Here is a 115,628-nt window from a genome sequence, read left to right as displayed (position 1 = left end):
GTAAATTTGCACTATTGTATACAAAGGCAAAAAAAAGTCTCACTTATTCTGTTCAGGCAGTAGAAAACTCTTAAGGCTACTGGATTATCCGAAAGTTTCCATATTTTTTCAAATGTACAGACAGTGAACTGAAATGGCTTAGTTTGCAATAAACAACTTTGCTTACGTACCCCTGCCATTATCCCATAAGATAAATCTAATTTTGACTCACACAAAAATATACAGCTGGTAATTAAATACACTTATTAAAAATAAAAGGTTGTAATCGAACATTTTACAGTGAAAGGATGAAGGATTAATGATAAATGTTGCTTGTGCATCAGCAATGAAAGCAAAGTTGTTTAATATCTGGGCAGCCGTTTTTGTTTTCGTTTAATTTGCTCCTATTAAGAGACAGGTGGGTTAAGATTTCTCTGAAAAGTATACAAGTGATATTTATTGTATATAAATCCATGGAATGTTAGAAGCCCTCTCCAACACCAATGTCAGATGAAGGTGTACTTTCTCATGTAAATGCAGCATTTCAATTCTGGTGAGTACAGTTTGTAAAAGCAACTGACAGAATAGCTTAAAGAAAAACTCATAGCAAGAAATATTTTAACCAAAAGATCAATGCTGGGGGGAGCTTCAGCGCCACATCATATGAACTACCGTTGAATATTATCTATGCTCCGAAATTAGTGATCTAATATATTTTGGAAACAAACAATTTGGTGCTGGCTGAACTTTGTCACACAAATATTGCAAAAATATTAAACATGTAGACAGAACTCATACTGAAAATGCATGCTTGAATTAATGCTTTTAAAAAAGGACAAAGCAAGCACATTAAAATTTTGCCACTGACTGATCTTGTAACACTGAACTGCAGTTTTAACATCCTGATCCTAAACACATTATATGATACTACATCACTTTCTGTGAGACTCATAACCCAATCCTATGCACATTAACTCTGAAGTAAGACCAAAGCGGATTCTGCATGGGCCAAACACAGTGGTGTAAAATGGTTTAAAACGGTGTAAAAGGGTTTACACCATTTTCACACCGTTGTTTTGGCCCATGCAGAATCCGCCCAACTGAATTCATGAGACTTTCTTCTAGGTGAGTGTACAGCCGTACATTCATGCAGTGTGATTAAGAATAGGGTGCATCTTAACATGACAAAAAAGAAGGTGCCTCTAACTGAACATGGGATTCACAATAGATATTAAAGATGCAGTGGAGAAATTCCTTGAAAATGTTTAATCTTTGGGTAGCAAGTCTCTTCAATATTTGATCATCTTTTCCAAAAATTAATAGTATATGAATATATAATTGTAGATCTTTCTTTTAAAAAAGGAAACTTGAAGGGCTTGGCTATTCTTTTTATCTTCTGTTTATCTGGATAAAATTTAGAAAGTGTATTAAATGAATTTGACAAAAATATTTTTAAGCGTAGCAGCATAAAAATTCATTATTTGGCACAGCACACAATCGTATTAAAAATTAAGGCCCACAATATTGGGAGAAGTTTAATCAGTACCATTTTGGAAAGGTCGATGCCGCTTTAGTAGTTAGGTTATCAGGACTACATAATTGAATAGAGTACCTGCTTATCTTTAGCCTGAACCTTTCACGAATTATCTATAGATGTACACTGCTGTTAGAATTAATAAACTATACAAATATTGCACCTATGACACTGCCAGAATATGCACTGGAGTAGTTTAACAAACTATAAACTTCTGCTTTAAAATACTTTCCTAATGAATTATCCGGTCAGCTAAGTAAGAAAAAACTATTTTATCTTAAGACAGCATGAGTGATACTGAGATTTAAGAATTTCAGTTGAACTGTAAAAAGTGAGACCTGTTACACACTTTAATACATTGTACCTTTCAACCAGAAAGTTGTCCTATTCAATGTAAAATGAAGGCATGGGGCAATGGTTCTATTTCTGTGCCACCACTAGTCTTAACTATGTACCAACAATAATTCATTGCAACAGCAATATCCACTATCACTGTGGGATTCCAACACTTGTGAAAGCACTGGACTGCTACAGTCAGCTGTGTTCCTTGCCGACTTCAGCTGAAACGCCTTTGTCAGACCGTCTTTTCTTCTCTGTTTAAGGTATGCTACAGTTGCTAAAAGGGCTTCTGTTTTTCTTGGTTCGTTGTTTGTTAGGCCTAAGGCTGATGACGTCACCACCATTAAGCATGCTAGAATTCTGGCCAGAGTGACTTCCGCCTGCTGTGTTGAAAACGCCTAAATTAAAAGCAACAAACACAAAAGAATTACATTCAAGCTTATATCTACGATCTCTGAAATACAGCACTGGATCCAAACAGTTTTTTCACTAGATCTCACTCAATGGCCCTCTGATACTACCATTCCCAACCCACATGAATTTCACACACACATATATTCCATGATTCTATACAGTGTTTTGAAGCTATCAAAGATAATTCATCCTTTTTTTACCAGCTGCAAAGCTAACTGGATCTAACCTACAGCTCAAAAGCTTATATAATTTAAAGCTTTGTCAAGTTGCTTGTAGTTGATTATTAGCATCCTTGAGTATTTGGAAATGTGGCTGATGCTTTTTAACGGCAACAAAACTTAGGGTAAAGCCTTTGTCGATACTATTTTTCAAAGCTTTGCTGAACTTTCTGTTCATGTAATGGCCATCACTGGTAGCTGTGGAGAACCACAGACATATCTAAAGACAATAACAAAGTAAAACCTTTTTATTAGTATCGAAGTTGCTAAAGTTTATTTTCAGTATAGAGCCTAAACTAAGGTAAGTGAGCATTTGCACTCATTCACATTTGTGATTTGCCTGTGAAACACAACCAACCGAGCAAAATTTTGACATTATGTTGGGAACTGTGTGTCGTCTCTGCTCTTTGCATAACTTCAATTTGTAGAATCTTAAGAGGACCAGTACACAAGCCCTAACTAATATTATCATCAGGCTCATAAGGATTAATTCTACAAAGTGATAGCACATTGTAACCTGTAGTGATTTGTCAAGTTAGCATATTTATCAGCAGACAGTACTATCTGGCTATAATATTGTATACGCACCGATTTTGTTACTACTCGTATGTACTACTTCAGGATTTTCAGCTGTTTGTTGTTTGAGTCTTTGAAGATACTTCTCAGCCAAATACCTGAAAACTGAAATATATAAAACAGTTTCTTTAAAAAAAACTCAACACACTAATTGTGGCAAGCAGCAGAAATGTTCCCCAACAATACAGGAGCCAATGATAGTGGTACCCTGAACCAGTAAGTCAGAGCTGTGTACTAGAAAAGCATTACAATTTGACAGGAGGAGTGATGGCTCTGTGGGCCATTATGTTAGTTTGCCTAGTGTGGCCTTTTAATCCAATAAAATACGCCAAAAGTGAAAAACCAAAAAGGCTTTATTTTTTCTAGAAAGATAAAAGAAAATAGGCACAGAGGGTCTCATGTTCCATACTCTGTGGCAAGATTCAAACAGTTACATAAGTTCAAATAGCATTACCTCAAAGGGGCAGCTGCCATCACCTATCCATTCACATTCAACTATTCTTTCATGTGACCTTCCTGTTTTCTCCCCAAATCATGTGACTCTCCTGTTCTCTCCAGGTCTGCACTGGAGATAATGTATTCCTCTCTCTCATTTCATGTGCACTTAAATTAGCAGGGTGAGTCTTACCATGCTAACGAGACCATTTACCGGGAGCTCTGGCTTTTGGCAACTGACCCTCAAGTTTACAGAAACTAGCACACATTCTTATTTTAGGAATTTGCAGACAGAAAGGCAGCTTGTTTTATCAGTTAATGTTTACCATTCTACAGCCTCCTGAAGTCCAAGCAAGAGTTCATGGATATTTCAGACATGTACATAAAACTGAACAGGGGGGAATTCTATAATTGTTTCTCTTTTGAATATCTCTGAACTAAGATGTTGAGTGAGTTATATTTTGTGGGTTGACAGTGAAGTTGGAAGCTATGAAAGAAAAGAGTTAGTTTAACAAGAATATGAATAAAAGATCAGTGAAGGTAACAGATCTTTGATTAAGTTCCCTGGGTTTGATTAAGTGCCTGGGTTACTGATTGTAAAAACATGTCACAGCAAGCAAGCAGGGTTTGTTGAGTCTAGTGTATTAGCAGCAGAGGGTTATAAAAATGGGTGTGAGGGTTTTTCACTGGGCACGTACTGTTTAAATCCTAACATTCCACAACTTATGGTTAATTGCCTCTATTTACTCCAGTTGCGTATTTTGCTGTCTAAACGTCAATCATGCTCATTATGGCCCATCATGCTTGCCTTGTCTTCCCCATGTCCATCTGTGGCTACTTGCCATCTGGCTACATGCAAGGAAGTGCTCCCCTTCTTGCCCCAATTGAAGCTGCCATGTTTGTCATAATCTTTTTCCAGGTTGTCTCTAGTTGCCATGTTGATTGACAGCTTTTCCTTTAAATTTTATTTTTTCCCCAGTGTTTCAGCATTCCATTGCAGCAACAATTAAATGCTGGTGTTCATTTTTTTTAATTCCCTGGAAGTGATTGCAGAGGAGTGGGTGGGGCTGCTCATTGCTCCTCCATGGGCGGGGAAGGCAGGAAAATGTGAAGCAAGCCAGATGGACACTGGGACTGTTTTGTTATTCCTGCACAGGCTGGGAAAACATCATGCTTTGCCTGCTCTTTGAAGATGCGAGGCGTCTAAAATCTGCTGTCTGGTGAGTTCAGCAGTGGGAAAAACGGGTCTGTAAGGCTGTTTCCGCACGCGCATTAAATGGCGGCCTGGAGACGGTAAAAACGCCATCTCCAGGCCGCCATTCGCACGGGGGGCGCAGCTGCAACGCAGCCGCGCCGCCCTCGCGCTGCCCGCCCAGCCTGAAGCCGGCGTTTCCCCAGAGCGCTTCCCAGCGCTCTTTTTGAACGCCGCGGAAGCCGCTGTCGGTTTAACGGCAACAGCTTCACGGGCGACTTTCCACCCGCACTTGTTTCACCTTGAAATTCCGGTTTTCCGGCGTACGCCGAGGCCTGGGGACACACCCCCTGCCCTGCGCCGTTGGAGCAGGCGCGCAGGGCCAGGGGGGCGTCTCCCCAGGCCTCGGCAACGTGCCGGAGGCCTGGGGACATGCCGGGTCGGCCGGGCGCCAGCGCTCCGTGGTGCCGGCTGCCCGGCTGTTCCCAGGACCATCCATGCGGACGGTCCCAGCGTCGTCGGGTCGGCGTCGGAAACGGCCTAAGTGGCGGAGAGGCTGGCCCAAAGGGAATGTATCCTGATTGTGGAGCAGACCTGTAGTCCCTAATAGGCCTTTTAAACACTAATTTTCAATACAAAGTATTAGGTATTAGTACTATTTCAAGTTTAATTTTTTTACTAATCCCACTGCTTTAATTTTCCGTTCCATAATCTATTAGTAACAGTAAGAAAAACTCTCAGAGACTCTTTCCAAAGTAATCACTTGCAGGGCTGAATTAATACTGCTTAGCACACATCAAATATTATTGTCAATGTATGATTGTTCAACAGCCAACAGTTCAACAGCCATGTTCAATGTATGATTGTTCAACAGTTCCACAAAGTAAAGTAACTGAGTACAATATATCCACAGCTGTTTTTGGTTTCTGCCATCTCGATAACAATTGTGCACAAAAACTGTTGATGGCATGTAATTGCAAGAAGATAAATCCAAGGTTCCATAGATGGAGCTTTGTTACAAAATCATTGTCAGCAATATTAGCTAAGTGATGCCTGCCACCAGATTTAGATTGTTCATGTAATCCTATGCTCTAGAATCCAATCTGTTAGAGGTTATTTTACTGGGGCCTCCTTCTCGTGAGATAACCAGGTATCCATTCAGTACCATCTCATACTGTGGGTGGGGATTTGTGTGACAATGTTTCTCCTCCATTTTAAACATTTTCTGCAAACAGAGAACCTGGATCGCAGGCCAAAGACTAGGCTGTAACTATGACAGATAATTCGCAATCTGAGGTTAGAATACCACATCAAGATAGTATCAGCACATAATCACTACCTCTTACCTTCTGTTACATTTAAATCCTCCTTTACAGACGTTCGGTAGAATCTTAATTTTAGCTTTTTTGCCAATGCCTCAGCTTCTTCACTGTTCAGAAGGGGAGAAAAAAAATCAGTATTTTTTTCAGTGCAGTGAACAGAATGCCTTTAGACTGAGTTTGTCTAACCACTTTCAGAATGAATTAAAGAAGCGCAGTGGAGCAATTGCGCTTTGGACAGTAAAACCACTATATGGCGTAATGTTGTTAGAGTTTCAGCCAGGACAAGCACAATCCCGGCTCTCATGAAAGATCAGCAGGTAGGGATGCCAGCCTCTAGGTGGGGCCTGGGGATCACAGCTTATCTCCAGACTACAGTGATCATTCCCCAGGAGACAATTGTTGCTTTGGATGGTGGACTATTTGGAATTGTACCCCACTGAGATTCCTGTCCTCCCCAAACTCCAAGCCCACATCTCCAGAAGCTTTTCAACCTGGAGCTAGCAAGCCTACCGCCATCACCCATCCCCTACTGGTGGCCAGGGGGAACCTGGCAACCTTATCAGAAGGTGATCTTGGGTCACTCAATCTCAGCCTAATCTAATTTGCAGGGTTTCTGTTGTGAGAATAAAATGGAGGAAGGGAAAACAAGGTTGTAAGCTGCTTAGACACTCTGATGGACAGGTTAAGTTCCACCTCTCCTTAGCAGCAGCTGACATAACGTTTGAGAGAGAGATTACTGGAAAGCAGTAGTTGACAATGAAGGGAGTTGAAGACAACGGAGAGTTCAGTGTATATCTGGATGAATGAAGATGCGGTACAGAGCTGGGACACCCAGATGTGATGCTGGGTGCTGTGTTAGCCCCATCAGTGCAACGGGTATGTGCCAGAGACATGCCCAGGGGTCAAGCCAACATTAGTCAGCTTCCACCCCAGGCTTGCAGCCAGTTACGCCACGGTCTAGGACTTGGACCTGCACCACTCTTTTGGATGGCCTAAGTTCATTAAGCCATTTTTTGGCAGCAGGGTTTTTTTTAGAGGAGGGGAGATTTGCTTCTCCACACTGCTGGAAAGCCCTCTGGAGGTGGCAGGGCAGTATGGCAGCAGTGCTGTCCTTGGCCAGCCAGAGCTGTGGACTGGGACGGTCAGAACATTTTCCTGGCAGTAAACCCCATAGAGAAGACCTGAGCTGGATTTTGAGTAAACCTGCTTTGTGGTTGCTCTCTTAAATGCTTAGAAAAGTAGTTACGTAGAATATGCTGACAAATCTTACTTCTTTATGCAAGAATCATCCAGGAGATCAATCTTGTTCTGAACAAGAACTGTAGGTAACTCTCCAACTTCAGATACTACTTTCTCCTTCCAGTTAGGGATTGCCTCAAAAGAGTCTCTATCAACGGTGGAAAATACAAGCACGCAAGCCTGGGCTCCTAATAAAATTAAACACAATATCAATCAGTTTTGTTTATTAATTTACAGTCAGCGGCCAACACAATCATTTTCATCTTATCAAGGTAGTATATAGGATATATAAAATACAAAATATATATTCCAAATTTCCTCATACGAATAAACATTAAACTAATATTTAAACTTAAAAAGCCAGAAATTCTAACGAAAATAGTGAAAATCTAAATTTGCTTTCTAATCTTACAAATCTGAGCACAAAATCTCACAACCGGACACATATTTGATGGCACATATTTGTCCCTTCCAGACAAAAAACATTTCAAGTCTGGTCTTATTTGACCAGCAAGGAAACTTTACCAATAATGGACTAAGTGAATCTTATAAAAAACACAATTCAAAAACATATGCTCCGCTGATTCAATTTCGCCTAGTGGGCCAGTGCAAAGCTTCTGTTCATAAGAAATTTCCCTTCCAGTACAGCAGAGGGCAATGTATTACTTCTTACAAGGATAAAAGCCCCTCCAGTGTTATTGCAATTTAAGAAATACAGATAAGCCGCCAAAACAGCAATATACTTGGCATCATCAGGAACAATATAACCAGATGTATTCAATATATACTGTTGTCATTCATTATCTATTATTCTTTATCTAATAACTGATTTAGCTCTTTCAATCCCTACATCTAATAGGGCTTATGGAGAGAGGCCTCTTTTCTGAAGGGACTTCAGAACAGTCTTTTGCTAACCTGATTGAAAATGAGCTTGCAATATTAATAGAAAAAGCCCTTGAAGGTTTAGCCTACCTGAAAGCAACTTTACAATTGACAAAATACATAATCTGGCCTCTATCCTTATCACAACAGTCTCCAATATGACCCAGAAGTTGGATACACAATTTGGTACTTGTAGCAAAGCTCTGAGGAATTTGGCTTGAACTCTCTCAAGTGGAAAACAGCAGGAGGAAAGATGTCCCAACAATTTGGCCTTAAACAATCTAAGGGAAGCAGGGATATAATGGCCCACTTATAATCTACCAAATTTCAAAATCCCATTTGCGATCTTCTTCCCAAAATCAGCAAATGAGGAGGGATGCACAATAATAACAGCTAACAAAAAAGATTAACTACATCAGGGGTCCCCAATCTTTTTAAGCCTGTGGGCACTATGGAAACTTTTAACAGCAATCTTATGAAAACGTATCTGAGAAAGTCACATGGAATTTTGTGGATATGCCCAAGAAAGTCTTACCACCTCCAGTTTTCAAGGTACTCCTTCTGGTAGCTACTGATACACCTGGGAGTTTTTGCAAACTGGAGGAATCAAATCGTTTCTCCCCAGAAATTCACTTTGCATGTGCTATCTCCAAATATTATCTCTCTCTTGTTCAGGATATAACTGGCCCAGTCTTTTGGTAAAATCATGTCAAGTTCTCATATTTAGGGGTAGGATGGCTCAAATGACATTTTATTACATTATTATGCCAGAGCTGCACTGCTGCAATGTGAAACCATAACAACAGCCATTTGGGGAAGGTCAAGATGCAAGTTTTGGTTGCTTCTGGTTCTACTGCGCTAACTCTTAATCTAGTCCCTCCCTGACCTCATTGATATGCCAGCAGAAATACTCTTTTTGCCTCTGTTTCAAGGGAATGAGGTTTCAAATCCTAAACTCTATTCCTGTGACGAAACAGAATAGAGTGTTAAGGTACATGGCACTGCAAGAGCAACATTCTTCCTTTGTACATACACTTCTAAATTAGGATGTGTCCTGATAATCATACTCATATCATATAAATGTGTACAACACAGACTATAAAAATAGTTCCAAAAAGCACCAAAACACCACCACTAATAGTACAGCTACCATTTCTACTTGCTGCAGAGCTCACTGTTTACTTTTTCTATGCAATCTCCCCTGCCACATAAAATCCACCAACTGGAAGACTGTTTCAATCACCCATAAATTAACGCCTTAAGGGCTGCAGAGCCAAAAGGGGTCTTAACTGTTGGAACCAATGCTTAATTTGTTTATACAGAGAACCATGTAATGAACCCCTTATCAAAAGTGAAGCAGAACAATAAATGTCACTGATGGTTATTTTAAGAGCTGGCTGCTCACGACATTCTATCCAGCTTCCATCGCAAACAGTGAAAGAAAGGTAAGTTTACACTGGTAAGCATTATCCCTGAGTTCTGTGGAGCTGTTCCTGTACTGTGAGCAATAAGAAACCTTGCATAGTTAATGTAACTCAATAACCTATATCTAGGTAATGGGGTTGTAAGAAATACCTGCAAAGTCACATGTGCGAGAGAGATGCCAATCTATTAATTCTCATATAGCCAGGAATATCAGAGGGATGCTACACAATATAGCTTCACAATTATCCTTACAGACTTTGAAATATCTCTCAAATGCTTAGGTGAAAACAGAACTGAAAAGAGTAAAGTAAGTTTTTAAGTATGTGCACAGTGAAAAACCCTCTCACCCATTGAAAAACTGCAAGGTTAAGTCACAGATTTGAACATTCATGTGTCTACAGGTTACGTTTCCCATTGTTTAGTAATTCTCCATGCTCCTTAAACATAGCAGGAGAAACCAGACTGGGCTATTACAAACTGTACAACTCCCCCCACCCTTCCCCATGAAGGTCACTAACTGACATTAATTTCCATTGAAGTTGTACATTCTGCTCTGGAAGACAGACCAATGGTCAGGGTTTCAGCATGATGTTTTTGAATACACTGCCATTCATGTGTGTGCTGCACAGTGTGCATACTCTGGTAGTGAGGCACTTTTACTACCTCTTTTGAGCTAAGGATTTTTAGAATCCATATAGCAAAAGGAGGAAGAAGGAGGGATAATAGCCTCACAACATAATAGCCTCACAGAGCCCTTCGGGGACGGGGCGGGATAGAAATTTAAAGTATAAATAAATAAATAAATAAACATAAACCTTTCTAAAACTTCTAGAAAATCCTGAAATACCCAATCAGGTATCTTTGCATCCTCAAAGAAGCTGATTCTCAATCAGTAGCTCTGTAACAGGACACCAGAAAGAAGAAATGTATGCTGGAGGAGACCACACCAAAACTGAAGGAGATTCAAGTAATTTAAAACAATAATATATATTTATATTGGATCCTTTAGGGTGAGAGCCAAGGGTCCCTTCCCTCTCCCTCTTTTTGACTTCCCCCTCAGCTGTGAGGCAAGAACCTGGCATATAAATATGTGTGTGTGTGTGTGTGCACGTGCGTGCACTTGCACATGTGCATTACTGTGTGCATGTGCAGAACACCAAAATACATGTCATATAGAGAATATAGCACTTGCAATTTACAACCGCAATTAGATCGGCTATGCTACCAAAGAGATTAAATGGCAGCACTGCATATTCATGATATAGTTTCTGACACTGAACTTCTCCAAGTAACAAATCTAATGCACATGTTTAACAAGATACAGAAATTATAGCCCTCAATAGAGCCATGAACATATTTTTAGAGATATCTTCCACATATAGGTAGACCTAGGAATTGCATTTTTGGGCAAACCATAACTGCACACAAAATCCCAGATAATTTTGTTTTGGTAAAAATCTGAGAATGGCTAGCTTATGGCATTTAATTGTAGCTCCAAAAACTACTTGTAATTTTGATGCTATAGTATCCCAAAGCATCTTTAAAGCAATTTTTAAAATGGATATTTTAAAATATTTATCTCAACTGTATAGAAAAAGTACTGCACAACTTTCAAGGTCTTTTAACTATCAGAATAAAAACAGCTTGCAGAAATATTTCTCTAACACTGATGAAATCAAATCAAGATTTAATATATATCATGTTCCCCAACTTTTTTGAGCCTGCAAGTGTATTTGGAATTGTTGTCACAAAATGGCTGCCGCAGAAGGCAGAGCCAGCCCCAAAATGGCTGCTGCAGCATAACTTTTAACATAGTGCAGATCCGTGTGGTATGGTGGCAGCTGCTGCCAAAGCAGCAATTTAAAAAATTCTGCACAGCCAATCAGAAACTGGCCCATTTTTATTTCCTATAAACACTTGGCAGGTGCCAGAAAAGGTGTTACAGACACCACTCTGGCAGACTCTGATATATACTTTATTACCAACACAGCACCCTATCAGTAACTTTATTAGAGCCTATAAGTAACAGCTATATGTATGCCAATAATGATGCTTACCTCTGTAATAAGCTTTGGTAATTGCATCAAATTCTTCTTGACCTGCTGTGTCCCATAGCATTAATCGTACATCTTCATCATGGACTCTAAAATCAACACAACAAAGTATATCAACAACCTGAAACAGTTATATGATCGTGAGACATTATTGAAAAAAATAGTTTTGCTTGGCTCTTGTTGCAATGTTCATATCTACCACAGAACATACTTTATCATCACACGAAACATTTCCTACCTTTTCCTATCCTTTTTCATCTTGATACTTTGGCAAAACAGTTGTCTCACTGACAGTTATATTTACAAACTGTAAGAATTACTTTCACGCATTATCCAACTTGGTAAATTGGGCAGTCATGTGAAAAGACTACATAATACAGTTAGCACGTACATGCCTCACTTTTAGATCAATGAAGAACACTGTCACAGCCCTTTTCCCTGGAAGAACATTAATCCAGCACTTACAAAAGCTTTAAGCAAAACAGAAACAAGACATTTTGCTCCTGTGAAATACATACTGAATTTGTCTTTCCAGGAAATCAACTCCAATAGTTTTCTTGTAATCTTTTGTAAAAATCCCTTTGCAATATCTCTGGATCATACTGGACTTCCCGACAGCCCCATTTCCTACCACCACCACTTTGATGGCCACTTCAATATCTTCTTCTAACATTTTGATCAGTGACAAAAGGATGAATTACTTCACAGTCTTATTGCAGATCTTCAAGACTGGTGCCTAAAAGACAGAGCAAAATTAAACAATGAGCTTGTAATCAAGGAAACGGACAAGAAAATTTGATTTCAATTTCTAATTTTGCCACAAACTTCCCACATGACATCTGAGACTTCACACCAACTTAATGTATTTTTGTATATTCATTCCAGTCTTAAGATTCTTAAACTGAACACAAAAGGACCCGGTATTGGTTCTACATTATCTGATGTACATTTTCAAACATAAGGTCTCCAAATCAGCTTAGAAATCTATAACATGATATTGACATCTCCTCCATTCATTTCAATATCTAAACTACCATTGATGGATAAAAAAGACACTTTCCATGGCAGATTCCGCATGGGCCAAAAACAGCGGTGTGAAACCGGTGTGAAAATGGCTTTAAATGGTGTAAAAGGGTTTACATCATTTTCACACCGTTTTCACACCGCTGTTTTTGGCCCATGCAGAATCTGCCTATGATATTATGCATGCTTCAGGCCCTTTCTCCTAGGAACAGAAATCTTGTGGTATCATGGGAATCAAGCAGAAAGAAGACATGCACTACTATAACTCTCATGTAATCCCACAATATTTTATAGATTTTTAGTATTCCCCCTGGATAGAAAGGACCTAAAGCAGCTTGCAATACGGTTACTGTGCCAAAACAAGTATGAAAAATTCAGCTGCATATAAAGATATCTTGAATAATGCTTAACATTCAACAGTATAGTGAGAATAGATGGTTCAAAAGCTGATACTAAAAATCATTAGGGTGTCCTTTTATTTGTTTTGTGACATCTACATAAGCTGAACAGAATCCCATCAGAATTTAAACAGTTATGAGCACAGGCAGAACAAATTGGGGGTGGTCACAAAAAATCCCAACAGCATAGTATCATTTAGCTTCAGGGCTAGATAAGCAGCTTCTTGCTCCATCTTGGAAATTGTGCCACAATGCCCTGACTGCAGCTATGAACCTTCTGTGAAGAAGCAGTGTCCCCTCTTGTTCCCTATGCTGCGGTATGGGAACGAATCTGGATCAGAGAAATAACTACTTTATGGCATGCTTTCTCCTTCCTAGTTTTACTCTTCGCCCATTACAAGGTACTCTCACCTTTTAAAAGCTCTGCTCTTAAAGAAGGGCATACAGAAAAAGATGTTAGTATGGTCAGTTGAGGTGCAGCGGTTGACAAAATTGTATGCTTCCGCATTAGAATATAGTCCTGAACGAATATGAGAATTATCATTCATATCTACATGCTGCCTTTGTCAAAACCATTATTTTGTGCATCTTTTCAAGGCTTTACGGAGTCCCAATTTGGATTCAAGCTATTAACCACTCCTTGAATTCTCTTCAATCTAAATTTTTTCACAAGATAACTGGACTCCCAAATTGTGTGCCCTATGTAGCCCTTTGTCTGGAGTTAGGTCAAAACTCCTTGGAATCAGCCACTTGGCTGAGGACTTTTAGATTCTGGCTGCGAATTCATTTTCTCTCGGACTGTAATTCCCTGGTCCACCGTCTGCTCTCTGACACCCATTCCAACCCCTGGTTTTCCATAATTGAAGAAAAAATTGCCTCTATCGGACTGTCAGTGGATTCACTTTGCCCTTTGTCCTATTCAGAAGCTTATAGGAAATTAAAAGGTCAACTATTGGATAGAGAGTTCTCTACCCTAATCACCGCAGCCAAGAAAACGTGCTCCCTCCTGTATTTTTCTCTCCCATTTGAACAGGGCCACTTGGCACACTACCTGTATTGCTTAATAAACCCTGTTCAAAGGATAGCCATAATGCTCGCCAGGTTTAATGTTATGCCTTCTGCCTTGTTACATGGCAGATTTAATAAGCAAGAAAAGGCTAAAAGATTGTGCCCATGTAACGATGGCTCAGTTGAATCTCTGGCCCACCAATTACTTCACTGTCTCAGATTCAAGGAAATCAGATCCAAGTATGTGAATCTCACTCCTTTACATTTACCCGATCTCCCCGATTTATTTAGATTACACTACTTGTTGGACAACCCTGATCCTTCTCTATGTAAGATAGTGGCAGACTTTCTCCTGGAAATTACTAAATGCCAGTAGATTTCCTTCGTCCCAACATGTATATCCTGTATTGTATATGCTTTTTAATCTGTTTTTATTATTGTTGTACTGCTGTCTATGCCAATAAAGGCTTGCTTCTGCTTCTGCATCTTTTCAAGACAGAGTATAAGAAATGACTCCCTCACATCCTCATTTGTCTCCTTGTGTGTGTGAGAGAGTGTGTGAGTGTGAGAAATGTCATCAAGTTGCACATGACTTATGGTGACCCTATAGGTTTTTCAAGGCAAGAGACAAGCCAAAGTGGTTTACCATTGCCTTCTTCTGCACAGCAACTCTGGTATTCCTTGGTGGTCTCCCATTCAAGTACTAATCAGAACTAACCCTATTTAGCTTCTGAGATCTAACGAAACTAGGCTAGCTGGGCTTTTTCAGCTTCAAAGTCATCCCAACCTTCAGGAGTTTATACATCCTGGTTTGGGATGGGAGGGAGAAAAAAAAGAATCTTGAATACCTACATTAGGGCACTTCCATAATGACATACACCACCTTTGTGTACTGGGTTTAATCTACTAAATGCCACCATATAGGATTTATAGAGCGTAACTGGAATATTCAAAGTACCAGACATACATAAGTTCAACAAGGTAGGTCTGTCAAAGCTGTCTTGATCCCCAAAAATGCTTTGGGGTGAAGATCAAGATCAAAATGCACAGAACTGGGAAGTGAATCCTTATTGCTAGCAAACCCTCAGCTGAGAGACCAAGGGACCAAGTCTCCAGCCTTACCGGGTGTTAATCAAGATTAGCTCTGCAAGACAGGACACTTGCAAGTTACATTACTTTGGTAGTTATAGCCAAAATAAGGCAAGGTAGAGGGTTTCAACTAAAGCCTCCAAATCCAAATAACATGACAACAGTATAATTAAAAAGTGCTATTAGAAGAAATGTGCAATAGTATACAAATACAGAAACAGTGAAAACAAGGAAGAAAACTTTAAAACTAAATAGCGAACTTAAAATACTTATTCAGGCTTTAGTCCTCTGACTCAGATGTTACCTGGCCAGATTTGATACAAAGTCCACATAGAACTTCAAGGTCCAGAATCCCAGAAGCAGATGTTTGGTCCACACAAGACCCAACCAACAGTCAAAAGTATGGGTAGAAGTGCCAAGCTAGAAACAATTGTCTTGTTTTATGCCAGACTGCTCACAGCTGGCCTGAGCATGTTTGGCCAATCAGGTGTGTTGCTAAGACATATGACCATGTATCTCTGCAGATAATACATATTCACAGTTGAACAATCAAGCAACTTTCCCATGCCCAGGGTTTCTTGTGCTAATGAGATAAAATGGAAGTAAAAAACTCCCTGTTGATCTCTGGCCTCACAATTCCCGGGCCCATTATCTAAATTGCACCTCTGTCTGATGCCATCTCATCCCTTATCTGTCCTTGGAAACTGCAAATCATGTAATATTAACTTCATAGAGAGGTGCCTTCAGTAGATTAATTAAGCCCAAAAACCTGAACCAAACTTTGAAAGGCCAAGAAGTGGCAAGGCTAGCTTCTTGACAAAGCCAACAGGATTATGTCCATATTGTTGATGCAAAAGGCTGCAAGAACAAAACGTGATGAAGGCTAAACTCATAGCTGAAGTTATATATGAACAGGTTGCTTCCTGCCACTCAGGATACATTAGTAGCACTTACTCTTAGCTGTTCCAGTACATCAACTCCTGAATCAAGATTATTATCTCTATTTATGGTTTAAAAGTGGGAGCTGCAGAACACATAACCAGTGCGTGTTAACATTTTTAAATGTAACGTTGCCTCAAGAAATAGATAAACAAATTAAAAGCCCAATATCAAGGAAATAAATTTATATATCATGATGCAAACATTAGAGACACACATGTAATTAATGAGCTGATAAACTTTACTGAAAGACACTGAAATGAAAAGATAACCAATATCCAATTTCTACAGTCTTGATGAAACTGAAAGCCTGTGCAATCCTAAAATCAGAGTTATACTCAGCTATATCCATTGAAGTCAATGATCTTAGAAGGGTGCAGTTTGGTTTAGAACTGCACTATACATTTCCAGCTCAACCTGGTCTAATGTTGTTAGGATACTGCCTTATCTCTATAGAGCAGAAGAGTGAGTTTTGGCTTGCCCCCATTTAATTGCCATTCCCAAAAGCCACAGGTCACAATGCATGTTCTGGAGATCCTCAATCCATCAACAAAAACCCACCTGAACCCCTAAAGCTCCTGGGAAAGTTAGGGTCCATTACACAAATTTCTAGAATGTTTACAGCTCAGTGCTCAGAACAAGATGCATTAAGAAGGCCCAACCAGCACTCAAATTCTGATATTAATAGTTAGAAAACAATAATTAGTGGTTACACTTTTGAAACAAGAGCTTAAAAAAGGCCATTGGCAGCAAAAGATTTCTTTTCTAACTTGTATCACCACATTTGCATGATTTCTTTGTACCTGAACCACACAAAATATTCACTAGCAGAATTATTTGAAAACAGGAGGATCTGAAAGTCAGGCTTAAAAACTGTGGCCATCTACTGTTTGCAATTTAAAATCTCTGCAGTAACACAATAGTTTATGGTCACATATTACCTCATTCCAGCAATTAGCATGCAATTCCCCTTGGTGTCATTTTTCCAGCCACACGCGGATTCGACAAGAGCCCTTTTCCAAAGATACACCCAGATGTCCACGCAGCTCCTCTACTCTCTCAGAGGATTTAACCTCATTCCATTCAGTACATTCTGTTGACTCTCTTTCTTCCACACCCTGCTCTGTCTTTCCAATATCAATTTAACCCCATAAACCCATACTCTCACTCATCCCACCACAAGAAATCAGTTCATCTCCTTCCTATGATACATATTCTAGCTGCCTTGGAAAACCAGCTCCTGTGCAAGCCACTACTGGTGGATCCAGGGTAGTGGTCCTTAGGGTTAAACATATTCAAGCTCTTCTGGTGAATAAAAACCATTAAAGTCACAAAAATTGATGGCAAAACTACATGTTATATAGTCCCACTGAGGAGACCAACAAAATGGGCAGACCACACAAGCTCTTAACACGCCCATTCACCTTTGTATTCAGTCTTGCTGTGTTAATAGGAATGTATAAGGCTAACATGGTGATATTCTGTGCAAGATGCAGGGCAGGCATAGTAAATTATGCTACTGATCGCAGCCATTGCACAGAGAAGCTATCCTGCAGACATACATTTACTTTCTTGCCTCAGGGAACTTTCCCTCATTAGGATTTTGCCAGTGTTTGCATGGATGAGCCAGCTGCTAAGAGTGGCTAAACCAGACTGTAATAGATAATAACCATGGGTGAGCAGTCTAATTCAGAATGCTTGCTGAACCCCTGCACTTGTTAGTAACACTTCCTGGATACTTTTCCCACAGTGTTATTCACCTACTACGTTTGCTTTATTAACAAACGCTGCTATGTTACCATATACAAATACAACAAGTGAACAGTTAGAATCAGACACCATTTTGCATCTACCAATCTATTCTCACATTACTCCTGTGAACTTGCAGTTAGCTAATCAGATACACACCACACACCACCTTCCAGGTAAGCATCCTTCCAGGCCATACGTACACACAGGGGAAGAAGTTGAGCACAAATTCTTCACCAACAGTTGTTAAGAGCAGGTGGCCTCTAATCTGGAGAACTGATTTTGATTCCCCACTCCTCCACATGGGTGACCTTGGCCCAGTCACAGTGCTCTCAGAACTCTTTCAGCCTCACCTATCTTACAGGTTATCTGTGCTGGGGAGAGGAAGGAAATGTGTTTGTAAGCCACTCTGAGACTCCTACGGTTGAGAAAAGCGGGGTTTAAATCCAAAATCTTCTGAAGGGCTTCCTCAGCCATAGAACATACCTTCGGTTTTTCTTGCCAAGTTTATCAGAGATTCCTAAAATCTGTATTGTGGGGCAAAGTTGAAAATTGACTTGAGGACTCTGCCATGAGAATTATGAAAACAATATGCTCCTGAGCATGCACAAACTGCTTTCTCCAACCACCAGTGATTAACCAACAATGTCTGCGACTGAGAAAAGTAACCCTCAACAGGTCTCCTCCGAATGCTGCTGAGTGGGGCTCCCGATCTTAGGACTACAGAGCAAGTCAGCCCTTCCAGGCCTTAGCCAGCCATTTCTTCAGCAAGTTGAGTTCTGCCCTTGTTACAAATTCAGCTTGGCAAAGGCTGAAGGGAAAACCCCAGGGTGTGTTGGGAGGAGAAGGGCAAAGGAAACAGAGAGCAACATTTTTGCATTTCTCAGCCACAGTCCGTGGCTTCTCCTCTCCCCAACGCAGGCGAGACCACCAAGCAAACCCCCCTTCCCCTCCAGTCGCGCCCGTTCGTCTGCACAGGCCCCAGTCTCCACACCCCGCCAGCAGCCCCTCCCAACAGCAACACAAGCGGCGCCTCGCAATTGTAACCCGGCTCCCAGCCTCGCGACCGAGCGGGGGGCGCACTAACCGGCAGCGTCCCTGACCGGGCGCGCGCGAAAGAGAGGCTCGGGAGAGTCGCCTGCACGGGGGAACCGCAGCCAGGAGAAACGGAGCCGGCCCAACCCGGACGCACATCCCGGCTCGCTCCCCCCTTAACTGTGGTCCATGCACTCCCCCGGAAACACCGTCAGGGCCGCGGCGGGACCCGCTTGGCAACGCAGCCTCCGCCGGCTCGTCTCCGCTCCGCCTCAGACGAGAGAAGGCAAGGCTGGCTTACCGCTACCTCCGGCACCCCCGCCCTGCTCCGCCTGCTGCGCTCCCTCTGCAGGAGCGGGAACAGCCTCGCTTGTCGGGGTGGGAGTCTGGAACAGGCGGAGGGAAAATTGCAGCCAGGCGGCACGGAGAAGCGCAGCAGGCGATGAGCCACGCTTGGAGCGAGGAGTCGCAAAGCCCGGCGTGGTCCTCGTGCCGCTGAAATGCTTCTCCATCCCAGGCGTAAAGGCGGAGAGCGCCGAGGAGGTTGCCAGTACTGGTCCGAGGCGCGCTTATTTAGAAGTGGTTGACCGTAGGATGGCTGAAAAGGGCTATTTCTTTCTTCCTGCCGCCGACAAAGAACACTGATATCGCCCTCTTTCAACAAACAAAAGCATCAAAAGTGGACTCCAGCGTGATACTGCTGGGATTTATTAAGAGGGTTCATAACCTCAAGCCCACTCCCAACTAAACAGGGACTGGGATTTTTATCTCACTATAGATAACCCTGTTTTCTAGTGCCACTGTCTTTTGAGGTGACAAAGGTGGCAACCCAAGAAAGGCCCTTCTTTGTTGCAGTGCTAAAACTTGGGAACTCTTTTCCTAATGATATTCATTTGTCTCGCTCAATGGTTGTTTTCCATCAGGGGTGAAACCGTGGTTTGCATAGTTCTGCCACTGTTACTGCCTTTCCTTTCTGATTTAGATTCTATGTGTTTATATCAGATTATTTTATATATACTTGAAATTCTGTTTTAGAGTTTTAAAGTTGGGTCCCAGTTTGGCAGCATAGAAATTTTTACATGGACTGGCCTACAAAACCTATGAATTTCTACTTAATACAGGTGTTAGCTAGTTTAGCATATTTTTCTTTATTCAATCTTCATTTTTCCCAGCTGCATTTTGCCCTGTATCCCTTGCATTTATATACTTACATTTATTTGAATTGATCATTGCCTCTCGCTGAGACTAAAGGAGGGCCTGCATACTTGAGGGACTGCGTCTCCCCATATTGCCCCACTAGGACCCTCCGCTCCTCGGAGGAGTACCTGGCCCAAAACACATCCGGCAGGCCTCCACTAGGGCCAGGGCCTTTACGGTCCTGGCCTCCCTCTGGTGGAACAGGCTTCCTAGAGAGACCAGGGCCCTGTGGGACTTATCAAGTTTCCGCAGGGCCTGCAAAACAGGCCTGTTCTGCCAGGCATTTGGCAAGCCGGGCTGAGTGTGGTTCCAGCCTCCAGTGGGCCCGGGGAGGGAAGGGAGGGTTTTTACCGCCATATCGAAAGTTATATTGTATTGGTTTCAAACACTACTATTTATAATATATTGTGTTGTGCGCCACCCTGAGCCTTTTGGGGGAGGGCAGCAAATAAATCTAAAGTATAAATAAATCAAACTGAGGCTACAAATATTCACTCAGTAAATATTCACTTTGATACTTTCTGACAGCTTCTCTCTCTCATAGTTCTCTCAGACTCTGTATTTTTTCTAACAGTTTATTGAGGCTTTGACTTTCTCTGTATACATTCTGACTTTCTGAATAACTATCTCACAGAGCTTTGACACTTTACAACTTCTCACACAGAAACCCTAATACACTCACTATCATTTGCTTTACTCATTTGGTCTTTTCACTCAAAAGCCCTAACACAAGCTGCTGTGCTCACACAGAGCTTTAACTTTCTTTGACTAGAGTTTTGACACTCCCAGTCCCTTCACTCTGAAATCCTGTCACCTTCTCCTCCTCCTTGATAATTATCATTTGGATCACATTCTTGATTGGGTCATGCTGGTCAGGGGGTCAGTGATCCAGTTTTTAATAAAGTTAGCCTGTAACCATCTGGCACAATTTGTCCCATGCATCACCCAGTAATATAATCAGAACCAGCAATGGACTAGGGGTCCATCCTCTACCTTCTGCCTTGTTAGTTATGCTGATTTGAACATGTTGTAACCTTCATGCCTTCATGTTTGTTAAGAGAATATCAGAGACAGATGTGTTATTTTATTGCACCTGTTTGTGCTTTGTCTTATGCTTAAGCTTGAACCTCATATTTATTTTTTTCAATAAAGCCTGCTGCTTTTATTGGTTTGTTATGCTATGTGTGTAAAAGTCAAAACCCTTTATCAGTCAAACTATTAGGAGATTTTATTCCAAAGTCCCAGGTTTGGGGACAGGGGAATCAAAGCATCCTTGCTAATATGTGGTAGATTAGAATACCTGTCTTTGATGTTTATCAGGTTTATCAGGTTTTATGATGTTTATCAGCTAGACCTCTCTCTGCCCAAGTGAGGCAGACAAGAAACAGTATTTTTCTATAGGAGCACTGTGCCTTTGGAGTATTTTCCCTTTAATGTTCACCTGTCAGCTGTCTTACTGAACATCAGGAGGCCAGGGCAAAAAAAGACAACTTTTTACCAAGGCTTGACCTGAGGGATTCCATATTTTAAGCTGGTTGTTATAGTCTGCTTGTAACCCATTTTATGAATACATTTGAAGTGGCTGAATGTTGTTTTTTCAGTTTTTTTGTGTTTTGTTTTCACTTTGTGAGCTGCCTTGAGCAGGTCTCTAGAGAGGCACCATATAAATGTTGTAATGGTAATCACTAGGTGATGAGTTGTCAAGGCTGTTCTATACATGACATACCAGAGCAGGGGAAGGAAATAACAGTAATCTTCACAAAGGAGGGTAAGCATCTGTGAGCAGTTTGTGGACATTGGGTATAAAGGCTTCTTACATTTCTATGATTCACTGTGTAAGGGTGCTGCCTGGTAACCTTGTGTGGCAGGATCCAAACCCAGCTGACACAAAAGGAAAGAAAAAAGCTTTTTATGCAGAATTCAGGACTCTTGTAAAAAAACTTTCATATGAGATAGGAATGTATTGTCAAGGCTTTCATGAGTTGGGATTCAACTGCCGGTATTGTCTCCGTGTGGAGTTTTCTCCAAGGCTGTGTGGTTGTGGTCTGGTGGGATCTTATTTCCTTGATCAGAAAGTGCGTTTGCATCTGTGGGAGTTGGCTCAGGTAGATTACAGAGGGAAGTCTGTTTACAGTGTGTAAGGACACACAGTGTGTAACAGACTTCCCTCTGTGATACACCTCTGAAGATGCCAGCCACAGATGCAGGCGAAACATTAGGAACCAGACCACGGCCACACAGCCCGGAAAACCCACCACAACCAGTATATAGATACATTTCAAAAATTAAACAATTAGAAATGAATGCCGCTCTCCACTAATAGTTTCTAGGAGCTGAGTTTTCCTGAATTCCATAGGATTAACTTTCTAAAAAGCATGATTAAGACTGCAGCCTTAAAGTCAACTAAAAAAGGAGTCCAGCATCCTAGTTATTTTCCCGTTTTCAGTGGGTCTTACTTCTGAGAGGACAATAAATTAATTGGAGATAAATTTTAAAAGTAGCAGAGGATCTATGTATTGTGGAACAAGTACCACCCATACCAAGAGTCCTGAGCCTTTTTGAGTCTATGGGTGCCTTTGGAATTCTGACACAGGCTGATGAGCACAGCCACAAAATGACTGCTGCAGGAGACCAAGCCAGACAAGATGATTCAGGCAGCATAACTTCAGTCTCACAGTGAAGATCTTTGTGCTGTGGTGGCAACTGCTGCCAAAGCAACATTTTTAGAATCCTTGCTGGGCAAAGGTGTTCCTGCCCCATCCCGTTTCTGAAAACACTTAATGGGTACCAAAAATGGTGTTGGCAGGCACCACGTTTGGGACTCTTGACTTGTGCTCTTCTTAACAGCCCTGTCTTAGGTAGAGTTTTGCATATATAGGATTGTACAGATACAATCACATTTGCCTCCTGAGCAAAGGTTCAAACTATACTAAACGGGATTTATTCAGAATAAAAGATAAAATATTTACTGCCCTGTTTGTATGTACAAAACAGTGAGCAGTAGCTCCAGGGTGACAATCTATGTTAGTGGTTTCAGCTACACACGCCCATTCTTTTTTGTCGACTTATCTCTGAAGCTGTCTCAGAATTTAGGCATTTCGGGATTCATCTACAACTCCCACTGCTAAATTCAGGCAGTTACATCAGGATCAGAGTTTCCTATTAAAGTAATTGTTAGTGTTTGGTTGCCATGGTAAAGAAAGGAAAATCTGAAAATATAAATTGTGTAATACCACAGAAATGTCTGAAGCTTGGTAAAACAGTTTTGGGAACATAACTTGTGTCTTGAAGGAATATTGATAAGCAAGATCTGATGACTTGAAGCATAACATTTCAGATGTGCAGCCCAATCTGTCCCATTCATTTTTCTAGAATGGGTTATAGAAGGACTATATGTAAGCCAAAGAAGTATCTCTTTATATTGTGTTTGTCTTCCATCACAAATGCATGGAGAGATTTGTGAGGAGAAGCACTAGACAGAAGGAGGGTTCTTAGTCCTCACCCTGTTCTTCCCTTCAGCCCTTCCCCCTCCAGTCCCCACCCCTCTTTTTTCTCAGCAGGCTCTTGAAATCAAATCATCTGGGAAGAAAAGGGGCAGGAAGAGGAATTGTGGAACTAGGGAATGATTATGAATCCTAGTCGTCAATTCTCCTTTCAAGAGATCCCTTCTGTCACATTAACCCCAAAAGGTAAGGGTGGGCTTTGGAAACAAAGATTTGCAAAAGCCATGTGGAATTTCACCTTTCTGAGTAAACTAGAAAGCGTTTTTCCATTTCTGCACTCCATAGATCTGGGTGGTCTGAGACTGTACTGCAAATCAGGAAAGATCTTGTCAAAGAACACAATCCAACTGGTTCTGACTGATGTTGTGCAATTGCTTCAAGAATGCTTCGCCTATGCTTCATGTTTTGTGCTGCCCTTGACAACAAGAATGGGTGTGGGGGGCACAGATATACACATAATAATTTTTGTTAACAAGGAGGGACTAGCTCGAGGTCCCCAGCCCTTTTCAGCCTGTGAATACAATTGGAATTCTGACAGAGGGTGATGGGTGCAACCACAAAATGGCTTCCACATAGAACTGCCAGCCTCCAGATGGTATATCCACCACATTAGAAGAAAAGGGGTGGGGTGGGTTATGCAACCTGCATCGGCTTCTTTTCCTTGGCTCTCTTCTTTTAGCTCTTTAAAATGAATCCTTCTTTCATGAGACCAGACATTTTCAGCAGGCACTATTTCTTTTAACAATGACATTAGGAGGTGGTGAAGGGCTGGTCAGAGCTAATTGCTTATGTGGTGTGTACAATTGCCATTGAACAGGGTGAGCCCTAATATGGCACTAAATTAAGGTTGTCAGCTCCAGTTTGGGAAATTCCTAGAGATCTACAGGGTAGACCCTTGGGAAGGGAGAATTTGGGGAAGGATGAGAGTCCACGCACAGGATGCCTTAGAGCCCATCCTCCAAGACAGCCATTTTCTCCAGGTAAAATGATCTCTGTTGACTATGTCTAACCCCTATGTTAAGAATAGGATGACCCAGAAAGGACTGGAGACTAAAAGAAGCAGAAGGCTGCAGAAAGTTGAAGGAAGCAAGACTACTGGGCTGGGACCTTGGTAAATTATTATAAGCTGTTAACACCTTGTTTAAGGTAACTGCAATGTTGTTGGGAACTATTAGGAAGGGTGATGTTTATTTTTGCTATATTGTAAATGTTAGATTTTATTGTTTCAGGGTTTTTTGTGTATAATTGGTGAGAGTTCTTTTGGGGATCTTCATAATCTCAAATCCAGTACACCAAGCATCTGGACGGAGTCTTCATGAGCCACCCACTAGCAGGAAGAAATGGACCTGGCATTATTGGACTGTAATTAGAGGGGTGTGAAATGAAACTTAAACTAGCCCGCTGGAATCTTCAATCATCTTCAAGTGTGTGGGTTGTTCTGACCTTTGCTGGGCTTCTATGCTGCCTGGCCTCCTCAGTGACCTCTCGGGACCGGTGATCACCCCATGTCTGCCTAACCCAACGCCTCTCATGCGCTCTGCAGAGGCCAATCTGCCAGGTGGTCCTCGGCTCCCTCTATGGATGCGCTGGCTCTCCACGTGCCAGGGGCTCAGGGGTCTTTTACGCTGCTGGCCCTCCGCCTGGTGGAATCTCCCTTCCTCCAGCTGTCCGGCTCCCATGCGGGACCTGGTGAGTTCCGCTATGAGGGCCTGTAAGCAAGACCGTGGTTGTCTCCACCGGGCCTTTGGAGTGTCCAGCTGCTAATATGGTGCCCCCCCTCACTGCCTCTGTGCCTGGGTGAGCTACATCAGGGGTCCCTCATGAGAGGAGCCCCTCATATGGGGAGCTCCCTGACTGGCCCCTTCAGGGAGGGAGGTTTTTAAATTCGGGGCCAGACTCCTCTATTTCCATTTCTCTATTATGTATTATGGTTACCAGCTTTCGTTTTATGAGTTTTAAGCTATTTTCATGGGATGGAGCCTTAAGTGTATTTATATTTGTATGATTGCTCCTGTTGTTCACCGCCCGGAGCCCCCCGGGGATCGGGCGGTATATAAATTGAAAAAATGAATAAATAAATAAAATAAATAAACAGGACCTTGAATTGTTATGTTAAATGTTAATACTTGATGAATGTTATATGTTAAGGAAAAGTAAACAATTTTGTTTAAAATTTAGTTGTTGCAAAACTCCTTCCAAGTTCTGCCCCACTGAACCCACAAGCTGAGGTTACATGTGCATCAGCTGTGGTTCCAGGAGAACTGCAGTCCCTACATGGAGATTCACAAACATACATTAAACGTAGTAAAATAAAACTAAAATCACTCTTTTGTCATCATCAAGAACTACTCCAGTTAAAAACAAACACTCTGCTTCTATTCATTTGGTCATCAAAAATCCATTTTACATTCTTTTTGTACACTGTGTATATGTAATCACTGTTACATTTTAAAATAGCATTTATTTTACTAATTTTATTGAAATGGGAGGATTATTAGTGTTAACTTGGCTAAGCACAAAAGCTTTCAACAGTAACTATTAACATTAATGAGCACTAGAGTGTGATTCCATGGTCTGAGTCATTCCCATTACTGAATATTATTGATGGGAAAGGAATCCCACAGTGAACAGGGCTTCCTTAAATTTTTACAGGCAATAATTCTGCATCTCCAGGATAATTATTTCTATTGCTGAGAGAGAGATTTTTCCTGAGCTCTCCAAAGACAATACTCTGAAGATATGTTATTATGTGTCAGTTCCTAAAATATAATTTCAAAGAATTGAGTAGAACTGTTACCTGCAAGTTGCCAGATCTTCAAGGGAGAAGAAGAAGCAACTGCACCATTCCAGGGATCTATGATCACTGAGAGAAGGGAAGGGTAGGCAGTAAGGGGACAGAGGCACTGTTACTTTAAGATATATTAAAGAGGATTTAAACACAGATGTATATTTTTAAAAAACCAACAGCCACCCATGATTTAAGAACAGATGTATGTTACAACAGATGGCATTCTGTATTAAATATTACATTAAGAACATACCCTAAATTTATAAAGCAAGACATCCACGCATGGCAATCTGTCATGAGTCTTCTAATTCCCAGTCATTCACAAAAGAATATTATTTCTGGTTTGCTGCATCTCTTCCCTGCAATCTTCTCCTGTAATTTGAAAGGTGTTATAGGCCTCTTGTTGGCATGTATTTGTGCATCAGGAGCAGCACCATAAGCTTGTCCCCTTCCTCTTCCCCTTTTCCTCTCAAGTAGATTCAATTATCCATTTCCTGGTTGTAGCACATAGCTCTCTTTTCTTCCACTTAGAACTTGCAACAACCAAATAAAGAAGGTTAGGCAAAGAGAGTGTTAGGTCTCGCAACCTTAAGCCAACAAATGGACTCTGAAGTATTGATCAGTAGGTGTAACGTTTATTGAAAAGGCATCGAAGCACCATACTTGGCAAAGCCAGTTCTGATGAAGCTAGCATTCACAGTCCCCTTTACATTCCTTCCTGTCATCAAAGTCTCCTCTCTCGGCCTTCTTCCCAAGAGGTTGTGAAAAACAGTCTTTGGAGCTGAGGTGTTCCAAGGTCGGCAGCAGATAGTAAGAGAAAGCCACCTGACTTCCTGCTCCATGAGATAACGGATGTAATACAATTCCCTTGGGACAGAGGTACCAGGGGAAGCCTAGTTGTTGACAAAGCGTGTGAAGCCATAAATCAAGGAATGATCAAGGAAAGAATGCACAGATTGGCAGCGGATACATATAGCAGGCTGGTTGCATATAACTTTCTAGCAGCATTAATTTATTTTAAACAGTTACATTTACTTGGGAATGTATCTCAATCAACATCCCCCTGACAGAGAGCTGTAATTGGCCAAAGGTCAATCAGGGAGTTTTGTGGTTGCAGGGATTTGAACTGGGATCTTCTGAGTCTAAGGCGGATTCTGCAAAAACAGCGGTGTGAAAACAGTGTAAAATGGTTTCAAACAGTGTAATAGGGTTTACACCATTTTCACACCGCTGTTTTTGGCTTATGTGGAATCAGCCTAATTTTGGCACTCTGACCACTATACTACACTGTCTTCTTTGGGTTTTAATACTTCACAAAGTGTAGTTTCAAATCAGGGCTGAGAGGCAAGGTTTTTGTTCAGATAAATGGTTCACCTCAAGGCCAAGAGGGTCTTTTTTTAAAGGACTTCCTAACTCTCCATATATTTGAAAGGCTCACTGAAACAAGTTGCTATTTGTTGCCACCTCATCTTCCCTTACAACATTTCCCTGCTCTCAATATTTGGTTATCAGAATCACAAAATATAACCATGGTTCATCATGAGTAGGCTAAATCCAAGGAACAGTGAGGCAGTAATGTAGAAAAATTGGTTTATTTATGAGACATCAAAAACCATATGGAAGTGATATAGAAAACAAAACACTAAAGGGGCCAGAAGAAAGGACATTTTGATAACTTATGAAGATATTTATTTATTCAGAAGTTTCTATTCCGCCTGTCCACCCAAATAGGCTCCCTATCTTAAAGACTAATTATGGAATAAACTTTGGGACGCCAAACTCTATTTCAGCCAGTGTGTGCACTGTTATCTCCAGCTGCGAATTTTTGGGTAGTTTTTATTTTCCCATCAAATTTCTCTCTCCCCATAAGTCGCAACTGAGTTATGGGGTTTTCCAAGGAAGAGACATTCAGTTGCAGAACAGCTGGAAAAAAGAGAGAATCTCGTCACTTTCATCTCATTCTCCCATCCCTTTTTAACACTATCTTCGTCTCTTCCTCTTTGCCTCTACTCCCTTTCGTCCCTTCTGTCCACAGAGGCATTCAGAGGCTCAAAGCGGGGCGTTCCCTTGGCAACCCTAGAAGCCGGCAGCGGAAGTCGGGAGGAAGCCATCGCGGAGAGTCAAAACAAGGTTCTAAAAGGGGCAAGGCCGGAAATGACGACAAAACCCGGAGGGAGGAGCAGCGCGCGCTGCTTTTCCGCGCGAAATTGCGGATGGAAGTGTAAGAGGTAGTACAAAAAGCTGGACTTCTCAGGTAGGAGTGTTCTTTGCACCCTTGGAAGAGGGGTTCTTTTAATCAGGAAAGGGGTGGCAACTCTTCGGTAGTTTGACTTGAGCTGGCCATACAGCAAGAGGGAGAAGCATCCTCAGGGAAAAGAGTAGACCATACCAGTTACGTTTAACATAAGGGGTGGATTTTTATCTGCTCTATTGATGTTTATAAAAACCTTGCAAGTAGTAACGCAACGCAGGTTTGGCCCCGAGGATTTCATTTTCCTGTTGCCCAGTGTTTTTATTAAATATTTAAGGATGCATTGAAAAAATGTGATAACACGGTTAGCTACCTTGTTCTAGTCCTGGTTACACATTACTATGAATGCGTATACATTCTGCTTCCGTATGCATGCGTTGTATTTATGTTCTTTATAATCCATCTTTCTCACTTGGACTCAAGGTGGATTGCATAGAGAGGGTCAACACAGTCAACAAGGTGGGACGTTAGGTAAATAATGCAGTAGGAATCCTACTGTAGGATTAAGATTCTGGGATCAATAAGGAATCTAAAAATAGATCTGAAGCAAAATCTGAATGTCAACATGACATGTTAAATATTGCAAAATTATATAGTACAAACCTATTGACAGCAATCTGCGTAGTAGTATAGACTACAGGCTTTAATAGTTTATCAAAGTAATTTTGTGAATCTTTTTGTACAGTGCATCCCTATTGCCTGTGCAGAAAAGCTCTTTTGCAGAAAGTCTGGAGAGTGGGAGCCTTCCTTTTTTATTTTTCCATATATAAAATGATGAAGACGAAGAGTTTGGATTTATATCCTCCTTTCTCTCCTGTAAGAGACTCAAAGGGGCTTACAATCTCCTTTCCCTTAGTGTTTCTTACTGTCCAAGGAATGTGTGTGAGCATGTCTTCCTGCCCTAAGGTTGAGTATGGTTGTGGTGGGATCTTTCAAACTGTGTGGCCATGATCTGGTAGATCTTGTTCCTAACATTTCGCCTGCATCTGTGGCTGGCATCTTCAGAGGTGTATCACAGAGAGAAGTCTGTTACACACTGTGTCTAATGAGAAGGGAATGTTTAGTGAGGTATATATTGACCATGTCCCAGGGTGGGGAACCAATCAGTAAGTGTTTGGGTGGAACTTGCTATGCAAAGGTGTGGTTGAGTACATTGTATTGCGGGTGGGGTTATCAGTCCATTTACATTAGTAGTCACATTTGCATTCCCTGCAACAGAGTCTCTTCTTTCTTGTTGAAGTTGAAATTTCTTGTTGAAGTTGAAGGAGGAAATTCACAAACACTAAGACAGTGGTTCTCAACCTGGGAGTCACGACCCCTTTGCGGGTCGAACAACCCTATCACAGGGGTCGCCTAAGACTCTCTGCATCAGTGTTCTCCATCTGTAAAATGGATAAATGTTAGGGTTGGGGGTCACCACAACATGAGTAACTGTATTAAAGGGTTGCGGCATTAGGAATGTTGAGAACCACTGCACTAAGACAACTTCAACAAGAAAAAAGAGACTCTGGAGGTTTTTCTTTGTGGTCTGTTACAGAATATGTGGGTTCTGCGCAATACTTCTGCCTTCAGCAGATGTAAAAAAAGAGAGGCTCAGCAGTATGTTGTGAAAAGAACTAATGAATTGGAGCAAAATTGATGATTTTATAGTAGCAAGGCAGGACGATTTTTGGCCCAAGCTTGACAGCAGTATGCTGATAACATTTTGTGTGCAGTGGGCTGGGAGTAGTTGCGAAACAAGGAATGGCTTCATACAATGTTTTACTTGGATATGTGTTTGTAGTGTAACATTGAAACCTAATGTCTGTGTAAATATTTAAACCTTATTGAAACCTAAAATCTGTATAAAATTATTAGAAAATCCCTGCACTTAGAAAGAGGCATGCATTTTGTTTTGCATATACCATTGGATTTTAATGCAGAATAACTATTACTTCAGCTACGTGTTAATCCTGTATTGTGACCCTTTAATTTATTTCTTTTAGGCTTACTTGGAAAAACGGAAGCCACGGGAAGACAGACAGGCAATGGTCAAGGCTGGCAGGTGATAGGACAGGAGATCATATCCTCTGCCCTACTTCTGGCAACCTCCGACTGAAAATATCTCTCTAGTGGAATTTGAAAATTTTGCTGTTGATAGACTTAAATGTGAGTAACATAGTAAAGTGGAAATGAATTCTACTTTGTGCTCTGACACTGAATATTCTGTCCTATATTTTGGGGCAACCCTGTTTTATAAAGTAAATAGATATATTGACTCCAATTTTTCCATAAAAGTATTACTAAAACATCAGTCTTCTATTTAATTTCCATCTATTCAGCATAATTTCATTTATGAGTTTGGAAATCCACTGACACATTCCAATACTGATTCTGACTTGTGTTTGTTGCTTTGCAGTGCTTAAATTAGTTGAAAATCTGGGCGTGAGTTATGTGAAAAATTCTTCTGAGTATGTGCAAAAACTGGAAACAGAACTTCGAAGACTTAAATTTCCGTACAAAGTAAGTACAACTGAAAAATGTTAACCCTCTGAATACAGAGTTTGTCTTTCATGTGTAGCTGAAAATACTAATTGGGTGAAAATGGTGTTCTGCTGAAGTGTGTGAAACAGAATTTTGCAAATAGAAGGCTGATTGTTTTGAGGATGAATAGCCCCTCCCCACAATGCTGTGAAATTTAGGGTTGGTTGTAGATCAAGAAATGGATGCTTGTTGAAAGCTTTTGTATGCCTCTCAAGCACAAGGGCCTTTGATAATGGTTTTAGTGCTGTGGCAGGGTGACTATCAAATCTCCTGTGGCTCCCTCCCCTTTTTCCTCCCATTATTGGTACATCAGTAAATTTGTGTATTTTTGTAATTAGGCATTGGTTGAAGATGATTATGATGCAAGAAGAAAAGATCACATTTCTCATTTCATACTGCGTCTTGCCTACTGCCAATCGTAAGTATCCTTCTGGCTTACACTATACATTCATAAACAAATACGGCCACTAATGTTTCATATTTATGTTAATTTATATATTTGGAACATTTAGGGATGACATTCGGAAGCCTTTTAAGGCAGACATGTATGATAGCAATTCTAGAGTGACAGGTTCAGTGGTTAACTTCAGACATCCTGTTAAACCATGGTTAAGGAACCTTGAATTGTAACAAGCCATAGTTATCATAGTCATCATCATTATCATTCACCTTTTATTGGCATAAGTAAGAAAATATAAATACAGGAGTTAAAAGAAATAAGATAAATTAAGATGAAAAGTGTTCAGACATTGTAATTAGTTAAAAGGTAGTTGGGTAGAGTCGAATCTGCTAAGCCAGCACCAGAAATTTTGCTATGTCCAAAGATCTCTGTGGGCACCGGTCACAGAGCAAGTGGAAAGTCTTAACCTTATCCGATGATAAGATGCAGTTCTCAATGTGGAGATCAATATACTGTCTTCTCGAGCCGGTAGCAGAGCAGATCATTAAAGTTTGTAACAGGACTCCAGATGTTCAGGAACTACAATTCCCATCAGCCCCTACCAGCATGGCCAATTGGCCATGCTGACAGAGGCTGATGGGAATTGTAGTTCCTGAACATCTGGAGAGCCGCAGGTTCCCTACCCCTGGTCTAAAAGGATGTGTTCAACTGTTTCAGTGGTCTTCCATGGGCAGGGGCATGTTCTTTTATGATAGGGGGTAGTTATCATAGTCATTATCTTCATAACTCAACAGTTTCTGGACGAAGAGTTGGCTTTATGAACCAGAAGCTGAAAAACAGCTCTAAATCATGGCTTTGCCCTTTGGGCATTAGGAAGGTCAGATCACAGTTTGGATTCTAAACTCTTTTTTGAGTTGGGTGGGAAAGAAGCATGCAGGTGCTTTAAATAATAAATCACTCCTGCATTAAGATGCACACAGACCTGTTAGGAAAGCTGGCCTTCCTGTAAACCACCAGAGTGCCTTTTAAAAAAGAAATAGTTCTGACATCTGTGTTTTCTGAAGTTGTAATATTTTAATTGATACTAGCTGCACTATCATTGGGGATTTATTCCCAGGATCTGTGCAAATGTAGATTTTTTATTTTTTAAATAAATGTCCTGCTGTCTGCTTGAGGCAGTTTTCAAGTTGGAGACAATGTCAAGAATAATTCTTGAGCTAATATGCGTGGCCCTGTTAAATAAAATTAGAACCTCTATTTAGTGGTTCAATAGTGCCACCAAGAGGCAAAAGCTTGCATTGTCAGCTTTCATTATTACAAAAGCTTTTGATTCAGAATTATTTTCACTGCAACATCACTGTGAGAAGACTGTCTCTTTTTCCAAGTATGAGTGATAAAGCTGTTACCTCATATTTGCTGTATGTGTATATGCTTACCTTAAAAGCTGCAATTCTATTTGTGTTATATAATACTTGCACAATTAAGGAAAATATCACAGGCCTTCTTTAAAAGAATTTTCTTCTTTTGATGAGTAGACTTGGTGAACTCTGTGGGTTGGACCCTAAGCAACCCTAAGCCAATTGAGTTAATGGAAGGTGTGTTAGAATTAGATCTAAAACATAATGTAGGAGTAAACTATCAGGTGCTTAAATATGAAAAACTGGCATTAATGGTATGCATCTGTGCAGAAGAAATTACAAAAACTGTACTTCCAGTGAATATCATCTGCTGATCTTTGCATTGACCCATGAGTGTCACAACATTTAATCTATCGTGAATTCAGTACCAGGTGTACTGAACTAAGGGAGACAGAAAAGCAGTCTCCATTTTGATAGAGAAGCTTGACTCAGTAGTCACATTTCTCCTCTGAACTTTTGTGCTTGTGGAATTCTTGCTAAGCTCTTCCCAGTTCGGTGAATTATATGGGTCTTTGGCTCCTTTATTTTATTTTATTTTATTTATTTATTTATTTATTTATTTATTTATTTATTTATTTATTTATTTATTTATTTATTGATTGATTGATTGTTGCATTTTTATACCGCCCTCCCCCGGCCTATAAATTGCTTGTTTGCTGCTTCAAGGCTTTTCAGGGTGCTCAGTTTTTGTTTTGACAAGTCTTAAATAGAATTTGTTAGGCCTGGGGTCAGGGATTCCAGTGCCCACCAGTACTTTCTCTGGAGCCCACTGAGCTTGTTAATGGCTGCCTATATTTCAGTGGACGGGTTTTCCATGGATACAGTGGCTGCCACAGGAAGATCAGGAAGACTCATAAGCATCCAGATTTGTGATTCCGGACCCCTTTCAGGGCTACTTTCTTTTTATTCTCCCATATCTCTGCACCAACCCAGTCTTCCCTTTGTTTCTTTTTATTCCCTTCTGCAATTCTTTTGCAAAGCGAGGAAGGCAGAATTGTGCTTGGCTATATGTTTTAATTCAGCTTCTGGAGCGACTCTCACCATTCCCCTTCAAAATTCCCAGGGTGATTGCAGGTTCAAAAATATTGGGGGCCCAGCCTTAAATAATCTTAGAAGCTGTGGGAATCATTAATGGTGGAGTGGAGGAGATTCCTTTTGTTCAACCACGTGAAGCATTAGAGAGGCAAATGCCTTGAGAAAGGAATGCTGAAAATAAATTGTTTTAAAGCAGCAACAAATAGTGTAACAAGCATTGTTCCAAAAAGACAAACAGGACAGCAGGCTATTAATTTACATTTAGTCTTTCAAGGGAATGATATCTGGATAACTATACTGTACATAAGATCCAGAGGACTCATTCCATGTACAGAAGACTCCTTTGTGAAGCGAATCGTGCCTGCTGGATCCAACCTCATGCATTTTAAATCACAATTGCTGAGTTAAATGTATTTCAGTATGTATTAAATGTTCTGCTCTAGGGAGGATCTCAGAAGGTGGTTTATCCAACAAGAAATGGACCTCTTCCGCTACAGATTCCATCAATTAAGTGACCAGTTGGTTGAAAACTTCCTTGAATATGTTAATTTGGCATATAATATAGTAAGTATCTTGCTTCTCAATGATTTCATGCAATATCTTTTAAAAGTAGGTCCTTTGATGAAAATATATGGCAACATGGAAATTCTCAGGATGAGGCTGATGGTTGAGTGAAGTTTGCAAGTCTGCTCTCCCCCAGTAACAAAATCTCTGTTTCCTAATAGGTAGTTAAGCTACAGTACATGTGACTACAGATCCTTTTGGAGCAGCAGTGGCATAGTAGTTAAGAGCAGGTGTACTCTAATCTGGAGGAACCGGGTTTGATGCCGTGCTCTGCCACCTGAGCTGTGGAGGCTTATCTGGGGAATTCAGATTAGCCTGTACACTCCAGCTGGGTGACCTTGGGCTAGTCACAGCTCTTCGGAGCTCTTTCAGCCCCACTCACCTCACAGGGTGTTTGTTGTGAGGGGGGAAGGGAAAGGAATTTGTAAGCCCCCTTGAGTCTCCTATAGGAGAGGAAGGGGGGGTATAAATCCAACTCTTCTTCTAGCAGTACAGTTTGATGGATCTCAAACTGGCTGTCCTTGGTACCAAAAAACAGCCCCAAATGCAGCTAAACCACATAGAGACAATGAAGTATAGTAATATCAGAAAATGAGTTCAAACATGTGAACAAATCAAGCACATGGCTTGGTTTTCCCAAGGAGTGTTCTTTTTGTAAGCATTTTAGCTTTATGCTATCTTGAGCAGGTCTCTGGAGTGATGGAATATAAATTTTCTAAATAAGTATAATCTGTGGAGACCTGCATGCCAGATTGAGCAAGGCAGGTGGAGCATTTCTTCTTTAAAGCAAGTTATAGTTTGTTATATAGGGAGTGGTGTCCCCCAAGGATCCGTATTGGGACCAGTGCTCTTTAACTTATTCATGAATGACCTGGAAGTAGGGTGGGTAGTGTGGTGGCCAAGTTTGCAGATGATACCAAATTATGTAGGGTGGTGAGAACCACAAAGGATTGCGAAGAGCTCCAAGCGGACCTTGATAAATTAGGTGAGTGGGCTCAGAAATGGCAAATGCAGTTCAATGTAGCAAAATGTAAAGTGATGCACATAGGGGCAAAAAATCCAAACTTCACATACACGCTACAGGGGTCAGGGCTATCAGTCACAGACCAGGAAAGGGATTTGGGTATCTTAGTTGATAGTTCCATGGGAATGTCAACTCAATGCATGGCAGCTGTGAAAAAGGCAAACTCTATGCTGGGGATAATTAGGAAAGGAGTTGATAATAAAACTGCAAGGATTGTCATGCCCTTATATAAAGCAGTGGTGCGACCCCACCTGGAGTACTGTGTTCAGTTCTGGTCGCCACATCTCAAAAAGGATATCGAAGAGATAGAAAAAGTGCAGAGAAGGGCAACGAGGATGATTGAAGGATTGGAGCACCTTCCTGGAGAGGCTGCAGCATTTGGGACTCTTTAGTTTGGAGAGGAGACGTCTGAGGGGGGATATGATTGAAGTCTATAAAATTATGCATGGGGTAGAAAATGTTGACAGAGAGAAATTTTTCTCTCTTTCTCACAATACTAGAACCAGGGGGCATTCATTGAAAATGCTGAGGGGAAGAATTAGGACTAATAAAAGGAAACACTTCTTCATGCAACGTGTGATTGGTGTTTGGAATATGCTGCCACAGGAGGTGGTGATGGCCACTAACCTGGATAGCTTTAAAAAGGGCTTGGACAGATTTATGGAGGAGAAGTCAATCTATGGCTACCAATCTTGATCCTCCTTGATCTCAGATTGCAAATGCCTTAGCAGACCAGGTGCTCAGGAGGAGCAGCCGCAGAAGGCCATTGCTTTCACATCCTGCCTGTGAGCTCCCAAAGGCACCTGGTGAGCCATTGCGAGTAGCAGAATGCTGGACTAGATGGACTCTGGTCTGATCCAGCAGGCTAGTTCTTATGTTCTTATGTTCTTATATGTTATATCTAAGGTTGTACCTTGGTGTAGATTATACAGTAGACACTAACAATCCTTTGACTTTGTTGAAGATTCATGATTGGTTAGATATCTTAGCTCACATGTAAATATATTTGCTGAATATATTTGATGAAACTTCAGCATTAAAATTAATAGCTTCTGATGGATACTGTCACTCACAGTCCTCTTGGCTTTACTAGTTTTCCACACTGATGGTCAACTTACTCTTAGAGAAGTAATTAGACATTTCTAGTGGTAGTTAAGATACATTGAAGCGTATCCCAAAATTACCAATATGTATTAGGATGAATTAAAAACCTTTGTTTACGATAGTGAAGATTTTTGGTGTGACTTGCTGCTGAATGGTATTATTTGGTTCTGTATCTGTTTCCTTGATTCATTATAAACAGCTTCTGCTTACATCTGCTCCAACTATCTGCTTACATTTAGCTTCACATACAAAAATTGATCTACTTGTTTTCTTTAGTTTGTACACTGGATGTGGTTGAGACTAAAGCTTGCTTAAGGTTTTGCCCAGTTTCTTATTTTAAAACATGTATTAGAAGTATAGAGAATATTTATGCTGGCCATTTTGTCAATGGGATACAGAACAACAGTGAGAATTGGTCCTGATAGCCCTCATGAGCTGCTGTAAGAAGTTCGACCAATTTCTCTGCTTTTGTGACAGTTCTGAAAGAAGAAATATATGAACAGGCTGGGTTAAAATGAAGTTTGAAGGTCATTGTGGCTGACAAAGTTGTTTAGTATGGTACGAGTGAATGGCAAAGGTTAACAAGATTTGTACGAAGCCTTCTCTTCAGTTACACTATTGTTTCCTAAGAAAAAGGTCAAAACTCCAATAGCGGACAACCTGATAAACAATCTGTGAGAAGCTACAGTTCGAAGCCTTTAACAAAGGCATAATACAATTTCTATCATCCCAAGGGAATAGAAAAAAAGCACCGCAGCTTTTCCTTTAGAAATTCACTATCTCTTTATATGGAACTGGGAGACTCATCTTAGCCATAACACATAAACTAGAGCAGCAGTGGCGTAGTGGTTAAGAGCAGGTGCACTCTAATCTGGAGAAATGGGTTTGATTCCTTGCTCTGTCACTTGAGCTGTGGAAACTTATCTGGGGAACAAGATTACCCTGGGCACTCCAACACATGCCAGCTGGGTGACCTTGGGTGAGTCGCAGCTCTTTGGAGCTCTCTCAGCCCCACCCACCTCACAGGATGTTGCGGGGGGGGGGGGGAGGGAGAGGAGATTTCAAGCCCCTTTGAGTTTCCTTACAGGAGAGAAGGGGGGTATAAATCCAAACTCTTCTTCTTCTGGGGTGTTGTGTGGTTTCCGGGCTGTACGGCTGTGTTCTAGTAGCATTTTCTGCTGACGTTTCGCCTGCATCTGTGGCTGGCATCTTCAAATGATACAGCCTGGCCATACAGCCCAGAAACCACACAACACCACAGTGATTCTGGCTGTGAAAGCCTTCAACAATACATTGAACATCTTCTAAAGTATGTTCTTGTTGATATAGAGCTTTTTTAAAAAAAACTTGCTATGATGTATCTCTTAATGTGCAGGTTTGCCACCTTCCTCTACTATTAATTTATTAATCATCCTGTTTCCAAATTTCAAATAAGAAAAACAGGACAAGGGAGCTGGCTGTTTTGTTTAGATTTGAAGTTTATAAAGTCCTGATGGTTACATTTTGTTAGTAGTTGTCACAAATCAGGCTTTAGTACCAAAGTTGTTTATAGAATTTTTTATTGGATGCTTGGGACAAATTCTGCTTCCTTTTATTTCTATCCAGGCTCATTACACGATCAAATATTTAAAATGTTCTATGTTTAAAAAAAATTAAAAAATCCACATGCAGAGTTAGTTACAAGTGCAGCTATTGCTCAGGAATCACGAAGGGAAATAATTCATCAGCATTATGATGATCAGTTTATGATGATGTCCCATCAAAGAGCCAGTGTATACTCAGAGGGTCAATTTTATATTCTTTTAGGATTGAAGCTCTTCAGTCCTAGCAGAGGTAAGAATTGTTTCCAATTTTAGTGTCTCAGATTCAGACTGTGAAGGAAATGTAGTTATTTTAGTGACAAACCTTTCTGAGCATAACAGATTTTGAATTTCCAGTATAAACTGTTGTGCCCAGGTTCTTGCTATTTTTATCAACGAAGTATTAAACAGGTGTTTTTTTAAAATGAAGAAGCAGTTCTTCATTTTTAAGGAAGCTTTCATGAGCTATGAGATACACACACTACCAGCCTTTCACCAAGTACAAATACCAGTCCAGTTAAGATAGTGTTTACCCGAAATGGTGGGAGTCTGTCCCTTTTAGAGTGGGGTAATTAGCAAAAGCAGACCTTTAGCTTAACAAGTTGTCAAGCAAGCTCAGAATCTTGGTTGCCAACTTTTCAGAGAGTTGCATAAGGAAGAAATTCACAGAAGAGCAAATAAAGTTTTAACAATTTTATTAAAAGAAAATAATAACCATACAGGCACACAATAATCAAAACAAGGCAGATATGAGCAAGCGCAAGACCAGATGAGATTTTCTGTCCTTGGGGGTACACTAGCCAATGCAGAGAATGGCTCCCCATCTTGGCACCGGACTACTAGGTTTCCCAAGGGTTGGCAGGAAGGGTAGAACTGAAAAACAGGGCTCCCCCATCCACCATGGGTTGATCTGATGAGAATGGAATCCTGGTTACATTATTATGGACAATAACCTTGGTTGTTTTGGGTACGGCTCAAAAGTTAGGACTAAGAATACCCTGGCTAAAACTGTGCTCCGTTTCCTAAACCTGCTGAAAACCTTTTGTCCTCTGAAAGAGATGTTCTCTCACAGGAAAAAAATAGATTCCAGGCAATTAAAAAATATTGGAATACAGTAGTGAAAAAGTGACTGGCATGGTTAGTTATGGCACACAAGTATATGTTACTTGAGAAACAGCTTCCAATAATATAGCAACATTACATTGATTCTACTTTGTTCCACTAAATAATGCAGTCTATTAATAGGTCTTGGTTCTCAGGTAGACATTCAGATTTTGACTCACACACATCCAAGTCTCTGCTGGGACTTCTATTCTTTAGGAATTCTCAAATATTATTGTAAATGGTTCTGAGATTATTTCTGCCAGTTCTTTTAATACCCCATGATGTAGTTCATCGTGTCCTGAGATCTGAATTCATTTAAAGTAGCCAGGTATTCCTGTACTACCTCTTCATTTATTCTGTGCTGAATTTCCCCTATTGTATCCATCTAAATTTCTCAGAGTTGTCTTTGAAGTTCCTCACTATCTATCCAATGCCTTGCTCAGGTTAGAAGCAGGACTGGTCCTGCTAGAAGTGCATGCATGGCTTCAAGCCATATATTTTTGGCACAAGCTAAAACTTTCCCTCTCTGGCTTAACTCCATTAATCTTTGTAGATAGTTTCCATTCAAGATAGTTGAGAATAACAGAAGGAAAATTGCTGCATCTTGGCATGTCCAGCATAGCTCTATGGCATTTTGGGCATCAATGGACCAGAGTACTGATTAAAGATTATGAGACGTTTCCCTCCAAACTGACAGAGAAGGAACCACTCCACTCTAGCAGTGGGGAACAGAAATAAAAATCTTGCTCCACCAAGTTATTTGTATACTCTAGTGTAGAATATCCTAAACATCACAGATCATGTACTTTAGCTCAGTTCAATGCCTTTCATATGCTTTATTGGAAGGAAGATATGCCAGCATTCTTTATGACCTTTGCCACTGACTGTAAGGCTAAACACATTCAAACAAAGTCGACTTTATAAAAAAGGAACAAACTTTATTGAACTGTGTCGCCCTAGCTACAGGGTGCTGGAACTGAGGGTTCTTGCCCTCAGTTCCAAAATATATCAGGTGTGCCGGTGGGCGGTCCTTAGAAGCGGTGGGAACCAGGGGATTAGGAGAAATGAAACTTAGAAATGAAACTTAGTCCTGACACTGGCCATGCCAGTTGGAAATGATAGAAACCATTGAATGTGTGCTATTATATTGGAGTTTCAATGAAGAAATTTAATCTTGGTACATCTCTGCACTTTTATCTGAATACCCAGGCAGAACAATCACTTTTATATCACCTTGCCGATAGCGCCAATGAAACTATCTTTAAGGAAGCAAGATTCTGTGCTGCGGCATGCACAATAAGGCAGAAACATGTGATTCAGTTTTAATAACTCAGTATTTTATTTTGGACTTTAAACATTGTATATTACCCATATTGAATATTGTTTAATACGACCATTGTAGACTATGTATCATTACTGCGTTTGTTCTACGATGTTGGATCATCATAAAGATTGCTAGCCAGTACCTTAAATTGAGCCTGGTAACTGATGGGCAGCCAGTGGAGTGACAGCAGAATGGGAGTAACATGCGCGGTCCATCTAGCTACCGATAATAGCTGAGGTGCGGCATTCTGTACTAACTGGAGATTCCAAATAGATTTTGAGAGAGACCCACGTATAATAAATTTTAGCAGTCTATTCTCGATGTCACCATGGCATGGATCCAGGTGGTCAGGTTAACTGTATCAAGGCAAGGCTAAGTTGGAAGAGTGCCTTTTTTGCAATTGCATAACTTGCTTCTTCAGCAATAATGTTGGGTTGAGTATAATCCTGAGGCTCTTAACGGAGTCGGCAAGGCTTAGATGGACCCTGAGTCGGTAAGGCTCAGTTCAATCCAGTGCACAGCTCTTGATGTCTGCTTCTGCCTCCCAGCATCTCAAAAAAATTGTATGGTCAACTGGGTCAAAGGCAGCAGATAAATCCAGTAGGGGCAACAAGGAGTCCCAACCTTTGCCTGCATTTAGATGTGGGTCATCAACTAAAGCCAACAGAGCCATAGGTTAGTCAGAAACCAGATTGAAAAGAACCTAGGACAGATGTTATCCAAGTCTGTCTTCTCATTTGTGACTTAGAAGTTTTCTATGAGAACAAGATTGTGATATTCCCAAAGTTGGTAATGCATCTGTTTTGCAAACCCATATCTCTTTTGTGAAAAGATTTTCTAATCTATTTTTGTATGAGAGTTCTGCCTTTCTTATCCACAGCTCAGTTTTGTGAAGTTTGTTTCAAGAACTCCATGTTTGTGTGTTGGTTTTCACAAGTTTGTAAAAACAAAGTAATAAATGTGATAGAAGAATAACTAGTTATCACTTCCATAAACATAATGAAAAGCAATTTGAGAGAGGATACTACAAAGCTAATGAATGGATTTAATTTGTTAATTGTCTCAGTTTCATTAGAGCCAGATGTTGATTATTAACGGAAAACTTAATGAACACTTCCAGGATAGTTTTACTATTTACAATAAACTCATCAAAACTGAATCAAGATTGTAATGCAGCTTGTATGGCCAAGGTTCAAGGACTTGATTTTTTTTTATGAAATAATACTCATGATTCAGAACAGTTTGTAGGAGTGTCTAAAAGTGCTGAGAAGACTCCAGTGCAAGGGGCTCTGTTCATGTATTTTTGCCCTATATGGGTGGTTGTTGTTTTCATATTAATAATTCTAAAAGGGAAAGGGCACCTTTGGAATTCTGGCATGGGGTGATGGGCACAACTGTAAAATGGCTGCAGTAGGCAGCAACTCTTGTTAACAGGATACCCTTTAAAATAAACATATTGCTTAAAAATATTTTCTTGCATATAGATGACTCACCTTCAGTCACATAGTAAAGATCTTTGTGCTGTGGTGGCAGCTATTGCCAAAGCAATTTTAAAAATTGCATGGTTAGTCAAAGCACCAGTGGCCAATCAAAAACTCTGCTGGACAGAAACCTCACCTGGCCCTGCCCACTTTCTAGGCAGGCTCTAGGAAAGTTTTTGGCAGATGCCATGGCATCCATAGGTACCACATTGAGGACTCCAGTATAATCTTTTTGACCGTTTGAAGATGAATGTGATGATGTCTACAGCATTCTTGTGGTATCGTTCAGCCTCAACAGTACTTACAGTGTCAGTCTTAGCCAACGGATGTAAGGGGTCCTGCACTTGGGATAGCCCAACTGCCCATGGGCCCACCCCTGATGGTGGAGGAAAAAGAACAATAGATTTCTGCTGCTATGTCCATCTGTCCCATTAGGGGCTCAGGTAGCTGGCTTTTGGTGGCAGTGGTGGCTTCCACCCACATTGGGCAAAGTGAGGGCAACCCCATGCTTGGCATCAAAATGGGGGCTGATAATGTGGGGACATGGCTCCATTCTGGGTTTTTTTGCCCAGGGTTGTCACTGAAATAAGTCCTGAATATCTTTCTATTGAATTTTCTGATTCGCATGCAGGCTTTGTTCATTCATATACCCAAAGCAAAGTACATGTCTTATTCTTTTGCTCTGGTGAAGTTCTTGGCCTACATGTTAAATAACTAATAATTTGATTGAATACATAATAATAACTGAATTAATAATAATAATAATGTGAAAAGTCACTCCATTCTGCTGTATTTTGTGGAGCAAAGCTCACGTTATTATGTCGTTACTGTAAAAAGCCTTCCCAGCCTAGTTCTTGTATCCATTGATTGGAGGCAGAATGCTAATCAGTCTGTTTGTACTTAATTCAATGTCAGTGGATTTACTTCATGTATGTGTGCCAATTTTGTGAAGCTCTATAATTTCTAGTCTAAAGTGGATCTACTGGATGCCTACAAATCAAACTACTATAAAACAGAAAATGGTGCTAAAATAATGTTCTTGAAAGCATATTTTTTTTAAACTGGAAGAGCTGCTATTATTAGGGAGTTGTAACAATTAAATAACTATGATTTGAACAGCTGGATTACATGAAAGTGATTTGTTTCTTTTTCATAGTTCACTAGGAAATGAATGTGGGAAATGTACAGGGAATGTGGAGAAGACTGATCTCTTTGTCATTATACATAAAAATGTCCATTCCTGTACCAAACACTGCTCCTTATATCTATACATGAACAGTTGTCATAATTCAATCTTAATAGTCTTTTGACAGCTCATTCTGAAGGCTTGAGAAAAAAGGTGTAAAAAATAAACTCTGAAGCGCAAAGTTGCTATATTTTCTCAGTTCAGCTCTGTCACGCCGAAGCTGCTTACACTATGCATGCTGCTCTTTTAAAGCGTTAATTAAAGTAGTGGGGAAGGTGGTAGGTTCATCTTCTTGAGTACCCAAGTATCTGTGATCAGTGGGTCAGTGAAAAGAAAGCATCACTTCTAATGGACATGTCTACTTTCATTTGTGCCTAACTTATTTTATTTCCATGTAATCTTATTTTGGTAGCATGACTGTCTTCTGTCAAAGTTTGTCTTGCTTATTTTCATAGAGTCACCTTAAACACAGAAAACATTGCCATTGATGCAAAAATACAACTACTTTTATTTCAGATCGATGCAACTGAAAGGACCACTATTAAGGACCAGTTACTAAATTCAACACCTGGCTTCAATATTACTAAAGTAGAAAACATGGTATTCTATAAGGTGAGCAAGCAGGTAAATGTACCCTGTAGTATAAACAGACAATGTTTCTCAGATTTCTTCCTGGGAGAGTAAGTGCTGCTGTTTCATATTGTAATTTCTTTTAGATGGAGCACTTGCATGGGTTTTTTTTTTTAGGGAAACAATTATTGGTGGATTCCACACAGCAAATGTATAATGGGTTGCAGTTGTTATAAAGGAAACTGTTTTCCTTTTTTCCGTTCACATGCCATGCAGGCAGCGATTGGAGCCCATGGAAACAATCCCGGTTGCTTTGTACAAAAATATTTTGTAGCATGTGAATATGTTTCCCCACAAAAGTATCTGTTTCAGTCATTCTTGAGGTTTGGACAACTCTTGGGAACAATATAATTGTTTGCCATGGAATGGGGTGCAGCCAGAAGTGGAAACTGGCAGAAATCGTACCCTCTATTTGTGCAAGTTTTTCTACAACTTGTGCAAGGAGCAGTGAGTGTAATTTCTCAATCTAATGCAACTCTTCCCCCATATCCTTATATGTTTCCAAGGTTGCACCAACCTTCAGAAATGGTGTTTGGAGGTCAAACTCTGGAAGATTACAACAGGAAGAGAGGACTTCAACAATTGATTCTGCCAGCTTGCTCTGTCAACGATTCCATGGAATCTGACCCATTTTATTTATACGAGAATCCACCAATTGAAATGTTACCAAAAGCATTCTGGCAGTTTGAATAATTGTTTGGATTAATTAAAAATATATGGAAATTTAATGTTAATTTTCTTAAGTAAAAAACTGGTTCCTCCAGTTCTCCTCAGGCCTCCTAAAATGATTTTAATGCGTTTCATTGGTTTACTTGACTTGTATTTACTTGGTTACAGTATAATTTATCATTCTGGTTCGGCCTTTATAATTCAGATTTGCTTCTTTTTTCAAATTCAGGTTCCTTTTTGTGATGCTTTGGATTTAGTTCGAATAAGAAGAGTTTACTTCCATGGAGGCTATGCTTATGTACCTCACCAAGATATTGTTACCATTGTCCTGAACAATTACAGAATGAACCTGTCTAAGGCTCTGGCAGTAAGTCTCTCCTCCCTCCGTTCTAATTTATGATATGCTTTTATGGTCTTTTATTTTCAGTTTTATAAATGGTAACCCTTCATCCACCAAGCAAAAACTAATCTGAGTTCTGGTATAGGTTCATAGGTTACAGCAGCTGAGAAGTATTTCAGTTACAACAGAAACTTGAAACCTCAATAAACACTACTGAGCCTAGCTTTATACTGCAAGAGGTATCACTCGTATTTTGCAGCTCTCTGTTAACAGTAATACAGTTATAATTCACATCTACTATTTCCTTCCTTTATTATAGTCAACTTTATCCTAGTGAACTTTGTAGGAAGATTAGGATGTGACATATAGAAATATTAATGGTGAGTTTAAAAGTTGTCCTGTTAATGATGCTGTTACTTCTTATCTCACAGTGGAGAATTAAAAAAACCCCAGACTCTAGCTTAGTGTACAGATAACAAAAGGTAGGGGTGATTGTACCTTCATAGTCCTTGGGAAGAACATGGGAAAAGCAGGAACCCATTCATTTCTTGTTGAATAGCTGGTCAGCTCCTGCCTGTTTATTTCTGTGTAAACATAAGGACTTGGGGCTTGTGTGTGGAAAATGCTCAGAATGGCAGTTGGTGGCCCACGTCTGTTCCTTGCTCTGCAGTGGTTAGGATGGGTCTTGTGATGATTGCTAGTATTATGTATTATATACTTAAATGTTTATACATTGTGCATGATTTTCTTGTTTCCCAGAGCAACTCTTTATTCAAAACATTCATTTGCTAGCCCAAATGCATTAAATTATCTGAATTTTTCTAGTGTCTTGTCTCCTCTTGCATTAGAGTAATCATGAATTATTTTCACTCCACTAAATTTTGTATCAATGGATGGGCCAGGCAAAGGCTCCTACTGCTGTCTACTTCATTCAGGAACGGGGCAAAGCCAAGCTTTATGCGCAAATTCTCAGATGGTTGCCTGGTACAGAAGGAGTAGGAGTCCCAGATTTTCAACTCTGCTACGCAGTGTTCTGCCTTACAAACATATTATTATTATTATTATTATTATTATTATTATTATTATTATTATTATTATTATTATTATTATTAATATTAATATTAATATTAATATTAATATTAATATTAATATTAATATTAATATTAATATTAATATTAATATTAATATTAATATTTAGTCTTGATAGACCGCCCAACCCCCAAAGGGCTCTGGGAGGTGTACAATGAAACATAAAACAGAAATAATACAAATATCATAAATACAGTATACCAATAAAACATTAAAATGCATTTTAGCAGTGAATTCATATAAAACTACAGATACAGGCACAGATGGCGCCCAAACCAAAGGCCAGGAGGGCCAGCATTGCCCAAAGATAGATGGAGTCAGCAATCAGGCAATGCCGGAGATGGCAAAACTGTTGTGGAGGCTTCAGAGGCGGGCAGGCAGTCTGCGGCTGGCATCCCCAAAGGACAGGTGGAATAACTTGATCTTACAGGCCCTGCGGAACTCACTAAGGTCCCACAGGGCCTGGACAGCAGATGGTAGAGCATTCCACCAGGACGGGGCCAGGGCTGTAAAGGCCCTGGCCTGGGTAGAGGCCAGCTACATACTTTATGTAGTTAAGAAAACTCAAAGAAGTTATGTGTGAATATAGAAAAAGCATATGTGATTTAGTATAACTGAGAAGTAGTTTTGATACAAAATAATCACCATCCTAATGGAAATGTTAAATAACCCCTTTTGAACTTCAGCATCCAAATATAGAAAGCTAGCTTCTTGTGTTTCCACAGGTCAAATTTTTTGAGACAAAATGCTTTCTCTATCCCCAGCCTTCTGGAGCTAAGCGATCTTGTCCAATTTGGGAGAGACAATCTGAAGGGATTATGTTTCTAAGGATTTTATTGTGAAGACAGATTATACCACTAAAAGCCTTAAGTCAAATATGGTTTCAGTATTGCCAGATACAACACTTTATTACTATTCTGGAGATTTAAGAAACAAGTTACTGCAGAGGTAATGCAATTTCAGAAAATTAGTAGTGGATCACCCTTTGCACTTCAATAGACATAATTTCTGTTCTATATGAATTCTGACTTCATAATCTTGGAACACTGATCCTATGTATATAATTGGGAAAAAGGTTTTTACTTGGCTTTTGTTCGGACCAATTTGCCTTTCACTTCTACCATTAGTTTAAGAGAGTTTTTTCACCTGATGGAATTTAACTCTTGATAGACTGTGGCACATCTGTAAGTAATACTCAGCTGAATGTTTTAGGAAATGTGGAAGGATGGATACTGTTGTTCAAGTATCAAGATCAGAGTCTTGGAATTTAATTGAATACTGTGTTCAAAAGATTATAGGTTATTCCATTCACTTTTGAGCCAGAACAATATTGTTGGCATTTTAGATGATAAGCCAGTACCTCCGATTAGAAGATATAACTTTATTAATTGCAGCAAAATCATTAATTACTCAAAGTAGCAGGAAAACTTTTCCCCTGACATCTCAGCTTTGTATAATTTTTTAAAAATCGTAATATACAAAATATCTCTGTTGAAGGGAATGTAAAAAAACTTTTTCCAGGTTCTCCCTTTTCTATTGTACATTGAAGCTAGTAACTGGGAATATTTACTACCTTTTGTGTCCAGTTTATTGAAAAAAATATATAACATTGTATTTTCGAAGGCTTTCACAACTGGATTCATCTGGTTGTGGTGGGTTTTCCGGGCTGTGCGGCTGTGGTCTGGTGGATCTTGTTCCTAACGTTTCGCCTGCATCTGTGGCTGGCATCTTCAGAGGTGTATCACAGAGGGAAGTCTGTTACACACTACGTCCACAGAGAAGGGAATGTTTGGGGTATATATTGTCCATGTCCCAAGGTGGGGAACCAATCAGTAAGTGTTTGGGTAGAACTTGTTATGCAAAGATGTGGTTGATAGTATTGTATTGCTGGTGGGGCTTATCAGTCCAGTGTGTGATTCCACCCAAACACAGGATTTGCATTCACCAATACTGCTGCTGCTGCAGGGCATGAAAAGGTGAATCACACACTGGACTGATAAGCCCCACCCGCAATACAATACTATCAACCACATCTTTTCATAACAAGTTATTTTTCTGTAAATAATGTTGAACAATTGGTTCCTCGTTTATTTTTCTGTCTGATATTTGAAGAGTGCTCCAAAATTCTTTGTTTAACAGGTCCAAGTGTGCAACCTACATAAAGAGCTGGACAGGTACAATAAATCAGATAGACACACTCCTTGGTGTTACAATTAGTGAAGTGATTGAAAGTATATCTAAACTTAATAAATGGGTGAATAAACTCTTTGGCAGGAATAGCTAAATCACATGCCCTGCATTTGCCACATATGAAATGACCTCTTACTGCAGGAGCCTGTCTCTCAAGGGGTTCAATGTCGGTTCTAACCAAAATTTGCTTTAGATTTTTGGTTCTCCTAAAACCAACCCTAGGAGGTAAGCCACATCCTGGGAGAGATTTGATAATATGCCAGTGTTGGTTAATAATCCCACGGACAGCCTGAGAGCTTGGTGTATAAGAGCATAAACTAGTCTCTTTTCTCTCGGGGGAGAGGTTTTTCTTGTAAAAATTCCTGTCTGGAAATAGAATTTACTTTTTGTAGGGCAGATTCTAATATATAATTTGGAAAGCCTCTACCTCTAAAATCTTGTAGAAGTCTCTCAGCCTCCTTTCTAAAATCAGTCTCTTGTGAAGAGTTCCTTTTTAAGCGAACTAGCTGGCTATAGGGTAGGCTGTTTTTTAAGGACTTGGGGTGCTAGGGTCTGAAGTGTAAACTTGAAGACTTATCTGGGTTTATGGAAAGGTTTGAAAGCCAATTTGCCTTTTGTTATGAAATAAATTTCAGTGTCCAAAAAAGGAATATGGGTAGAATGGAACATGTAAGTGAATTGAGTGGAAGGATGGCTCTTATTGAGCCAATCAATTAACTCTGGGAGTATTGAAGCTTCAGACAAAATGAGTAAGACATCATCTATATAGCGGCGATATAGCAAAAAATATGGCAAAAAATTATTTTGTGAAGGATTATAAATAATGGTTTTTTCCAATTTACCCATAAACAAATTGGCAATTGATGGGGCAATGCCACATCCCATAGCCACACCTTTAATTTGCATGTAATAAATCTGCTGGAATGTAAAGTATGCCTTTCCAAGAATGATGTCAGTAAGTGCCATCAAAAAATCAGTGGATGGAATCAAATCCGACCTGGCTTCAAACACTTCTAATGTTACCTCCCTTTCTTCATCATGGGAAATATTAGTGTATAGGGAAGTGACATCCAACGTAACCAAGCGTGCAGGAAAAATGGTACCTTCCAATTTCATGATGAGGTCTTTGGTATCCTTAACATAAGAAGGTGATTTTTAAACTGTATCTTGTAAGAAAGAATCTATATAAGCTGACAGGGGCTTGAAGACAGAAGAACTACCTGACCTGATAGGTCTCCCTGGAGGAGGGAGAGTTCCTTATGTATTTTGGGAAGAGTGTAAAAGATGGGAACTCTAGGGGAATCATTAATGAGGAATTTCCCTATATTGTCACTGATTTCTCCCAACAACATAACTCCATAAACTACTGTTTTAATTATGCTCAGAATATGATGAGTGGGATCGCTATCTAAACATAAATGGAAGGCTGAATTTTCAAGTTGTCTGTGGGCTTCAAGGATGTAATCATCCCTATTCATAATAAAGACTGCTCCACCCTTATCTGCCGGCTTTATGATTATATCCTGGTTGTTTTGGAGGCTAGACAACGCCATTCTCTGCCTCAAGGAAAAGTTGGAGAAGGAATGTTTGGTATGGAAATGTTTCTCCACCCTTTTTACATCTCTCATTACAACTTTTTCAAACACAGATATATCAGGATCTGACAGAGGGGGCATAAAAGTCGAATGGGGTTGAAATTTGGGGATTACCTTGGAGGAATCATCTCCAAAAAAGGCTCTTCGTTTCAGATGTCTAAACAGACAGAAAAGGTCTACTCTACTCTTAAAGGGATCATAATGGGAAGTTGGGACAAACCCCAAACCTAAATTTATGACTTCCAAGTCATCTGGTGTAGGGTTGTATGAGGACAAATTGACTTCTATGTTTTTTTCTTTCCTCTCCAAGATACTGTCTCTGGCTCACTATATATATATATATTTTACATTGGTTCCAAATCCCAGAGTAGATATGGACTTGTAGAATCTCTGTTCAGATTTGTAACGTGGAAATGATACTTTCTTCCTCAGAGCATGGTTGTAAAGTTAGGGAAGCTTTATATAGCACAAATTTTCTATGTACATCTTAAAACAAAGCAGCAATTAAAGTACTTAATTGGTATTCATGATTAAAAGGGAAAATACTTTTCCCTCTCTTTCTATCAAGGTTTCACCCTTCCTCAGGTCACAGATCTGTAAACACCATTTATCACTGTAGTTCTCTGCTAGTAAATTCTATTTGCAATTGGAAGAGGGGGGATGCAATTTTGTGCAGGTGGTGTTCAATAATATTTCATCACCTAAAGTTTCAAACTGTGAACAAGAAGGCTTTGTGTTATGGCATTAATGTATGAAAATTATGATTAATGAGGGTCTTGTCACTTGAGATTCGTTTCAGGTATTGAGTTCTGAGTGTTAACCCAAAGTAATTCACTGTAACATAAATGGATGATTTTTATAATATGCATATACAAGGTTAGTAAGGTAATAACTTTGACAGTGTGGTATAAAACATGATTCAAATGACTTTGTCCTCTAGATGCTTCATGCTGAAGTGCAGCAAGAAAGTGCTTTCATTTTAGTATAATTTCATTTAATGTCTTCCTGTTATTTCTGTGCCATTTATTATGTTTTCCATTTCTGATATTGTTGAGCAGCGGCAATATGTTTGGCACTGCTTGTAAGTTCAAGGTACTCAATGAGTATTTTTATAAAATATTTTCAACAGTTTCAATCATTGTGCAATGGAGTGCATAAATATTATTTTTTGCAAGGCCAGTGTCTGAGGTACATCTTTGCAAGTGCTTATGTCAATATAAAGTCAAACTAGATGTTAAGGAGATGGAAGTACACGGTAATGTTTGCGTAGAGAAGGCAGTCAGAATTGGCTTCAACTGGAGGGGTGTACTGCCAATCATTTCAGCTTCACTGAAGACTTCTGCTTCTCCTGAATTCAGGTATTCTTTCTCATTTAGAGTGCGTGGAGAACCTGCAGGTTATAAGCACTTGCAATTTCATGGGTAGGGACTGGATGGGAAGGCAGAGATCTGGGTTTCATCCTCAATGGATTGTTAATATTGGTATTTAGTTTCTGTAAAACTAATTCCTTATTAGATTGGATATTGTAGAAGTGTAAGTTGATCTAGGACCTGGTATCATAACTCATCAAAATGAAAAAAGAGCTAAATTTATTAATACAAATCAAGATTCTAAATATTAACTAAATTATTTAATGAGTTTCCTCCACCCAAAAGTGATTTGCAATTCCCTGCACCTAATCAGATAAATTTTGCAAAAGGGAGTGGGGAAAATATTTTTGGAAATCATTGCTCGAAGGCTTTGTAGTTACTGGCTCTGAGAGTTCTAGCTTCATGCCACAATAGGAGTATTCTTTTTTATTTTTTTAAGTAACAACCATGTGTAGACAGCCACAGTCAGATTCTGTTTGTTTTTCATTGCTTGGGTATATCCAGTGAGACAGAAGGAAAACAATAGGTGACCGGGGAGAGGGCTTTTTGCAGCCTCCAAGGATGATAATAAGGAAGGGAATGTGTGCTGTGGTACAGTGTGTGCTGTGGTGATTGGTGGAGATGCATTTGAACTTATATTCCTGAGGCTTTGAGGAGAAAGTAGGGTGGAACATGTCAGAAGAATGAAGGCAGGGTGCCAGTCATCTCATCTCTGATCCCCCTTGTTTCTCTGAAGGTGTCTAAATTGGTAGTTGGCTGATGTGACCTGTTTATGGTACTTTCTCTTTTGGGAGGTTGTGCTAACTGATATGCAGAGCATGATGGCTTGGCTTCCTAATGTTAAACATTCCCAGTGGGCTGTTAATAAAGTTCTTTGGAATGAGGTTTACACTTTAATCTCACTTGACCAGCTGTTCTTGGAGTGCCAGCTCACATGTTCTGCTCTTATTTACACTACCATATTTAATTGTAATTTTACACTTAATTGTAAAATGAATCATAATGAAGCTGCATTTCCCCTTTGTTTTGTTACTTTTGCTGACTACAAAGACAAGTTGCATTTTAAAAGAAACCTTTGTGTCCCACTGTGCTATGGTATATGAATGGCTCTTAGCCTTTACATGGAACACTTTGGATACGCTCAATTAGTGCTTGAGCAACTCTTCATGACATCCTAAAGGCTCCAGTTACATGTTCTGGAGTCTCATTGCCTTCGGTGGTCTTAGACTTCAACTGAAATTTTTTTCTACAGTTAAAAGCTGATATATCAACAATGGTGGCATTTCTGACACTGTTTCGACAACTTAAAAGAATCTGTTAACAAATATATTTTAATGAACTGTTGTATAAACAATCCATCTGCTCTATACATTTTAATGGTTTCTTTGTCCATCTATGTAACTGGTGAAATTGTTCACAGATGACACTTTAAAAATACCTCTGCTCTCCACAGAACTCTTTATTTTTTTTTTTTTGCTGTAGCATACTTATTGCACTTGTTCAGTTTCAAACCTGAACCTGGTATAAGTAGAAACTACTGAAATTGGAGGCAAAAATTGTTTATTTGCTAATGGAACAGCAGAACACATGAGAGTTAATTAATTCTGCCTTGAGAGAGGAGGTGGTTTTCCCAGCCTTGAAGCAGGCTTTGGTGGGTGTACTCCTAAAGAAACCTACTCAGAAAATTTTAAATAACTATCAACTAGTCTCATATGTTCCATGCTTGAGCAAGATTATCGAATGGGTAGTACCTGGACAGCATCAGTTGGATCCTTCCATTCTGGGTTTAGGCCTGGTTATGGGATTGAAACAACCATATCATCCTGGTGGATGACCTGTGCTGGCAGATGTATAGAGGGAGTGTGACTCTTGTTTATTCTCTTGGACTTCTCAGTGGCTTTCAGTTATGGTGTTATTTTGGACAGCACCAACACTTTTCTACTAGTGGATAAAGACTTTTGGATGTTTCCTCAGTGATGTCTACTTCCTGACCTTTGTTTTGTTTTTATGTTTTTGTATGTGTATTTTAACTTTGGCTTTAATTGTTTTAATAATGTGTAGGGGTTTTTTTTGGTGGTTCTAATTATCTTTAAGATGTGACATCTGAACTGTAGTGCATACTAATTCAAGATAAGTATCATAGTTAAGTTTCTAAGAAATTATTTACCCATGACTTATTCTCATCACATTCTGCGTGCAAGGAGAGAAATTTCATCTTAAATATGGCCTTTTGTGCTCACTGCACTTACCACATTTAAAAGGTGTTTTCAATCCTACCATTTACCACAAACTCACCTCCTCCAAACATTGGCTGCCATTTTTAAAGCTTTTTTAAATACACATTTGCTGCAGCAGTGATTCATAACATTGCTGATTTATTGATCTGCAAAACGTGTGGAGGAGGAAAAAAGCAATTAACTTAAAACGTAAGAGAGGGGTAAAGCAGTGAAGTGAGGGAATGAAAAAAATGGCAGTGCAGGCACCAAAGGAAAGATTTGGTGACCACATAGGGAGTGTGTGGCTCACTGTTTTGGCAAGAAAGAAACGTTCAGTATGATTGCACTGTGAGGGAAGCCAGGTCTGAAATGTTTCCATGGGAAACATCATGATAAAAGTGGCTTTAGAAACAGTGGACAAAAAGTTGCCTGGAATAGTTTTTGGAATCAAATGGGAGAAAAATAATGCAGAACTGCATGGAGGAAATATTTCATTACTTGGCTAGAAACAGTGTAAATAACTTGTGCAGAAAAGGCCTATATCAGCCTTTATTGCCAGTTCATTACTCAAACCTTCAAAGTTATAATAAAAATTTTTTGGAAGACTAAATCGTCTAGTTATTTTAAAAAGCTTCTCATTCACTGCTGCTGAATCAAGCATCAAACAAATTAGTAATTTCTCATTTCATTTTTATTTTGCTATTAAATATAGAATCTAGGGTAGATTGGTTTAAGTGCAAGTTCAATGTTTTTGTGAAGAGGGCTGACCATAATTATTTGAAAACTTTGGGGTTGCTTGCTTTGAGTAAGAACAATATAGACATCTTGTTACCCAAAATGTTAGGGTCTGTCCTGTTTAGGATGGGGAATTAGCAGGATAGACTTGTGTGGTGAGAGGGGGTAACCACGGATCTTTGCTACTTGAGTTTATGGAGGTTGTTTTCCATTGGAAAACCACAGGAGTAAAAAAAATAAAGTTTAACAATGTTTATTGAAAAATAAAATAAACTCTCTCACACACAATGGTAAAAATACAATCACACAGAATTTCAAGAGTCCTAGAAAGAGGTGAAGGGATAGGTCTGGAATAGTGAACTGGAGGCTCCGTGGCTGTCTTCAGGTCCTTACTTGGACCGGTTTTCCCTGCTCGCTGAGTCCTATGTCGACAGAGTCCTGGCTGCTGTTAGACCTACAACCTGTCCTCTGGATCCGTGCCCCTCCTGGCTTATTAAAACTTGTTGGGAGGAGTTACGACCCCACCTGTTGAATATCATCAATTGCTCCCTTGAGTAAGGAGTATTTCCAGGTGGGTTGAAGGAGGCAGTGGTCCGCCTGCTCTTGAAAAGACCATCTTTAGATCCCAGTGATCTGGCCAATTACTGCCCAGTCTCGAATCTTTCATTTCTGGGTAAGGTAATTGAGAGAGTGGTGTTGGAGAAGCTTCAGGGCTTTCTGGAGAACACGTCGGCACTCGATCCCTTGCAGACCGGCTTCCGTGCTGGGCATGGGACGGAGACTGTCCTCGTCGTCGTCACAAATATACTCCGCCTGCAGCTCAACCGTGGCGGATCAGCGCTGTTGGTACTGTTAGACCTTACTGCAGCGTTTGATGTGGTCGATCATGACCTTTTGGTCCACCGCCTGGCCGCTACTGGGGTCCGGGGCATGGTTCTTCAGTTGATTGCCTTGTTCCTCCGGGACAGGGGTCAGCAGATGTGGTGTGGGGACCAGGCCTCCCAAAGGTGCCTGCTGGAATGCGGTGTGCCTCAGGGGGCCTTGTTATCCTCGCTCTTATTTAACATCTACATGCGACCCCTTGCTCAGCTGGTGTGGAGTTTTGGGCTGGTTTACCATCAATATGCTGATGACACCCAGCTCATTCTGATGATGGAGAGGGGGGGGGGCAACCTCGGCCCCTGCGGCTTTACAGCATTGTTTGGAGGCGGTCGCTGGTTGGTTAAAACAGAGCAGGTTAAAACTCAATCCATCAAAGACAGAGGTCCTTTGGCTGGGTCGCGGTGGGGGACATGAGGATTTCTAGCTGCCAGTACTGGAGGGGTTTCTATAAACCCTACTCCCCTGGCTTGCAGCCTGGGGGTCCGCCTGGACTCTTCTCTTTCTATGGAGAGCCAGGTGGCCCATGTTACCCAGGTTGCCTTTTCCCATCTTCGCCAGGCTCGACGGCTGGCCCCTATCTCTCCCAAGTCGACCTGGCCACTGTGATCCATGCAACGGTCACCTCCAGGCTGGACTATTGTAACTCGCTCTACGCGGGCCTTCCCTTGAGACTGATCCGGAAACTGAAACTGGTTTAGTTTTGAGTATCTTTGGTGGCGCGACTTCCTGGTGGGCGGCTCTTCCAGAACTATATCACCCTGATTATTTAGCTGCCTACACTAACTTCCAGTGGAATTCCAGATCGTTTTCAAGGTGTTGGTGTAAACCTTTAAGGCCCTTCGCGGCTTGGGGCCCTCATACCTCCGGCACCGTCTCACCCCATATGTCCCTGATAGGCCTCTGCGTTTTGCTGAGGCCAACTTGCTGATGATCCCTGGCCCCTCTGTGATGCGGCTGGCCTCTACCCGGGCCAGGGCTTTTACAGCCCTGGCCCCTGCCTGGTGGAACACACTTCCATCAGTCACAGACCACTAATGGGATCTTAGTGATTTCCGCAGGGCCTGTAAGACTGAATTGTTCCACCGGGCTTTTGGGGAGGCCAGCCGCAGATTGGATGTCCCTGTGTTGTGTGCTGTACCATCATTGGGACTACCGGTGTGACAGCTTTCGGTATTGTCTGTCCCCTCCCGGCTTTGAGACCGAGAGCCGTCATTAGTATTATTAATATTGTCTTTTTGTTTTGTTCTCAGTTTAGAGAAAACCCAGGTGTCAGCAGTTGGTGAGAGCATCCCTTCTCAGCAGTGGCCTTCAGGAACACAAAGGTCATTTCATAGCCATCTGTCCTATTAATTAACTCACAGCTATGAGAGTTGGAGGGGGAGTTTCTTTTTTCCTTTTCCAGAAAGCTTTCTTGGGGCAGTATCACAGTTGGTTATAGGAAGCAGACCAGTGGTCTAAGTTTCCTATAAATGTAGACTATTTTGGTAGGCATCCTTCTTTTCTGCCTTTTATCTTTTCCATCAGTAACTATGTTTTAGCCTTCGCTACCCTACCATGGCATCTGTTTTGAACTGAATTTGCCAGTGTTTCAAGACTTAGCATCTGTGTTGTAAGAACCTTCAATAAGTATATCCAGGACATTAACTTTGTTGTATTTTTGTGCTTTGAACCCTCACTGGAACTGTGGGTTGACCTCAGGTAATCTTGGTTGTGTTACCAAAGGAGAGTCTTGTTTCAGGGTCTTATATATGAGACAGAGAATATTGTTCTCAGAACAAGATGGGATATCCTTGATATCTGGTTACACTGTAACCAGAAATGATGCCACACCCCAGAGAAATCATTTAAGAAAAGAAGAGAAATACAGACTAGCAGTTTCCAAAGAGAATAATTTCCAAGTGTGTGAACTTGTTTGAACACACCACTTAAAAATCATGTTAGTTTGCCACACTTGTCTAGGATGACTGTACTTTTTTCTCCTTTGACAGAATGTGTAGGGAAGTAACTCACTTTAGACAGTGTAACCTACACATCAGTAAACCATGTTCCTACCCACTTAACAGGTTTCTTTCTGTTAACAAAGAAGCCTCTGTAATATTGAAGGACCCCAGAAATCTGTTGAGCATTTAGGGTACTTTCAAAAAAACCCAAACTCCTAAATGTTATTTGGGAGGAAAGTTTGTGGGGTATTTTTTCATCTGTTCCCCAGATACAAACAAAATTTGCAGTTGTTTGTATTATTTCCTACTTTATGTGAAAATGTGTTTCTAGGATCTTGCTGTTTAGGTATTGTGAAACACTGTGTTATGTCTTGGTAAACAATTTTCACGGTATATCTCTTTTTGGGTGGGGGGGATATGAAAATATCCTGCAATGCAGTTTGTGAAAGCTTGCTCCCCCCCCCCCCAATTATGGTAACAGGGCTTTAAGAAACCTTTACTGATTTAATGTATTGTCGAAGGCTTTCACGGCTGGAATCACTTGGGTGCTGTGTGGTTTCCGGGCAGCATGGCCGTGTTCTAGCAGCATTCTCTCCTGACGTTTCGCCTGCATCTGTGGCTGGCATCTTCAGAGGATCATTTCATTTCAGAGGATCCTCTGAAGATGCCAGCCACAGATGCAGGCGAAACGTCAGGAGAGAATGCTGCTAGAACACGGCCATACAGCCCGGAAACCACACAGCACCCTTTACTGATTTACTCCTGCATATCAGATAGTTCATTTCAATTAATTGGGGGAAAAATGAGATACTTTTGTGGTATGTAAAACTAATATGGGGCAAAGAACAAACCTGTTTTTCCTTTGGTGAGGGCAGGGCAGTGCACATTGCTTTCTCTTCTTCCATTTTATCCTCACAACCAGTGGTGGGATTCAGCAGGTTCGCCCCACTTCAGCAGAACCGGTTGTTAAAATGGTGCTTGTGAACAACCAGTTGTTAAATTATTTGAATCTCACCACTGGAACCTGTTGTTAAATTATTTGAATCCCAGCTCTGCTCACAACGATTTTGTGGTGCAGGTTAGTCTTAGAGTATTTGGTTTGTAGTCACCCAGTTTAATTTACAGCAGCATGTGCCTGATGTCCTGTGTTCCAACTGTTTTTTTTAAAGTCCTTCCTCCCTGGTATAATTTCAAGAGTCCCCTTCAGGAGAGTATCAGTTGTTCTGTTGCAAAAATTCACATGCATCTAATGCTGGTGTGTTTGTAGTAATACAAATAGCACTCTGCCAGGGCCATTTTAGATAGAGGGCTATAAAGCCCCTCCCCTTGGGGCAAAGGTTCTGATCCAAATCAGATCCCCATGCATCTTCAGTTTTAAAGCTAGCTCCTTTGTACACAGAATATTTGTATAACTAGGTCCTGAGTGGGAATCTGAATCTGGTTGTCCTAGTCTGACCACCTAATCACAACCACGCTGGCATTTGTGATTTACAAATCCACTTCAAAATGCACTGTGGCGTTTGGAATAATTTTCCTTGGTATCTGTATATTACACTTTAAACCTCACCCCCCCCTTCCCGACACACCATTACCTCTTCATCTTTGTTATGCTCATGTTCCTTAGGTTAACTTTGTAACCTTTAGTGTACAGACTTTATTACAAGTATTTAATATGCAGTTGCCAGTCAAATATCTCTTGACTGAAAAAGCAGGGAACAGCTTCATTAAATGGAAACTGAATTCTTATCAAATATTTTGCTTGTTGAGTTTTCTTTAGCCAAGTCAATTTTGTTCTAAATCAAACTCCACTTAAAGAATTGATGTTTGTACTCTTTTATAGCATCCTATTTCCGTTCTAATGTCATGCAAATGAAAGTACTTCAGTTATATTTTACACTACATTGGTTCAGTGATTTACTAGTACATTGTGTACTTGATCTGACTGAAAGCAAAAATATTAGAGCTGATATGGGAGGTGCGCGAGTGATTTTTCTCCTTTCGTTTTCAAGGCTTTCCATTATTGAAAGAAGCTTTATAGGAGACTTTGTATGCTTGAAAGCTACCTGCAGCAGATCAGCTTTAAATGGAAAAATTAATTTCAGTATTGCAATACATCATCATCCTTTGCACCCACCTCCTCCAACTTCGACATGCAGAATACAAGATGCAATGCTTACATGTATATTGTCACGTTAATTCTTAATATTATGTGCAAAATATTGATGAAAGATCTTTTCTAATTTTTCTGTCAGAATTCAAGCAAGCATTAGGACTGATGTGGTAATGCACCTTCATGACATTGGTTCTGTAATATAAATATCACTATTTCATCATTCTTAACATGGCTGTAGCTGCAGCTCCTTAAGTCCAGTCACTAGGGCCATGTCAAGATGGCAAGTGTTGGCCTGACCTCATCTACTCTTATCATGGAGGGTGTGTGTGGAGGAGGGAGGAGGAAGGGAAGCGGCTGCTGGCCGTGCCATGTGAGCCAGCCAGGAAGTCAGAAGCATTGCAAGTTGGGGAGAGTGGGATCTTCTGCTTCTCCATTCATAATCCTGGGAGTGGTAGTGGAGTGGTGCTGTGGTGGGGGTACAGAGGATCTACTGCCTCTGCCTGCTGTCTGAGGGAGAGGGAGGTGGTGTTACTGTAGATGGGCACTGAATCCCCTGCCTGCTACATCAGGCAGGCAGGTGAAGGTGTCAGTGTTATTGGTGGGCTGGTTGGTGGTAGAGCAGGGGTCAGAAAAGGATGGAATTACCCACCATAGCTCACTTGGGTGTCTTGGTTGTAAGATACTGGTCCTAGGAGGCAAAGTCCTGGGAAACACAGAGTTGCATAGCCACAGTAATATGGCAGGCAAGGTTCAGCAGTCAGGTCCAAAGTTCAAGAACAACAAAGTTCCAAGGGCTCAATCAACTGGTAGACTTATAAGCCAGGTTACAGATGAGTTGATCCTACACTGGATCCAGCCTTACAACATTGTGAGTTTTCCTGCAGATGATGCTGGATACCATATTAGGCTTCTCTAGCAAGCGGATTCCGTTCCTCTGCTCACAAGGAGTAGCATGGCCCAGATCTTGTGGTGGTTTCCTGGTTTCTTGTACTTTCTTAGTAAAGGGGAGGCTTTGGGCTGCCAGGTATGCATTCCCACACCAGGCCTCTTCCTCAGCTCTTTGCCTTCTCTGCTATAGGGTCCTATGGGAAGAATGTGGCAAGTGTCTGGCAGCAGACTGATATGTGCTAGAGTTTCCTAGCTTTAGGCCCTGCCGGCTTAGGGGTAATGCTGATGCTGGCAAAGTATCCCTTCAGGGAGGCACTGAGGCATCTGCCTCATGGGGAGCATCTGCCAGAGTGGGGCTCCTCCTCGAAACAATGCCCATTATGATTCAGTCCCTACATCACATTAGCTAATAAAAAGGTATCCTGAAATATGAAATATCATACCTAAAGAGGTATGATAATGAAATGAAAAAATGAAAATGAAAAAAATGCAATGAAAAAAATCAGTAAAAACTGGGTTTGCTTTTTCAGGCTTAAAAAATATTGGTGAAACTGAACAAACCTGAATAACAGCATTGGTAACCCAAATATTTTTAGGTTTCTTGAAAAACCCAAAAATATTCGGCTTCATTGTAGCCTATGAGAAACTGTGTGTGTTTGTGTTTTTCAAGATGGAGGCACCAAACTTGCAGGGTGGCTGCAAGAGACTCTCCTGAGAAGAACAGCCAAGCCTGGTGAAGTTTGGTGCAAGTGGTCCAATTTATTGGGAATCATAAACTTGGACCTCTTGAACCAAACTTCACCACATTTGGATCTTCAACTTCAACTGACCTTTATTAGGCATATCAGTAAAAATACAAAATACAGGACAGAGTGGGTGTTAAAACAGGACATAAAACTGGACAAAGCATGTGAGGTTGGAGCAGAAGAGGTGATCAAGGATTTGGATGTTCTTCTCAGAGGAGTCGCCTGCAGCCACCCTGCAAATTTGGTACCTCTACCTTGAAAAACATGCTCCCCTCTGGAAACCCTCCCAAAAGTTCCCCAGAGGCTGCAATAGAACAAAACCACACATCACATCTGAGTGGTCAACCGTGGGAAGAAAGTTCCTAACTTCCCACCATAGACTAACATTGGGCTTGCTGTTTTGCTCCAATTGCATTGTACTGGAGATGGGGGTGGGGGCTGGCTCTGGTGGGGATGTTGTTCCAGATAGGGGCATCAGATTTGCAGTGCATCTGCTGGTGACGCTCCTCACAAGAATCCCTAAGAATCTCCAGTAAGCTCTCCCATTTTCCAGTCAAAATGCCTCACTGTTGCCCTGGAAACTACAGACAGGGCAGGAAGAGAACTGGGGACAATTCTGCTATGGTCTTCTGCATTAGCATTCAGCAATTCAGGAGGGGTGGGAGGAGTTTTTGACAGCTGATCACAAAGTCCACCAGCAACATAACCAAGGTAAGTCTGAAGGAGAGAGGGTCAGGGCCAGTTTTTGCAGGGTTTATGAGTTTTTTTGAGGGAGGGGTATTATAGAGACCAGGACATTCGGGTTTATTTGGTTTCCTAGTATTCGGCTCATCTTTTCCTGCAGTTTTGGGTATTTGGCCAACCCACCCCTCCTAAAAAAAGCTATGGCTTTTCCTGTGTTTTTTTTTTTTTTGGTGATTTGTGTTTATTGAATCACCAAGCCTAACCTAAACTTATCATAAAGTCTTCCTTCTTACTATTAATGTAGTCATTGCATATTTTGGCAGTTGAATTCTTTTAAGAACTCTGTTACCACTAAGCAAGAAATGTTACTGATTAAATGCATTATAAAACTGGCTTGCAAGTCGTATCTTTTATTATCTGATGTTTAATGGAAAGAAAATGTTAATTTAGGGTAATGAAATAGGCTTCCAAGTATGGTGGATGAATAGACCATTAGGTTAATTAAAATGAGGATATGTATCACTGCTGTACTGGAACTATCATTTTGAAGGAGACAGTTTCATTTAGTGCTTGAATAGTGATATTCTGAATGTCTCTCTCCCAAACTGGATTTACAACACACGAGACCAAGATAAATGGCAAGGGCAATTCAGATTTCTATTCATTTACTTTTACCTGTCTACCATCACTTGTCAGTCCTGACTGCTTGTCACATAAAGGTGAAGATTTATCTAGCCTTATTTAAATCAATTAAATGTAAATTGTGTTCCTTCACTGTCCATCACAGAAGCAGTAAGTTCAATACAAAAAGTGTTAAACTTGTGACAAATGATATATAGGAAAATCCTGATACCTGTTACAGATGCTGTCTCAGTCTGTAGACTGTCATGCATCTGAAGTTTTTTTAAAAAAAATAAGTTTCAGGAAGAGAAAGTAGTTTGATTTATAGTTAGTAATACTCATTGTTTGGCTTTGAGGAGCTACTTAAATAGAAGAAATGGAGGTGGTAGGAATAACTATTCAAGAAAAGAGGGCACAGTAATATGAAGAATTATAAGAGCAAACAAGCTCTCTTAAATCCTGAGTTACTGGATACATTCACATGGGGACATGGATGAGTCTTCATGTCTTTGGAAGTCTCCTGGTGACAGTAGCTATAAGAGCTTCTGCAGCAGTGGTTCTCAACCTTTCTAATGCTGCGACCCTTTAATACAGTTCCTCATGTTGTGGTGACCCCCAACCCTAACATTTATCCATTTTTACATATGGGGAACACTGATGCAGAGAGTCTTAGGTGACCCCTGTGAACGGGTCTTTCGACCCCCAAAGGGGTTGCGGCCCACAGGTTGAGAACCGCTGTTCTACAGCTATAAAGCTCTATTCCCATTCGGTTTTCACCATTGTTCTCTCTGCTTACCCTCTTGCCATGGATTTCTAGTAGCAGCTGTATTTTAGCATTAACTAAAATTAGATTTGAGAACAACAAGATGACCTATGTTAATGATCTTTTACTTAATTCCATCAATTGACAGCTTGTCCCCCTGACTTGGAAGAACAGATAATCCTCTGGGCAAATGCAGTTTTCATTAAACAAAGTTCTTTCTTAACCACTGGTATGCTTCAATTTCTCTGTCTCCAGAAATATATATTCTGCCAGAGAGAGAATACAGAGGATTAATAGGGTGAAGTTAGGTAACCTAGACCTAACTGTGACCCAACTGTTCCTCATTTTATGGAAAACATAGACCATGTACTTTCTTATTTGTGTTGGGAGCACTTGTGACCTTATATCTTGAGGTTTCTTTGAAACTAAACCTACCCCCCTTCCCTGCCTATGCAGCAGTGGTGCCAGGATTAATAATTTAATGGGAAAAAAGGCAAATAAGTTTAGTGAACATCTCTATTCAGTTCAGTCTAGAACTATTCAGTTCAGCCAGTTCAATTCAACTATTCAGTTCAGCCTAGGAAAAAAGCGAATAAGAAGAGGCATGGTAGCGATTTATAAAATTATGCATGGTATGGAGAGGATGGAAAAGGAGGAACACTTTTCCCACTCCCGTAATACTAGAATCTGGGGTCATCCACTGAAGCTGAAGGATTAAAGATACAGGACCAACAAAACAAAGTATTTCTTTACAAGGCATATGGTTATTTGTGGAACTCACAGCCATAGGACATGGTCATGGCTGTCAACTAGAAAGGCTTTAAAAGGGGAGTGGACAAACTCATGGATGACTGGACTATCGATTGTTACGAATCATGATAGACCTCTACTCCCTCCAGTTCGAGAATTAGTAAGGCTCTTCAAGTCAATAGCTGGAGAGAACAGGCAGGATGATATTGCAGTCTGCGGGCTTCCTAGGGGTAGTGGATTGGCTGCTGTGTAAACAGAATGTGTAAACAGAAGAGAGAACCCATGTCTATGAGGGAATAATTCTGGTTTCAAATATAGTTTATAGATGCTTAAACGGACTAGATTAGCCATTGGTCTGATTCATCATGGCTGTTCTTATGTCTATCCAGATATTTCTATCCTTCTCTTTCTCTAAAAAAGCTCAGGGTGCTATGCTCTCTCCTCTCCATTTTGCTGTCATAACGTTCCATGTGTTGTTTGCCGAAAGAAAGTTACTGGTCAAAGAACATGCAGTGAATTTTGTGGTAGAGCTGGAAATATGATTGTGATTTTTAGTAACTTGGTTGCCTGTTTTACTTACCCTGTAAGATAAGAGTTAAATTTAACAGTTTACAAGTATACCTCTGTGCTGAAAATGTAAACACAACTTTTGCTAAAAATGTTTATTTTGAATTCTTCTTCAGTACTGTAATGTATTAAAGGTTAAAAATTATAGTTTTTCCCCCAAATCGATGAGCATTGAAATGCCAACTGTTTAGTTATGGCAGCATACCAGCATGCAAACACTGGTCTAATATTGATTTCCTTGACTGCACATTTGTGTTGTGACATTTTGCTACAGCATTAGCAAAATGGTTTCTTGATCAGCCAGTTGAGCACTCAGTGTGACCTATTTGAAATTAGATGTTAACTAATGGACAAAAGTATATGTATTACAGTACAACTTGTGTGTAATTGTGTGGTTTTTTGGGAGTGGGGTTTCAAATATAGTTTATAGATGCTTAAACGGTATTAAGCCACAAAATTGGTAATGTTATTTTCATAGAAAGATATCAATGAGGAATTGCCTTTCAGTTTGGTAGAAATTAGTATGCACAAGCCTCCTTTAGCTCTACCATGAATGGAGGCTTGGGCTGGGAGGAAAAATAACCTGTATCCATCTAGTGGGGACATATCAGTCCTCCATGTTTCTTGTGCTAAAATGATGTCATAATCTAGCAAGTATCTATGTGTTTCATTGTTACACAATCTGTTGGTCCATCCCATTACATTCCAAGTGAGAAGAGAGAACCCATGTCTATGAGGGAATAATTCTGATCGCTTTTCCTCCTTTAGTCAATCCACTGAGATAATGTCTAAGTCCCCATTTACATCATTATATCATCACTGTTTTAATCTGTATATTTGTAATATCTGTAAATTTTATGATTTTAATTCTTTTGGATCTTGCTGGTCAATGACCGTAAATAAACTATGTATGTATGGTAATGTTATTTTATATTTGTTCTTTAAACTTTGGGCATTCTAAAATAAGTTGTTTGAGCATTTTTAGAATTGGCATTAAAGTTTCTGTTTTATCTTCTGTCAGTTTCATTTTCTAATCTCTGGAATAAGTAAATATTCTTTCTTCCCCTCTAAAGGGAAGAGCTGGAAATTTTCAAAATCAGTAGTTGTTGTGCGAGTTAGTCTTTTAAAATAAAATTGATGATGTAGCCAAGCATGGACTGGATTTCTGTATTTATTCCATGCTTAGCTAACCGAGTCCGATTGGTGGATTTAGGGAGTCTCATTTTATAGAAGGATTAAAGCAGGCTTCTTTTAATATCCAAAGTGGTGATGGCTCATAACATTTTTACAGGCTTTTGGGACCCTTGACTATACTTTTTTCAGGATAAAGGTGACAGAGGGGCCATGTGTTGTCTGGCGGAAGTCAGAGCAGCATGCACCAGTATTGTAAAGTAGCCGGATTCTCTGGGAGCATTTTAAAACCTTATTTATGTGCCTCTTCCATCAAAACTGTTATTGTCTGTACTGGGAAACATAGCACTTTGATAAAATAGCATTTGTATTGCTTCGGATGCCTGCCTGTTTATATATTTTTTTGTAAAGTTGAGCTCACCATTTTCTTTTCTTTTCCTGCTGCAGGAAAGAAAATGGTGTAAATAACTTTACAAAAGGTAAATAACGTCTTAAAAAAGGGAAGTTTCGATAATAGGCACCCAGAGCAGTATAAATTCTATTTTATCAAAGTGCTATGTTTCTCGTTACAGGTAATAATAGTTTTGACAGAAGTGGCATTTAAACAAGGTTTCGAAATGCTCCCAGAGAATTGGAAAGTGGGAAGCAGGCAGGCACTAGGACCCCACAGAGCAGTGCAACAAAGGAAGATGTGGTGGATTAATGCACACATCTCCTGTCCGCTTTATCCTGAAAAGCGTATGGCTTATCCATGGCTTAGAGATTTAGGAGCTTTAACTAACAGGAATTTTGCACTTCCCTAGAGGCCCATTCTGGCATTCCAACCCTTCCCAGTCAGCTGGAGCCCACAAAGCAGTACAAGCAGTGGTGGGATTCAGCTGGTTTGCACCACTTTGGCAGAACCGGTTGTTAAAATGGTGCTTGTAAACAACCAGTTGTTAAGTTATTTGAATCCCACCACTGGAACTGGTTGTTAAATTATTTGAATCCCCCCACCGAGTACAAGCCCAGTGCTCAGAAGGAAAGCAGCTACCCTGCCCTGCCTTAGAGAACAATGAATTGTCAGGGGATTGGGAGAAACAAATGAAAACATGAGGAAGAGGGCAATAGAGTAAGGCAGAGAGAGAGAGAGAGAGAGAGAGAGAGAGAGAGAGAGAGAGAGAGAGAGAGAAGTGATGAGACTACCGGTAGCAACAAAGGAAGTGGCAGGGGAAAGCAGAATGAGGAGAAGTACATTTCAAGGAAGGAAGCCAAACCCTAAGAAAAGGATAAGCAAGAAAGAAGAGGAAGATAAGGCTATACACTACTTCTTGGATGTCTGATCTCCCCTGTGGAAGCTAGCAAAGGTGACTTTGGGGCCTTGCAGTGCTTTAAATCACTTCCTAATTAGACAATACAGTGGAGGTACACCAACTGAATAACAGTTATCTGCCGGTACCCATTGTGATGGAACAAGAGACAATGGATTAATGGAATTCATTTACCAAAAAATTTAAACATTGTATGGATATACAGCCTCATGGTACTTAATTAGAAACTAATCCTTATTCCTTGATGAATAACCTTTGGACTATAAGATATCTTAAATAGAAAACTATAGATAGATTTTTCCTCAAAAAAGCATTTCATTTAAAAATACGATTTAAAAAAACAAAAGCCATTGATTTCTATCAGTGGAATCTGATTAGGACACACTGTTGTGTAAAGATGCCAGTATATACCACTCTTCTGTGTTGTTTTAGTACAGCAGTTCGCCACACTCATGGGACTGGTCTGATAACTTCCCCTTCCCAGACAGTTTTTGATTAGAATTTATTCTCCCTCCACAGTGTCTCAGCTATTTCTTTAAACATTCTCATACCATGATGTGATACTTTGCAAGCTCTAGACAGTATCTAAGTTTTCAGTGCTTCACTGAAGCCAGACAGCAGTAAGTGCAACATACTGCAAGACATCTGTGGTGCTTCACTAAATATGAGCCGCATCTGAATTAGTTCATTGATGTTTTACTAATCTGGGCAGGATCCACATAAAATGTGCTAAAAATGCTGACAACCTCCCCCCCCCCCCCCCAATATTACACAAGCGCCATCATAGATTCCCCATAGATTCTCTGCTTGTTGCTACCTAGGGATTTTCTCTGCTGGATCAGCTTCTGTTTATGAGCTAAAAGAAGGCAATAGTCAGGTAATTGAGAGGTATAGACAAAAGGTGTAAAACTGGTAAGAAAGGCAAGTTAAACTGCAGGTCAGTGTGAAAAAGGCAACCATTCAGAATTACTCCAGTACACTGATAGCCTTCTGTAGGATCCAATTAGCCACAGGAATAGGAGTCACTGTTTAAGTAAAAGCAAGCATGTTGATTCCTGTTGATTACAATTCTAAGGGAAACCATAGCCAAGCAAGGAAACAAATACATATAAAGGTTATTAAATCTGTAATAGAAATACAAATACAGGAAACAAATACATATAAAGGTTATTAAATCTGTAATAGAAATGTAATTCTCCAGGGTCTTATCTACTAGCCACACTGAAAAATGATGTCTGGTGTGTACCTGCTGTCTCTTGTTTGCTAAAATTCTACAAAAAGAGAGACATGAAACCATAAGACACATCAAAAATCTCCCAACCTGCTGGCTGTATAGAGGAAAATGCATGTGTTAATTCCAGGACTCTACATTCATGTAGAAAGTGGAGAAAGTTTCTCCCTGAAAGTCAACTATATCTCTCAAAACAAGGATATATAGAGGATTGGTGGGGACACTACTATTAAATCAGAACAGGGATATCAGTCTTCACTAAATATATTAGTTCTTTTTAATGGATTTTGATCACCAAATTCTGTATTCACAAAGGATGGGAAAAACAAAAGAACTTGATAATGATGCAAGAAGTTATAATCCATGAATCTACCTTCTGTATCTGACCTGAAAAGACTTTTTTCTAGAAGCCAAATAAGAGATGGTGGATTAATGAAAGATCACACTAAAAAAAGGAGATTGTTTAATTAATATACCATATATACTCATGTATAAGTCGAATTTTTCAGCACATTTTTAATGCTGAAAAAGCTCCCCTCGACTTATATGCGGGTCATTAAATTTTTGTGTGTGTTTTTACTTTGCCGGCCAGCAGGGGGCACAGTTTTTATGCTAGTGGCACCAAAATTTCAGGGTACCCTCAGAAGACACTCCTGATGATATCAGCCAAGTTTGGTTTAGGGGGTCCAAAGTTATGGACCCCCAAAGGAGGTGCCCCCATTCCCCACTGTTTTCAATCGGAGCTATTAGTAGATGGGGCTACCCTTTTGAGGGTCCATAACTTTGGACCCTCTGAACAGTCCATACTGAAACCTGGCTGGTCTCATCAGGAGAGTCTCTTTATGATACCAGCCAGGTTTGGTGAAGTTTGGGTCAGGGGATCCAAAGTTATTGACCCCCAAAGGGGGTCCCCATCCCCCATTGTTTACAATGGGGCTAATAGTAGATTTCCTTCCACTTCTGATAATATCACTTTTAAAATCTAAGTTAGGTTACATTTGGACATACAGATGATGATGAGGAATCCAGTTTTGAAGGATTTTAATCCGTTGTGTTTTAGCGTGGTTGCTGGTTGAGCTAAGGTTTTTGTACTTTTAAAGTTATTGTTGAGACCATATTGTTCTTGTTGACCCTCTTTTCCACTTGCAGAGCCAGTTTACTGTTTTTCTTTGAAATAATTTTTCAAAAACATTTAACCTACTGATTCCTCAATTGATGTAATTTTATTGGTATCTATTTTTATTTTTGAAATTTACCAGCAGCTGCTGCATTTCCCACCCTTGACTTAAACACGAGTTAATAAGTTTTCCCAGTTTTTTGTGGTAAAATTAGGTGCCTCGACTTATATGCGGGTCGACTTATACACAAGTATATACGGTAACTGAATGTTAACTTATCTAAATATCTAAATATTTATGCCCCCTCTGTGATGTTCCACACTTCCCAATATGTACCGTATATACTCATGTATAAGTCAAATTTTTCAGCACATTTTTAATGCTGAAAAAGCTCCCCTCGACTTATATGCAGGTCATTAAATTTTTTTGTGTGTTTTTACTTTGGCCGGGCCAGCAAGGGGCGCAGTTTTTATGCTATAGGCACCAATATTTCAGGGTACCCTCAGAAGACTCTCCTGATGATACCAGCCAAGTTTGGTAAAGTTTAGTTCAGGGGGTCCAAAGTTATGGACCCCCAAAGGAGGTGCCCCCATTCCCCATTGTTTTCAGTGGGAGTTATTAGTAGATGGGTTGTTTGAGGGTCCATAACTTTGGACCTTTCTGAATTAAACTTCAAACCCATTGGTCCATCAGGAGAGTCTCATGATACCAGCCAGGTTTTGTGAAGTTTTGGCCAGGGGATCCAAAGTTATTGACTTCAAAGGGGAGCTGCCCCATCCCCATTGTTTACAATGAAAGCTAATAGTAGATTTTCCATTTCTGATAATATCCTTAAAATCTAAGTTGCTACATTTGGACATACAGATGATGATGAGGAATCCAGTTTTGAAGGATTTTAACTGTTGTGTTTTAGCGTGGTTGCTGGTTGAGCTAAGGTTTTTGTACTTTTAAAGTTATTGTTGAGACCATATTGTTCTTGTTGACCCTCTTTTCCACTTGCAGAGCCAGTTTACTGTTTTTCTTTGAAATAATTTTTCAAAAACATTTAACCTACTGATTCCTCAATTGATGTAATTTTATTGGTATCTATTTTTATTTTTGAAATTTACCAGCAGCTGCTGCATTTCCCACCCTCGACTTAAACACGAGTTAATAAGTTTTCCCAGTTTTTTGTGGTAAAATTAGGTGCCTCGACTTATATGCGGGTCGACTTATACACAAGTATATACGGTAACTGAATGTTAACTTAAAATTGTAGTGGTGAGGAATGATCAGGAAAAAGTGAACATTCATATGTCGTATAAAATCATACATAGGTGTGGCAACCTCTTTGTCATGGGAGTTAATTGTGACAGAAATCCTCTTCAATGGATTTTATTTTATTTTATTTTTTTATTTTATTGTTACAGCTTCTATACCGCCCCATCCCCGGAGGGCAAGTTAAACATTTTAAAGTAATGTGACCCAGTATTTTATTTGATTGCTATATTAATGTGAATTTGTTTTTGATTTTAAGAGGAATGATGGGTTACAGTGGAACCTCGGTTTTCATTGCCTTCGGTTTTCATCGATTTTGGTTTTCATCGATTTTTTCAGTGAAAAATTTGTCTCGGTTTTTATTGATTTGCAGTAAGGTGCAGGGGTTTGTGGAGAAAAATCACCCGGACAAAGCTTTTGTAGGCCGTGTCTGCAACTTGTGTAATGACAATGTCTTGTCCCATTTCAGACAAATCTTAAAGAGGCGTCAGAAACAGACCTCTTTGGACAGCTTTCTGGTGCGACATTGGTCCACTGGCTCTGAAGTTGGTCCTAGTGTTATTGTTTGTTACTGTTTTCAGCATTAAACACAGTGTTCATTCACCCAAAAATGTGTTTTTGGTATGTTTTTTGGAGTGCCTAGAACGGATTAATTAGATTTACATTGATTCCTATGGAAAAGTTTGCCTTGGTTTTCATCGGTTTCGGTTTTCATCGATTCTTTTCGGATGGATTACCAACGAAAACCGAGGTTCCATTGTATTTGTAAATGTGACTGAGGAACAGGAGGCAGTATTGCAAAAGAACAACTGACTTTGTTTATATACTTTCTTAACGGGGGTTTAGCAGTCATGTTTGAAACAACTGCTGCATAGCATTTCAGCTGAGGATAACCTTTTCTTTGTTAGAAAATTACCAGTGGGCTTAAATACAAGACAGTCTAGATCCTCTGAAGATGCCAGCCACAGATGCAGGCAAAATGTCAGGAGAAAATGCTACTATAACACGGCCATACAGCCCGGAAACCACATAGCACACCAGTGATTCTGGCCGTGAAAGCTTTCGACAATACAATCTAAATGCCTTCAGAGCTTAAATTCCGTTTCAACATTGACAACTGTTTTAGCCAACCAGCATCTGACAACTCCAATTTTAGGAATTCTTCAAATCAGCCAGATATCACAATCACAACAATACAGGGATCTTGTCTAGTTCCCTCAGATGATTAAGATTGCCTTTTCTCAGTAACAACAGTCAAATAACCTGTCTGCTCTACCTGAAAAAGACTTTACTCACTAATTTCATCAGCAGTCACACCCTTTCTGTCTTGAAGAACCCTTGGAGTTATTGGTTCACTCTCAGTTGTCCTCCCTCTGCATTTTAGCATTCTCTCTCCCCTGACTGGATGTTTTTGTGGCTCTTCACGTTCAAAACTTGGTGATGTTTTTTTTGAAACATGAAATATTACTGACAGGAATTTATTATAGAATAATAGACCTTCATATCATGCTTTTTATCCCTTAATTGCCCTGTAATTATTATTGTGATATAATCTATGTGAAATGCAGGTATATTGTATCAACAAGATCAATTTTTGCCTCTTTTCAATACAAAATACACAATAAAACATGGAAGCATGACTTTTAAAGGCAGCAGTTGCTGCTTAATCTTGTCCTTTGCTTGCCTGGTTGTTAATCAAATGCTATGCATCTGCCAAAAACTATGAAATGGTTACACTGAAAACCAATCAATCAAATGTGTGTCCCAAAGCTTTTTTCAGAGGGTTGTAACTAGTAGCAATTCCTAACAGAGATGCAGTTATGCATAAATCCATTTCCTGAACATTAGTACCTCTTATATCATTTTCTAATGGCAGCCCATGGCATTTGTAAGAACAGAATACTTAAACACTTGTGTTTAAATATGTAAAGGCACTGGCTGGAGCAGTGTTTCTTATAAGTGTTGTGTTCTTATAAGAACTGGAGATTCAGCTTAATCAAATGATTACTTTGAAGTGATTGCCTAGATCTTTCAGCTTTTATAAATTGTTGCGGTTGAATCCAGAAGTATTTTCTGTCAATGGGAAGGTGAGGCAATTTTCACTGATCCTTTCCTTTCATCACTCCCACCATATCCCTGAGGATCATTTGTCTCCCATGAGCAGTATTTCAGAAAACTTAGCAATAGGGGAAATTAATGATAAGTATATTCCCCCCTGTCCATCTTTCTGCACCTGTAGAAGTGCTGAACAATGTAGAAATCAACCTTTGAGTCAACCCCTTTCTTCACCTAGTTATCTATATTGTATGAATTGGACTGAGCTCTGTCATATCACCGACAATTTATTCCTTACTATGTATGCTGGAGATTGAACCTGGACTTCTGTGTGTCTTGCATGTACTCTGCTTACTGAACCATGCTCCATCCTCTCCCTGGCACTCTCATGTAAAATATATGTAGCAGGTTAAGAAAAAAATATACCTGGCAAGTCACTTACAGACAGTGAACAGGGTTGGTCTGATTAAGTAACCTGATTTATTCTTGTCTTCAGATATCATGCGTTATTATTTTTCTGATACTATAACGAGACAACTTGGCTTCTATGATATCTGTAGTATGCTTATTAGGTTAGCCATTCTTATCAAGAGATGAGCTTCTTGACGTCTGGTCTAGACAGTGAGGTAGACAATATGAATAGAGATGCTCTCAATTTTGTGAAGTAGGCGTAAAGTAAAATGTCTTTTCCTACACTATTTTGTAGGATGAAATGCAATGCAAGAAAAAGTTGCCTGCCGATGAATTAGCTGGTAATTTTTTTATATGGAATTTGAGTGCTCAAAGTATTTTGTGTAAATTTTTTTGCCATAACTGTTTTTTGCCATAACTGTTTTTGTCATAAGTGTGGCATCAACCTTTGTATTATTCCAACATAACATATGGAAGGCTGAGACTGAAATATGAAGCTAGCAAATAGCTTCCTTAAGGCCACTTATTAATTTCATGATAAAACCTGATTCAGGTTTGAATCAGGTCATCTGATTTGTAGCTTTGTCTCAGCTGCTACATTGTACCAGCATGGTCATCTGAGAAAAGTGCTCTGGGAATCCTTTCAGACAGTCATATGACTTGAAATATACTGAGTTCAGTATTTGCTGAAAGCAGAAAATAGACAGGAGAACTGGGAGTTTTATTTAGTCATCAAAAGTGAAGTTGGAACAGTGGTTAGACTTTCCACAGGTAACCATAAAATAAAAGGGAAGAGAATATATTTTCTGGGTATAGAAGAATTCCTAAACCTGTTCGAACTGGAATACACGCAGGTATATTCCCCATCTAACAATATTAGTGTTCTGCTAAAGTTACCTCTGGAGGGAGATTTATGTCAAGTTGGTAACTAACAGTGTCAAGGCTATATGTGTACTGTGTTAAAGGATACCAGCCTGTTAGAACCCAAAGTCATTGTGAATCCATTTGCCAGTAACATCTAACTGAACCATCTTAAAGTAAAATAAAATAGCCTCTCATATCAACTGAAAAAGCTTTTTAAAGCTTATGCATGTGCCAAAACTTATATTTGTATATAGTTATCTCTTGCCTGATTCCCATCCATCTGAAATATCCCCTGATCCCATCTAGTTTGTTCAATAAATTTTACTTTTGTTTGTTGAACTTGCCTTAGTTCTTTGGTGCCTTGAGAGGGGGGATTTGCCCTAAGGGAAAAACAGGCTCCTTTTACCCTTCTGGAGTTCCTAAGACTGAGCAGATGAGCATAAAACACCTCACATGCTATAATCACAGTCATAGAAAAAGTGGGAAAACCTGCCCAGCACAGTTAGGAGGCTGCTTGAGCCTACCACAAATAAATAGGAGGATAAAGGTAAAATTCAAATATACATATATGCAGGTGTGTACTGTGGTGAGCACAATGAGTGTGTGAAGGAGACATCTGGAAACAAGAAGGTAAGTCCTGTGTTTTCATCAAAACTAGCTGATGAATAAGCAGATGTATTGTTTGACTCAATAGTAACATTGCATTGGATTGTAAAAGTCTTCCTTTGATGGAGGAAGCTCCTTCTCTCTAAAAAAGACCAGTGGGAGACTCTTCAGATTCAACCTTATTCAATTGTGAACCAAGTGATCAATATACTGGAAAAGATTTCATTAGCTCTTAGCAAGTTCTATTTCCCCCCCTTTAGCTAACAGCACGATCTTTGCCCGTGGTACAAGCTGATGAGAGACTCCAACCTCTACTCAGTCACCTCAGGTAACATAAATAATCCATATTTTCCCGCAGTATTGCTCTACCTAGGTAAAACATGAAACAAATGAACTTTTAATAATGTATTTTTGAGTAGAAGCTAGTAGAAACTTTGAAATCTCTCCTTCCTACATCTGGATAATCAAGCAGAACCCTGGCTACATAGATCCCTCTTCTAAATTATCATCCTTAGGAGGAGAGTTTATTCAAGTCAGTAGATGACAATACCCTTGTGCCTTGTCGAGCAATTATAAAATTGCTTCAAAAAGAACCCATTCAAGATATTATGATTTTCAAGTTAGCACAAGCTCAACAAGTTTAGGTAAGTGGGGAAAGGCCCCATGACTGAATATTCTTGTGGGAGCCAATTGGTATGGTAGTTAACAGCGGATTCTAACTTTGAGAACCAGATTTGATTCCCCATCCTCCACATGAAGCCTGCTGGGCGATGTTGGACCAGTCACAATTCTCTTAAAACTGTCTCAGCACACACAGAGACTGGCAATTGCAATTGCAAACCACTTCTGAACTTCTCTTGCTGTGAAAACTGTAAAGGGTCACGATAAATCAGCTGTGATTTGATGGCACACACAAACACACACACAAAATTCTTGGCTTATTTTTAGAAAGCTATGTTTGTCACAGTTGAGGCAAATAGGGCTTTTAAAAAAAATTCATGTAGAATATTTTCCTTTGCTTAGACTCTATCTAAAACCAGGACCTTGATTTTATTGCATATTCTCTTGGGTTGTCTCCTCAGAATGCTGTATGATATTTTGGTGAATTTCATCATTGCACAGTAAATTCAAAAGAAGGTTTTGGACACCCTCTATAATACCATAAAAACCCAGCCGTGAGATTTCTCACATAAAGTTTAGAAATACTTTCTCCTTGGAAATATCAAGGTATTACTGGGATTTTTTAAAAAATAGTGTTGGATTTTTTTCTGGTTTTAGGTTGTTCATTTATATTGATGAGTTATCATGTGAGTATTATTTATATGAAATATTTTTGTTTCAGATATTAACTTTGCTTTCCCATAATTAACAGCAAGATTACATTTCTTAATCTGTGAAAACAACATGTACTATAAATAACTTCCTTTTTTCACCATTCTATAGCCATGCATATGTTGGTCCAGATTACAACATTCAAAAAACTACTGGGAAAATTTCATTAGAACAAATAGATGCTGTAAGTATTAATACCTCTGTATTGTACTCAGTTTCTGTGTCTTTGTGAAGAAACAGGATTGCCTAGAACAGGGGTAGGGAACCTTTAACACTCAAAGAGCCATTTGGACCCGTTTTCCACGGGAAAAGAAAACACTTGGAGCCGCAAATAATTTTTGACATTAAAATAAAGATAACACTGTATATATTGGGCTTTTTTACCTTTTACTCCACTCATTCTGAGAAGCGCATGGATGCACCCGCCCTGCTGCCTGCAGGGCGGGCAAGGATGAAGCCGGCGGCTCAGCTCATGGAGCCGCAGTGCAAGGGAAGAAGAGCCGCATGCGGCTCTCGAGCCGCAGGTTCCCTACCCCTGGCCTAGAACAACAGCGAATACGTTATTATTTTATTAAGTGCTATCAAAACTTTAATACTCAAATTGCATAGAAGAACTTTTTAAAAAGTGAGAGATAGGTAAGAGGAGGATGTAGAATGAACAGACTTTCGTTGTGATCACCAACTAAATATGTGCTGATATGAATGTATAGTGAAGGGTAGGTGCATAGTAAAGCTTTTTTTAAAGTACTTAAACTTTATAGTAGTAATTTTATTAACAACCCAATCCAAAGGGGCGGGGGGGGGGGGCTGAAGGGTGTTCAGGAGCCCCACTGCTGTGGATATGCCCTCCCGAGGGAATTTATCTTGGTAGAGGGACAAGTCTGCTGGAGGGATGCCGTCATGGCCTCCCAGGACACTCTGATGTGATGCAGAGGGCTGTTTCAGCACCCTTGTGCATTTGCCCGTTCTGCTGGCATAGTGGGGGGCATTCTTGAGGCATGGCCGAGGGGGACCATTCTGTCAGCTGCCATCCTGGCACTGCCTCCCAGGACACCGGCATGGACCTCTACCACCCTTTTGGATGGTGTAAGCCCATTGAGCCCAATGGAGAGCTTTTTGGTGGCGAGGAGGTGCTTTTTTTGTTTTTTTGCCTCCAAAAAGCCCTCGGGAGGCAGCAGGATGGTACCGCAGCAGTGCTGTTCCTCGCCATCCAAGGGCTCTGGATTGGGCTGCTCATCTAGTGGTAGCAATGTTAGCTTATGTTATGACTTAATAGATGTAAATATTAATAGGTAACTATTTTGTTATTGTGAACATAATGAATATTATTATCTTTGCATAGGTGATACTTTTAGCAATACTTATTAGGGCGGGCAGTTTATATCTAAGAAATGCCAGCAAATAATTAAGGGGAGAATAAACTTAAATACATTGCCAGATTCAAGAGCTCCTTGATAATTAACATTAGTGCCATCAATAGAGAGCTCATTTTTTATTTTTAATGCACCTTTCTCCCATGAAAATTGATTCTTTAAAGCCCAGGACTAACCATACTGAGGCATGTATTAATAAAGATAATGTGTCATTTATTAAAGTACTCATGTTTTACAAGGATAAATATATTTGATAGTGTTATTAAATATAATCCATTGCTCTTCTCAAGTAAATTGAGTTTGTAGATCTTATAGGCTTTACATACCCTTTTTTCCCTCTGTTAGCTATTCTTAATGGCTTTAATTAGTGATCACAATCAACCTGTACGTTACCGTAGTTGAATTAAGTACCAAAAGGTGAAGAATAGACAAGGGCCGCTAAATAAAAAACTGGTGTATAGCAAAATGGCATAAGTATTTATTACAGTTTAAAATCATCATGTCATAATAGAAGGCCTTGTATGCTTAAAAACACTTCATAACACAAATAAATCCCATGTCACACTTTATGACCGAGAATCAGATGTTTTTCGGCCCTCTGGCTTTCCTCAGTGGTCAAAAGTGATAATATAAGGTATTTGCTACCCAACTACAAATACAGGTAAATCTTTTAAGTGACTGAGATAAATTATTAGAAAGCAATAAGTTTAGGTTTAGGACCTAAACTTATTGCTCCTGATTTTAAAAAGCCCTTTTTGACTGAGGTATTAGAATGCTGCCATAACTGAATTTGACATGATTGGCACACTGCATTATGCCTTTTGAGTGCACTGACTATGTTGAAGACCTGCATGCCAATTTTATACAATTTTCCAATAATTGCTCTCAGTCATTTAAATGATTTATTTGTGTTTGTAGTCAAGTAGTAAATACATTGTATTGTTACATTTGATCACTGAGAAAGGCCAGTGGGCCAAAATGCATCTGATTATAGATCATAAAGTGTGACTAAAGGATTTCATTGTGTTATGCCATTGTGATTTTATGCACATAAGGCAGGCTATCAAGGACCTTCTACTGTGATATGATGAATTTAATTTGTAATAGATGCATATGTATTTTTGCTCTACAGCAGTTTTTTATTTACTGGCCCTTGTCTATTCTTGACCTTTTGGTACTTTATTTTTTTTCTTTAGGGTTACGTTTATTAATTTCCCCTTTTCTCGTTGGTGCAGTTACCGTGGTTGATAGATCTTTAATACAAGTTTTCTTGTTACAGCTTTCAGTTAAATCATTTCCTCTCTGCATGCGTCAGCTGCATAAAAGTCTGCGTGATAATCATCATCTCCGCCATGGAGGCCGTATGCAATATGGTTTGTTTCTAAAGGGAATTGGTTTGACACTAGAACAGGCTCTGCAGTTTTGGAGATCTGAGTTCATCAAAGGAAAAGTGGATGCAGACAAGGTAAGTTAGGCAGCTTAAATATTAGGAACAGAATTCAGTGTTCTGTTCGGGGAACTTGTTTATTCCATTTATATTGTCCATGTATAGTGTGGCCATCTGCCGTAGATTAAAGCTGAAATAACAAGGCCAAAATAGCTGCTTTTCTGTTCCCTTCTCACAGTAGAGTCTTACGATTCTCCTTTTTTGTTACAAGTTACGTTGCTAATTTCATTCCAGTGAGATCTGGGAGCCAAAGAAAAACATTATGATTTTGTAGGGTTTTTATGAATCACATTGGACCTCCCTCATCCTTTCCATTGCAAGCTCATCCACAGAAAAAAAAATTCTGCTACATTGTGCTTCCAAACAATCTGGAATGTAGATTTTTTTTTCTAAGTAAGCACATAAACCTGGAAGAACAGCAGCCATCTGATTTCAGTGTGTTGACAAACCTGGAAATACTATTGTATGCTTTTTGTTAAACATACAGTCACTTTTTTCTTTCTTTGTCCACGATAATAAAATGGAGTCTTGTGGTTGCCTGTAAGTTACCTGTTTTCTCTTGCTTTAATTTACCCTTTCATAATTCAATAACTGTGATTTTAGCTCACTGTTTTTTTAAAAACAGGAATCTTTGAAAATGATAGATAAATAGCACAAATAGGTTTTTCTGTAGACTGTTAACCCTGCTGTAAACGTTAAATAACTCCCCGTGTCACAAGCGAAGCCAAATTAATCACTGAGAACTGTGAAAGGAAGTGATAATTTGCCAAGCCAAAAAAAGCCTGGCAAAACTCTTCAAACTGATGATTTTAACGATTCATTATTCTAACACTAGAACTGAATGATAAATTTAAAATGAAGTCCTGAAGTAGTGGCAAGGAGGAGGGGGAAAAAAGAAAAATGTCAAAATAGGCCGTGAACTTGGATTGTTAAAGTAGCACAAAGAAACCTTTTTCATAGAGCTGTGATAATTGCTGTTCTACATAATTTGGGAAAATATTGAACTATTGCATAAGAATAATTCCCAAACAGATGACTGGCCTTAGGTTTGAACATTTCTTTTAGCAGGCACTCAGAGCCCTTTCTGTGGGCACACGTGCACAGAGTTCATCATGGGGTGTGTGTGTGTGTGGAAAATCACCCCCCCCCCCCGGCACACACATATCAAGGCTAGCCTGGGCACTATCCTTTACCTGGAAGTAAGCTCGGTTGCTGGCAATGGGGCTTGCTTCTGAGTAAACTCTCTAGGGTTGTGATTCACCCATTCGAAGCGTTGCACGGTTCACCAAGCTTACTCCCGAGTAATGTGCGCCTTGGAGCCAACCGTTTTTTCTAAACAGAAACCTTAGTATTCAGGTTAAATTGCCATGTTGGCACTTGGCGATAAATAAGTGGGTTTTGAGTTGCAATTTGGGCACTCGGTCTCGAAAAGGTTCGCCATCACTGCCATAGTGAGATTGGAAGGCATGTTTCAATTCCAAGGTTTTTCCTGACTAAGAAACAGTGTGTGACTTACTATTTTGTTTTGATTTCTGGCTTTTTTTAAATGTAAGCATGTAACAAAACACTAGAGACATTGTGTTAGCAACTAAATACATATTCTGTTTACTGAATATTCTGTGTATACAACAGTGATCAGTGGATTTTTTTATAGTCTTTTTGACTTGGAAGCCATGGGTAGTTTTTTTCCTTACTGTACCTCCCTACCTGATAGTGATTAGCGTGGGGATCTGGGCAGGAAGACAGAGCCCCGCCGTGCTCTTTCACAAAGTTAATACCCTAGAGCAGTGGTGGCGAACCTTTGGCACTCCAGATGTTATGGACTACAATTCCCATCAGCCCCTGCCAGCATGGCCAATTGGTCATGCTGGCAAGGGCTGATGGGAATTGTAGTCCATAACATCTGGAGTGCCAAAGGTTTGCCACCACGGCCCTAGAGAATCTGTAGTTTAATTTATTTAAATGTCACTTTCTATCACAAACTTGTACTCAGAACTGCACTTGCATTCAGACTATTATTGTGATGGATTTTTGTGTGGCTTTAGAACTAGGTATGCACATCTTTTAAAAGGATTAAAAGCTAAATAGGTTTGAAGAACACTTTCAAATAAGTGCGACAATCCTATTGCCATAAATTAATTCATGAATTAATAAAACCACTTATTCCACATTAATTGGTGTATAATAGATCTTTTAAAAAGGCATTTTTGGCTCTTTGATCATTTGTAATGGATGTTCATGTTTGGGAATTTTTGATTTTCACAATAAATCACATTCTTGAACCATCCTTGCCATTTCAGATTAGCTGTTTTACTTTCAGTGTTACAGTATTATGTTTTTAAGAAGTCTGACCTTGTAGACTTGAGGCCTCTTTTGGTTTAGCTGCAAAGTAAAAGATACTAATGAGAATGTCTTTGGGATATAATTATGTAGATTTAAAGGAGTGATGTAGTTTTAATTATGCCCTGTAGCCAATGTAGATGCATATTAAACTAACTCATGCCTCTATGTGTTTCCCTCTGAAACTTTCCTCTTCTCAGGCCATAAATTACTAATCGGCTCACTGGTGCACACCACGGTTAAGTAAACTAGTGGAACAGTGGCAGATTACATTTTATATTGTATTTTCAAAGCTCATCAGTAACAGTTTAATTGTTGTACTGCAGCATCTTGTAGTCCTCGAGGCACTCTTGTAGTATCAGCACCTGCGTGGGATTTGGAAATATTAGTTTGGGATACTTTACTATGATACCTGTTTTGAATAACTAAAATTCAGAATGTTTACAACAGGGGTTCCCAACCTTTTAAAGCCCAACCTTTAGAATTAGTGTGGTAGGTGCAGCAGGATGGCTTCTGAGGAGGTGGAGCCAGCCACAGAATCACTGTCATGGCTTGTCTTCAATCACACAATAAAGTCCTTATGCTGTCAAAATCTATACAGCCAATCACATTAAAGTGGCCAATCAGGAGCTTTGCTGAGCAAAAGAATCACCTGGTCCCACCCTCTTTCCAAAAGCATGTGGTGGACATCACTAATATGGTGGGCGTTGGCAAGCACCATGTCTCCCATGGACACTGTGTTGGGAATCCCTGGTTTACAGGGCGGACTTCTTTACTATTTCTTGAAGTTCAGTCATATACTGTAATGCTGAATTCACATGAACAGGCATTATTCATGTACTTGTCCAGTTCAATCATCAACCCCACCTACCTCACAGGGTGTTTGTTGTGAGGGGGGAAGGGAAAGGAGTTTGTAAGCCCCTTTTGAGTCTCCTATAGGAGATAAGGGGGGGGGGATATAAATCCAATTCCTCCTCCTCCCTCTTCTTCGTCCTCTTCCTCTTTCTTCCTCTTCTTCTATCATCATCATCATTGGTTGCCCCAGCCATTTGAGGCAAGACAGGTGGCAGGCTGAGAAAGGGCCTTCTCAGTAATGGTATTCTCCCTTCGGAACTGTCCCTTAAGGGACATTTGTCTGTCTTCCTCTATCATTGTCTTCCACTGGGGCAAAGATTTTTTAAAATTTTGTTTGGCAAACCCCCAATAACTCTCTTGGCCCACTGCTCTAGTTGTGTATTGTTTGTATGTCTATATTTTGTTGTTGAATTGTTTAAATATTTTTATATGTACCCAATTTTAAATACTATTTTAATGTTTTGATGTTTGATACCTTGGGGTGGAAAGGCAACATAGAAATGCTTTAAATAATTTTTTTTAAAAAATGCCAAACCATGTGCTCAAAAAGCTAGAACAAGGTTGGGCAAATGTGCTCAATGTAAGAGCCACGTAGAATATCCTTCAGATTTATGAGAGCCACAAGACATGAACAAATATTACACACACATTGTATTCACATTTTATGACAAACTTTTAATGTAAACATTAAGAAATACACATGTGTTATAATAATTATTCCTACATGTAATTTTTATTGATATTAAATGACACTGCCAAAAATAAAAACAAAAGGTATAAAAACAGATATTGCTACTGATAACTCTTTGATGAAGACTCTAAATATCTGGTCCAAATATGGAGAAAAACATGCTAATTAGAGATAGTTGCTGGCTATTACTGTTAATAGAAATATTCTGAGTCTCCATCTTTGCTGTGAGTTATTTAAAATAAGGCTAATTTGTCAAGGTTGTGTGAATAATCTCCATCAGGTGTTGATTTGTAAAGATTGCACGTTGTTTGACTTCACAAATTTCATAACAATACAGTGATTCACAGCACTATGTTGTGCTGAAAATTGCAATGAGTTGGATGCTGGTTTTCTTCACTTCAGATATTTTATTTCTGGAAGTTGCCTCCAGAACTTAATTGTAGACTGGGATTTATGGATCATCTTCAGGCCCAGGTCCTCCTGTAATTTGATTAGTTCAATTTCCACAGCAAATGTGTCTGGGAATTGGACAACTGTCACTGATTACATCAACTATGAATTGGTTTACAAGAAAGGCTAAGCTGTGTTTCAGATTCTCTATGTTCTTAAAGCTATGTAAGAAATTATCACGCCGCCCTTATAATTTATCTTTGTATTCTTCCACGTTGTGATATTTTATTTCAATATTAGGGAATGCATTGACTCTACTTTTGAGATTGGGAAAGAAAATGAAATTTCTTGACAACATGTCTCTTTGAAAAATTCTTCTGTTATTCTGAAAGTTGAAAATTGAGCAGAATCAGAAACAATCTTGTCCTTGGAGAGTCAGGTTGAGAGTCTGTAGATGATTCATTATATCAGTAAGGAACATTAGACCTTGTATTCAGCTACTCTTTAAGTCAGTTTGCATTTTGCTTGCAAAATCAGCACTGATCTGGGAGATAAAACCTTTCTGTTGTGTGAAGTGAAATTGCCGTTTGTGCTATTAGTTGCTGAAGATTTTGTGTTGTTTGGATTTAGCACTGCAACAACTTCAGCTGTATTCTTCTTAATAAATCTGCCATCAGAATATGACTGTTTAGCACCAATAGTATTTCATGATATAGCTAGCTTCACTAGGAGCCGAAAGTAGAATTCAGTTTATTTTATAATATAAAGTAGAAAAGCTTTTTGAAGTATAGTACTGGAAACTATTGATTGAAGCATTTATTCTCTGATATAACCTTTACCCTAGCTACAGAAAGCTGACAAGTTTCTCTGTATTGAAGTTGTCCTAGAGGATACAAAACAGAGTGTTCTTTCTTTAACATAAACACATTATAGTTTTAGAATTCTCGAATATAAGTAATCCAGGAAGGGCACTGAGATACCTAACTTTGCCTGCAGTGAACTAGGTTTTCTAACTGTGATATGAGTGTATCATGTCTTCCCCTTTAATTAACTGATGTGCAGTGGAGACCCCTTTGTGTTTATTGTATTAAAATGAAACTAGGTTTGTAACACTGATTAGCAGATAAGAGGAGGCAATCTCCTAAACATTTCAAGACTGACAGGCCGTCAGAGTGACAGATAAATCCCTGTTCTTGGGTCATAATTCTGACAAAAAACGTGTGAAAAGGGGAGAAGAATATTATACAGTGTGATGTTTATGGATTTGTGGTCAGTAATTAAGCAAGGGAGATGGAAACAATGAATCCAAGGTGTAAGGTTGACCCAGGAGTAACCCTAAAAGCTCATTTAAACCCTAAAATGACCACCTTCCATTGTTAAATCTCCATCCAAAAATGGTCATGGATTGTATGTACTTGTATGTAATGTTTTTAATGGGTTTATCATCTTCTGGGATGTCATCAATGAGGTATTAGTGATGTGACTTTCACAACTTGTAAACCAGCATAAATGCTTGCATCCTACCTTTGTAAATTGCTTCCAACCTCCAGAATCTACAAAGATTATTTTATTCACTCTGCAGCTGAAAAAAACTTTTCCCTTATCACTTAACTCTCACCTCCAAGGGCTTATCGGAATTTTGGAATTGTGTGTTGTTTTTTTTTTGTAGCTGAAATTGGCTGTAACAGTATTGGCTTTCATATTGAATGTTTTCAACAGTGTCTGCTGGCTATTTAGTGATGATTTTAATATTGTTTTTCCATAACTAACTAACTAACTAACTAACTAACTAACTAACTAACTAACTAACTAACTAACTAACTAACTAACTAACTAACTAACTAACTAACTAACTAACTCTCACTCACTCACTCACTCACTCACTCACTCACTCACTCACTCACTCACTCACTCACTCACTCACTCACTCACTCACTCACTCAATTTGATTTATATGCCACCATCCCCGTGGGGTTCAGAGCGGCAAACAACAAGTAAATAACATCAAAAACTAATCAGATGTCAACAGCAAATATCAAACAACAAATATCAAATAAACAAATATCAAAACAGCAAACAACAGCATCAATAATCATGAATCTCAAACATCAAATATCAAAAACAACAGATCATAACATCTTAAACATAATAATATAACAATAGAACTGATTCAGGGGGATAATCAGATGGCAAGTTTTGTGATTTGTTTCATAGTGGCATTTCAAGTAACTGGCGTTGTAGTTACTAACGAATTACAGGTTTATCTCTCTTAACGGTGAACCCAAAGCCTTCCGCTCTGGTTTAAAAATTGTGTTTTCATCTACACATGTTTGCTTTGTTCAATTTAATGACACCATCCTACTTCACAAAAATTTACAGATACCTAAGTAAAAATTAAGTGACAAGAAACAATAGGCTCCCCTCGCCTGGCCTGTGTCCTGTAGTGCCCTGCTACTGTGTTTTGCGATGAGGCCTTGGGCACTTTCCTGTCTGATCCCCATGCCCAGACTCTTGCGACCCCGTCTGACTTCTCTGCCTGGTAGCAACGCCAGGCTGGGGCAAGGATGCGCACAGTGGGAGACTATCAGGAGAGGAGAAAGCCACTGATCAGCCTCCCTGGCTGCTGCGCTTTATGTTACAAAGAGCCGCATGTGGCTCCCAAACCACGGCATGTCCACCACTATGCTAGACATTGAATGGCCAAGTATAAACGCTGCTGAATGACTGAAATGTTGTCTCTTTTCCACTGTAATTTTTAGTAATGAATATTTTGTGTAAAAGCATTTAATTATATTCACTGTCCGCTTATCTTGAAGAGAGAAGTTTATAATGGAAATTCAAGCGTATCATTTCTGTCGTCTTGTATAATGAAGCTCACAACATACATTCATTCCAATCTGAACATTTAATAACACATAGTATTGGAATGTGATTTCTGATGCAGGTTATAAAAACTGCAGTTTAAAATCGGAGAGCATTTCCCACCAGCAGAACCAATTTGAATTTCTGCCTTGTGTATTTGAAATTCATCATATTTGACGAAACTGTGAGAGACAACTGTCTTCCAAAATTGTTAAGTATACTTTGCATTTCAGAAGATTAAATAGATGTGATCCTTGGAAGTGCTAGACTGAGCCAGTCTGTTAAAGATTTCAAACCAGTTCTGTGATTTTTAGAAAATTCTATTTCTGACAGGTTCAGTTTGCATTGAAAAAGTATGTGAGTGGTATAAAATAAACATTGTTGTTTTTTTTTAAACCCTACTATTATCAACTTACCCTTTTCTTCATTAAACAATGCAGAACTAAACAACGCGGTTTCCTTTGGGATATACTATTTTCTGCCACATGTTAAACCCCCATACTTTGGGGAAATGCAGGGAGGTCTCCCATCAGCTGATTCATGCCACGGATTATTAATCTTCTGAGTTCTCCAGTCAGTTTGATAGACAGGTCCATTAACTCGGTGATTGTCATATGGACACATTTGGTTCCCCAAAAGCCTATTTCTTCCTTGGACTGAACAACTGAGTTGATGTTGCTTGAGATTTGAGGAAAGGTGACCAAATCAATTTTCTTTTACTGTTCGACTGTTGGGATGCGGAATGGTGATTTTGGAATAGAAATAGGATATGGGGCACATGGGTGATACAGCCTGCTAGTAAAGTGAAGATCCAGGGGTCAGAGCCAAACGTCCAGCATTTGGTTCTGGGGGTTGTTGCACGCGTGGGAACAACAGCAAAGACGGAGAGATGTCAATGATGTCAATGATCCCGAACAAAGGATTTGGGGGGGGGGGGGAGGCTTTTATGGTAAAACTTCACCTTTGGGAGTGGTAGGGCTACCTCTAGGGACTTGTGGGTCAGCCTTTGGGAAGGTTCTGGGTGGATGTTGCTGAGAAACAGTGGTGTTCTATGAGGTGGTCACAAGATGTTAGTTACAAGAAGGAGAATTTGTGGATTAAGACAATCAGGAAGGGAGTGACATCAACAATTGTCTTGTGGCTGAAATGGGTATTGTATTCTGCTAGCATACTGTATCTTTTTGGGAACACTTTCTTCTGTGTGGATGGGAAGCTGTGGAAATATGCTGACATGGCAGGCAGGCTGCGAGCATGAGAACTGGAAAATCATACTTTAGGTCAGTGGTTCTCAACCTTTCTAATGCTGTGACCCTTTAATACAGTTCCTCATGTTGTAGTGACCCCCCAACACTAACATTGATCCATTTTACAGATGAAGAACACTGATGCAGAGAGTCTTAGGCGACCCCTGTGAAAGGGTTATTCGACCCCCAAAGGGGTCGCGACCCACAGGTTGAGAACCACTGCTTTAGGTGAATATGGCGATTGCCAGAGAAGGCCTCTCTGCAGTCCCAACATCACCTTTCTTGACTAGCACATGGGAAGGAGACCTGACTAGCACCCCCCTCCTACTATGCCAGTGTGGAATGGTAACAACATTAGAGAGTTTTGCTTGCTTAGAGAACTTCCTCCAACCCTGAAACATCCATCTTCAATCTAAACTGTTTACCAGTAAACATGTAATGCTGAGAATTGCATGCAAAGTTGGTGTTTTTAGTGTTCATCATAAAAATGTCTGGCTGTTTTTAATTTTAATATGCTCAGTAAAAAAGGTAGTATAGGAAAACAAAGAACAATATCAACTTTCTGTTCCAAAAACCATTATTCCTTTACTCTGCATTTCAAAGCCCTTTGGTAGCTAACTAACATTGCAGTCTGAAGCAGTATTATACCACGAACGGATTGACTTCTGTGGACTTAGAAGTGTGTCACTCTGTTTAGGATTCCATTCTAAGCATAGAGGAATATTTGCTGCTAAATGGATTTTAATTTTCAAATCTGAATGTGTTCCAACAGGAGGACTTTATCAAGTACAACTTCTTGAAGTCCCAGTAGTTTACCCTTCATAGTAATGAAATTGCAGGTCTCATGTACAATTTAAAGGGTAACTGTCTCTCTTTTTCTTATTTTAATGTGTTTGCTGTTCAGTTTGACAAAGGATACGCTTACAGCATCCGACATAACTATGGAAAAGAAGGAAAGCGAACTGATTATACTCCATTCAGCTGCATGAAAATTATCCTGTCCAATCCGCCAGGCCAAGGGGATTATCATGGTGCGTGCTTACACCTGACACATTCGCAGTGCATGGGAACCCGGCTGCTTTGGAAACCAACTGATTGGCTTCCTGCATTACTGGCAGGAGTTAGTTTTGCAGCTTATGCCAGACATCACTGTCAAACCGGTGTGCTGTTACTCTTTTGGTGATTTGTCTTATTACAGAACTAGGTCAAGCAAGAGAGAATCATTCAACAGCACTTCAGTGTGCGCTTCACTGAGCTTTTCGCTGTTTCTCTTCTTTTCCTCCAGCTTTTCTATTTTTTCCCCGACGGTGTCTCAAGACAAACAGCAAAGTTCCTTAATGCTTTTGCTTGAAAACTCTCTCACAGTAATAAATCATTTCAATGTTTTAAAATGGGTGAAATTATTAAAGCTGGTGATTCTCTCTAGAATAAGAAATGTGGTGTAATAACAGCACAGCGCTTGGTTTAAAAACAACCTCTACAAAATCAGGTTTCCCCCAAGGTGAAAATCTATTTCTGAATTTGGAATCTGTTTCTAAAATAATGCTTCACTATTGGAGTTGCAAAAGTTTATTTATTTAGGTGTTAGGGAAATGCTAGGAAATTTGAATGCAGTAGGAAAAGAGAAAAACCCAGCATAAGATGGATTGACTCAATTAAGGAAGCCACGGCCTTCATTTTGTAAGACCTGAGCAAGGCTGTTACTGAGAGGATGCTTTGGAGGTCATTAATCCATAGGGTTACCATAGGTCAGATATGACAGCACATAACACACCCCATTTTTCTTCCCAGTGAAGTTCCAAAGTGAGCGTGTGTGCAAATTCACAAGAGATCGCAGTATTACCAGTTTTCTCCACATTTTCTTTGGGTGGACTGCATTTATGCCGTGCATTTCTTCACAATGAGTACCTACTCACAACATTATTCTTTCCTCCTCCATTTTATCTCACATAGGTTAGTCTGAGATTGGGTGACTGGTTCAAGGTCATCCAATGAACTTCCACGGTAGAGTGGGATTGAAATCAGGGTCTTCCGGGTCCTAGGTCAATACTATTCTTAACATTTCATTTTTATCTTCTTTTTGTCTGTCATTGCTGCAACATTGTCCGAATTCTAGTCTTTCTTGTAGCACTGTAGAATTGTGTGTGTTTTCATAGCTGCTAGTTAGGAATGCAGTTGAATTTTCTTTCAGATTAATGAGAATCTTGGTCTGCTTGTTGTAATGTGTGTTATAACTCTGGAGTCTACAGTGTCATGATACCATAGAGTGAAGGTAGTTATTTAGAAGGAGAGTAAAGCAATTGTACACATGGTCAATTAACTTTTGTATTAATAAGCTGTTAGACAATTAGGAACTGCTTAGCCAGCCTTTCAAGTGTGTTATTGTGCTAACTTCTGGGTAAATAGCCTTATTTTATGTGCTTTGTTCTTTGCTTGTTAGGGTGCCCATTCCGCCACAGTGATCCTGAGCTACTGAAGCAAAAGCTGCAGGCTTATAAAATTCCTCCCACTGGGATCAGTCAGGTAAGGAACGTTTTCCTCTGATACTTTAGCAATGTGGCATCAGGCATTTCCTTTTGGTTGAGTTCAATAGTGATGCATAATGCTATGTACAGCTTGTCACAATTCATACAAAATGTCCTGTAAATCAGATTTTAGTATTTGTTTTAGCACTTTTCTCCCAGGAAATGTTCTCTTCACAATATTGACCAATGAATGTATAGTTTTCTTTTCTAGGAATATAATTCTCTTTTTGTATTTCATCAAGGACAATGAGTGGTTCTGGTTTATTGCTACTCATTATAAGTTCAGATTTCAATGAAAGTGGGAGTTAATGACAATGTTTTTCTTGGATTTTTTTGATCTTTTTGACTTTGAAAAATTGTGTTTTGCAGGGAATGGGTACTGTAATATGCATTAGTAATTGTGTTGTGTAATATACAGTTCTAATAATGGTTTAATTTTATGTTGATGTTTGCTCTGAAATACTTTATGGTACAGGAATGCCATAAACAGAATTCACTACAGGAAATTGCTTTGCAAAATGTTGTAAGTTTTAGTCCTGTCCTTAAATCTATAGCAACAACTTTTTTCCAGAAAAAAAACTCCTCAAATCTTTAATTTCCTTCTGTTTGTTTGAGGTTGGACACACAAACCCACACACACACACACACACACACACACCCCGCCATTTTCCGTCCCCCATGGAGTTAACAGAATCTTCTTTCACCTGGTCCTGTGGCTTGCATGACCTGGTGTGTGCCCTCTTTCCATTGTAATGGATGAACTCTCTTCTCAGGGAGACATGTTTTAGTTCGGCATTAGGAGTATATGGAGAGATCAAGGATATCTGGGCAAGTATTCTTAGTCACTCTTTTTCCTTTTCTGCTCTCTCTGATTCCTTTGCACTTGCTCATAGCTTCCTAGCACTTGAACACTGTTTGCAATCCCAGTCACTCACAGTTTCTAGTATTTGCTGAAAGCCCCTGCCTCAGCACTGGCATTGTAAGCTGCCTTGAACCACAAAGAAAGGTGGGGTATAAATGTGGTAATATATAAATAGAGCTATTGACGCCCTGCAGAGCTTGGCCTTCTTTATCCCCGAGTTGGTTCAGACCCCTCTCATCCAGTTGGTATGTGCAAATTCACAGGAGATCGCGTTATTGCCAGTTTTCTCCACATTTTCTTTGGGTGGGCTGCACCTCTTATGACTATGACCATCACTGAGCCGCAGATTTCTCTGGACTGAGGCATTCGGTCATTAAACCTGCAACAAGTCATCGGATACTAGGGACAAAAACACTTATGAAATCTGTAGTCTTGTAGGTTTGTGTAGTCGACCCACGTGGTCAGCGTAAGAACGAGACGAGACGCGGAGATAACATCTGGTGGAGATCGCCAGCAGCGGGAGCCCGGAGGTCCGTGTTCCTAGCGAGTCTCCCGCGTGCTGGTTCCTGGCACCCTTTATTGTTATTCTATCGGGGGCGTGTAGGAGGGACCCGGGGAGTTCCGGGGAGATGGGAGGCGGGGAGAACCGGAGATCATCATGTGATGCATGATCTCACCTGGCTTCACGATCTTGAGGAGAAGGCGTAAAGCGTCTGAGCCTAATCCTCACCTGGGGTAACTGAGATATGGCGCCCGTGATACCGGCAGCCTGGCGCAGTTCATGACCCGTGACTCATAGGGGTGAGGAGTGGGGGTGCTGTGCGACCAGGCGGTTAGAGGTCCGCTTGGCTGCCCCAACGCTTCTCACGCACGGTGCTGCTGTTGGTCAGCAGTGCGATACTACATCTCTCCTCCTTTTACATTTTAGAAAGGGGGGACGAGAAATGCTAAGGGGTGATTTAAAGGGGCGGCTTGTCTTCTCCGCCCGTCTGGTCAAGCTGACGAGCTGCTTATGTAACATTAGAACTGATTTAGCGGGGTAAGGGGTCGAGGGGCTTCTTACACACGTTACCAGGCAATATTAGACACACATTGAGCGCAAGCAAGATCGATAGCGAGGCACACAATTAAACCAATGCAGAGCTGCACAATAGCACTCAACCATCCTCCGGCAGCCAGCTCCAGAGGGCTGACCACCAATGAGGCAAAACATCATATTTCAGGGATTAGATACAACTTCTTTGCAGCTCCGCGTACTTTCATATGAATCCAAGTGGGAATTATCAGAAAGATTAAAACAACACATATTATGTACATTCTCACAACCTTTGGTGATGTAATAACAGCAAGTAATCAATAAGCTGACACGATTGTCCTGGGGTCGCAACGGCAGTTCACACCACTGCTTTCGGAGGAGCCAGAGCTGTCAAGAGCAATGGAGGTAGAAAGTGATGGACTTCATAAAGGGCACAGGCCAACCCGGCCAATAGCTCTTAACGTTGTAAGAGGCGAGTCGGGGACTCCCACTAGGAAGTTCGCGAGGGAGGCGAACCTCGCTGAGGGCTAGCGCCATCCGGCTCGACAGGAGAATTAGAAAGGCAGAGCTGAGCGGCGCGGCGGCGGCGGCGTCAGACCGGGTGGAGACACAGGGTAGGGCGATGGTGGCGTTTACTGAAGGCAACAAAAGAGTTCGAGCAGAGATTCGTGCGGAATGTAATTAAGCGTTCTCTCGCGGGTCCAGAACCAGCCCCTGGGGAGCAGGATGTTTCCGATCACCGGGGAATGTCCTCCATGTGTGTGCAGTTCCAATTGGCCGAGCCGACGAATGGGCCGAATTAGGTTCCCTTCGCCTTTAACTCGGCGCTCGGTGATGCGGCGCGGAAGTGTTGCGTCGTGGTTAGCGACAGTCTTGGTGACAAGGAGAGCGCTTTCAGCCGGGAGTTTTACAGACGGCCGAGGTCCCCAGTAAACTCCATAGAGTACCTGATGGATGAGGCATTCATGAAGGAACGGCGAGACTCCGTAGGAAGTCTCCGAAACTGCAGGCGGGAGCAGGCAGGAAGCTTAGCGGAAGGCTTCCGACTCTAGAGTACTGGCCCAGGCAGAAAAGATGAAGGCACGTTGGCAGCGGCAACAAGCTGCACTGCTTCCCAGATGTTGGGGCCTGGTGAAAGCTCGCTCGTCAGGGGTGGCCGATAAGCCATCGGCAGGAGGCAGAAACGGAAAACAAGGATGGTGGCAGCGAGTTGGCTGTGGCCCGGTGATGATGTAAAGAGAGCGACACAGAGGTTCTCGGGTAAGTCTCGAGGTGAATGCTTGCTGGTATGCAGCAACTCTAGGGCAGCTGGTGTTGAAATTTAACGCCTTGGCGTCTCCCAGGTCATTCGAAGTCTTTAGGCGTTGGCGGCGGCGTTCCTGTTGAAGACCGCCATGGGCGGGATCCTTTAGAGAGAGATGTGTTCCATCTCCGGGATAGGGTTGGTTTTCCTCTGGCGCCATTCCATGGAATTTGGCCTGTCATGGCGAATGTCAAGTCCCTCAAGGGACCTGTAGTGGAAGAGGGACTGAAACACACCCCCTTTCCCCAGGTTATGGGGGGGGGGCGAGGTCCCGTAGGCTCAGTTCTAGAGGCGGATGGCGGGAGATGCGGGACCGGGTTTTGTTTGAGTTGGGGTTTTAGAGTTTAGAGTTTAATATAAAGAAGGCTTGTTTTGCAGTCTGTGAAGGTTGCTTTTAATGCAATCCTCTCCTGGGGGCGCCAGCTTACTCTCTTTCTTTTAATTGGTTGACAGGAGGGTAGGGGCAGGTAGGCGACCCTGGTGGGAATTCGGCTTCGAAGTATCCAGGGTAGCTGGCTGCTGCAAAGGTCCTCGGAGGTCGAGGCAGAGAGAACAGAAGCGAGGGTCCGCAAAGAGTTGTGGGTATGCATGCTTAATCAGCAACACAAAGGGGCTTTTAGGCATGCTTTTGGGGGGAATAAGGTGCATCGGAAAATGATGATACAATCAGGCGATTAGAGGCGGAATTCACCGCGACACAAAACAAAAGGGGGTTTTCTTTACAAAGGGTTTGCACTTACCGTGACCTTGGTGGCTAGACGCAGGAAGCTGGATGGTGCTAAAATTTTGTGATCGAATTATCTTGGGGAATTGCCGCCGCCGAGACCGCTTCCCTTAAAGGGTTCGAAAGCCATTCTGGCGCTCTAACGCTGCGTGGTACGCAATAAAGTTGCCAGGCGGCTGCAGGCATTCTAACCCAAGCGAGGTTTTGGGTATTAGGGGCATAATGGTGGCAGCCCCTTCAAACTGGAGACCCTGTCCTGACGGTGCTCGCGGTATCAGGGCGGGGTGAATTTTTAATCCAGGGAGAGACCAGTCAGCCAATTCGGCCCTCCGCCTCTTACTGTCCGAAAAACAGAAAGGAGAGGAGGAGGGAGAGGAAACAGTAGTGGCTGGATTGGGATCAATGATCTCGTGGCGGCTTTATCCATCCCAGATTAAAGTCGTTTTGACCTGACCTTATGAGGGTCCCTTTCCTAGAGATTGACATGGATGTCTAAGGCGCATGGGGCGGACTGTCGGCTGCCGCTTCGAGTCCTGGGCTGTTGACCTTGGCGGGCGGATGTCTGGGCCGTCAGCGGTTTATTCCACGGGTAATAGCGGGCAAGCCTCGGTTAGCCACTGAATTAGAACCACTTTCGGCTGCTCTGATGTGGCGGTGGCATCAGCGCCCGGTGTCCCGCAGGCCCTTGAACATACATCCTTCTGAGGCTAGCTCCAGGTATGGGCGGGAAACTCCCCGATAAGAAGCGTCTCCACCGCTAAGCGGCGGTGGTGTAGGCTGCGCCATGTTGGCTGCTGGGGCTTCGCCAACCTTTGAGTCGGCGGGCAAGCGGCGTTTATGTGGGGCAAGAGAGAATCAACTGAGCTGAGCTGGCTCCGCACGCAACGCTCACGCAATAGGATGTTTGTGGAAGCTTGGAGATGGGTCTGGGTCCTTGATTAGCGTGGGTCGATCACTCGGGGCGGTGAACAGTCCCTGTTCAGCGGCAGAGGCCTTTGGGCAACACTAGCTTAATAGTCCCGGTAGGGATGGGCTCGTCATACTGGGTTGAGGCGACAAGAACCTGCGATGGGGGGGGCTTAAAGGGGAGATGGTACAGGTGCATGTGAGCGAGTGATGCCAATGCAGAGGTGGGGGGTGGTTCTTGGCAGAGACGCTGGTGTTTTGGGTCTGCTCTGAAGTATTCTCCTCCTTGGTCCTATGGGCTGTGGGAGGCAGCCGGTGAGGGGAGTTTCCATCGGCAGACGTCGTTTCTCCAGTGGAAGCCTTTTCTGGCATCGTGGGCACCGGGTTTTGGTGGCCTTCTCACCTCGGGGAGGACCCTCCTCCATCGGGGTTGTAGGCCCCCGATCGGAATACCTACACTCCCCGCCGGAAGTGTGTCGGGTCTGCAGTTAAAAGCAGTCATCCTGGAGGCTGCCTCCCGCCCGGTGGAGAGTGCTGCGGCCGAAGGCTAGCAATTGAAGGGCGGAGGATCGACGATGTCCTAGCAAGCTTCAGCATAGCGTAATAGGCCAGTTCAGGATTTTTTGCCCAGGCCATGCGCCCTGCGACGCTCGTGGAAGCGTTCTCTTTCGCGCAGGCGATGAGGGAGCTTCGTTAAGCTGGGCCTCTTAAGCTATCTACCTGCACCTCTTGGCGCTTCCTGGAGCCTGTTCACAAGCTTCGGCATAGGGCTCTTGGGGTTTTGGCCGGATGGTGGAGAGAAACTCCTGGGTTGGTTGGTCGGCGTTGGGGACGCGGACAAATGCCTTATAGAAACACTCCAGAAGGCGACAGTAAGGGAGTGGCCTCAGGCAGGACAATCTGATGGTTAAGGTTGGCGAAGCATCGAGCAGTGAAAGCTGAGCGGCTGTGTAGGCGCCGCCGGTATCCTACTGATGCATTGGCTGGCCGGAACTTCAGCACCGATGCCGTTATGCAGGGCTCAGGAGCATCGCGAAAGGTGGTTTTCAGTCAGTCCGGAACCATTGGGTGATTCCTACGCGATTGCCTCCAGTACTCGCGTGAGGGCTGGCGAAGATGATTCCTCGTCTCGCGTCGCTTTCTTGAACTCAGTGGAGGATGTTATAGTTTAAAGCAGCGTTACTTTCGACAACTCGCCCGAATAGCGTACCCTCCCCTCGGTATCTGTGAAATGGGCGGGGCATAAATGCAAGAATATCGGCATCGTCTTCGTCCAGAGGTTTCTTTCTTCTGCAGATGGTGGCTAATCGTTCCTGGCGAGTTTTGAAACCAGCGCCATTAAATGGCTGGCCAGGTGCAGTGGCGGAGCGAAATGAAGAACGACAGGGGAGGCGGGTTGAGCCAAGGAGGAAGTTTGAAAATGAAGAAGGAGCAAGGGGCAGAAGGAGGACAGGCGTCCAATTTAGTGGATAGAGAAATTCGAGGGTTGAAATTGAAGGTGAAAGATCGAAGGAGGGCTACCTACAACAGGGAGCCATATAGGTCTGCAGGCTGATGGCGACATAACATTGTCTCCCCATCGTCAGTAGCGAGTGACATCGGTAGCCACGAGGCTCTGCAATGCGGGGTAAGCCTCGATGTTTTCCAGTCATTAAGATTCAATGTCCCCCCCTCTGGGTACCATGGACACTGAGCTTCTAATCTCCTCAACCAATTTAGCAGCTCCCTTCTCTCTTCACGGGGACTCCTGGCCGCGTGTTCCATTCGCAGCTTTCAGTTCGTCAACGCAGCTTGTCATAAGCCCCATGCTTTTACGCAGCTCCCATACTCCTGGTGTTCGTCGGGACGAGAGAGTGTCCGGTAGGACGCGTGTCTGAATCGCGCCTGATCCAGGAGGACGAAGCGATGCAGCGGGTAGTCCCTGGATGCGCCGATCCAGCCGGACCGGTATCGCGTGACCCTTTCCCGAAGCTGACGGTGAGCAGGGTGGAGGTTCGGGAGGATTCCGGGTTTTACGTACCAACGTAGTACGACTCCGTGGTCAGCGAAGAAGCGAAGGCGAGACGCGGAGATAACATCTGAAGTGGAGATCGCCAGCAGCGGAGCCCGGAGCCAGTCCGTGGTTCCTAGCTAGCTCTCCAGCGATGCTGGTTCCTGGCACCAACTTTATTGTTATTCTATTCGGGGGCGTGTAGGAGGGAGGACCGGGGGAGTTCCGGGAGAGATGGGAGGCGGGAGGTCGGGAGATCATCATGTGATGCATGATCTCACCTGGCTTCACGATCTTGCAGCGAGGAGCCGTAAAGTTGCCTGAGCCTAATCCCCTCACCTGGGGTAACTGACCATTGTCCTGGCGCCCGTGATACAGGCAGCCTGGCGCAGTTCATGACCCGTGACTCATAGGGATGAGGAGTGGGGGTGCTGTGCGACCAGAAGGTCAGAGGTCCGCTTGGCTGCCCCAACGCTTCTCACGCACGGTGCTGCCGTTGGTCAGCAGTGCATTACTACATCTCTCCTCCTTTTACATTTTGTGAAAAAGGGGACCAGAAATGCTATGCGGTGATTTAAAGGGACTTTGTCTTCTCCGCCGGCCTGGTCAAGCTTTCAACGAGCTGCTTGTGTAACATTAGAACTGATTTGGCTATGGGTAAGGGAAATTCGAGGGGCTTCTTACACACGCTACCAGGCAATATTAGACACACATTGAACGCAAACAAGATCCATAACGAGGCACACAATTAAACCACGCAGAGCTGCACAATAGCACTCAACCATCCTCCGGCAGCCAGCTCCAGAGGGCTGACCACCACGTAGGCAAAACATCATATTTCAGGGATTAGATACAACTTCTTTGCAGCTCACGTACTTTCATATGAATCCAATTGGGAATTATCAGAAAGATTAAAACAACACATATTATGTACATTCTCACAACCTTTGGTGATGTAATAACAATAAGTAATCAATAAGCTGACACGACAGTCCTAGGGTGCAACGGCTTTGATCGCACCTCTGCTGCTCGGAGGAGCCAGAGCTGCCCAGAGCAATGGAGGTAGAATTGATGGACTTCAAGAAGGGCACAGGCCAGCCCGGCCAATAGTCTCCAGCATTGTAAGAAGTTTGGTGTCCGACTCCCACTAGGAAGCTAAGGGAGATCGAACCTCGCTGAGGGCTAACGCCATCCGGCTGGTGAGGGGAATTCGAAAGGCAGAGCTGAGCCGCGCGGCGCCCCGGCGTCAGACCGGGTGGAGACACTGGGTAGACGATGGTGAGGTTTACTGGAGGCAACAAAAGAGTTCCGCAGAGAGTCGGGCGGAATGTAATTAAACGCTCTCTCTCAGGTCCAGAACCAGCCTCTGGGGAGCAGGATGTTTCCGAACACCGGGGAATGTCCTCCATGTGTGTGTAGTTCCACTACCGAGCCGACCACGTAGCCCGGTCGGTTCCCTTCGCCTTTGGCTGGGCGCTCGGTGATGTGGCGCGGAGGTGTTGATTCGTGGTTAGCGACAGTCTTAGTGACAAGGAGAGAGCTTTCAGCCGGGAGGGTTTACAGACGATCGAGGTCCCCAGTCGGCGCCATAGAGCACCTGATGGATGAGGCATTCATGAAGGGCTTAGCCCAGACTCCGCCAGGAAGTCTCCGGCTTTGCAGACGGGAGCAGGCAGGAAGCTTAGCGGAAGGCTTCCGACTCTAGAGTACTCGCCCAGGCAGAAAAGATGAAGGATCGCTGGCAGCCGCAGCAAACTGCCCTGCTTCCCAGATGCTGGGGCCCGGTGAAAGCTTCGCTTGTGGGGTGGCCGACGCCATCGGCAGGAGGCAGAGCAGGAAAACAAGGATGGTGGCAGCGAGTTGCTTGGCCCTGTGATGATGATCGCAGAAAGAGAGCTGCACAGAGGTTCTCGGTAAGTCTCGAGGTGGTCTTTGCTGGTACGCAGCAGCTCTTAGGCTTGGCTGGTGGTCGCCTTTGACGCCCCGTCCCCCAGGTCATTCGAAGCCTTTAAGCATTGACGGCGGCGCTCCTGTTGAAGACCGCCATGGATCCTTTAGAGAGAGATGTGTTCCATCTCCGGGATGGGGTTGGTTTTCTCCTGGCGCCATTCCATGGGCTTTGGCCTGTCATGGCTAATCGGAGTCCCTCAAGGGACCTGTGGTGGAAGAGGGACTGAAACACACCCCCCTTCCCCAGGTTATGGGTACTGGTCCCGCCAGGCTCAGTTCTAGAGCCGGATGGCGGGAGATGCGGGATCGGGTTTTGTTTGAGTTGGGGTTTTAGAGTTTAGAGTTTAATATAAAGAAGGCTTGTTTTGCAGTCTCAGAAGGTTGCTTTTAATGCAATCCTCTCCTAGGGCCGCCAGCTTACTCTCTTTCTTTTAATTGCTTGACGAGGGAGGGTAGGAGGTAGGCTAATTCCTGGTGGGAATTCGGCTTCAGAGCCATCCAGGGTAGCTGGCTGCTGCAGGGGTCCTCGGAGCCCCTCGAGGGGAGGAAACAGGGCGAGGGTCCTGGGAGTTGTGGGTATGCATGCTTAATCAGCAACACAAAAGGGCTTTGAAGTTTGCTTTGGGGGGGGATGGGTGCATCCGAAAATGACGATACAATCAGGCGACAGAGGCAGAATTCACCGCGACACAAAACAAAAGGGGGTTTTCTTTGCAAGGGGTTTGCACTTACCGCGACCTTGGTGGCTGGACGCAGGAAGCTGGATGGTGCTAAAATTTTGTGATCGAATTATCTTGGGGAATTGCCGCCGCCGTGACCGCTTCCCTTAAGGGGCGCGAAAGCCATACTGGCGCTTTAACGCTGCGTGGTACTGCAATAAAGTTGCCAGGCGCCAGGGCAGCCATAACCCAAACGAGGTTTTAAAGTATTAGGGGCATAATGGCGGCAGCCCCTTCAAACTGTGGACCCATCCTGACAGTGCTGGCGGTATCAGGATCGGCCCAGATTTTAATCCAGGAGAGGGCCAGTCAGCCAATTCGGCCCTCCGCTTCTTACTGGTCGAAAAACAGAAAGGAGAGGAGGAGGGAGAGGAAACAGTAGTGGCGATTGGATAGATCAATGATCTCGTGACGGCTTTATCCATCCCAGACCAAAGTCATTTTGACTCGACCTTATGAGGGTCCCTTTCCCAGAGATTGACATGGATGTCTAAGACGCATAAGGCGGACTGTGAGCTGCCGCCGAGTCCTGTTGTTGACCGCGAAACGGGCGGATGTCTGGGCCGTCAGCGGTTTGTTTCACCCCCCCCAGATAATAGCGGGCAAGCCTCGGTTAGATACTGGTCGGGCCACTTTCCGCTGCTCTGATGACGGTAACATCAGCGCCCGGTGTCCACCAGGCCCTTGAACATACATCCTTCTATGAGCTAGCCCAGGTATGGGCGGGAAGCTCCCCGATAAGAAGCGCCTCCACCGCTAAGCGACGGTGGTGTAGGCTGCGCCATGTTGGCTGCTGGGGCTTCGTAGCCTTTGATTGGGCCTGCAAGCGGCGTTTATGTGGGGCAAGAGAGAATCAACTGAGCTGAGCTGGCTCCGCAGGCAACGCTCCTGCAATGGGATGTTTGTCCAGGCTTGGAGATGGATCTGGGTCCTGGATTAGCGGGAGTCGATCACTGGGGACGCGAACAGTCCCTGTTCAGCCGCAGAGGCCTTTGGGCAGCACTAGCCCACAGTCCCGGTAGGGATGGGCTCGCTGTTCTGGGTTGGGGCTTACAAGAACCCTCGATGGGGGGAACTTAAAGGGGAGATGGGCTGGGTGCATGTGAGCCGGTGATGCCAATGCAGAGGTGGGGGGTGGCTCTTTGCAGGGACGCTGGTGTTTTGGGTCTGCTCTGAAGTATTCTCCTCCTTGGTCCTATGGGTTGTGGGAGACAGCCGGTGGCGTGAGCTTCCATCGGCAGACGTCGCTTCTCCAGTGGAAGCCTTTTCTGGCATCGTGGGCACCGGCTTTAGGTGGCCTTCTCTCCTGGGGGAGGACCCTCCTCCATCGGGGTTGTAGGCCCCCATCGGGCTGCCTACACTCCCTTCCGGAAGCAACCGTCTGGTCCGCAGTTAAAAGCAGTCATCCTGGAGGCTGCCTCCCGCCGGGTGGAGAGTGCTGCGGCCGAAGGCTAGCAATTGGCGGGCGGAGGATCGACGATGTCCTAGCGTGCTTCAGCATAGCGTAATCGGCCAGTTCAGGATTTTTTGCCCAGGCCCTGATTGCCCCGCGTAATTCGCGGAGGCGCTCTCTTTATGCAGGCGATGAGGGAGCTCTGCTAAGCTGGGCCTCTTCGCCATCTACCTGCACCTCTTTGAGCTTCCTGGAGCCTGTTCACAACCTTCGGCATAGGGCTCTTGGGTTTTTGGCCGGATGGTGGAGAGAAACTCCTGGGTTGGTTGGTCAGCGCTGGGGACTTTGACAAATGCCTTATAGGCGCACTCCAGAAGGCCACCGTAAGGGAGTGGCCTCAGGCAGGACAATCTGATCGCTGGGGTTGGCGAAGCATCGAGCCGTGAAAGCTGAGCGGTTGTGTAGGCGCCGAGGCGCTCCCCTGCCGATGCACTGGCTGGCCGGAACCGCTTCCCAGATCACAAATTGTGCAGGGCTCAGGAGTATCGCGAAAGGTGGTTTGTAGTCAGTCTGGAACCATTAGGTGATTCCTACGCGATTGCCTCCATGCCTCTCTAATGAGGGCTGGCGAAGATGATTCTACGCCTCGCGACGCTGGCGGAGCTCAGCGGAGGATGTTATAGCCAGCAGCGGCACTTTCGGCACCTCGGCCGAATGACGCACCCTCCCCTCGCATTCTGTGAAATGGACGGGGCATAAATGCAAGAATATCGGTATCACCTCTCCGGTCAGAGGTTTCTTTCTTCTGCAGATCGTGGCTAATACTGCCTGGCGAGAGTTTGAAACCCGCGCCATTACGTATGCTTCTGACGGAGGTGCAGTGGCTTCGAAATGAAGGCGATAGGAGGGGCGGGTTGAGCCAAGGAGGAAGTTTGAAAATGAAGCGAGCAAGGGGTAGAAGGAGGACAGGCACCAATTTAGTGGATAGAGAAATTCCGGGTTGAAATTGAAGGTGAAAGATCGAAGGAGGGCTGCCTACAGCAAGGAGCCATATAGGTCTGCAGGCTGATGGCTTACATAACATTGTCTCCCCATCGCCAGTAGCGAGTGACATCGGGCGCCACGAGGCTCTGTAAAGCGGGGTAAGCCTCGATGCTTCCCAGTCCTTAAGATTCAATGTCCCCCCCTCTGGGTACCATGGACACTGAGCTTCTAATCTCCTCAACCACCTATGCAGCTCCCTTCTCTCTTCACGGGGACTCCTGGCCGCGTGATCCATTCGGGCTTAACGCCAGTTCGCCAACGCAGCTTGTCATAAGCCCCATGGTACGCAGCTCCGCTACTCACCGTGTTCCACGGGACGAGAGAGTGTCCGGTAGGACGCGTGTCCGAATCGCGCCTGATCCAGGAGGACGAGGCGATGCACAACGGGTGGTCCCTGGATGCGCCGATCCAGCCGGACTGGTATCGCGTGACCCTTTCCCGAGGCTGACCGTGAGCAGGGTGGAGGTTCGGGAGGATTCCGGCTTTTACGCACCAGCTTAGTAAATGCACTCCACGGTCAGCGAAGAAGCGGTGGACAGACGCCGAGATAACATCTGAAGTGGAGATCGCCAGCAGCTGGCTCGAGCCAGTCCGTGTTCCTAGCGCAGTCTCCAGCGATGCTGGTTCCTGGCCCCCTTTATTGCTATTCTATCGGGCAGGAGGGAGGACCGGGGAGTTCCGAGCCGGGAGAAGCGGTCGAGGTCGATCATCATGTGATGCATGATCTCACCCGGCCACGATCTTGAGGCGGAGGAGCCGCAAGCTGCCTGCCTAATCCCCTCACCTGGGGGGGGCAAGACCATTGTCCCTGGCGCCTCCGTGACTGAAGCCAGACAGTTCATGACCCGTGGACTGCGTAGGGGGACAGGAGGGGCAGTCTTGATGCGACTCAGAAGGTCGTGAGGGTCCGCTGAAGCGCCCCAACGTTTCCACTAATGTGCTGCTGGGTCAGCAGTGCATTACTACAGGTTTGTTTCCAACTTTGTTTACATCTGTACCAACAGTCTTAAACTGTGCTAAAGCAAAATTTAAAGAAGTTTAAGAAATTCTAAAGCAAATAGACGAATTCCTGGACTCTGTTGGTTGGCTGCCATACTTTTCACATCTGTTTAACAGAAAGTGACGGGAAAGGCAGACATTTCATCAGTTGTAACAGCAAAGGAGATCCAGTAAATGCTTCTTTGGCAGCATTGTTGTTTGATAAATTCAGCAAATATTATTTGTACATCTGTCAGTAACTATAAAGCAGTCTTCAGTAATGAGGACAGCAGGGATTTGTGCTGAGTTTATTGCTGCACTTGACATAGAAAGGTCAGCTTTTGGAAAAAGGTCTGGAAATCTGCATTTCTCAAGAATTTTCTTTCCACTATGAGGTTATCTCTCAGTTCCAGCAATTTTTTGTGTTTGATAAGCAGAGAATATACAATTTAATTATATAATGGTGGAGAGAAAATGACACAACTTGAATTTTGAAATGGCGTTGCATTTTACTGATAAGAATGTTCATTCAGGGCAGACGTGATTACATGAGGTAAAAATCGGAAAGCAGAGTGTATTAACCAGAGGTAGGAACATGCCTCTAGCAGTCGTTAAAACAGGAGGTTGCCTTTCTCATTTTGAGGAACTGGTAGAAACAATGTAATTTGAATATATCTTGTACAGAAAGTGGAAATGAGGTTTTTTTTGCAACTCCCCTAATTTGCTGCAAGTGTTTTAGATGGTAGGACAACCTGAATGTCTTAAAAAAGGGACATCGTACTTGAGTAGGTCATATTTTTATTGTTCAGGTCCTAGATTTATATTTCAAGCCACAAATGTGATTTTATGCTAACTTCTATGCATGAATGGTCCAGCCTAACTTCATCTCATCAGATCTCAGAAGCAAAACAGAGTTGACCCTAGTTAGTATTTGTTGTAGACAGGCAGAGTCAGGAGCAGCTCACAGCTGGGTCAGAAGTTTAATGGAATGAAGCACCAAGTACAGGAGGGTGATACAGAACTGAGTTCAGAGTCCAAAGCAAGACCAAAACCAGATTCAGGCACCAGAAATATAAACAGTGGCTTGCAAGTCCATGTACTATGTTGTTGCTACAACACAGCTTGACTGCCAGCCCTTTTTATAGCAGATATGTCACCCACCAGTGCAAACACTTCATGCAGTTGTGTTACTGCAATTTGGCTCCTGCAAAGACTTCTCACCAGCTCGCCCCAGAGCTGCTAGCCTGCTGCTGCGTCTTTTTCCCTGCAAACTGTCATGCAGCTTCCTCTGGCGGTTCTCTTGGTGCTGGAGAATCTCAGACTTGGGTCTGGCTGTGGCACCCAGCCTGTGCTTGCTCTCTTGTAGCCTCTGGGTCAGGTCCTGCAGGAGGCTCAGGCTCAGAGCCTGCAGGCAATACCTGGGACTCTGAGGCCAAAGCTGTGCCCACTTTCCCATCTGCGTCCTCTTTCAAGGGGCCCCCAGACATGTCGGACTGGTCCACAACAGTAATGGATAGGAGACCACCAAGGAAATGCCAGGTAACTACACAGAGACAGGCAATGGCAAAACAAATCTGAATGTCCCTTGCTTTGAAAACATCATAACAGTGGTTCCCAATTTTTTTCAGGCTGCTGCCCCCTTGGCTCCCAGGCCTTATTTCTAGTGCCCCCCCCCCCCCACACACATACAAACATACACCTCTCTCATGGTATTAGATCTACTGTAAATTCAAAACAACTTCTAATGCTGTAAACACACGTATGCATTTCACAAATAAAATGTGACCTAGTAAAAGTAAATCAATTTATTGAGCTGTTTTAGCAATATGAAAGGGTTTGGTTGCATTTCATCCATTATGTTTTTACAGTTTTAATCAGATGGATGTGCTTGGTGCAGGAATATCAGCTTCTCAACATCAGGCTGCGAGGCACTGTCCCTCCCCCATTTTCCCTTCCCATCCTGATTCTTCCCTTTCCTTCTCTCCTTTCTCTTTTCTTCAGGTCAAATTCATTCATTCATTCATTTTTACCCTGTCCATCCCCAAGGGCTCACAGTGGCAAACAACAACATAAAAACATTACTGCAATTAAAACAGCAATCAATATGTTAAAAGCAATTTATACAGTACATACTGAACAATCTAAGATGACTCACAACTTCCATTTAAAACCCCACCCCCAGGCCTGGTTAGACTTACCAGTTTTTATCTCCTGTTGGAGAGTGGAACAGAGAATGAAAAGGTGCCAAATTTTTGTATATTTTGTACATATTTAATTACTTGTTAATTCAATCTTAAATTATTTAAGCTGGTTTACTGTATTATGTATTGATTATTGATTTTGAGTAATATATACCGATGACATGTACTATATATTGATTAAGTGTAAGCAGCTCTGGGCTCAGCCTTTGGCAGGTGTAGTACAGGATATAAAACCAAATAAAGTAAAGAAATTTTAGATCCCCACATTCAGTAATTTTCAGTCTGTTTCTCTGCTTGGAAAGAAGCTGGGTGACTGCACTGAACCCCTGTTCTACTAAATATGATGTTGAGAACGCAATAAAGTACATCTTGACTTTGTCCCATAGTGCAGAGTAGTGGTTAGGAAGGTCTTTTTAAGAGAACCATGTAAACAGGGCACAGAGATTGAGTTGTAAAGATGTCTTTGCTGGCTTTTTTCTGGCTCTTTGCATTGGCTGTCTCCCCAAAATCCAGCTATACAGCAAGGAGAGTGCTACTGCTTTTCCTTTAAAAACTCTTACCTTTGCAAAGCAGCAACAGCCGGGCTCTTTGCCTTGGCTCCCCTCCACAGACAACACAGTGCGGAGAATACTGCTGCTTTTCCTTTAAAACTCACCAGTCTCCAGGATGGAAGGACAAAACCTTTTTCCTGCTATCTGGCCTAGGAATCTCTGTACCACCCCCCTACCGTCCCCAAATTTCTCATTGCTTTCCTTGATGTTTCCACTACCACACGCTTTGGGAATCCCTACTCTACAGTGACTTGTTAGCACTTTCTACCACCAAGTACTATAAAAACAGTGCTTTTAAATTTCTGTTCATTTGTAAAGCAATAATTAGTTTCAATGTCACTTGGTCAGGATCGTGAACCCTACTAGTGGATGGAAGCCTGTAAACTCCTCTTTCCCATTGCAGCCCCATCTGAGTGAATGTTAAGTGCTGTCCAGGCACTTTTGACTTATGGGTAACCCTATGAATCAGTGTCCTCCAAAACCTCCTATTGTTAACAGCCTTGTTCAGGTCTTGCAAACTGAGCGCTGAGGCTTCCTTTATAGAGTCAATTTATTTCATGTTAGGACCTCTTCCTCGACTGTCTTCCTGTCAGCTTTCTTTTTTGTCCAACTTTCGTCATGATTATAACTGTTATGTTTCTTTCACTTCTTCCTTTTTTTTTTGGTAACCTCTTTGTTGGTAAAATAATAAAAAAATTTTTTTTAAAAGGGAAGCCACTGAAGAACAAAACTCCACTTATGAGTTGTTTTGATAAACTCATTTTATTGTATCACTTTTAGAAAACATTGTCACATATAAACCTTTCAATTGTGTCAAATTTGGAAAAGTTATATGTTGTAGGATATTTTAATTGATTGCTTCTGTTTTGCTTTTCTAGATTTTGGACCTGGTAAAGGGTATGCATTACCAGTTGGCCTGTCAGAAATATTTTGAACTGGCACACAACGTGAGTGACTCTTTTCATTTTCTTTTAACAGACTAAGTAAAATTTCAGGGACTGTTTACATCTAACTTGGATGCTATTTGTTATTGATTAGTAAGTATAAGCTGAGATCAGTTTTAAATTAGTGGGTATTTTATTTATTTATTTATTATTGGGTTTTGTATACCGCCCTACCCCCGAAGGGCTCTGGGCGGTGAACAGTAGAACTTTACAACACATACAACAAAAACCCATTAAATTAAAACACAGCGGTCAATACAATAAAGTGGCGTCCAACATTAAAACCCGTATTAAAACCCTCCCAAAGAGGGGGGGAAGAAAGATGGGTCCTGTAGATGGTAAAGGGACCCCAAACACAGGAGAATAAAGGGGGCACTATCAGGTATAAACTGAGGTCAGTTTTCCGTTACATGTACCAATTGACATTCTGCAGGTGTTCAAAACATTACGCATAATTTTCGAATGAGTTCTAAGGCTGTGATTGTAGCAAATTGTTATGAAGCTACCCTATGAAAGGTAGTGTGATGAGGTGATTTAGAGTTTCAGATTAGGATCTGGGAAAGCTCTCTAAATGAAGTAAATAAATAATAAATACAGGTGAGGAGGCAGGTAAAAGGTAGGTTTAGTGATGAGTGGGAAGGAGAAAAAGAATAAGGAAAAATGAAGATATGGGAGTTGCCCAGAAGAGGGTAAGAAGTAGTTGGGGGAAAATAAGGGGAAAGTTTTCCCAGCTGGCAGAAGGTGCTGGGGGAGGAAGCAGATAAAGGTAGGTTTGGTAGAGCTGGTGGGGAGCAGATAAAAGTAGGTTTGGTAGTTGGTGGAAAGGAGAGAAGGAAGCGGGAAAAAGAAAAAGGCTGTCAAGGAAGGAAAGAGGAAATGGTGGGGGAGGGAAAATTAGATACCTCTGCATGTCTTGTGGGTCCTCCACTTGTTTTGTGGCTTTCTCCCTCTTATTTATAGTTCAGTAGTTATAAAAGGCTGTCACACACAGGCCAGCAGATTCTAGCCTTTTCATCTAGAATCCGCTCAGTTTAGCTGCTTACATGTATCATTCTCTGCTTTCTTAATGTTTATATTAACAAAATGAAGATTTCAGTTTTTCCTGGTGAATCTGCTCAAAACCATTCCTGTGGGCTATGAATAGTTACTCTTCATTGTTCTTGCTGATTTTGGCCTGCAGTGCTAGCATTTTGTAGGAACATCTAGAGGCAGATAAGAGGAATAACCAACATGGAAAACTTCCTCTGTCCACAGGTGAGAAGGGCCCTTCACAGACCCTTCCAAGTCCCAATTTTTGCAATGAGTTGGATCCCATGGAAGATTCACATGTGCATAGTAGTCCTTTCAGAAGCCAAAGTGCTAAAATTATTATTTGGTGCTTGTTTGTGCTAACTCATGACACTCAAAACTCATGACACAAAGGTGTTTCTTTGCTGCAATTTCAAAAAGCAAGTCAGATAAAATCATGTGAACCCTCTGTTGTTGATTTGCTTGCTACTGGAGATTCTTATACTGATCGGTCTGGGGGAATTCAGTGTCCATGCTGGAACATGCTTGCCAGGACTGGTCCAGGATTTTATAATCTTTTTGATTCCTTGGCCCTCCATCAAACTGTGATGGGCCCAACACATGAAAGAGATGAAACCCGGGATTTAATTTTTTGCTCTGAGCAGTTGCATGATAGCCTGATTTCAGGTTTACAGATTTGACCTGCTGCATGATATGACCACTAACTACTTACAGCCAAGGTAAATGTGGCTCCATCATCTCCCATGAGAAAGGGTCTAGTTTGAAAGCGTCCATTCATGGAGGCTCATGAATCCTACTGGATTCCAGAATGCTCTGGAAAATTTTAGGGCCTTAATTCATGTTCAGCTGAGACTTGAGTGGGATTGTTGAAAATGAACCTTTTTGAAGCTGTCAACAAAGTTGCCTTTGCATAAATTATGGTTTACCACAACTGGGTGACATGAAAAAGGCTGGGAGATGTCTAGAATGATTCTGACAGTGAACCTATACAAAATTTGAAATTTTATGGTATAGAGCCCATTGGAATACCTGTGAAGTGGTAGTAATGGCAGCAAAGAAATGTTACTACTCTGCTGTTATTGCATCAGGTAGCTCACATCCATCCAAGTTGTTCAAGATAGCTTATCAGCTGCTGACACCAAAATCCGAGTCTTTGTTGTGTCAGGAAGTAGCTGTGAAATCTTTGGCAAGTTTTTGGCCAAAAAATATCAAGAATATAGTCTGACGTGAATGTCAGTTGTAACTAAGGCACACCCAAAGACAAGACTAATACACCACCTGGTCTATTCATGGACCATTTTCTTCCAGTTTCCATAATGGATGTTGACAAGATCCTGGGATTGGTGAAGGCCACTCATTGCACTCTGGATCTGTGTCCATTCTGGCTGCTAAAATCATGCAAGGACCACATCAACGAACTCCTAGTATCTATTATAAATCAGTCACTAATTTGGGGCATCTTCTCTTGGCCACTTATCCATCTTATACTTGAAAAGACCATGTGGCCAATTATCACCTGGCCTGATGTGGCCAATTATCACCTGGGTTTTTTGGGCAAAGTGACTGAGAGAGCAGTAGCGGAACAACTGCAAGTCTTTTTAGATAACTCCTCAGCTCTAGACACATTTCAATCTGATTTCACACTGGCCTAAGCAACAGAGATACTTTTGCTATCTTTAGTTGACATCCTTCATCTTATTGGACTTATGTGCAGCTTTTGATACAGTAGATCATACATCTTGTTGGTGGAGTTGGAGACAGAAACAGGTATCAGGGTGTGTGTGTTGAACTAGTTCAAATCGTTCTTCACAGATTAGATTCAAAGGGTTGCTATGGGAGACCAGTTATTACCTTGTTAAGTTCCACAGGGTGCACTTCTGTTCTCCATGCTTTTCAATTTCTATGTAAAGCTATTAGGACAAATCATTCATAGCTTTTGGGTTAGGTGTCATCAATATGCCAGCGATGCACAACTCTCTATATCCTTATTCAAATCCCCTGGTGATGTTGTACAGGGCCTGAATAACTGCAAGGCTGCTGTGGTAAACTGGCTGAGAGTGAACAAATTGAAACTTGAAAAGTCAGAGGTGGTGCTGGTTGGGAAGGCAGGCGTTATGCTCCCCACTTCTGATGGAGTTCAACTAATCCTGGCTGACTCAGTTAAGAGCCTTGGGGTTATACTGGAGCCAACTTCCTTACAAGAGATGCAAGTTTATTACAAGTTAAAAAAAAGGGTTTCTTTGAACTCCACCTAGCTCAAAATGTGGCTGTTACACAGCTGATCTGGCCATCTGGACCACGCCACAATAACATCAAGATTAGAAAACCATAATACAGTGTGCATTAGTTTATCCAGAAGCTCCAGTTGCTGCAGAATGTCATGGCTTGGTTATTATTGGGGACTAGATGGAGCATGCATATTACATCCTGCATTTCACTGGCTGCATATCAGTTACTAGGCTCAATTTAAAGTATTAGGTAACACTTACAAAGCTGATCATGTCCATGGACCTTCATATCTGCGAGACTGTCTGTCCCTCTGTGCTCCACCCTGACCACTTCACTCATTGGAGCAAAAATTTCTGCAGGTGCCAACTTGCAAACTAGCAAAATCAACAACTGCCTATACATGTGTCTTCTCTGTTATGGCACCTGCTTTGTGGCATGGCCAGCTTGAGTAGGTCAGGAAAGCTCCCACTCTCACGGCTTTCAACAAAACAGAATTATTCAAGAGGGTGCTTTTACATAGGCACTAGAGTTGCTTTTTACTAAATGATTCACAAAGGGACTTGGAAAAATTATTAGGTACTATGGTCTATACCCGTGGTGGTGAACCTTTGGCACTCCAGATGTTATGGACTACAACTCCCATCATCCCCTGCCAATTGGCAATGCTGATGGGAATTGTAGTCCATAACATCTGCAGTGCCAAAGGTTCGCCACCACTGGTCTATACTATTGTGTATAGTTTGTTGAAACTAGGATCCTGCTATGGAATTTTGCATCATTAATATGTCATGTTATGCTTTGTTTCAGTTGTACTTTTAGACCTCTAATTGGTTTTACAGCCCTAATCCTATTACATTGTTTAGAGACTATCTCATCGGTTGCAATTGCATTGACTCACTCTATGTAATCTGTCTTGCATCCAAGTAAGAAAGAAGGACCATAAATAGCATAAATAAACTTTGAATAAGTTGCAAATCTGAAGTATTATAAAAACCATATTTTTCAGGCAATAATTAGGAATGTCACTTTAATACTAAGATTTGTGCAATAGGTTATATCCTTCCAAAGAATCTCTAAAATCTTAATATATGTAAACCTGATTGTTAGTTTAACCTGGCTGATTCAAAATACTTCCTCCAACCTTATGTGCTGATAAACATGAACATTTAATAGCAGGAAGAGGTACCTGTTTAATCTTAAGTTAATTAAGATGCCTTGTGTACAACCCTTGAGTTTTCTCATAATTAACACTCTTGTAATATTTGCCCAATGCAGTTACCAATCAACACATCCCAATTTGTGTATGGGATAATGTCTCCATTTCATTAATGTAAAGCAATAAGTGTAGTTCTTTTTTGCCAGCAGAACTATTGGAAGCAAAACACATACTGTGTTCTGACTTCTACGTAAATGATAGAGTGGAAGAATTTAAATAGACAATAATGTTCATCTGTGAACTTTCTGCTTAGATCAGCGGCCTGGTGGAGGGATGGGGAAGTTGGAGAGGAAAAAGTGTCCAGCACACTTTCCACTCTTCCACTTTTGGAAGAGCTATTTAGACCAGTTTTTAGCTATGTTCTAAAATCCTTGGTGTATATGTGTGTGTGTGTGTGTGTGCGCGCGCATCTATAGAGATGGATGGATGGATGGATGGATGGATGGATGGATGGATGGATGGATGGATAGATGGATAGATGGATAGATGGATAGATGGATAGATGGATAGATGGATAGATGGATAGATAGATGTGCATATTCAGGATGATAGTACAGAGGCAGCATGCTCAAATTGATCATGGCTCTTGTGAGCTATATTTGAAGGGTAGGGTACTTTCTGTTTGCACAATAGAGAATGCTCACCATTTTTACTGCTCCTCCCCAATGCCATATTAAAAACTATTCCCAAGGCTCACTTGTCGCTAGAAATGGCATTGGAGCAGTCCAGGGGGGAGGGCGGGGAAGATTGGTGTTTCGAATCCAGGCTATGTTATTTGCTACTTGTTATTTGCTACTATGTTATTTGCTACACCATGGCAAGGGTCCACAAGTATTGAAATGTGCTTTGACTCTTAAGGGTGGTAATTAAATAAGCTCTCAGGGATCTGCAATAGTGTTCAGCCAGATTACCCTCTGAAAGGTGACTGTCAAAAACTGAACAAAATAAAAATTAGTATGCATTTCAACTGCCAAGGTTGTAAAATGTAGTAACCAGACATACTTTTACTTTGTTTTTCTTTCCCTACATAGGTCAGTGATATTGGGTGGTCTCTGAATCATCCAAATCAATATTTTATAGAGAGTCAACAGCTACTCAGTGGCATCAAGGAAATCAAGGAAGAACCAAAGCCATCCGAAAACTCTCAGCAAAAGCACAGCAGCCAGAAAAATACAAACACAGCCACTGCCTCTTTAAATCCCGCAGAAGAAATGGAGTTGGAGGGACTGGACGACTGCTTTAGGGAAGATTAAGGAGCATATTTTTTCCATTTGCAGCTTGTCCTTCATGGCTCTTTCAAGTCCTTTGAAGTTGCCCTCTCATACGAATGAAGAGTCAGCATTGTGGGGAACAGTAGAATTCTGTTGCATTAAAGAGAAGTCTGTTAAATATAAAAAAGAAAAGTGCATTATAATTGCACCAGCCAAATAACTGTTGCTTCTTTTCTGGAAAGTAGCCACTCTGTATGGAATGCGAACTGCAAAATAGCATGCAAGACTTGTTTCTGTGGCAGTATGTCACATTTTTAGTTTTGGGCAAACGTTAGTTTCAAGCCTTCCTATCTTGTGCTTGTTGCGTTACTCAGCTTTTTCACTTGACATTGTTTTTAAAAAATAAATCAGAGTCTGAAATGTGAAGAGGGTAGATATGTTTATAATGTATTACTCTTGCAAACAAGGGGGCACTTCTTGCTATGATTCAAATTGTGAAGGTAGCTTTTTAAAAGGTGGATTTTCCCCCCCTTTGATTCAAATTGCGAGGATGGTTGTTTGAAAATCAAGCTCAAATATCACGAAACAGAATTCTCGACTAGGATCTTGGAAACTCAGGTTCAAATCCTCACTCTGCTGTGGAAGTTCACTAAGTGACCTTGGGCGAGTATGTCTTGGCCTAACTTACCTTACAGGAATAATACTTGAGAGAATAAAATGAAAGTGTAGAGACCAATTTATTTACGCTGCTTTATATCTCCACTGGGGAGTTAACCAGGATGTATATTTGTAAATAAATTACTAAAATTGATGTTTATGAGTTTGCACTGGTTGGAACTAGACGTTTTACAATACCGTTGATCTGCCATCAAATATTCCTCTTAAAGTATAATAGGAAAGTTTTGTGCCCAAAAACATCAAACAGAACCAAGACCTTCAACAGAATGTTTTCTGGAAAAACAATGGAGTTTCCCACTGTTGGAGGTATGAATACTTAAGAGAATGTTGCATAATTATAGAAAATTACATCTCTTTTTAGAAATGTATTTTCCAGCTTCAAGGATTGCCTTTGCTGTGCGTTCTTATTTCAAGAGTGATCTGCTTTGTTCCTATTACATTAGATTGCCACATCAACCAAATGAAATTAGGTTGAGGAAACCAAGAACAGAATTCAAATAACAGTTATTTGGGATGAAGTATTAAAAGCAAGCTAGTTTTGTAGTTAATGAGAAGATCTTTTATGGCTGCAAATTCTTGTCTCTGACAGCACTAAAAATTCTTTTCCCCTCTCTCCCATTGCTATATGGTTCCAATAGCCTTGCATCCTCTAATAATATGCTGTAGCAATTAATTATATTACAAGCTCAAATGCTTTGTAATGTAGCTTGTTGTCTCTCATTACTTCGTCAGTGGACCAACTCAGGTAATGCTTCAGTGAATCTGAATCCCTATTAAGACTGCTCATTCCACCCAGGCACCGAAATAGCTATCTTGTTGCTTTTTCTGGCGCTACAGAAAACAATTTATTTGCTGTTCATAATTCATGTCATCTTAACTATTTGTTTGTGAGCAGTGAATGTTCAGCAGGGTGATCTGTAAAGCTTTTAATAGAAACAAGTCTTTTATCAGTTACAGGGGGGAAATAACAGAGGTACATCATCTTTCCGATCTTGATCTTCCATTGAGTCTCGCCTTCATAACTGAAGTGTTTTGTGTTTGTGTCCATGTTGCTTGGTGGAACAAATTTGAAGGGATAGATTAAACAAGAGCCCCAGAAGCTAATTGGTGCTATTGGTACAAAGGAATATTCTGTGATGTATGTCTAAAGGATACCACGGTGGGGGGGTCAGCAACGTCTAAGGTCGTGGTGGAGCGGCAGACCAATTTCTGCACTGAATGCAGCTGGGGGAAAAGCAGGATCCTATGCTGTTTTCTGTTATTTTTCACCTGGGAGGGCTGGATCCCAAACTGATGACTACCCAGGTGTTCTTGCAACTTTTAAAACTGATCTCTCCTTCACATTTGGGCGTTTGCCAAATGGCATCATTGCTGTGAGTCAACCCTCCTCCTCCTCTCCTGTTTTTCTTTGTTGAAAACTTTTATTAAGCAAGCAGCCAATTGCATTACACCTCAATTCAATAAGCCTTTATTGGCATATACACGATAGTTCCAGTTAAAATATAGTTCCAGTTAAAAAATACAGTTCCAGTTAAAAAGTGAATAGTAAAAAACTTCGCGTTTGTCATACATTCAGTTTACAAACTTCTGACAAAAACTTTGCCACTATAAGGCAACAATGAAAATCCTGACAATTTAAAAGCATAACTACTTTATCTGATTCAGTGCTATTGGTACAAAGGAATATTCAGTGATGGTATGTATAGCTAAGAAGCCTCATCCTGCATACAGCCCTTTCTTGTATGCAGTCTTTCCCTGGCTGTGTGTAGTCATTTGTTGATGCCGCAATTGCATTCTCCTTTTCATGTGGTGCACTTCTTACAGAGCCATGTCATTATTGGGGGCAGGCAACTTCTACCAAGAAATACTCAAGATCAGGATTTAGTTCTGTCTAATAGAAAAAATTTATTTAAATCATTGCGTTTAATCTAAACTGCCCCCCCCCACACAAAAGAATTCACAAAAGCTGATCTTTACTGTTTTTTTCTTCGTCTTGCAAACCCTGACAATAAAAAGCCACTGTCAGAGATTGGGGGACCTTTCACAGTAATATACCATGGAGTGTAAGGGAGCAGCAGTACAGAGAGGAAAACTAGGTAAAATAACACACACCCCTTAATGTTCTGCTTATAAAAGATGAGGGTTTACGAGAGTGTAGGCTTAAAGTTCTTTGGGTTGGAGAAGTTGAAGTGTGAATTGTTCGCAAAAGAACTGAAACTGCTTTTAATTTTATGCAAGAATTACACTCTCATTACACAATTGTCTTTTTAAATTTTGCAGTCATCAAATATTTCTAGAAACCCGTGTATTAAATATGAGTAGTCCATGTAGAGCTTCAATTCACTTAATTGTTGCAGATGTAAATGGGATATTTCAGTCGGTGATGCTTGACGTCTAAGAGGTTGTCAGATTGAGAATTTGATGGCAGCTCTTCTGTCCTTGCTTTTAACTTTTGAATTGTTCATTCATCAGTACAGTAAATAGTTCTTACAAGTGGAACCATTAGTTGTAATATCTGAGATTCAGAAGTAGAGGAGGAGTTTGGATTTATACTCTGCCTTTCTGTTCTGTAAGGATTCTTAAAGCAGCTTACAAGCCCCTTCCCTTCCTCTCCCCACAACAAACACCTTATGAGGTATGTGGAGCTGAGAGGGGAAAAAGGCTTCAAAGACATAAAGATCTTCAGTGTCCAGAAGATATCTATGTCCATTCCACCAGGACATCTGCTACATCAGCAGACTGTATGACCAGAGCACTAATAGAGGAGCTATGTCAAGCTGCTACATGGTAGACTTTCTCAACCAAGGACGTAGGTAAGGGGTGGGTTCTCGGGTTCAACCCCCCCATTCATGTCCGAAGCTCTGCCCCCCCGTCTGTGGGTTTTTAAAACATTTATACTGTTTTTTTCAGTTTTTGGCCTGCAGGGGTGCATTGTTTAGGCTAGCAGCACCAAACTTTCAGGGATTGTTTGAGGGACCCTCCTAATGATACTACCCAGGTTTGGTGAGGTTTGGTTCAGGGGGTCCAAAGTTATGGACTCCCAAAGGGGGTGCCCCATCCTCCATTGTTTCCAATGGGAGCTAATAGAAGATGGGGGCTTCACCTTTGAGGGTCCATAACTTTGGACCCCCAAAACTCTTTAAACTTCACCAAAACTGGGAGGTATCATCAGGAGAGTCTCTTACTGATACTACCCAGGTTTTGTGAAGTTTGGTCCAGGGGGTCCAAAGCTATGGACTTCCAAAGGGGGTGCCCCCATCCTCCATTGTTTCCAATGGGAGCTAACAGAAGATGGGGGCTACACCTTTGAGGGCCATAACTTTGGACCCCCTGAACCAAACTTCACCAAACCTGGAAGGCATCATCAGGAGAGTCTCTTACTGATACCACCCAGGTGTTGTGAAGTTTGGTCCAGGGGGTCCAAAGCTATGGACTCCCAAAGGGGGTGCCCCCTATCCTCCATTGTTTCCAGTGGGAGCTAATACAAGGTGGGGACTACACC

The 115,628-nt window shown here is 41.5% G+C and overlaps 2 protein-coding genes across 3 annotated transcripts; one reads left to right on the top strand and one right to left on the bottom strand.

Moving 5' to 3' along the window:
* Nucleotides 1–408: 408 nt before the first annotated feature.
* On the bottom strand, nt 409–19,405 carry RAB23 (RAB23, member RAS oncogene family). 2 transcript variants are annotated; one of them, XM_048496654.1, is made up of 7 exons: nt 19,152–19,405; nt 12,128–12,345; nt 11,613–11,698; nt 7,280–7,436; nt 6,034–6,116; nt 3,073–3,165; nt 409–2,250 (listed from the first exon to the last, which is right to left on the bottom strand). In XM_048496654.1, exons 2-7 carry the CDS (start codon nt 12,280–12,282, stop codon nt 2,111–2,113), a joined length of 714 nt encoding a protein of 237 aa, XP_048352611.1. In that variant the 5' UTR covers nt 12,283–12,345; nt 19,152–19,405; the 3' UTR covers nt 409–2,110. The 2 variants fall into 2 exon arrangements, with proteins under 2 accessions (XP_048352611.1, XP_048352603.1); XM_048496646.1 differs by lacking the exon at nt 19,152–19,405 and adding an exon at nt 18,903–19,129.
* Nucleotides 19,406–24,578: 5,173 nt separating this feature from the next.
* On the top strand, nt 24,579–112,259 carry PRIM2 (DNA primase subunit 2). Its single transcript, XM_048505878.1, is given in 15 exon segments — nt 24,579–24,661; nt 30,575–30,648; nt 30,651–30,737; nt 30,988–31,091; nt 31,451–31,530; nt 34,409–34,529; nt 43,849–43,944; nt 44,861–44,998; nt 74,364–74,431; nt 75,547–75,619; nt 78,088–78,273; nt 87,542–87,668; nt 89,078–89,160; nt 105,698–105,766; nt 111,269–112,259. Coding segments are annotated over 15 exon segments (1,611 nt in total). The 3' UTR covers nt 111,491–112,259.
* The last annotated feature ends 3,369 nt before the right edge of the window (nt 112,260–115,628 follow it).

Source organism: Sphaerodactylus townsendi, linkage group LG01 (genome assembly GCF_021028975.2).
Source record: "Sphaerodactylus townsendi isolate TG3544 linkage group LG01, MPM_Stown_v2.3, whole genome shotgun sequence".
NCBI classification, from domain to species: Eukaryota; Metazoa; Chordata; class Lepidosauria; order Squamata; family Sphaerodactylidae; genus Sphaerodactylus; species Sphaerodactylus townsendi.
The sequence above is the reverse complement of the archived record's forward strand: the minus strand, read 5'-3'. Positions and strand labels throughout refer to the sequence as shown.

What these genes read in the sequence shown, in the direction of transcription:
- RAB23 (XM_048496654.1), bottom strand. Translation starts at nt 12,282, where the DNA reads ATGTTAGAAGAAGATATTGAAGTGGCCATCAAAGTGGTGGTGGTAGGA. An exon ending in TTCCTGGAAAGACAAATTCA is followed by an intron (nt 11,699 to 12,127) that starts GTATGTATTTCA and finishes TGTTGATTTTAG; the next exon opens with AGTCCATGATGAAGATGTAC. An exon ending in TACGAGTAGTAACAAAATCG is followed by an intron (nt 2,251 to 3,072) that starts GTGCGTATACAA and finishes CTTTTAATTTAG; the next exon opens with GCGTTTTCAACACAGCAGGC.